At 43.0% G+C, this 144,179-nt stretch overlaps 5 protein-coding genes across 6 annotated transcripts; 2 read left to right on the top strand and 3 right to left on the bottom strand.

The window, feature by feature from the left end:
- The first annotated feature begins 36,746 nt into the window (after positions 1–36,746).
- Positions 36,747–110,119, top strand: LOC115148756 (uncharacterized). Of its 2 annotated transcripts, XM_029690949.1 has the most exons (23): positions 36,747–37,056; positions 38,196–38,286; positions 50,503–51,074; positions 61,004–61,407; positions 61,441–64,451; positions 64,570–64,614; positions 65,830–65,945; positions 70,082–70,241; positions 70,781–70,920; positions 81,183–81,309; positions 92,664–92,699; positions 92,856–92,977; positions 93,446–93,575; positions 98,490–98,635; positions 98,869–98,995; positions 99,758–99,790; positions 99,915–100,024; positions 100,347–100,473; positions 100,853–100,980; positions 101,194–101,317; positions 108,008–108,166; positions 108,632–108,791; positions 109,145–110,119. In XM_029690949.1, the coding sequence occupies exons 1-23, from the start codon at positions 36,941–36,943 to the stop codon at positions 109,231–109,233; spliced, it is 6,273 nt and encodes a 2,090-aa protein (XP_029546809.1). In that variant the 5' UTR covers positions 36,747–36,940; the 3' UTR covers positions 109,234–110,119. The 2 variants fall into 2 exon arrangements, with proteins under 2 accessions (XP_029546809.1, XP_029546808.1); XM_029690948.1 differs by having other exon boundaries at positions 61,004–64,451.
- Positions 110,120–111,488: 1,369 nt separating this feature from the next.
- LOC115148754 (B-cell CLL/lymphoma 7 protein family member B-A) lies at positions 111,489–115,305 on the bottom strand. The gene is made up of 6 exons (XM_029690947.1): positions 115,114–115,305; positions 114,601–114,676; positions 114,399–114,504; positions 114,133–114,297; positions 113,920–113,996; positions 111,489–113,727 (listed from the first exon to the last, which is right to left on the bottom strand). The coding sequence occupies exons 1-6, from the start codon at positions 115,203–115,205 to the stop codon at positions 113,638–113,640; spliced, it is 606 nt and encodes a 201-aa protein (XP_029546807.1). The 5' UTR covers positions 115,206–115,305; the 3' UTR covers positions 111,489–113,637.
- Positions 115,306–116,303: 998 nt separating this feature from the next.
- LOC115148753 (transducin beta-like protein 2) lies at positions 116,304–121,388 on the bottom strand. Its single transcript, XM_029690946.1, has 7 exons — positions 121,022–121,388; positions 119,651–119,769; positions 119,244–119,428; positions 117,565–117,716; positions 117,302–117,428; positions 117,057–117,209; positions 116,304–116,923 (listed from the first exon to the last, which is right to left on the bottom strand). Exons 1-7 carry the CDS (start codon positions 121,149–121,151, stop codon positions 116,464–116,466), a joined length of 1,326 nt encoding a protein of 441 aa, XP_029546806.1. The 5' UTR covers positions 121,152–121,388; the 3' UTR covers positions 116,304–116,463.
- Positions 121,389–121,440: 52 nt separating this feature from the next.
- nsun5 (NOP2/Sun RNA methyltransferase 5) lies at positions 121,441–129,371 on the top strand. Its single transcript, XM_029690945.1, has 10 exons — positions 121,441–121,628; positions 121,828–121,947; positions 122,175–122,346; positions 123,668–123,776; positions 123,873–124,008; positions 124,186–124,301; positions 125,047–125,225; positions 125,426–125,636; positions 128,204–128,362; positions 128,487–129,371. Exons 1-10 carry the CDS (start codon positions 121,536–121,538, stop codon positions 128,770–128,772), a joined length of 1,581 nt encoding a protein of 526 aa, XP_029546805.1. The 5' UTR covers positions 121,441–121,535; the 3' UTR covers positions 128,773–129,371.
- Positions 129,372–130,145: 774 nt separating this feature from the next.
- LOC115148271 (nuclear envelope pore membrane protein POM 121) lies at positions 130,146–143,331 on the bottom strand. The gene is made up of 14 exons (XM_029690217.1): positions 142,706–143,331; positions 141,787–142,002; positions 141,415–141,576; positions 141,202–141,282; positions 140,786–140,951; positions 139,647–139,738; positions 139,455–139,534; positions 139,194–139,315; positions 139,000–139,099; positions 138,642–138,914; positions 138,343–138,491; positions 136,830–138,162; positions 136,527–136,634; positions 130,146–132,607 (listed from the first exon to the last, which is right to left on the bottom strand). The coding sequence occupies exons 1-14, from the start codon at positions 143,275–143,277 to the stop codon at positions 132,507–132,509; spliced, it is 3,555 nt and encodes a 1,184-aa protein (XP_029546077.1). The 5' UTR covers positions 143,278–143,331; the 3' UTR covers positions 130,146–132,506.
- Between the last annotated feature and the right edge of the window lie 848 nt (positions 143,332–144,179).

Genomic DNA, 144,179 nt, shown 5'->3' with positions numbered 1-144,179 from the left:
CCTTCTTGGTCAAATAGCCCTAACAGAGCCTGGAGGTGTGTTGGGTTATTGTCCTGTTGAAAACTAATGATAGTCCCACTAAGCGCAAACCAGATGGGATGGCGTATTGCTGCAGAATGCTGTGGTAGCCATGCTGGTTAAGTGTGCCTTGAATTGTAAATAAATCACTGACAGTGTCACCAGCAAAGCACCCCCAAACCATAACACCTCCTCCTCCATGCTTCACGTCGGAACCACACATGCGGAGATCATCCGTTCACCTACTCTGCGTCTCACAAAGACACGGTGGTTGGAACAGTAAATCTCAAATTTGGACTCATCAGACCAGAGGACATATTTCCATCGGTCTAATGTCCATTGCTCGTGTTTCTTGGCCCAAGCAAGTCTCTTCTTCTTATTGGTGTCCTTTAGTAGTGGTTTCTTCTTCTTCGACCATGAAGGCCTGATTCACGCAGTCTCCTCTGAACAGTTGATGTTGAGATGTGTCTGTTACTTGAACTCTGTGAAGCATTTATTTGGGCTGCAATTCTGAGGCTGGTAACTCTAATGAACTTATCCTCTGCAGTCTGGGTCTTCCGTTCCTGTGGCGGTCCTCACGAGAGCCAGTTTCATCATAGCACTTGATGGTTTTGCGACTGCACTTGAAGAAACTTTCAAAGTTCTTGACATTTTCTGTATTGACTGACCATCATGTCTTAAAGCAATGCTGGACTGTTGTTTCTCTTTGCTTATTTGAGCTGTTCTTGCCATAATATGGACTTGGTCTTCTACCAAATTGGGCTATATTCTGTATAGCAACCCTACCTTGTCACAACACAACTGATTGGCTAAAACACATTAAGAAGGAAAGAAATTCCACAAATAAACCTTTTAAAAGGCTCCAGAGTGGCGCAGCGGTCTAAGGCACTGCATTTCAGTTCTCAGTGCTAGATGCTTCACTACAGACCCTGATTTGATCCCGGGCTGTATCACATCCGGCTGTGATTGGGAGTCCCATAGGGCGGCGCACAATTGGCCCAGCGTCGTCCGGGTTAGGGTTAGTAAAAAATAAAGGAAAACCCTTGAATGAGTAGATGTGTCCAAACGTTTGACTTGTACTGTATGTAATTCAAAAACCTTTTATTATTTTGTTGCTCGTGATATTCATAAAAACATTGAAATAATATTTTTTTATATTTTCACGGACCCCCTGCAGTACCTCAGGGCCGCGGACCCCCTGTTGAATACTCTTGGTGTACATATACGATAGTTAATGTAGTAAGCCTAAACGTCTTTAGAATTTCAATACTGTATGTTTATTTCCTAAAATGTCTTTAGCCTAAAAACCTTTTGAGTACAGCAAAACAACTTCCATCTTGGTCAAAGTAAGCAGCGGGGTAAACACGCATATGCCCAGTTCGATCAGGACGTCTCTCTGGTTCTCGGGTGAATTTGTTTGAAAAACTAAAATATACGAGCCATCAGGGAGAGAGATGATTGATGATATATGACTGGGTTTGATGCCCAAATGAACATCTGGAGATCATTCTCCCCCCATCAACACTTGATTTCCTGTTGTGCTTATCTTGCAATAACGGAGCATGTGCGCCCAGCTGAGCCATAGGGTCCATGGGAGCCGAGCACTCCTATAATTACACTCTACAGTGCTTGTTGTGGTTTCCGAAGGAGCTTGTTTTAGAATGGTGGATCTTTAGACTAGGCCTAAGATATGCAAAGACAGCCTGGGTATAGCCTACTGTAGCCTGTGGAGCTGCAGAGAATAACTAGAGAATTATTATGAGCAAATTCCGTGTTCATTTTACCAGAAATTGAAGTCAAACTGACTGTAACTTTGCTATGTAATTCTGTATGGTTTATTAGGCACGTTGCCAAAAGATTAGTGGTGCTCATAATGTATAATGATGGTGATGGTTAATTGGTTTTTAGCACAGATGGCTGGAGAGGGAGAGAGATCAGAGAAGGAGAATAGCACAGTGTGTGACAGCAAGCAGGTTACCTATGGTACAAATCAGTATTCGACATCCATCCATTTCAGAGGACATCGGGAGATGACGTTGAAACTGGCCACTGGGGGGCAACAGTGAGCGCTGTTACCTTCATGCAGACTTTGGTTTTTGCTGGAGACGGGATGGAGAATGAGCGTAAGCATTTGCTAATGGTTCCAAAGGTTGCATGTGTGAATCCTGCGATAGAAAGTTATTTTTGTTTTCAAGCCTTTCCCAAACCGTAACCCTGATCTTAACCATTCGGAGTTAATGCCTAACCTTAAAAATTCTGAGTTAATGCCGAACCTTAAGAATTTGGTGTTAATGCCTAAACTTAACCTTGGAACGATACAGAGAATGAACCAAACACTTAGAAATTTGACGTTTGGAATACATTTGAAATTTGACTTTTGAGAAACATGGATGAACGTCTAATTCTGACGTGAGACCTTGAGAACTTGTTAGTGATAAATTGATGGATTCTATTCTTCAGTTAAAGAACACATATAATACACACAGTACACACATTTTAAAAACGTGACAGGGACATCTCAAAAAAGTTAGAGACTTATTTCCATTGTGGTCCCTAAAAGAAAAGTGGTCCTCTTTGATGGCGATGAAGATTGAAAAGTCTTTCTAGCAGTCGGTTCCGGGTGATGGAAATGGAGTTGAGGCAGTGGGCTGGAAAGGCAGAATAGCTTGAGTGGAAGGGGCATCGATGGTACAGCCAGAGAGAAGCAAAGACAGTCTGACAAACAGGCCCTGAGCTCTTTGTCAGTGCACCACACCTGCTTCTCCGACATTCAGTTACTCCACAGGATCGGTTCCTCCACAGGTACTGGTCATCCATTGCTGAAAATGTGGCACCCACTTGGGTGATGCCACGGCTGCTGAAAAACCGTTGAAAAGCCATCACACATCGACTGGTTAGGAACAGTCCCTTCTCTGCTATCCCCGGACACTGCATGTAGTTGTTGTTGTCATTCTCAGCAAATGAAACAAAAAAAGCCAGTGCTGCATTATTTAAATCCAAATACCCTAGCTAGCTATCAAGCCAAACAAATAGGCTTTTCATCTCAGTCCTGCAACTCTGTGATTCAAGACAACCAGATGTAAGTGAACAAAACCCAGAGCACACTCACAACAGCACATGAATACGCATGCACAAACTCTCTCTCTCGCTCTCTCTCTCTCTCTCTCTCTCTCTCTCTCTCAAACACACACACTCTCTCTCTCTGTCTGTCTCTCTCTCTCTCTCTCTCTCACACACACTTTTTGCCCAGCTAAGTCTTGCTGTAGATCTAGTTTTAAGGTTATAAGAGTGGTTTGGAGTGGTAATAGGAATGTTTTTGGGTGGTTGTACGGGGTTGACTTGACTCACTGTCCAGCTGGTGATGGGACAGAGAAAAGTAGAAAGATTTCAGGTACCCTGGCCATAGCACAGCCTGTAAACTTGGACGCGCCACTAATTATGAAAACAGACATAAGCCTATTTCTGGATAACTGATGTTATATTCCTACGCAAGATCTTGTGAGCCACTTTACATAGCTAATTCTTTACTCTGAGGTGCTTGATTTGCCATCACAAACATCTCACAAATGCTTGTCTGAGGATAGGTCAACCAAATAAATCAATAACTTGTCAATTATAAAAGATAGATGTTTCCTGAAGAACTGGTGGTTTCGTGGAATGGAATTTTACTGTAATTTGTAAGAGTTCATATTTTGAAGGTGCTGAGTGTTTGTTGGTGTGTATAGCACCATTGCATCCTATGAGGGGACACAATTCCGTCCTATGGTTTCAAAAGTGCAAAACTCTTCTAACATCTAGAGTTGGACTGGTTCAGATGCAGAACATCAGCAGGCAGTGATAAGATGTTGCTATTGTAAGAAAATGAGTTTATGTATGTTTTCCTCTATTAGAAACAAGAAATCTGTAGCCAAAGATAATATTTCTACAAGTCCATAAAGTACCTTGAGAAAACAGTACAGTCCCACCTGCCACAGATATATCAGTTCAAACTAGTTTTGATTTACATTTGGTTGAGTTGTCAACTAACGTGAATTCAATGTGAAATCAATAAAACATTTCACCATGTCATTGGATTTAGGTTAAAAGTTGGGTGAAAAAAAGACGAAATTATTTTACGCTGATGTTTTCCACGTTGATTTAACGTCATCACGTTGAATGATTTGGTTGCAATTTGTAATGCCCTGGCCATTGAGAGGGGTTTTTTGTTCTTTATTTTGGTTAGGCCAGGGTGTTACATTGGGTGGGCGTTCTATGTTCAATTCTCTATGTTTTTGTATTTCTTTGTTTTGGGCCGTGTGTGTGTGGCTCCCAATCAGGCACAGCTGAAGCTCGTTGTTGCTGATTGGGAGTCACACATAAGGAGCATGTTTTTCCTTTGGGTTTTGTGGGTAACTGTTTCTGTTAATGTTTGCACCTGACAGGACTGTTGGCTGTCGGTTTTCTCTTTTCTTGTTTTTGTATAGTGTTCACGTTGTTCTATTAAATAATGAACACTAACTCCGCTGCGTTTTGGTCCACTCTCTCTTCAGACAGCCCTTACACAATTGTTGCAATGATGTGGAAACAATGTTGATTCAACCAGTTTTTGCCCAGTGGTGTAAGATTGCTGTATTACTGCTCTTCAGTCTCTTCCATTGAAGAAATTCAGTCCTCAAGTCATTCTGAAGGCGAGGACAGAAACTGAAGATGACTCAGACTATCTGGGAAGTCTCTATGTGTTCCCCACCATGATGTAAAGACCCCAAAGTATCAGGCAGCCCTGACTGACCACATCCACAGACACATAGAGCCATCTGCACCCGCATGACGTTGGGGGCATCTGTAACCTCTCCAAGGGGCCTCCCTTTAAATACTCAATGCTGCCGAACAGCCGAAAACTCACTTTTTGACTGAAGATTGTTATGCCCCTCTAGTTGCATGTGGCATTTCTCAGTCACACATTATCAGCAGGACTGGAAATGGGTGTATATGTGTGTGAGATTTCCCTGAGGAAACGGCTTCACAGTCCTGTGAGAAAGAGAAGGCCTTCGTACGCTCACTCACTCATTCCTGCTGCATGCAACCCACCCCATTCATACTGTACGGACCTACTGGCCTAATAGAAAAACAGAAAGCTCCTTGAGCAAAGATCAACAAAGAATACCTAAGAGTGAATTAAATTATTTTGAAAACGCAATTAAGGGAATTAACTGGAATGATCTCTTGTCCTATACAGACGTGGAAGCTGATAGTCAGGTTTTTCTATCCACAATCCAGACTACAATAAATAGCTTCCTAAAGAAAATCAAATCCAAACCTGGCTAAATGGAGAAATCTGGAAATTGATGAAAGAATGAGATTCTGCTCTAAATACAGCCCTAAAGTCCAAATTAGAGCATGACAGATATAGGTTTACCATGTTGAGAAATAAGGTGATTAAAGAAATCAGACAGGCCAAGGCCAACTTTTTTATTAACATAATTGGTGAAGCAAAGGGAAATTCTAAATAGATCTGGGAGAATCTAAAAAAGTTAACAGGGAAAGACCATAATAACACTGCAAAAAGACTAGAAATCCTGGTGAATAACAATCTAACACAGGATGCAGTCGAAATAGCAATAGCCTTCAATTCCTACTTTATTGACTCTACATTTACATTTTAGTAATTTAGCAGACGCTCTTATTCAGAGCGACTTACTGTAGTGAATGCATACATTTCATAAATTCTTTCTCCATACTGGTCCCCCGTGGGACTCTGTCAGGGTACTGACACAGAACCCCTCCACTGGTTTCTTGGGCTCAGTGCTAGCGAACGATTCTCAACCTGTCTTCATCATAAGGGAGGTTTCTGAGTCAAAGGTGAACAAGTTGATTAGCTCACTAAAGAACTCTAAAGCCAAAGATGTGTTTGGGCTGGACTCTACCTTTCTTAAAAACTACAAAGAATCCCTCATTGGCCCCATTACTAAGGTCACCAACACATCTGTTGGTCAGGGGGTGTTTCCAAGGGTATGGAAGTCGGCCATAATAACGGCCATCTTTAAATCGGGTGACCCTGCTGACGTGAGTAACTACAGGCCCATTAGTATACTACCTGTGGTGTCAGAGGTTGTTGAAAAGTGTGTAGCAGAGCAACTGATTGCCCACCTCAACAACAGCCCCTTCACATTTCACTCCATGCAGTTTGGCTTCAGAGCAAAACACTCCACAGAAACGGCCAACTGCTCTTCTGGAAAATGTGAAGTCCAAGATAGACAAAGAGGGCGTTATTGGGGCTGTGTTTCTAGACCTAAGGAAGGATTTTGATACTGTTAACCATGAGGTTCTCATCACAAAATTGTCCAAGTTCAACTTTTCCCCCGATGCCTTGAGATGGATGAAATCATACCTTGAAGGCAGAATTCAGTGTGTCAGAGTGAGCAATGAGCTGTCGCCCACTCTTAGCTATGATGTGGGCGTGCCCCAAGGGTCAATACTGGGGCCCCTCCTGTTCAGCCTGTACATTAATGATATGCCTTCTGTCTGTACTGGGTCTGAAGTTCAAATGTATGCAGACGATACAGTGATATATGTGCATGCAAAGAGAAAACAACAAGCTGCACAAGAACTCACTACTGTAATGGTCCAGGTTACAAAGTGGCTCAGTGACTCGTGTTTGCATCTCAATGTGAAAAAAAACTGTCTGCATGTTCTTCACAAAGAGGGAAACAGATGCTACTGAGCCAGATGTCTGTGTCAGGGGAGAAGCTCCAGGTGGTATCTGATTTTAAGTACCTTGGCATCATACTTGATTCCAATCTCTCTTTTAAAAAGCAGGTGAAAAGGTCATTCAAATAACCAAATTCAACCTAGCTAATTTCCGATTTATACGAAATTGTTTGACTACAGAGGTAGCAAGACTGTACTTCAAATCGATGATACTCCCCCACTTAACATACTGCTTGACTAGTTGGGCCCAAGCTTGCTGTACAACATTAAAACCCATTCAGTCTGTCTACAAACAGGCTCTCAAAGTGCTTGATAGGAAGCCCAATAGCCATCATCACCGTTACATCCTCAGAAAGCATGAGCTCCTTAGTTGGGAAAATCTTGTGCAATACACCGACGCATGTCTTGTATTCAAGATCCTAAATGGCCTGGCTCCTCCTTCACTCAGTACTATTGTTAAACAGAAAACCCAAACATATGGCAGCAGATCCACAAGGTCTGCCATGAGAGGTGACTGTATAGTTAAGGAAAAACACCTTTAGTCAATCTGCTTTCTCTGTGAGAGCTTCCCATGTCTGGAATACACTGCCATCAGACACACACAACTGCACCACCTATCACACTTTCACAACAAACAAGACATGGCTAAAGGTCAATCAGATTTGTGAACATAATCCCTAGCTGTGTATTGCCGCTTTCCATGTTGTCTGTTTGTAGCTTGTGAGGTGTGGAAACACTTTGTTGCTTTTATGGATTTTGTCTTGTTGCTTTTTGTTCTGTTGCTCTGTCTGCAATGCTATGTCTTGCTTGTCCTATGTTGCTCTGTCTGTATGCTATGTCTTGCTTGTCCTATGTTGCTCTGCGTGTGCTCACTGCTCAATGATTGTCTGTATTGTAATTGTTTTTGATAACCTGCCCAGGGACTGTGGTTGAAAATTAGCCGGCTGGCTAAAACCGGCACTTTTACTAAAACGTTAATTAATGTGCACTGTCTGTAAAAATAAACTCAAACTCAAAGGATGAAATACAGGCAGTCCAATGACAAACAGTTAGAAGAAAACACAGTACTCTAACTTTCCTAAGCAGGATTTTTTAAAGACCTTTTTTGAGTCTCCCGGGTCCAAGAGTTGAGTCCATTAACAATGTCCATTCCTGCTGTAATGCAGCCCACAGGGTATGGGTATGTAATTTAGCTTGTGTGAAGTCTTGGAGGAATCATACGTACAGCTCTGGCAAGTCAGGGATGTCAAAACGCTTCCTGGTGATAGTGGGGAATGTTCCTCTATACTTGAACTTGACTGATTACACACAGTTGGCCCTTCCTGTGGTTGAATACCAAGAAAATAGCCCCGTGACAATACCAGAAAGTTAAGTCAATATTTGATTTGAAAGGTTATAATATTTATCATAAAATCTGCATCCGGTAACTGAAAAAAACATTTTTAAAGTAAAGATTGATGTATATGTTGTTTGTGTTCTGGGACTGTTCACATGATTTGTATCTGTCCAATAGCTCTTGTAAATTTAGGGGCATGGCATTTGATAAGGGTAACGGTTTAGTTGTGTGGCAAAATTATAAATAGCATTCAAGCATCCTCCTCTGTTTCAATGGATGATGATCCATGTGGAATTCATGAATTAAAAGAGTTAGACATAACGAGAAAGAATGGAGATATGTTACAGTTCTAAAGGGAGAAAATATCTCTCTTTCTAAACACACACACACAGTAATCCCCAGGGTGGTTTTATTAAAACCTTTAGAAAATTAGCCACGTTTATAGATAATAATAGCACAGCTGCAATCCCAGTTTGCAAGGAAGATTCTTCCATAATAGACCTCACAGCATATTAAGGCGAACAGAGACACAGCTCTCCTGTAAACACGGATATTGGACAAACAATAATCAGTCTTTCTCACTGAAAGGTTCAATTTACCAAAGTAATGCAAAGGTATTTAACATTTACATTTAAGTCATTAAGCAGACGCTCTTATCCAGAGCGACTTACAAATTGGTGCATTCACCTTATGATATCCATAGAGAGTATTCGGCTTTAATTAACTTTTCTCTCATTTGAAATGTAATTTCTAGGTTACATGAAATCATGCACCACATGATATAAACTTTTGCACATCAGTTGATTTTTGTTTGAATGTGTCCATATATAACTCTTAAATGTAAACTGTGCTGAAATGTTGGGAATGTGCTATTTTCAAGACAATTATTTTCTACCACGGAGTGTGACGATAACCTGCTATGACGATTGTTTGGTTTGGTCTTTGTTATTTTATCTAATCAAGTGACAATGTCTTTGCACACCTGTGGACGCAGGAGTAGCCTACTTCAGAGAGAGGTCAAGTTATCTATGTGAACTGTAAACTTTTCCACAGTCCGCTGTGTCAGCTAGGCAAGGCTTACATTGCGCAGTGATTCACCAGTGCGATTTTACAACAGTCATTATGTTGGAAATTATGCAGGCCTTTTTGACGTATAATTCTGAAGTAGCCCTGTAGAGCTAGGCTATATTTTGGCGAACATTGACTTTGACCATACACTCAAGGAATGTCCTCTTATGTATATAACTTCACACACAATGGGCCTGTATTAATACTTTAAAATAATAAATTTCTAGATCATTTAAAAAAAAAATAATAATAATATATATATATATATATATATATATATATATATATATATATATATATATATATATATATATATATATATATATATATATATTAGTCCATTTAAGCTATAAAAAGTCACAAATCCGATACAGAATTTAAATGTTTACATAATTTAGGCCACTTTTTGGAGCTACTGATTTTACACGAAGGATATAACTTCACATGAACTGAATATTAACTTAAAAGGTTGAAAATAATGCATGCATTTATGCCTAGATTTTTTCCCACATCACATAAATAAGTCGCTCAGGATACGAGCCTCTTTTAAATGACTTAAATGTAAATGTATAAATCCATGGTTTTACTTGTGGGAAAAGTATTTTTCTGTATTACATTGACTAAATTGTTCAACTTTAACAATTACATTAATAATAAATAATGATGGTAAAATAATAGCAAACAATGATGCTGATGATTTAGACTAATCTACTATTATTTTTGTTATTATTATTATTAATTTATCTTACAAATAATATTGGTAATATAGCCCAATGCTTCTGTAATAGTGCTGATGTAGGCTACTGTAGCCTTATTAATATTCCACATTCTTGTGTCTAACTTTTGATATCCATTTTCATTGAGCTTAGATTGAGACAGCCTTCAGCTCCCTCTCAGCTTCTGGCCAACCCTGACAGTGCAGCACAGTAGCCTACTTATTCACACTTCACCAACTCACATGCTCATGAATAAGGTAAGATAAAGAAAATAAATAAATGCTTTCTCAAATATTCTTACTCAGGATTCTGACTTCGTGGTGGGTAGGCTACAGATTTGTACTGCTTTGGATAGTCCTAAATCAGTGATTGAACAGGATCAGGGAGGTCAACTTGAACATTAGGCCACTGATAAGTGGCACTGTGGCAGTATTTCTGGTGCTTTTAAAAGATGCCCATTAGAGTTTTATCAAATGTGCTATCAGTTATGAAACATTGTGAGTGATGGTATATAACTGGCTACTGCACACGCACATGCACACACTGACACTTAACTTGACGTTTTTATACAAAAAAAATACAAATGTAAAAGCAATATTCCAAGTATAAATTAAGGTACACACACTAAAGGTAAAAAATATATATGTTTTGACAAAAATAGTATTTTTTAGACAGACCTGCAAACTTCAAGGAGAAGGGCATTCGAGGAGTTGGTCTGATGGTAACTGTAATGTCATCGGATTGAGGACCGATAAAGGAGCAATAGAGAAGAAAAGAGGAAAGCCCCCCCCCCTCCACTTGTGCCATGTCATGACATACCTGGACCACCTGTTGAGATGTGCCTATTGTTATGTGAATCAGGTGTTAAATGAGGTGAAAAGGAGACTGGAGTAGGACTTTAAACAAGGGTTCCCCCTAGTGGATACAACATTCATAATAGCCTCATATGAAATATGTTTTACTGTATTTGGGCATTGTCAATAAATCCACTACTCTTTCATCTTTAATAGGGTAAATGTTTGGAGATCAACATCACATGTTCAACTGCACACAATGTCATAATTGTGGTCTGGAAATCTGATAATGATCCTCATTTAATTGTTACAGAGTCATAGAGCCAACTTTTGCTGTTTTCCTGGGCGAAACTCACACCACCCTTTTATACCCCTTACCCCTTACACCAGGGGTAGACAGCCCTGTTCCTGGAGTGTCACAGGTACAGTACTGAAGGATTTTCTTCCAACTAGGCTCCGCACCTGACCAACTGAGCTAATTGATCAGTTCAGTGATTGCCTAAATTCAACACACCTGGTCTTCCAGGTCAGTTCAATCAAAAACAAGAACTAGCACTCCAGGACAAGGGTTGCCTACCCATGCCTTATACCCTTTTCACATTACTGATCCAAACCTAGCCAACCCAAGTTGAGCTACTGAGCTGGCCTGGTTAAGCATCTGCCATAGTTGCTGTAATCGTGCTGGGAAGAACAATGTGAAAATAAGGCCTATGAGTGACAAACACGTCTGATTGTCAATAGACTCTTTTTGTTTCAGTTCCAACCTCTATATTGCCTAGAGGGGGTTGTTAGGTCACCATGTCTCACCTTAGTGTCTGATCAGATAAAAAACTCTCTGGGTCTCTTGGAATGAGTTGGCTGCCTTAATGGTTTTGTCGTTCTGGCATCCACCATGTTGCTTTTGCCGCCCACCAGACCCGTGAACACATAAAATAAGTAAAACATGGCTCTGTAAAGTGGTAATTACAAGCCGTGTTAGTGATGCATTTACTCATCTATTAATCCTAATGATTAGCTAATGGACTGTGCCATGCCTTCCAGGGCCTCAGTGCTAAAGAGCTCCATTGGCTGTCTACGCAGCCATACAAGTGGTCACGGTTTGTTTTTGAACCATTACACTGGTCATTTAGGGTCGTTTGATGAACCTTAAGTGGTTTGCGCCTAATGTTGCAACCGCACGCGTTCGTGACCGATAACTAGGTGCTTGGTCGATTTTTCCAATGATGCGGTATTATTTCTCCATAAAGAGTGTCATTAATTGAAGTCATTAATTCACTAAAGGGATGTAATGAGGAGAAATGTATGGCAGGTCAGGTTTGCACCTGTGTGGTATTATAGGCCCTTTCATGTGCGTGTTGAGACATGACTGCAGGTTGCAGTGAGGGTTGGGTATATGGGGGCTGGCCAGCTGGCTTGTGTTGGGTGGACCTCTTTCTCTCTCTCCTCTCTCTCTTTTTCTCTCAAACACACAACCTCTCTCCCTCTCTCACACAAGTTCTCGTTCTCTTTCTCTCAGGGAGGTCGATGTCCCTCATCTCACAATGTTAGAGGTGGTAGCCCATCTGTGGAGCATGTGGAACACATTTAGAGCTCAGGCCGTGGAAATCCTGTGTGAATCCAGAACCAGCGCTTTGCCTCTGAACCAACCCATGTGCAAAGCCCTGTCTAATTAGCCTTACTTAACCTCGCCGACGGGGAGTGTGTTTTCACAGACCACAGGGTATTAACACACACAGAGACACACACAGACACACCATCACACAGGTACACCCAAACTCCACAGGCCAGTGTCCAAATGACTCAGGCACTGACCAGAGAGCAGACGACGGCAGCCAGAGCTGAATAAATTGTTCCCCGAATCAGAAGAGAAAATAAGAGAAAAGGAAAAAGACAAATCCTGAAATGAAAGAATGTTTTCATTAGCCCTGCCACAAACACACATTCATACATGCACACACACACACACACACACACACACACACACACACACACACACACACACACACACACACACACACACACACACACACACACACACACACACACACACACACACACACACACACACACACACACACACACTGATTGCTGAAGAAAAACAATAGTCACTGGTAACTAATTGTCACTGGTATAACATTTAACAAGTGGTCCTTTCTCTGCGAAGAGCTGGGGTATTAGTTCTGATGAAATCCAGACCCTCCTATCAATACTCTCTACGGGATGGAAGACTTGCTCTGGAAAATTAAATTCTGCATCTATAATATTGCGGCCTCTGTTTGATCCTGGGGCCCATGAGCCCTGGGGAATAATAGTTCTTAGTCAGTTAGGTGGCCCCTAGACCCTGCTCTCCTCCCGATGGCAGACATATGGCTTCCAGTTTTTGTGTGCGCCAAAGAACAGATGTCATCTTTGGGCAAAGCAGCCCATAAACGAACTCACAGACATCCATGATGTCTTCATCACTGAAATAGATAAACCCTTGCGCTTACAAACAGGTTTATCAGACTGTTTTAGGATTTACAGAAGAGAAGAAAAAAAATCCTTTCGAGCTTATCAATTTAAAAATTGATAAGCTTTATTTATTTTATGTTCATAACCTGTACCTTTAAAAAAGTAGGTGTGTGGATCAGAAAACCAGTCAGTATCTGGTGTGACCACCATTTGCCTCATGCAGCTCGATCTCCTTTCCATAGAGTTGATCAGGCTGTTGATTGTGGCCTGTGGAATGTTGTCCGACACCTCTTCAATGTCTATGCGAAGTTACTGGATATTGGCGGGAACTGGAACACGCTGTCATACACGTCAACCCAGAGCATCCCAAACATTCTCAATGGGTGACATGTCTGGTGCGTATGCAGGCCATGGAAAAACTGGCAAATGTTCAGCTTTCAGGAATTGTGTGCAGATCCTTGAGACATGGGGCCGTGCATTATTATCCTGAAACATGAGGTGACGGCGGCGGATGAATGGCACGACAATGAACCTCAGGATCTCGTCACAGTATCTCTGTGCACTGAAATTGCCATCGATAAAATGCAATTGTGTTCGTTGTCCGTAGCTCATGCCTGCCCATACCATAACCCCTACGCCACTATGGGCACTCTGTTCACAACATTGACAGCAGCAAACCACTCACCCACGCAACACCATACACGTTGTCCGCCATCTACCCAGTACAGTTGAAACTGGGATTCATCGGTGAAGAGCACACTTCTCCAGCGTGCCAATGGCCATCGATGGTGAGCATTTGCTGCAATCAGGTCAATACCCTGGTGAGGCCGACGAGCAGGCAGATGAGCTTCCCTGAGACGGTTTTTGACAGTTTGTGCAGAAATTCTTTGGTTGTGCAAACCCACAGTTTCATCAGCTGTCTGGGTGGCTGGTCTCAGACGATCCATAAGGTGAAGAAGGTGGATGTGTAGATCCTGTGCTGGCGTGGTTACACATGGTTACACTTGAGATTTCTGTGGCATTGTGTTGTGTGACAAAAGTGCACATTTTAGTGGAATTTATTGTCACCAGCACAAGGTGCACCTGGGTAATGATCATGCTGTTTCATCCGCTTCTTGATATGCCACACCTGTCAGGTGGATGGATTATTTTGGCTAAGGAGAAATGCTCACTAACAGGGATGTAATCAAATTTTGTGCAGTTCAATTTAAATGTCAATGGTGTACCAGCTGGGTCATTCCTATTAGGAGGTGCCTTTTCTGTCCCCAGGAAATATCACTTCTTATTTACAGTAAAATAGTGTAAAATGTGGATTTCAAGAGGCATTAAACATATAAGGTCGGGTGTCCTTTATCTAAAAACACAAAAATATGGATATTGAAAAGGAATTCTCTACATTTTGAACACTTTTTTTCAGTGGATGTAGGTGTTTTAGCCATGTACCCAGGTGTTATTTATCAACTTCAACAAGAAATATAAGCCATAAAATAAAATTCCTTCATTATTTTATAGTTGTGGTTAAAATCTCTTTCATGGAAAAAGTTTTTTTCATGATTATTGTATTTATTATTATTGTATTTAGCATTTTCTGTGTGTCTCTAATATCACTTTCCACCCTATTAGCTTGTAGTAATTATCCTTATAGAAAACAGTCCCTTCCCACAATGACATCACATTCAAGAAATGTCATCATTTTTGAAGGTGGGAAAACAACAGTGCAAAGCTAAATAACTATAAACATTCTGTTTTTTTCCCCATGTTTCATGATGCTAATCTGTTTTTCTCACTCATACATTTCCACCCTGTTAGTCTAAATTATAGAGAACATTTATCACATTTCATATAAAAGAAGTTCAAATCCTCTTCAAGTGTTTACTATTATGCCACCTTAATCTCAATCACCCACAGAGCTATGGCTAATTTAGGCTCCAAATGTCCATCCTGTTAGGTTCAACCCTGTTAGGATTATGTCACACCCTGATCTGTTTCACCTGTCTTCGTGATTGTCTCCACCCCCCTCCAGGTGTCGCCCATCTTCCCCCTTATCCCGAGTATTTATATCTGTGTTCTCTGTTTGTCTGTTGCCAGTTTGTCTTGTTTGTCAAGCCAACCAGTGGTTTTGTGTCAGCGCCTGCTTTTCCCCAGTCGCTCTTTTCTGGTCCTCCTGGTTTTTGACCCTTGCCTGTCCTGACCCTGTACCCATCCGTCTGACCACTCTGCCTGCCGTCCTGTACCTTTGCCCCACCTCTGGATTACCGACCTCTGCCTGACCCTGAGCATGCCATCCATCCTTTACCTTTGCCCATTGCTGTAATAAACATTGTTACTTCGACACGGTCTACATCTGGGTCTTACCTTGATACCTGACAGATTATGCAAGGACTGTATGGGATTATGCACCTAACATAAATGTATGTGCCTTTTCCCCCAAAACGTTATGAGGTCCAAAAGGCACTGGAAAGTAGGAATGACCCAGCAAATTGCAGGGGTCTGAAAGGATTGGCCCATTCTATGAATTATATTTCTATGATTGAAATGACACCCACCGTGTATTCAAGAGTATGCTGTGTCTCAACCGATGAAGGGCACAACACAAACACTTCAGATGATGTAAATTAGATTATAATCTACAACATATGTAAAATGAGAAAAATCAGAGTTTGTGTTTTTAGATCATGTATGTTAAAGCTTAAAGTACAATTATTTAATACTTTTTTTAAAGGAATCATAGAATAGTCTGACAACCTTGTATGTAAGCTTTCAAATTATATCAAACTCAACTATTTATATTTTTCAGTGACGGACGTTTTATGGTATGGTGGGGTATGCAAAATGTGTAAACTTTGAGCACCTTAATTTCCTAAATGTTTTGTCATTCAGGTCCAAAAAGTAACTTTCTGACCACTTCTACCATGGGAAAACAAAAGGGGTGCTGTCAGAAAGTGTACCCACTGGGCATTTTAATGTGGCCATTTTTGTAATATTTATTTGAAAGGTTGATCAATGAAATTTCTAGTTTTATTCGCCCACTCAAAAAGATTATGCTTTTACAACCAAATTCCAGTGGAAAAACAATGTCAGATTTTTTTATTTAGTTGTCACCTAAATGTGTTATTACTGCTCTTTCAACCATTTAAAAAAACAACAAAGCTCAAATGGGAATACAATGTCAGATCTTTTGTATTTATACAACTTAATATGTTATCACTGTGCTTCATTTAAATAGCACAACCAAATGACATGGATTGCAGTTGAGATTACATTAAAAGTACATAGTGCAAGTGATCAATGATGTTTGAGATTCTGCCCAGAGCAATATAGCAATTGTGAAGATCTCCACAGACCTGCGACTTTTGCATGCTATCTTGAACATGCATGCGTTCTATGATTACATAAGACATTAACAGTAACCTCAAAATGTGGCCATGGATGTGTTACTTAACATTAGTTTGTAAGATAGCCTTAACTTTAGGCTATTTACTATGTTACAAGATAAATATTGAATTGTGTTTGGTTGACAATGCAACCAAATATCAACATTTAAAGGAGATGTACTGTATCTAATTCTTAGATAATTTCATCTGAGCCACTGGCTTAGTCCTATTCTTTAGCTTAGATATCTGGTTGAGATGGAGACGTGAATCCAACATATCAATGATTCATTTGTAGACAAACTGGAATTAAAGCCAGACTAAGTCAGTAGCACAGATGGAACTATCCAAGCAGAAGATACATCTCCTTCAAATGTTGATATTTGGTTGCATTGTCAACCAAACACAATTCAATATCCAGTTTGTCTACACATTTATAATTGATATGCTGGATTCATGTCTCCATCTCAACCAGATATCTAAGCTAAAGAATAGGACTAAATCAAATCAAACTTTAAATGTACTTTTAAATCAAGTTTTATTTGATTTAGTCCTATTGTGAATCCAACATACTTTTTATTACTGTTAAAAGTTTGTATTGTTTTTCAGCATAGAAACAACACACGAATGACAGTACGTACAGAACAAAACAATAAAGGAAGGGAAGGAGGGGGGAGGGTAGTGCATTGTATTAAAGTCAAATACAAGTCCAAGAACTTGCGTACAGTGTGTCCCAGTGACCATGTAAACCTAAATTGAAGTCCTTGAGCAGGCAAGATGCATGTTCCATGTTTAAAAGGTCTAAGAAGTCCTCCAGCCAGCGGTCCACAGAAAAGCAAGTTGGCTTATGTTCCCTCCAGTTAAGAAGAATGATTATCTTGACTGAAGGCAACCCAGACAAACGATTATTAACATTAGACAGTATACACTGAGTGTACAAAAATTAAGAACACCTGCTCTTTCCATGACATAGACTGACCAGATGAATCCAGGAGAAAGCCATGATCCCTTATTAATGCTGTTAAATCCACTTCAATCAGTGTAGATGAAGAGGAGGAAGCAGGTTAAAGAAGGATTTGTATGCCTTGAGACAAGTGAGACATGTTTTGTGTATGTGTGCCATTCAGAGGGTGAATGGGCAAGACAAAATATGTAAGTGCCTTTGAACAGGGTATGGTAGTAGATGCCAGGCACACTGGTTTGTGTCAAGAACTGCAACGCTGCTGGGTTTTTCACACTCAACAGCCAACATTCAGCCAACTTGACACAACTGTGGGAAGATTTGGAGTCAACATGGGCCAGCATCGCTGTGGAACGCTTTCTTTAAGTATTGCCATATCAGTTGTAAAATTCGACATTAAAGGTTTTGGACAAAACTGAAATAACAGACCAAAATGTTTTCGCTGCATTCCCACACTGTGGATTAGAAAGCCATTGCTGCCACAGTTGTGCCAGCATAATTTAGATAGATACAAATCTATCTTTGAGATACGTACAAGGGCTCTACACAATATCTTGTACTGAGTGATCTTATACATAACACATTTTGAAGTGGCCAGACCCCTTATCCAAATAGCATCCCATTGCGATGGGGTGAGAGAAGTGTTCAGCTCCAATGCTAACTGAATGGGGGAATATGCGTTAGGGATGGAAATAAACAGCAGTCTTTAACAGCCTATTCTGTACCAAAGGCAGGTTCAGCACCCTCCTTTTAATGAACCTTGTATATGACTGCTAAAAATGAAGGATCGCTTGAACCATAATCTGCCTTCACAATTATAGAATATCATCTTTAACAATCTGACCAATAGATGAAATACTGTGGCTTTGCCAGAGTCTATTATTCAAAGTGTTTCCCCAGCTGTAAACAGGGGGTTATACTAGATGTGACACATTTGAACCCAAGACATAATAAACCTGACTACTTCTTCCGAGTCTCTAAGTTGGGAGAACAGTTGTTGTTGACCAATTCTGATACCATGTTAAGTTATAAAGTGAGGGGACGCGAACACCAGAGTTAGTAGGAAACATTAGTGACTTTATCTGGCTTCAGCACAGTATTTATCAACTCGGTCACCTTGAGCCCCCTTACGGAGAGGGACATGTAACCACTCCCACACCAGGGAGACAGACCTGTGTTCTGACATTATCATCTCCTCTAACCACTCCCAGCTGCCAATCTTATATTCTGATTTGTAAGCCCATGTAAGGGGATATCTTGAATTATAAACTGGGTGGTTCGAGGTCTAAATGCTGATTTGCAGCCAGCCATGGTATATCAGACCATATGCCATGGGTATGACAAAACATTTATTTTTACTGCTCTAATTACGTTGGTAACCAGCTAATAATAGCAATAAGGCACCTCGGGGGTTTGTGATATATGGCCAATATACCACAATATACCACAGCTAAGAGCTGTGTCTCCGCGTTGCGTCATGCGTAACAACAGCCCTCAACCGTGGTATATTAGTCGTATACCACACCTCCTCGGGCCTTATTGCTTAATTATATAACAAGTAGTAGAAGAATACATCTGGGACACCCAGTCCACCTTTGAATCTATGTACAGTCAGTGTTCTATACCCTATTCTGGGTTTCTGATTGTTCCATAAGAACTGCAAGGAGAGAGTTTATACCTCCTTAAACCATGACAGTGGGAACTGGAGAGGGATGGAAGAAAGGACATAGGCTAGTTTAGGTAATACATAAATATTAAATATTTCAGCTCTGCCCCATAAAGATAGTGGGACAGTTGTCCATCTTTTAATATCTTCCCTGATGACCTGGACAACTCTAGGCCTTTTAGGCTGCATATCTTAGTTATGGGGATACTATATTCATTCCTAGATACTTCATGCCACTAGTCTTCCAAACAAAGAGGGAACCCGCTGTCAGCCTGAAATGTGTGTGGGCATAGGCTCACTCTTCCTCTAGTTGTAATCGTCCTCTAGTTGTCTTCCACTAGTTGTATCTTGTATGCTGAGACGGAGCCAATCGAGTAAATTTGCTTTAAGACTGCTGGTAGGGAGATAGCAGGGTTACTAAATGTGAGTAGGATGTCATCAGGCAACATGTTAATTATTAACTTGAAGATTACATTTTAAATCAACCAAAGCTTGAAACCCTAAGCCTATAGTTATTGTCTATTTTTTGTTGAATTCTGGGTTGAATTGAAACAATAGCTCTTGATCACTTCGCAAAAGCTATATAGGCCTATAGTTTCATTGATAATGTATGACTTATAAAGTATGGTTACATTTAATTTTAGCTGTTAAACCTACCCTTTGGAATGACTTCAATAGCAACAGTGAATCTATTTAGTTATTAAGAGATCTCTCAAAAGTCATTCTTAAGATAGTACATTGGTAGCAGTCAGTAATGAATGTTAAAGCTAAGCAGAGTTGGGCTTGTTTAAAACCCTGGATGGGAGACCAAATGGATAACTGTAAATAAATATATTCTCCAGGAGGAGGTGCTACCATGCTTGTTGATATATACACCACTGTTCCAAAGTTTGGGGTCACTTAGAAATGACTTTGTTTCTGGCCATTTTGAGCCTTTAATCGAACCCACAAATTCTGATGCTCCATTTACTCAACTAGTCTAAAGAAGGCCAGTTTTATTGCTTCTTTAATCAGAACAACAGTTTTCAGTTGTGCTAACATAATTGCTAAGGTGTTTTCTAATGATCAATTAGCCTTTTAAAATGATAAGCTTGGATTAGCTAACACAACGTGCCATTGGATTGATGGTTGCTGATAATGGGCCTCTGTACGCCTATGTAGATATTCCTTTAAAAAAAATCTGCTGTTTCCAGCTACAATAGTCATTTACAATATTAACAATTTCTACACTGTATTTCTGATCAATTTGATGTTATTTAAAAATGGACAAAAAATGTTATTTTCTAACAACGACATTTCTAAGTGACCCCAAACTTTTGAACGGTAGTGTATATCTTTTTTCTGATAGTGGATATAAAGTTGAGTATCTGACATTGTTTCAAAGGTACCGAATTGAAAACATTTCATACAAGGTTTGGCAATGTTAAAAAATGGTTATAGTGATGACATAATCCTGTGGTTGAAATTTCACCCTCAAAACAACATTTTGATACTTTTTTCAAATCCAATGTATTTTCCACGTAGTTCCACGTCACAATACATTGACAAATGACGTTGAAACAACACTGATTCAACCAGTTTAATTTAGCCACAGCTAGCTAAAAAATAAATGGAAGTGATTTGGGTAGCCATGCAATCAAAAATGTTTTTCTAAATTCAGCTTTAATTAAGTCAGTTGATTTCAGTTGATTTGGTCATGAAACTTGTACTGTACAGAAAAGTCTTTGTAACGTGTGTGTTAGGAATAGAATTATTCCATTCCTTCTTTACCTCACTTGTTTTGCTTCTCATTTCGACCACCTGCAAATAGTACTTTGGGTTAGCACTGATGAAGACCAACAGTATATTATCTGTCAGAAGACTCCTAGCACAAAGCAGAGGTCCAGATGGAGGGATTTGCCATTGCTCAGACTAGACCCCCAACAGGTAAAGATAACAATAACAGGTCTATGGCCGTACTCAAGCCCTCTCCACCCTCCTCTCAGCTGCACTAGCTCTCGCCCTAATTTGGGCCCTCTCGCCCACTTACAATAAACACACAGTGCCTGCTGCTCAGCCTCCCAGATTAGAGAACAAGCCCCGCCATTAAGATTTATTAAGGTTAAAATAAACAGATCATTAAATTACACCAGATCTATTTCCTATAGCCATAAGTGGGGGGGGGGGGGGGGGGGGGGGGGGGGGAATATAGCTGTCAGGCTCATTTTCTGGTTCCTATTAATAAATGTGAGTCCAATTACACGCTGTTCAAAACTGTCCAAAACCGACTTTCTTTTTTGGAAACATTGACGCCAATTAAAAAGAATGTCTGCAAGAAATTACAGTGATTATCTGCATAGAATCTGTGTAGTATTTCAGCCCCGGTTAATCACTGTGACTTGACCTATTCAACAGCCAAGTCTAGGGCATTTTGCCATCTAACTCAACCTGGTCTCAGTGCATTTAGTATTATTCCGTACGTAAATCCGAGACACTCCATTTAGTGTGATATGTTACATTTCGTATGTATTAATTTGTGGATGTCCATTATACATTTCATATATTTTACGAATAACAATTCATATGATATGTTACAAATTTGCAAAACATAGAATGTGAGAACCGTATAATATGTTACGAATTCCAATTTGTTGTGGCTAATGTTAGCTAGGTGGCTAACGTTAGCTCTGCTAGGGGCTAGCGTTAAGGTTAGGGTTAAGGTTAGGAGTTAGGTTAAAGGTTTAATGTTACATTATATAGACTGACCAGGTGAATCTACGGTGAAAGCTATGATCCCTTATTAATGCCACCTATTAAATCCACTTCAATCAGTGTAGATGAAGGGGAGGAGACAGGTTAAAGAAGGATTTTTAAGGCTTGAGACAATTGAGACATGGATTGTGTATGTGTGCCATTCAGTGGCTGAATGGCCAAGAAATAATATTTAAGTGCCTTTGAACGGGGTATGGTAGTAGGTGCCAAGAGCACCGGTTTGTATCAAGAACTGCAATGGTGCTGGGTTTTTCACACTCAACAGTTTCTAGTGTGTATCAAGAATGGTCCACCACCCAAAGGACATCCAGCCAACTTGACACAACTGTGGGAAGCATTGGAGTCAACATGGGACTCATCCCTGTGGAACACTTTCTTTAAGTATTACCATATCAATTGTAAGTCTGCATGGAAGGCAGCAGAGGGAGCTCTTCTCTAAAATATGTTTCTAGTCAACACCATAGCTTGAAAAGCAACAGTCAGACTGCAGTTTCCTCCAAAATTAGGATTTGTTTACCCTCCCCAATGTATAACATTAACCGTTAGGTGGAGTGGGGGGAATACAGACTGCCTTTAAAATTAATGTGCAGTAGGAGCAAATTCATATTACCCCGATAGCAGTGATATCACTAACAGACGGTATGCACTATGCAGGGCCAGTGCTAATGAGAGAATGCATTGCTACAGGCTAGCCGGGCCTTATTAAAAGGCTGTAAGAGATCTTGATCAATAACCGCCTTCTATTAAATGATGACTTGCAGGAATAATCCTCTCTCTTGTCCCGAGACTTTACCGTTCATAAGACACTATTCAACAATACCACTTTCCCCTCTAATGTTGCACATTATGTAATTCTGTACCATCTGACAGGGGTGAGAGAAAGCATTATGCTGCTCATATACCATTCTTGGAACTGAAAAGTGATCAGCAGCTTACATTTGTGTTCAAGTGTCTGTCACTTCAGAAGTAAAGACCAAACAACACAAGGTGGTCTACCCAGTAACTCATGACAGTCATCATCCACTCTATTTAATGGAAAAGATAAAGACATCATTTGCTGACTCATAGGCCTACGCCGCTCTCCGAAAAGGGTTAAATTACCCTACCAAGTGGTGGGTACAGCAGAAGGCCTCACTTTGCTACTGGATAATGATGGAGCGTGATGCAGTATGGAGGTTATTAATAGCCGTTGTGACATTAGAGAGCACATCAAATCAAAATCTAATTTTATTTGTCACATGCGCCGAATACAACAGACCTTACAGTGAAATGCTTACTTACAAGCCCTTAACCAACAATGCAGTTCTAAGAAAATGCCTAAAAAAAGTAAGAGATAAGAATAGCAAATAGTTAAAGAGGAGCAGTAAATAACAGTAGCGGGACTATATACAGGGGGTACCGGTACAGAGTCAATGTGTGGGGGCACCTGTGTCGAGGTAATTGAGGTAATATGTACATGTAGGTAGAGTTATTAAAGTGACTATGCATAGATAATAACAGAGAGTAGCAGTCTTATGGATTGGGGGTCGAAGCGGTTTAGAAGCCTCTTGGACCTAGACTTGGTGCTCCAGTATCGCTTCCCATGCGGTAGCAGAGAGAACAATCTATGACTGGGTTGGCTGGAGTCTTTGAACATTTTTAGGACCTTCCTTTGACACTGCCTTGTATAGAGGTCCTGGATGGCAGGAAGCTTGGCCCCGGGGATGTACTGGGCCGTACGCACTATCCTCTGCAGTGCCTTGCGGTCGGAGGCCAAGCAGTTCATACCAGGCAGTGATGCAACCAGTCAGGATGCTCTCGATGGTGCAGCTGTAAAACCTTTTTAGGATCTGAGAACCCATGCCAAATCTTTTTAGTCTCCTTAGGGGAAAAGGTTTTGTTGTGCCCTCTTCACAACTGTCTTGGTGTGCTTGGACCATGTTAGTGTGTTGGTGATGTGGACGCCAAGGAACTTGAAGCTCTCAACCTGTTCCACTACAGCTCCGTCGATGAGAATTTTGAGGGAGGTTGTTGTTGAGGGAGAGGTTGTTGTCCTTGCACCACAAGGTCAGTTCTCAGCCTATAGGAAGGAGGTCAGTCTCATCGTTGTCGGTGATCAAGCCTACCACTGTTGTGTCGTCAGCAAACTTAATGATGGTGTTAGAGTCGTGCCTAGCCGTGCAGTCATGAGTGAACAAGGAGTACAGGAGAGGACTGAGCACACACCCCTGAGGGGCCCCCGTGTTGAGGATCAGCGTGGCGGATGTTACCTACCCTTATCACCTGGGGGCGGCCCGTCAGGAAGACCAGGATCCAGTTGCAAAGGGAGGTGTTCAGTTCCAGGGTCCTTAGCTTAGTGATGAGCTTTGAGGGCACTATGGTGTGCGTTGTCTTGGCTGTGTGCTTAGGGGAGCAGATTTTCATCAAGGATCTCTCTGTACTTTGTTTCATTCATCTTTCCCTCGATCTGACTAGTCTCCCAGTCCCTGCCGCTGAAAAACATCCCCACAGCATGATGCGGCCACCTCCATTCTTCACCGTAGGGATGGTGTCAGGTTTACTGCAGATGTGGCGCTTGGCATTCAGGCCAAAGAGTTCAATTTTGGTTTCATCAGACCAGAGAGTCTTGTTTCTCATGTTCTGAGAATGCTTCGTTGCATGTTGGCAAACTCCAAGAGGTCTGTCCACTCTACCATAAAAGCCTGATTGGTGGATTACTGCAGAAATGGTTGTCCTTCTGGAAGTTTCTCCAATCTCCATAGAAGATATCTGGAGCTCTCTCAGAGCGACCATCGGGTTCATGGTCACCTCCCTGACCAAGGCCCTTTTACCTCCATTGATCAGTTTGGCCAGGTGGCCAGTTCTTGGAAGAGTCTTGGTGGTTCCAAACTTCTTCCAGTTAAGAATGATGGAGGCCAGTGTGTTCTTGGGGACCTTTAATGCTGCAGATTCAGATTCTTCCCCTCGACACAATCCTTTCTTGGAGCTCTACGGACAAGTCCCTAGACCTCATGGCTTGGTTTTTGCTCTGACATGCACTGCCAACTGTGGGACCTTATATGGACAGGTGTGTGCCGTTCCAAATCATGTCCAATCAATTGAATTTACCACAGGTGTACTCCAATCAAGTAGTAGAAACATCTCAAGGATGATGAATGGAAACAGGATGCACCTGAACTCAATTTCGAGTCTCAGAGCAAAGGGTCTAAATAGTTACGTAAATGTAATATCTGTTTTTAATTTTGAATACATTTGCAAAAATGTCTAAAAACCTGTTTTCACTTTGTCATTATGGGGTATTATGTGTAGATTGATGAGGAATTTTTTTTTATTTAATCCATTTTAGAATAAGGCTGTAAAGTCAATGGGTCTGAGTACTTTCCGAAGGCACTGTAAATGGAGCAGAATACAAATGGATTTAATTTCAATCAAATTTAAGGCTTAACTGAATGAATTTAACTGAATGAACAAAATTGTGTTTGATCAAATACAATGTTATTTTACAGACAAACAGACTTTCAGCATGCTTATTGGGAAGGACACTTGACATGCTCGGCACTGACACAAATGACTGATGACTGGCTGAAAGAAATTGATAGTAAGAAGATTGTGGGACATGCTTTGTCAGACTTCAGTGCAGCTTTTAATGTCATTGATCATAACCTATTGCAGAAAAAACGTAGGCGTTATGGATTTGCATCCTCTGCCTTATTACGGATTGAGAGCTACTTATCTAATAGAACACAGAGTGTTTTCGTTAATGGAAGCAGTTGACTGTGATTTACCGCAGGGCAGTCGGCTAGGACCATTATTGTTTTCTGTTTTTACAAATGACCTTCCACTGACCTTCAATAAAGCCTGTGTGTCCATGTACGCTGACGACTCAACAGTATACACGTCGGCTAAAACAGTAAAATCAATAACTGAGACACTTAACATAGAACTCCAGTCAGTTTTAGAATGTGTAACTCGTAAATCACTCGCTCAACGCTAAACCTTGTTTAGATCTATTATTGAATAATGTAGCTCTTGAGCAAGATGAGGAGACTAACCTGCTGGGTGTAACCCTAGATAGCAAGCTGTCATGGTCAAAACATGTAGACTCAATGGTTGCTAAAATGGGAAGAGGTCTGTCCATGATAGGGCGTTGCTCTGCCTTCCTGACATCTCAGTCAACCAGACAGGTCCTACGGGCCTTCATTTTGTTACACCTGGACTACTTCCCAGCTGTGTGGTCATGTGCGGCAAAGAAGGACATAGGTAAATTGCAGTTGGTCCAGAACAAAGCAGCACGTATCACACTTAGATGTACACAGAGGGAAAGTTTCAGTAACATGCATGTCAGTCCCTCCTGGCTCAAAGTTGAGGAGAGATCGACTGCATCACTATTGGTCTCTGCGTGAGGTATTGATGTGTTGAAGGTACCGAAGTGTCTGTTCAAGCAGTTGGCACACAGTTCGACACTCATCGGTACAACACAAGACATGCAACCAGAGGTCTCTTCACAGTCCCCAGGTCCAGAACAGAGACTGGGAAACACACAGTATTAAATACAGCCATGACTACATGGAACTCTCTGCCACCCCAGGTAACTCAACCTAGCAATAAATCCAATCAGTTTAAAAAAAACAGATAAAAGAACACCTTACTGCACAAATGTGTATTAGACCTATATTGTGTGTATGTACTGATATGTAGTCTAGGTGTGACTTTTTAAATGTATGTATTTCAGTCCTAGACTAATAATTTGTTGTACTATGTATTATGTCATTTTCATGTGGACCCCAGGAAGAGTAGCTCATGCTTTTTTAGCGGCTAATGGTGATCCTAATAAATATCAATACATACCAAATACCAATACAAACATAGACAACATGCAAGTACAAACACTTATTAAATATACTGAACAAAATTATAAACGCAACATCTAAAGTGTTGTTCCCATGTTTCATGAGCTGAAATAAAAGATCCCAGAAATGTTCCATATGCACAAAAAACTTACTTCTCTCAAATTTTGTGCACATATTTTTTTACATCCCTGTTAATGAGCATTTCTCCTTTGCCAAGATAATCCATACACCTGACATGTGTGGCATATCAAGAAGCTGATTTGGTATTTTATTAGAATCCCCATTAGCTGTTGCGAAAGCAGCTGCAACTCTTCCTGGGGTCCACACAAAACATGAAACATTACATAATACAGAACATTATGTCACTGATCCCTCCGGAACTTTCATTATGCACACTAGGCCCCTATTCCCAGTGATTAGTAATTGTATAAGTGTGTCCTTGGTTTACCATTGTCCTGTCGATTATTGTTACAAAGTCAGTTGGTTCGTGTGAGTACCTGTGCTGTGTGTTTTGGCTTTCGTGCCATTGTGGATTGCGCAAATGATTACGGGGTTTCGTCCCGTGTGTTAATCATTGTGCGTTTGTGTTATTTATTCGAGGTACTCCTCGCTCTTTTGTTTGGGTTTCAACCCTGTGTTTTGTATAGTGTTTGTTTGGTCTTCATCCCCGTGCCTTTACACATCACGCCATAATTTGGGTAAGAAATAAAAATATATATTACGCATTCCTGCGCCTGTCTCCCGACCCTTCATACCAACATGACACATTAATAGACAAGAACAGCCCAAGGACATACCTACATCCATTTCAAAATGGCACACGTAGCCTACACATCAATACATACACAAACTATCTGCATATGGCTACTTGATGGCAAGTAACCATATGCGGGGCAGCTGTCATAGAAACCCCCCGCTGAGAGAAAGGAGTTCCAATGACGGACCTTAGCCGGTGGTGGTGGGGAGGCGGACGGTTGTCGGTACCTTTTTTCGTAACACAGCAAGTAAGAGAACATGGGTAACATATAAATGCATCCCAAGACTTATGCCCATTGGTTGAAAGAGGGGAAGGAGAGGTCTTGTGCCGTGAGCAATATGATATGGAAGGGAGTTCCATGTAATAATGGCTCTATATAATACTGTAGACTTTCTTGAATTTGTTCTGGATTTGGAGAATGTGAAAAGACCCCTGGTGGCATGTCTGGTGGGCTAAGTGTGTGTGTCAGAGCTGTGTGTAAGTTGACTATGCAAACATTTTGGAATTTTCAACACATAAATGTTTCTTATAAAAAAAGAAGTGATGCAGTCAGTCTCTCCTCAACTCTTAGCCAAGAAAGACAGGCATGCATAGTATTTACAGTGCCTTCAGAAAGTATTCAGACCCCTTGAACTTTTCCCCAAAAATTACAATACAGCCTTATGTCACGCCCTGACCTGAGAGAGCCGTGTTTCTCTGTTTGGTTAGGTCAGGGTGTGACATGGGGTGGGCAATCTATGTGTTATATTTCTATGTTGTATTTTTTTCCTTTGATTGGCCTAGTATGGTTTCCAATCAGAGGCAGCTGTCTATCGTTGTCTCTGATTGGAAATCATACTTAGGCAGCCCTTTTTCCCACTTTCAGTTGTGGGATCTTGTTTTTGTATTGCTGTTAGTAGCCTGCAAGACTTTTCATTCGTTGTGTTGTTTATTGTTTTGTTTTTTGCTGGTTCACCGTCAAATAAAATATGATGAACCCAACACATGCTGCGCCTTGGTCTACCCTTTACGACGAACGTCACACCTTATTCTAAAATGTATTCAATAAAACATTTTCCTCATCAATCTACACACAATACCCCATAATGACAAAGTGAAAACAGATTTTAGAAATGTATGAACATTAATTAAAAATAAAAAACAGAAATACCTTATTTACATAAGTATTCAGACCCTTGGGGACCTCTCCTCATCGTTACAACAATTTAATCTATTTGTTTTGACCATGAGCGGTTTACACTATAAGTTAACACCAAGTAAGTTAGTCTCCTCAACTTGTTCAACAGCCACACCATTCATTACCAGATTCAGCTGAGGTCTAGAACTGAGGGAATGATTTATACCAAATACAATGCTCTTAGTTTTAGAGATGTTCAGGACCAGTTTATTACTGGCCACCCATTCCAAAACAGACTGTGACTCTTTATTAAGGGTTTCAGTGACTTCATTAGCTGTGGTTGTTGATGCGTATATGGTTGAATCATCAGCATACTGTACATGGACACACATGCTTTGTTTAATGCCAGTGGCAGGTCATTGGTAAAAATAGAAACAAATAGAGGGCCTCGACAGCTGCCCTGCGGTACATCACACTTTACATGTTTGACATTACAGAAACTTCCATTAAAGAAAACCCTCTGAGTTCTATTAGATAGATAGCGTTGAATCAACGATATGGCAGAGGTTGAAAAGCCATAACACAAGTTTTTTCAACAACAGGTTATGGTCACTAATGTCAAAGGCTGCACTGAAATCTAACAGTACAGTACTCAATAAAGTGGATGCAGTCTATCACAGTGCCATCCGTTTTGTCACCAAAGCCCCATATACTACCCACCACTGCGACCTGTACGCTCTCGTTGGCTGGCCCTCGCTTCATACTCGTCGTCAAACCCACTGGCTCCAGGTCATCTACGAGACCCTGCTAGGTAAAGTCCCCCCTTGTCTCACCTCACTGGTCACCGTAGCAGCACCCACCTGTAGCACGCGCTCCAGCAGGTATATCTCTCTGGTCACCCCCAAAGCCAATTCCTCCTTTGGCCGTCTCTCCTTCCAGTTCTCTGCTGCCAATGACTGGAACGAACTACAAAAATCTCTGAAACTGTAAAAATGTATCTCCCTCACTAGCTTTAAGCACCAACTGTCAGAGCAGCTCACAGATCACTGCACCTGTACATAGCCCATCTATAATTTAGCCCAAACAACTACCACTTCCCCTACTGTATTTATTTATTTATTTTGCTCCATTGCACCCCATTATTTATATTTCTACTTTGCACTTTCTTCCACTACAAATCTACCATTCCAGTGTTTTACTTGCTATATTGTATTTACTTCGCCACCATGGCCTGTTTTGCCTTTACCCCCCTTATCTCACCTCATTTGCTCACATTGTATATAGACTTATTTTTCTACTGTATTATTGACTGTATGTTTGTTTTACTCCATGTGTAACTCTGTGATGTTGTATGTGTTGAACTGCTTTGCTTTATCTTGGCCAGGTCGCAATTGTAAATGAGAACTTGTTCAATTGTAAATGAGAACTTGTTCTCAACTTGCCTACCTGGTTAAATAAAGGTGAAATAAAATTTAAAAAAATAAATAATCTCTCAATCTTCTTATTAACAATTTCTTTCAACCAATCATCAAACATTTGTGTCAGTGCAGATGTTGAGTGCCCTTCTCTATAAGCATGCTGAAAGTCTGTTATTAATTTGTTTACAGAAAAATAGCATTGTATTTGGTCAAACACTATTTTTTCCAACAGCTTGCTGATAGGTCTGCTGTTAGAACCAGTAAAGGCCGCTTTACCACTCTTGGGTAGCGGAATGACTTTGGCTTCCCTCCAGGCCTCAGGACAATGACCTTCCTCTAGGCTCAGATTAAAGATATGACACATAGGAGTGGCTATAGTCAGCTACCATCCTCAGTAACTTTCCATCTAAGTTGTCAATGCCAGGAGGTTTGCCATTATGTATCAATAACAATACATTTTTCCACCTCTCCCACACTAACTTTAGAAAATTGAAACTTGCAATGATCTTTCTTTATTAGTTTCTTTATGCATGAGTACTATGGCTCACTGTTTGTTGTTGGCATTTGCTGCTCACTTTGCCAATGAAGTAGTCATTAAAATAATTGGCAATATCAAATGGTTTTGTGATTAATTATTATGAAAGATGGAGTTTAATTTGTCTTTCTGCCCATAATTTCATTTAAAGTAGTACAACGTTTTTTTTCCCATCATTCTTTATATCATTGATCTTGTCTTCATACTAGTTTATTCTTATTTTTGTTGAGTTTAGTCACATCATGTATCAATTTGCAGTAAATCAGCCAGTCAGATGTGCAGCCAGACTTATTAGCCACTATTTTGCCCCGTCTCCTTCAACCATACAGTTTTCAATTCCTCATCAATATATGGAGCCTTAACAGTTCTAATAGTCAGTTTCTTAACAGGTGAATGTTTATCAATAATTGAAAGAAGCAATTTCATAAATTCATCAAGTGCAGCATCTGGATGCTCCTCATTAATCAGACCAACAAATATTTTTAACATCATCCACATAAGAGTCACAGCAAAATCTTTTGTATGATATCTTAAACACTATTTTAGGCCCAGCTTTAGGAACTTTGGCTTTCCTGGATATAGCCACTATATTGTGATCACTGCATCCAATGGGTACAGATACAGCTTTAGAACAAAGTTCTACAGCATTACTAATTAGATTAGGGCCTAATGAATTAATTTAAATTGTCTGATTTCCTTATATGAACTTGTTTCATTTTGCGTATATATTTTTATTCAGTATAGTTTGGGGAATGGCCCCATCTATGAGGGATGATCCTTCAGGCCAGATGCTTTGACCTTTTCCCATAACACAGCAAGTAAGAGAACATGGGTAACATATAAATGCATCCCAAGACTTATGCCCATTGGTTGAAAGAGGGGAAGGTGATAACTGCACGAGTGTGCCCATAGGTTAAACAGCAAGCGTGAGGAATATGCATTATTGTGCCGTGCTGATAGGCTATAAGGTAAATAGGTGAATGACATTCCACGCTTTGCTAATAGAAAAGAGGAAAAACATTACGCAATGATGATTATGATAACTTTTGTAATCACTAATATATACATTCCCACTATGCCTGTAGAATAGGAAACTATGTTAATTATATTATGCTTACTGTATTAGCATAAAGCGAGCTAGCCATTCAGACCAGCCTTACTGATTGAACCATCGTAAACTACATAACGCTACCTGTTATGAAAAATACTTGGCTTGATAGAAATATATTCTAGAGGGTATCCTGTATTCAATACATTAGTAGGCCTTGTTGTATGCATGTGTCCCAAAATAGCAAATGTACCTTGGTCCAGGGTCAGCTCCAGCGAGATTCCTGGGTTGTCCAGCCTAAGCAGTTCAGGTAATATATTTGTGACAAAAATAAATATACACGGGCTCCAGAGTGGCGCAGAGGTCTAAGGCACTGCATCGCAGTGCTAGAGGCGTCACTACAGACCCTGATTTGATCCTTGGCTGTATCACAACTGCCGTGATTGGGAGTCCCATAGGGGAGCGCACAATTGACCCAGCATTGTACGGGTTAGGGGAGCGTTTGGCTGGGGGGCTTTACTTGGCTCATCGCCCTCTAGTGACTCATTGTGGTGGGCCGGGCGCCTGCAGGCTGACCACGGTTGTCAGGTGAACGGTGTTCCGACACATTGGTGCGGCGGGTTAAGCGGGTGGGTGTTAAGAAGCGTGGTTTGGCGGGTCATGTTTCGGGGGATGCATGACTCGACCTTTTCCTCCCGAGCCAGTTGGGGAGTTGCAGCAAGGAGACAAGATCGAAATTGGGGCGATAAAGGGGGTAAAATAAATAAGTAAAAAAAGAAGTTTTAGAACACCTACTCATTCAAGGACTTTTATTTACATTGTAGAATATTAATGAAGACATCAAAACTATGAAATAACACATATGGAATCATGTAGAAACCAAAAAAGTGTTAAACAAATCAAAATACATTTTATATTTGAGATTCTTAAAACAGCCATTCTCTCAACCAGCTTCACCTGGAATGCTGTTCCAACAGTCTTGAAGGAGTTCCCACGTATGCTGAGCACTTATTGGCTGCTTTTCCTTCACTCTTTTGGTCCGACTCATCCCAAACCATCTCAATTTGGTTGAGGTTGGGGGATTGTGGAGGCCAGGTCACCTGATGTAGCACGCCATCACTCTCCTTCTTGGTAAAATAGCCCTTACACCACCTGGAGGTGTGTTGGGTCATTGTCCTGTTGAAAAACAAATGATAGTCCCACTAAGCGCAAACCAGTTGGAATGGCGTATCACTGCAGAGTGCTGTGGTAGCCATGCTGGTTAAGTGTGCCTTGAATTCTAAATAAATCACAGACAATGTCACCAGCAAAGCACCCCCATACCATAACACCTCCTCCTCCATGCTTCACGGTGGGAACCACACATGCGGAGATCATCCGTTCACCCACAACGCGTCTCACAAATACACAGAGGTTGGAGCCAAAAACCTCCAATTTGGACTCAGGAGCAAAGGACAAATTTCCACCAGTCTAATGTCCATTGCTCGTGTTTCTTGGCCCAAGCAAGTCTCTTCTTCTTATTGGTGTCATTTAGAAGTGGTTTCTTTGCAGCAATTCGACCATGAAGGCCAGGTTCACGCAGTCTCCTCTGAACAGTTGATGTTGAGATGTGTCTGTTACTTGAACTCTGTGAAGCATTTATTTGGGCTGCAATTTCTGAGGATGGTAACTCTAATGAACTTATCCTCTGCAGCAGAGGTAACTCTGGGTCTTCCATTCCTGTGGTGGTCCTCATGAGAGCTAGTTTCATCATAGCACTTGATGGTTTTTGTAACTGCACTTGAAGAAACTTTCAAAGTTCTTGACATTTTCTGGATTGACTGACGTTCATGTCTTAAATTAATGATGGACTGTCATTTCTATTTGCTTATTTGAGCTGTTCTTGAGATAATAATGGAAAATGGAAATTCCACAAATTAACGTTTAGGAAGGCACACCTGTTAATTGAAATGCATTCCAGGTGACTACCTCATGAAGCTGGTTGAGAGAATGCCAAGAGTGTGCAAAGCTGTCATCAAGGCAAAGGGTGGCTATTTGAAGAATCTCAAATCTCAAATATATTTTCATTGTTTAACACTTTTTTGGTTACTACATGATTCCATATTTGTTATTTCATAGTTATGATGTCTTCACTATTACTCTACAATATAGAAAATAGTAAAAAATAAAGAAAAACCCTTGAATGAGTAGGTGTTCTAAAACTTTTGACCAGTAGTGTATATAAAAAAAATACAATCATAAGAATTATACAAAGAAGGGAACAAAAGTTTGCATGCCAAAATTTCAGTTTTAACATAAACAAAATGCAGAGAAAGGCCAAGAAGTTTTCCATGCAAGCCAGAAAGTTTAATAAAATGACATTTGAACTTGTTTGTGTGGTAGGTCCTTCAGCTACTTGAAATTTTAGACAAAATATCCACAGGAAAGTATTATTTACCCAACTGTTTAGAGCACCGGTACTGCCATTGAAATTTATATCACCTGGCACATGCGCAAAATCATCCCACTGGGCACACAATGGTTGAATCAATGTTGTTTCCACATCATTTCAATGAAATGACATTGAACCAATGTGTAATAGACGTTGAATTGATGTCTGTCCCCAGTGGGTTGTAAACACCTGCAGACTTCGGTTACATACAGACATTGCCTGCATGTACCGTACTTCAGTCTTGTGCACGTGCCTTTGGTCCCAAGCAAACAAATCTTTATTGTCACACAGATATCCGCATTTTAAAGTTGATTAATAACACTTTCTTGTGGATATTTGGTCTAAAATGTTGACCAACTGAAGAACCAACACAACAGACAATCGACAGAGAAAGTTCAAATTAAGTTTATTCAACATTCTGACTTGTAAAGGGACTGTTTGGATTTTCTTTGCATAAATGTGCATGGCGTTGCCTAAATAATTTGAAGGCATCGCCACGTTTTGTGCCTATAACCACATGTAGGCCTAGTCAGTCACTAATAATCACTAGAGGATTGTCTGGGAGTATGTTGGGAATATTGACATATGGTATGTAATACTCAAATGGGGCATAGCCTGTCCTGCCCCAGTACCTGTGCGATAGACATGTCGACGATGTGTATGACGTGTCTCCTCTCTAACACCCAGGAAGCTCTTATTCAAACTCCCATTACAGCTCTGCAAGAGTTATGTCAAAATATGTTTGTTATTCACCAAACATGGTGTTTTGCTGAGCGACTATCTTAATTTACTCAATTTTACAGACGGTGTGTACTTCCAAAATAGGATTTAATAAAAATGTACAAGCAAGCGAATAAATGCCTAATCGGCACCTCCAAACAATCAATTACTCATTGCACAGGTCGGAAGTCTACAAAAGCTCAATACATTGGAGGTGCAAAGAGGCATTTTATCGGTTGCTTATACATTTTTATTCAGATACTATTTTGGAAGTACATAGTGCCACAGATTATCCATTATATTGATCAGATACTCAAGATGCTGCTCTAACAATGAAAATAAATGTCTTCAAAATTGGAAGGCAGTCGGGAGGAGGCAATATCAGGTGGGACCATTCTAGCCAATGAGAGGGCAGATACGAGTATGAAGACCAGGCACAATTCCAATATAAGATGTTTTTTTCTCAAAGTTGCAGGGATGTCACGTGTCCTACTTATATCAGTACCCTCGTAACAGCCTAAGCATTACGACACTTATATTCGATCAAATAAGCCACACTTGCAAATAAGCCATTACATTTTTTGCTAACTAAATTCGACACACTCTCATTGACGTCCATACAAACAATTTATGCTTTGTCTGAAAATGTGGTCAGTGGCTCCGTATGACGGGTGTGACGCAATCGCAGACTCCAGAAGTATGCAGAGGCCAAATTGAGCTCCAACTGCATCGCGGTCCGACTCCCAAATGTTGTAACAATGCGGAGGGTTCCGTATAGCTCCGTAATGACATGCTTGGTTGATCGTAGGTGGGGCAGGAGATCCTGTATAAACACAAACTCACTTCCTTGACAACAGCTCTGCGCAGCACCGCGAAGCGCAAGAAGTATGAATGCATTGATTTCTGCAGAGGCCGCATCACTGCACGGCAAAAGATTGACCATGTAACGAATTTTTTATTTAACTAGGCAAGTCAGTTAAAAACAAATTATTATTTACAATGACAGTCTAGGAACATTGGGTTAAGTGCCTTGTTTAGGGGCAGAACGACAGATGTTTACCTTGTCAGCTCGGGGATTCGATTCACCAACCTTTCGGTTATTGGCCCAACGCTCTAACCACTAGACGACCTGCCGCCTTTAATGGGAGAGACTAGCATATAAGGCCGCGTAAACTGAATAGCCAAAACCTAAAACGGAATCTTACCTTTACCAAACCATTAACCCTGAGCTAATGTGTTTGTTATCGGGTTGGGTGTCAGGTGTGTCCTTAAAGCCCTTTCCCTGTTTAATGGACGTTTGAATTGGAGCTTCCTGGGCGTTATGGCGCTTTCAATACAACTGGTGCACCGTTCAAAACAACTGAGAACTCGGAAATCTCCGACTTCAGTGCGTTCAAGACAACAGAGAACTCGGAAAAAACAAGCTCAGACTGGGAAAAATATTTCTGAACGATCATCCAACTTGGAATTCCGAGTCGGAGACTCTGGCATCTTTCTAGAGCTCCAATCTGAAGATTACCGACGTCATGATTTGACCTCGTTCTTTTCTGAGTTCCCATTTGTTTTGAAAGCACCATGAAAACTCAGAAAAAAACGAGGTCATAGGCTATAATGACTTCAGTGATCTTCAGGTCGGAAAGTCAGAGCTCTAAAGATGCTAGAGTTTCCGACTTGGAGTTCCGAGTTGGATGATCATTAGTTTTCCTAGTCAGAGCTTGTTTTCTTCCTGAGTTCACAGTTGTCTTGAACTTCCTGAACTCGGAGATTTCCGAGTTTCCAATTCTCAGTGGTTGTGAACACGACAATAGAGGAGGCGCGTTATACTTACTCATCGTCGACATCGTTAATGCCTTGTTCAACTGCTAGTCGGAACTTGGAATCTCAAACATTTCTGACTTGAACCTGGTTGTAGTTACAAGCGTGCCACATTTGAATGAAAAAGAAAGTCGGAAATGTCAGAGTTTCCTAGTTCCGACTAGTATATGAACGCGGCATACCGCACAGATACTGGGGCAAGCAAGCATGCCCACGCTACCATACTTCTACTATATGACATATCATTTGAATATGCCAAATAGCTCCTCCCCCATTTCCTATTGCTACAGCGTTGTAGGGGTTGGACTGGAGTAGAGCACATTACGTCCATAATGAGTCGAGACATGAAGGAATTTACGAAACTGTAGTTTTCCAAAAATAATATCGTGGGTCACTTCAGGGACTCGAGCTATTCAACTCCTTGTCCAGATGTGACTGTTTCAGAACTGTTATGTCAAACATGAAAAGACAAAGTTCATGGCAGGAGGATATCGCCCGAAACTTTTCCAGACTATTTCAAAGAACTAGATCTCAAGAACCTGAGAAAACAGAGGAAAGCAACATCAGGTTTGAACCACAAAGTTAACATTGTAACAAATAACAATCCTACTTTATTGTAGTGGCTTTCCAGCTTCTAGTTTTGGCAACAAAACCGTGCTTGAATATGATGTGAGGCACGAGGACGAGAGTTTCTGCCCGAACGACAGACAGTGGTCGCAATCTGTTACATTTTCCATCTACATTGTAACTTCTCTCGAAATCTAACATTATCATTCTGTTTCTATGTAGGCTATCTACTTCGCTGTTTTATATATCTATTAACTACATAGCCCATTCATAGACCCTAACTATCTTTAGCGCCTATTGATGGAGGTATCTTCCCGAGCGATTTTTGTTAAGAGGCCCGAAGCTTGCTCTAAACGTTGACACTCATCGCTAGATGTATGCTTTTGGAAACATAAGAAACGCATATTTCACATCAGCTATAAAAATAAATAAAAATGAAACGAAAGGTTACATTCTACACACCTTTATTAGGTTGGTGTTGCCACGGCCATGTTACAGTGCTTGTTTAAGACTAAGGAGACAGAGGTGACCACCTGTGCGATTAGCTATCTAGCATGCTCTGAACACCTGTGTGAAAACATTACTGGGGAGGAAAGTCAACTGGAGGCACACAGTTTATGGATCTGTGAAAATCAGATACAGTAATTGCATATGTTTTATTTGAAAGATTATTTCTAGCTGATATGAAAGATAAGGGCCATGTGTTCTGAAACCCGTTTTGCAAGCGGTTATTATTGACGTTTCAGCATCGGAATTGTAGTTCACGTGGTCAGTTTACAATGCTGCAATGTACACCACTTTTATTCCTTGCCTTTCATTCAGCATTTAGTAATATCATTTAAACGGCATGTAGCCTAATGGTTAGAGCGTTGGGCCAATAACCGAAAGGTTGCAAGAGCGAATCCCCGAGCTGACAAGGTACAAATCATTCGTTCTGCCCCTGAACAAGGCAGTTAACCCACTGTTCCTAGTCCTTCATTGAAAATAAGAAATTGTTCTTAACTGATTTGCCTAGTTAAATTAAGGTTAAAAAAAAAAATTCAGTGTGGGAGAGAACCAAAAACCAACAGTTCTGCAGTATAAAACTAATGTGCACCTCTGGTTTATTCTTCTGACCTATTTTTTTCTCCCATCATCAGTGGCCAGGAGAATTCAGTCAACAGCAGCCTCAGCAGTGAGACCAATGAAGGGGAACCATCGCTCCACCAAGAAGACCTGGAGCTGTCCAAGGTATGGAGGTTAAGCAGAGCTGACTGGTCAATTCATACCTGGTGCCCATGTAGCAGTATTGCTTCAGTCCCTCTCCTTTCCACATCCTGGGCTCGAACCAGGGACCCTCTGCACACATCGACAACAGTCACCCACGAAGCATCTGTACCTATCACTCAACAAAAATCGCAGCCCTTGCAGAGCAAGGGAAACAACTACTTCAAGGTTTCAGAGCGAGTGAAGTCACCGATTCAAACGCTACTAGCGTGCATCGCTAACTAGCTAGCCATTTCACACCGGTTACACCCATAACTGTGTACAAGTAAACACAACTTGCACAGAGAGAACCTGTAACACTAACAGAGCTGCTGTCGAATGCTGAGTAGAACAGTTGAAAACATGTGGCATATGCTGAAAGTTGAATGAGGATGATTGCAGGGAAACAAGAAGAAGTGGCCCAAGGGCTGTCTTGAAGCTCTTGCCCTCAGGCTGCTTGTGTGTGTGTGTGTGTGTGTGTGTGTGTGTGTGTGTGTGTGTGTGTGTGTGTGTGTGTGGTGCATGCACACACGCATTTGTTTAGTACAGTAGCGTTAAGGACAGTAAGGGATCTAACCATCAACCAGAGCGGTTTGGTTTTGCAGTCAGGGCTGTGGGCTTACAATTTCCATAGCCTACTCCTGGCAAATTATAATGCTGACCATAGCAGTATATTATTTGCACGTAACCAGAAATAGTTCTAGCATAGCTTTTAAAGCCAGCTTAACAACAGGATTTGCCCCTGACTCAAGTGGTCCCCTTCATAGTAGGTCTGAATTGAATACCATTTCTGTAGCCACCGTTCTCCAGACATCCTCCAGCCTACAAATACTTGCTTACAAGTTTCTTGGAAAATAAATACACAGTCTACTGGGCTCGTTAGGCCATCAATCAAATGGAGAATTATGTCAGGCTGTACAGTATGTGCTGCCCAGTTGAGAGAGGGAAGGAGCTCATATTTCTTCTGCTGAATCTCTCTCTCTCCCTCGCTCTCTCTCTCTCTACTGTAAATAGTATTGACTTGGGTTGGTCTTGCTAAACAGACATTTTGAGTGAATTGGTGAGTTTATCATTACCTGAAATAAGTGTCTTTGTGCAAGTGACTCCACCTGCCCTGACCTCAGCTTACATCAACAATGTCATGTGACTATGTTTGCACGTGCCTACATGTGCCGAAGCTCTCTGTCGATGTGCCTATGAAAGTGTGTGTGTGTAAGGGGGGGTTGCTCATGTATGAGTAAACAGTATATTGAGTAGAAGGATGTGTGTGTGCACTCGCATGTCTCATGGTCAGGAGGAGCTATATTAGGAGCACTCTATAAAGACTCCAGAGGTTGGGAATGCTGAGAACTCTTGCTACCGTGGCTTGTCGAGCAATACAATCCCTCATCCGCAGTGGAAGGTCAAAATGTTATGTCAAAATATGAACAACCAAATTGCATTCATAGCCTTGAGTATTCTCTTTACCTCTTCATCTCCTCCTCCTCTTGTTCCCCTTTTTCCTCCCTTCAAGCCGTCCTCCTCCCTCACATGGTTCCGCATTAGCTGCTAGCCTCTCTGTCTGGACTGAAAATACCCCTATAGTCATGTGCTTATTGGCTTTGCTTAGAACTCTGTTGTTGATGTTGTGTTAAGTAAAGTATCTATCCCTGGCAGTCAAACATATTGTGTGTCTCACACATGCTTAGCCTACAGAGGGTGAAAAATGCTAACAATTGCTGGAAAGACTGAGAACCAGCAGCACTGTGACTAGAACCTAACCAATAATAAACACCTCTCTATGAAGGGTACTTACTGTAAGGACATCATAACATATTCATACACATTCATAAGCGGTGCATTAGTATTTTACAAATGTTTACACTCATGTCTACACTCGCGAGTTGACATTTCCGTTATGTCACCTATAGTAGGTATACTGCAATGACCAGCGTTGGGTGGCTGACTTTTATGAAATGCCTAAGTTTTTCTTGTGAATGTGTTATGTATGGGTTATGAAGGTGTCATGACATCATTATGTAGGTACCCTTGAAATAAAGTGTTACATACCCCTCTCTCAAACAGAAAAGCAACATTGGCATCTTTCCTTATTTTCTATTTCCTGTGTGTTAGATCTTAGCTATAGCATGCTGAGTTTTCCTTGGCTTGTCACCCTCTTCCTGTGTAAAGGCTGTTGTTGGAAACATTAAGTAGGTCAACGGCAGCAATAGAAAATAGGAAGCTGCTTTTCTCTGTCAGTTTGTTGGCTTTGTCGGCCAAACAAGCAGAGAATGGGCTCATCAAAACACGTTCCCCCACCTCACGGCCGGCCACCCTCCCGGCCACCCTCCCGGCCCTCCTGCGGAGCGTCTCGCCACAGAAACAGAGGTAGAGAGGAAGGGAGGGAGGGAGGCAGGTATCTGTCTGAGTGTGATGTCTGGGTGCAGGATATACAGTAAGGTCCAAAGTTATTGACACCCTTGATAAAGTTGAGCAATAATGACTATAAAATAAATAATTCAAGAAATGTGCTATATTGTATACTAAAAATAAATAGGAAATTATATTATTTTATTACAATTGCTCACAGAAGAGATTTTGTTTAACTAGTAATAAAAAAAATTGCAAATGTATGGGTCAAAATGATTGACACCCCTAAAGATTCTTATAAATTAAGTAGTCAAAAGTGTAGTATTTGGTTCCATATTCCTATCATGTAATGACTCTACAAACTTGTTGGATGCATTTGCAGTCCGTTCTGGTTTGGTTTCAGATTATTTTGTGCCCAATAGAAATGAATGGTAAATAATGTATTGTGTAGTTTTGGAGTCACTTTTACTGTAACTAAGAGTGGAATATGTTTCTAAACACTTCTACATTCATGTGAATGCAACTATGGTTACAGATAATCCTGGATGAATTGTGAATAATGAGTGAGAAAGTTAGAGGGTCAAAGATCACACCCCCGGATATAATAACATCCCCTGTTATTGGTAATGGTGAGAGGTTAGCATGTCTTGGGGGTATGATCTTTGAACACAACCAAAACTAACTGCAAATGCATCCAACAAGTGTCTAGAGTCACAAGCTTGTCATTGCATGATAGGAATATGGGACCAAATACTTACCTTTAGACCACTTTATTCATAAGAATCTTTAAGGTTGTCAATAATTTGGACCCCTGATTACTTATTAAACCACATCTATTTCTCTGAGCAATTGTATTAGTATAAAATAATATAATTTACCCCCAAAATGTAGCGTAGAATATAGCTCAGTATTTGAATTATTTATTTTATACAGTCATTATTGCTCATCTTTATCAAGGGTGTCAATAATTTCGGACCCTTCTGTAGCTAGCGGGCTCATCAACTGACTGGCTCTACTAGATGGTGAGGGATCTGTGACTAATGGTGTCCGCATAAATGGGTTCAGTTTTCTCCTAGCAGAACTCGGCTAGGCGACGCGACCGTCTGTTCTCGCATACTCTCTAAAGACCTTCACTTGAAAAAAAAAATCTGATTAGTAAAAGATAAATCAAGAAATCTGTAATTAATGTTGACATTTTTGCCAAGGAAGTCCCGCAATCTTCCATCTAACTAAGATGTTTGGTGATGTATTTCTCAAGTGAAAAAATGGTCATGAAAACTAGTCGTCTCTTGTTGAATGGCAAGACACAGTACCGGGGGAATACATGGTAGTCCAGTAGGGCAGGAGTGACAGTGAGTCCAGTGATGGCCAGAAGGAATGGTGGAGGGATCGCAGGGTAGTAGGTTTGTATCTGGATTATGAGGACATTTGGGACAGTGAGGACTATTTATGTCTCCTCTATCAGTCTAGAGAAAGTGTCTGCCCTCAGTGCCCTGTGATGACCTGGACTCATGCCTGCCCAAAAAGTTTTATTTCTATAAAGTGAGCATGGCTGGCAATGTTTTTGACTTCGAGAAGGCCAGGTCATGGTCAAAGCCTATTTTAAGAATACTTTTTGGGAGTATTAAAAATATACGTATAACCATTTAATATTCATTTGATGTAAGTTTGTGAGTCATGGTGCAGTGCTTAATCCTATCCCAACCAAGTGAGAGAGAGAGACATTGTCTGTCTGTCTGTCTGTCTGTCTGTCTGTCTGTCTGTCTGTGCTCATCCTTTGTGATGAGCTGGAGGATCATTTAATGAGGAGAGGGTCAGTTGAGGCCTCCCTGTGAAGGGTGAGGCAAACACAGTGATACCAGAGCTCATTTACTGGTTGAAGCTGTTCCAGGAGAGGCATTGTGCTAAAGGATCATGGGCTTTATGTTCTAATAATTCTAATATTATATTTAATATAAATAGATTTAAATGATATAAATAGATTTAAATTATCTTTCATAATGTTCTCAGAGAACTAGATGGTGAAAACATATCCAATCCTTTTCCTACTAGTGTTCTTGAAGGAAAAGCAAATGAAGAGAGGAGCATGCTGTTGGGGAGTATTGTGATACAGCCCCCTGCCTTCAGATACAGCCTCCGACCACTCCGCAATCTATTGTGTCTGGACCTTGACAGCAGCTGTCTGATTGATTTGGTGACCCTAATTCTGCCCCCTTAACCCCCCCACCCCCACCAGCTCCCACTTCTTAAGATTTGTCATGTTAAAATCTAGTCTGGTAGCACATTACTTTGTCTTCTTGTGGATATTGTCATCTCAAGGCAGGAAGGGAGTAGCTGAGGAAGTAAGAGAAACCACAACGTAAGAGAATGCTCTGGTTGCTGATGGCTAATGGACAAAGAGTGCAGGATGTCCATACACAGTGCCTTCAGAAAGTATTCACACCACTTGTCTTTTTCTTCATTTTGTTGTGTTACAGCCTGAATTTAAAATGCATGTAATTGAGATTCTTTGTCACTGGCCTACACACAGGCAGGTATTCTAGCGGCTGAGAGTGTTGGGCCAGTAACCGAAAGGTCGCTGGTTTGAACCCCCAAGCCGGCAAGATGAAAAAATATTCTGTTCTGCCCTTGAGCAAGGCAATTAACCCCCAACAACAACTGCTTCCAGGGCGCCGATGACGTGGACGTCGATTAAGGCAGCCCCCCGCACCTCTCTGAATCAGAGGTGTTGGATTAAATGCGTTCAGTTGTGCAACTGACTAGGTGTTCCCTTCCGTTCCCCATAATGTCAAAGTGGAATCATGTTTTTTTTTTATTTTTACAAATTAATAAAAAAAAATAAAGCTGAAATGTCTTAAGTCAATAAGATTCAACCCCTTTGTTATGGCAAGCCTAAATAAGTTCAGGAGTAAGAATTTGCTTAACAAGTCACATATTAAGTTTCATGGACTCACTCTGTATCATGACACAAGGCGAGACCCAGATGCAGACACAGGAGGCAGATGGTTGGAGTCTTACAATATTTATTAATCCAATAGGGTAAGGCAAATGAATGGTCGTGGACAGGCAAAAGGGTCAAAACCAGTTCAGAGTCCAAAAGGTACCAAAGGGCAGGCAGGATGATCAGGCAGGCGGGAAAGTAGTCAGGCAGGGGTCAAAACTGGGAAGAGTATCAAAAAGAGAATAGCAAAAGAAAGTACACACTGGTTGACTTGACTAACATACAAGACGAACTGGCACAGAGAGACAGGAAACACAGGGATAAATACACTGGGGAAAATAAGCGACACCTGGAGGGGTTGGAGACAATCACAGGAACAGGTGAAACAGATCAGGGCGTTACACTGTGTGCAATAAAGGGAAGGGGGATACCTAGTCAGTTGTACAACTGAATGCATTCAACTGAAATGTGTTTTCCGCATTTAACCCAACCCCTCTGAATCAGAGAGGTGTGGGGGGCTGCCTTAATCAACATCCACGTCTTCCTGGGGAACAGAGGGTCAACTGCCTTGCACAGGGCAGAATGACAGATATTTACCTTGTCAGCTCGGGGATTTGATCCAGCAACCTTTTGGTTACTGGCCCAATAGTGTTTTAACATTATGTTTTCATGACTCTCTCATCACACACATCAAATCAAATGTTATCAAATCAATCCTTACACTGAAATGCTTACTTATAAGCTCTTAACCAACAATGCAGTTTTAAGAAAATACCTAAAAAAAAGTAAGCGATAAGAAGAACAAATAATTAAAGAGCAGCAGTAAATAACAATAGCGGGGCTTTATACAGGGGGTGCCGGTACAAAGTGAATGTGTGGGGGCAGGGCTGTCGAGATAATTGAGGTAATATGTACATGTAGGTAGAGTTATTAAAGTGACTATGCATAGATAATAACAGAGAAGGGGGGGGCAATGCAAATAGTCTGGGTAGCCATTTGATTAGCTGTTCAGGAGTCTTATGGCAAGAATGGTAGAAGCTGTTTAGAAGCCTCTTGGACCTAGACTTGGCGCTCCGATACCGCTTGCCATGCAGTAGCTAAGAGAACAGTCTATGACTAGGGTGGCTAGAGTCTTTGACAATTTTTAGGGCCTTCCTCTGACACCGCCTGGTATAGAGGTTCTGGATGGCAGGAAGCTTGGCCCTGGTGATGTACTGGGCCGTACGCACTACCCTCTGTAGTGCCTTGCGGTCGGAGGTCAAGCAGTTGCCATACCAGGCAGTGATGCAGCCTGTTAAGATGCTCTCGATGGTGCAGCTGTAAAACATTTTTAGGCTCTGAGGACCCATGCGAAATCTTTTAGATTATCTGTGAGGTCCCTCAGTCGAGCTGTATTCACAGATTCAACCACAAAGATCAGGGAGGTTTTCCAATGCCCCGCAAAGAAGGGTAAATGGGTACAAGTAAAGAAATCTGACATTGAATATCCCTTTGAGCATAGTGGTTATTAATTATACTTTGGATGGTGTATCAATACACCCAGTCACCACAAAGATACAGGTGTCCTTCATAACTCTGTTGCCGGAGAGGAAGGAAACCGCTCAGTGATTTCACCATAAGGCCAATGGTGACTTTAACAGAGTTTAATGGCTCTGATAGGAGAACTGAGGATGGATCAACAACATTGTAGTAACTCCACAATACTAACCTAATTGACAGAGTGAAAAGACGGATTAAGCCTGTACTTAATACAAATATTCCAAAGCATGCATCCTGTTTGCAACAAGGCACTAAAGTAAAACTGCAAAAGATGTGACAAAGCAATTAACACTTTGTCCTGAATACAAAGTGTTATGTTTGGGGCAAATCCAATACAACACATTACTGAGTACCACTCCATATTTTCAAGCATAATGGTGGCTGTATCATGTAGGTATGCTTGTTGTAATCGTTAAGGACTGGGGAGTTTTTCATGATGAAAAAGAAACGAAATGGAGCAAAGTACATGCAAAATCCTAAAGGAATACCTTGTTTAGTCTGCTTTCCACCAGACACTGGGAGATGAATTCACCTTTCAGCAGGACAATAACCTAAAACACACTGCCAAATCTACACAAGATGCTTACCAAGAAAACTGAATGTTCCTGAGTGGCCAAGTTATAGTTTTGACTTATATCTACTTGAAAATATATGGAAATACCTGAAAATGGTTGTCTAGCGATGATCATCAACTAATTTGACAGAGCTTGAAGACATTTGAAAAGAATATTGGGTAAATGTTGCACAATCCAGGTGTGGAAAGCTCTTAGAGACTTACCCAGAAAGACTCACAGCTGTAATCACTGCCAAAGGTGCTTCTACAAAGTATTTACTCAGGGGTGTGAAAACCTATGTAAATTAGATATTTCTGTCTTTAATTTTTAATACACTTTCAAACATCTGTAAAAAAACATGGGTTCAAAACAAGATGACATAATTTCCACCAGTTTTGCCCGCTGGGAATGGTTCAATGAGATTGCCTTGATTCGTACATTCTATGCAGGGTATGCTTGAGTGGTATACCGTATACCGGGGGATTTGAAAAAGCAATTGTATGGTTTTTCAATGCCGTCAATACTGGCAAAACTGTTTCTTTTAAGTTTTTCAATAGACTCAAATATTTGTAGCTACTTTTTCAGTTAATTTCTGCAGACAACTTGTGTAATACATTAGGCGATAAAGCAGATTGCGTTCTTCATTTCACCTGTCACATTATTTTACATTATGAAAATTACCGTAGTTCCCTAGATCAGTTGATCCAGTCACGTGTTCATGTAAAGAGCACAACGGGAGAAAGTGGAGCTGGTGAGTCCATAGCGTTTTATACAGTGATTAAATAGTTTTTTACCCCTCATCAATCTACACACAATACTCCATAATGACAAAAGCAAAAACAGGTTTTTAGAAATGTATATAAAAATAAAAACAACGGAAATATCACATTTAGGGTCGTTCTGTTGGAAGGTGAACCTTTGCCCCCAGTCTGAGGTCCTGAGCGCTCTGCAGCAGATTTTCATCAAGGATCTCTCTGTACTTTTTTCCGTTCATCTTTTCCTCGATCTTAACTAGTCTTCCAGTCCCTGCCGCCGAAAAACATCCCCACAGCATGATGCTGCCACCACCATGCTTCACCGTAGGGATGGTGCCAGGTTTCCTCCAAAAGTGACGCTTGGCATTGAGGCCAAAGAGTTCAATTTTTGGTTCATCAGACCTTGTTTCTCATGGTCTGAGAGTCCTTTAGGCACCTTTTGCAAACTCCAAGCAGGCTGTCATTTGCCTTTTACTGAGGAGTGACTTCCGTCTGGCCACTCTACCATAAAGGCTTGATTGGTGGAGGGCTGCAGAGATGGTTGTCCTTCTGGAAGGTTCTCCCATCTCCACAGAGGAACTCTGGAACTCTGTCAGGTGACTGTCAGGTCTTGGTCACCTCCCTGACCAAGGCCCTTCTCCCCCTGATTGCTCAGTTTGGCCGGTCGACCAGCTCTAGGAAGAGTCTTGGTGGTTCCAAACTCCTTCCATTTGAGAATGATTGAGGCCACTGTGTTCTTGGGGACCTTCAATGCTGCAGAAATGTTTTGGTGCCTTTCCCCAGTTCTGTGCCTCAGCACAATCCTGTCCCGGAGCTCTACAGACAATTCCTTCGACCTCATGACTTGGTTTTTGCTCTGACATGAACTGTCATCTGTGGCACCTGATATAGATAGGTGTGTGCCTTTCCAAATCATGTCCAATCAATTGAATTTACCACAGGTGGATTCCAATTAAGTTGTAGGAACAAGGATGATTAATGGAAACAGGATGCACCTGAGCTCAATTTCAAGTCTCATAGCAAAGGGTCTGAATACTTATGTAAATAATGTATATCTGTTTTTTATTTTTAATACATTTTCAAACATTTATTAAAACCTGTTTTTACTTTGTCATTATGGGGTATTGTGTGTAGATTGACGTGGAAAAACATGTATTTAATCCATTTTAGAATAAGGCTGTAATGAAGCAATGTGGAAAAAGGGAAGGGGTCTGAATACTTTCTCCATAGGCCTTTAATTGCTAGTGTGACATAATTTTACCATCCTTATTTACGGTGTCATTCATAAACATGATACCTTCCTTGTAAAAGTTTTTTAAAGAAAATTTGTTGTTCCTTTATCAGTACATTGGAGTTTAGACATATCAAATTGTATTTGTCACATGCGCCGAATACAACAGTGTGTAGACTTTACTGTGAATTGCTTACTTACGAGCCCTTTCCTAACAATGTAGAGTTAAAAAGTAAGAAAAATGTCCTAAAAATAACAATACCAAAACTATATACAAAGAGTACCGGTACCGAGTCAATCTGCAGGGGTATGAGGTAACTGAGGTAATATGTACATGTAGGTAAGGGTAAAAGTAACCAGGCAATCAGGAAAGATAATAAACAGAGTAGCAGCAACTTATGTGAAAGTGTGTGTGTGTGTGTGTGTGTGTGTGTGTGTGTGTGTGTGTGTGTGTGTGTGTGTGTGTGTGTGTGTGTGTGTGTGTGTGTGTGTGTGTGTGTGTGTGTGTGTGTGTGTGTGTCGGTGTAGTATGTGTGAGTGTGTGGATAGAGCACAGTGAGTGTGCATAGAGCCGGTGCAAGAGAGTCAGTACAAATAAAAATGGGCTCAATGCAAATAGTCAGGGCAGCCATTTGATGAATTGTTCAGTAGTCTTATGGCATGGGGGTAGAAGCTGTTCGGGAGCCTTTTGGTCCCAGACTTGGCGCTCCGGTACTGCTTGCAGTGCGGTAGAAGAGAAAACAGTCTGACTTGGGTGGCTACAGTCTTTGACAATTTTTAGGGCTTTCCTCTGACACTGCCTGCAATTTTATGACAACTTTTATGGAATTCTTCTCATTTTACGTAGAGAAACATTTTCAATTCTACAGCTAATTTCCTAATTCTACATATTTTGTCATAGGGTGGAGAGAAATGTTTTCAGTATTTAATGTGATAGCTGAGTGAGATTGACTAACAAAATCAATTGGGGCCACCCGGTCGGTATTTCAACCATGATTACTACATGTTTAGTAAGCAATCTAAAATATGTTAGCTGACATGGGCTAATTGAGTGACTGTGGTTGGAGGAACTTGATAATGAAACATTTGTAAAAAAGACATATTTAGCTTCCTCATTCATAATGTCCTTTGGTGAGATAAGGATTTCTCTGTCGTTTTTTTTTAGATAAATTAATCCTGAATATGTTACTCAAACTCCTTTTGTTTTGAGTCTAGATTATTCATTGCTTCTGTAGAACATTTTAGAGCCCGACCAATATCGATTACCGATTTTAGAGCGGAAATATTCACGATAACCGATATCTGCCGAAATTTTAATCATTGTAGCTAGAATAAAATTAAAATTCTGTATGGATTGTGCTTAAAACAGACCTACAAAGCTAATTAGAAAGCTGCTAAAATTTTAGGAGCACCAGAAATAATATTTTTTTGTATCCAGATTTTTATATCGTCTTACCGTTCTTCTCTCATACCGAGATTTATGCTATTCCCGGCATAGCGCACAAGGGGCGCTAAAAACGCAAGAAAGGACCATTTACCAGAACGCTAACAAAATTAGTACAACTGCTAACAAAACTTGCACAAACTAATAGTGAAATCATGTAGACCCAGTTAGCTAAATGCTAACAAGCAAAAACGAACAAAACTAATTGCAAAGTCTGGCAAATCCAGCTCATAAAGTTATACAAGCATAGATAGTAGTTACTGAATGTCATTTTCGGTGAGTGTGGACATTTACAAGCTAAAGTGAAGGAGAGAAATTGTGCATGTTAACAAAGTTTTGATGCATGCTTGTTTGGGGGTGGAGTTCATTAGAATAATAACCAGTGTGTAGAATAACACCCAAACATGCAAAGGAGGATATTACATTTTTCTACCTTTGTGTACCTATTTAGGATACATCACCATGAAGTGAATGGCGTTCATATTACACATTTCTGTATAGTACAGATCAAGGACCCATGATGTCATTCTGTTACCTTCATTCTGTTATCGGGTGTTGATCCACTTCACTTACTCTAGTTCAATAACCAAAATAGATTTTTTCAAACTCCAGGTCTCATGTCGTAGCTGACACCCCATTCTTTCTGCAGACATCTTTGAATCTTAATTTGGAGTAGATATTTAAGAATTTATGGAAAATGTTATCGCATAAAAAAACTTGAGGAGATTTTACTGTCAATCTGTTACTAAACTTTGCATCTGCACTGTTCCTCAAGTAAATGTGTTTTAGTAAAATTGTCAGTGGCAATTGTTAAAAGTAGACTTCTGCATATAGGTGTGTGGTTTATTAAACTTTGCAATCCATAGTTTTTTCTTGGCATACATTTTTTAAGTGAAAATGTTAGTCTCAGCGTCACTCTGTTACTGTGGAATTGCCCAAATGCATGTGGTGCTCTTTTCCCTCTGTATGACTCATCGGTTCACATGGCTATCTGCGGGGACATACGTATGTGCAACAAGCTGTAAACAAGGGCTCTATCTCATTTACGACCCTGGCTGGCTGCTGCGGTGCTGAGAGAGTTAACCGCATTGTGGGCAGGGCTATGGGGGAGGGGAGCGATGTGTGCTCCATAGACACATTTGCATTAGAGTGCCGCTGCTGCCTCTTAGCTGCTTCTGTTATAGAGGGCACAGCCGGTGGAACGAGAAAGAGAAGAGGGAGAAAGAATTTCACGGGAATCTTACTCCTCTCTCATCCCCTGTTCTATCCTTTGGCCAGGGTGCTGCTGTGCAATGCTGTGTCAGTGGCAAGCCTGCTGCTAAGAAAGTTAATCTGATTTGCTCTCACACACCCCTCTCTCTTTCTGTGTCATTCTCTTGTGGTTCCAGGCATTCCAAGGCACGGAAGAAAAGGGAGACGGAAGAGAGGAAGGAGTGCCAGGAGAGGCACTGGAGGACGAAGAGAGAGAGAGAAAGGAGAAAGGAGGAGAGGGCAGCAGCAGCATATTGGAGGATGACGGGGGGTACTCCGAGGACCAGCCCCTCGTCCCGCCCCCCTCAGTGGACTCTCCTTGCTCTCCGGCGAGCCCCCTGGGGCCCGGCACTGCCACGCCTCCTCCCCCTTTAGATGCCTTCTTCAGGAGACTAGGGAGTTTGTTCCACTTCAAGGCTGAACCAACCAGAGGAGCCCAGCCGCAGGAGGAACAGCAGCAGGCAGAGGAGGAAGGAGGACAAGAGGAGGAGGAGGAGACAGCATTAGCAGTGGTGTCTATTGAGCCAGACCTCTCAGGAATGACATGTGGTGCAGAGGTGGACCAGGACCACCGTGACTCTGCCGGGAGGCTGACGGGAAACAAGGACACTCGGCACACAGAGACAGAGGACAGGAGAGAGGGAGAGTCTGACTTACCTGGTGTAGCGACGTCCACACGGAGTCAAACGCACACAGACCTGGAGAAACCGTGAGTACTGTACTTCCTTCACATATGTGTGTGCGTGCATGTATGTGTGCGAGACAAAGAGACAACTCCCTTCAATGTTTATCTATGTAATTGTCAATGTATGTGAACAACAAACAAGCCATATTTTTGTTAATCCCAAGCCTCAGTTTCTCTCCCTTTCCTGGGTTGTTTCTGGAGCGGCACTTTGAGTTCCCTAAGGTCCAGTGTAGTAATACGAATAGCTTGAACGGCTTAAAGCAGATTTGGGACAATAACAACAACAACAACAGCCAGGAAGTGTAAAGACCGTGGACAAACCTACCATTGTAGCCTGAGCTTAAAGAGGTATAAACTTCAAAGGCAACCTTAGCGGATCTGCTAGTAATTAGCACTCGTGGTGCGGAAAGTATTCAGACCCCTTCCCTTTTTCCAAATTTTGTTACGTTACAGCCTTATTCTAAAATTGATTAAATACATTTTTTCCCTCATCAATCTACACACAATACCCCATAATGACAAAGCAGAAACAGGTTTTTAGACATTTTTGCAAATAATGATAAAAAAATTATTTACATCATTTATTTACTTATTTACACACCTTATTTACACAAGTATTCAGACCCTTTGCTATGAGACTCAAACTTGAGCTCAGGTGCATCGTATTTCCATTGATCATCCTGGAGATGTTTCTACAACTTGATTGGAGTCCACCTGTGGTAAATTCAATTGATTGGACATCATTTGGAAAAGCACACACCTGTCTATATATGGTTCCACAGTTGACAGTGCATGTCAGAGCAAAAACCAAGCCATTAGGTCAAATAAATTGTCCTTAGAGCTCAGAGACAGGATTGTGTCGAGGCACAGATCTGGGGAAGGGTACCAAAACATTTCTGCAGCATTGAAGGTCCTCAAGAACACAGTGGACTCCATCATTCTTAAATGCAACCACCAAGATTCTTCCTAGAGCTGGCCCCCTGGCCAAACTGAGCAATTAGGGGAGAAGGGCCTTGGTCAGGGAGGTGAATAAGAACCCGATGGTCACACTGACAGAGTTCCAGAGTTCCTCTGAAGAGATGGGAGAACCTTTCAGAAGGACAACCATCTGCAGCACTCCACCAATCAGGAAACCTGGCACCATCCCTGCAGAGAAACATGGTGATGGTGGCATCCTGCTGTGGGGATGTTTTTCAGCAGCAGGGACTGGGAGACTAGTCAGGATCGAGGGAAAGATGAACAAAGCAGAGTATCGAGAGATCCTTGATGAAAACCTGCTCCAGAGTGTTCAAGACCTCAGACTGGGGCAAAGGTTTAACAGGACAACAACCCTAAGCACACAGCCAAGACAATGCAGAAGTGGCTTCGGGACAAGTCTCTGAATGTCCTTGAGTGGCCCAGCCAGAGCCCGGACTTGAACCCGATCGAGCTTGAGAGGATCTGTAGGGAAGAATACAGGTGTGCCAAGCTTGAAGCGTCATACCCTGGAAGACTCAAGGCTGTAATCGCTGCCAAAGGTGTTTCAACAAAGTACTGAGTAAAGGGTCTGAATACTTATGTACAGTGGACTCCAACATTACTGGCTCCCCTAACTGACAATGCACAAACAATACTTAAAAATATATAAACAATATAATTAAAGAGATAAACTGAAAATACCAAAATGTGAGAAGTACTGTACTTTATTAATGTTTCAGTGGAACCCACCAAAATCATTTGATTTAATAAAAAATCTATGTCCTCCAAATCAATGTTTTACAATTAATGACACCCTTAAAGATTTTTGTAAATAACATCTACCTAAATTAAACCAGGTGTTAAATTCCACTTATTTAAGTTTATTTAAGTCTTAAGGAACTATATTGAGCCATTACATCACTTCCTGTTTCACTAGGATATAAAAATTAGGTAACACACATGCAATATTCCTTTGTCATCCAACACCATGAAGAAAACAAAAGAACTGGCAGTTTAAAAGAGACAGACGGTCGTAGACCTTCATAAATCTGGTATGGCTACAAGAAGATCCACAAACGATTGAATATGCCACTGAGCACTGTCAGGGCAATTATTAAAAAAGTAAAAAGATATGGAACAGTTGAAAACCTCACGGGTAGAGGACGCAAATGCATTTTTCCCCCCAGGATAGAGAGGAGGATGGTGAGAGAAGCAACAAAATCCCCAAGAATCACTGTGAAAGAATTGCAGGCCTTGGTGACGTCTTGGGGTGACCAGGTTTCAAAAAGCACCATCAGATGCCACCTCCACAACCACAGGCTCTTTGGAAGGGTTGCCAGAAGAAAGCCCTTTCTGACCCCAAGACACAGACGCAAGCGCTTGGAGTTTGCCAAATGTCATTTAAATTATGACTGGAAGAAGGTGCTGTGGTCAGATACAGCATCGGCATGTTTGGCGTCGAGACAGAGATGCATACAAGGAGAGGCACCTCATACCCATGGTGAAATATGGTGGTGGGTCAGTGATGTTTTGGGGCTGTTTTAATTAATGAATTCCACCAAGTATCAGGCAATTTTGGCTGACAATCTGGTTGCCTCTGCAAGAAGGCTGGGACTTTCCAACAAGACAATGACCCAAAACATACCTCAAGATCCACACAGAAATGGTTCTGTGCCAGAGGTGGTTGCACTAAGTACTAAATGAGGAGTGCCAATAATTATGAAACCTTGATTTTGGTGAAATGTATTTTGTATTAAATAATTGTATGATTTTGGTTGGTTCCATTGAAACATTAATAAAGTACAGTATTTCTCACATGTTGGTATTTTGAGTTTATCTCTGTAATTATATTGTTTATATTTTTTTAAGTATTGTTTGTGCAGTCAGGGGTGCCAGTAATTTTGGAGCCCACTGTAAATGTGATTATGAGGTATTGTCATTATGAGTTATTGATGAGGTTAAAAAACAATTAAATCAATTTTAGAATAAGGCTGTAATGTAACAAAATGTGGAAAAAATCAAGGCGTCTGAATACTTTCCGAATGCACTGTATTCCAGAGGTCTGAGGGGGCCCTTGGCATGGGTGTTAGCACACCTTGGCACCAGTGATTGGCACCGCGTGGGCAGGGGCTTGCGGACGGGCACCATCCCGATATGAATCCTTACACCATCACATGGTGGGATGAATAAACCCTCGAGGCGTTACAGAATGTTTGGGATACAACAGGCCTGTGTTGTGACACCCATACTGTTTGACAGTGCTGCCTTTCATGTGGCTACCAAACCAGAAGTAGGACAAAGTCCCACTAGATACTGATCTACAATCAGTTTAGCATTTCCTCCCTAATGGTTAAAGTTAGTATTTGGGGGTATGGTAAACTGATCCTAGATCTGTACCTATGAAGAAGTTGGGAAATCTAGGGCATTCCCATGGTTGCTGCTACACTCGAAGGAAAGGAGATGGGCTCTGGGATCATATCAGGATAATGCTAACAGATTAGCAGGCAGCTTTATGTAAACCCACAGCCAGTTAAAAGAGGAAGGAGCCTTTCACTTAGATCAAATCCTCCTCAGTTACCTCAGGTTCCCCCCATGGAGAAAACCACTCATTTGTGTAGCTAACCGGTCATCCATATGGCTTTGTCTAAACAATGGACACATTGCATTCAGAGGGATAGGTTACCAAGGTCAGTTGGATGTGCTTCACGGGTACAGTAGCTGATGGGAGCAGTATAGATAAGAGAGGCTAATGCATGGACAGCAGGTACGTGCTATTTAGCAGTAGATGAGCTGACACTATACCATTGAACACAAATCAAGCTAGTACTCAGAAGGGACCACTGTTCTTCCTAAGTCTTCCTGGAGACTCTTCTCAAACCTGAATACTGTTGGTCAGTGACCGAAAGAAGCAGTTTATTTAGATTTTTTTGGTTCCTCATTAACTTTTGCAGAAGCAGCAGCTACTCTTCCTGGGGTCCACAAAAAGCAACATACGCAACAAAACACTGATACACTAATAGACAAGCACAGTCACACAAATGTAAAAAACAAACAATGTACAAACAATGTAACAACAGAAATGGTGTGATAGTGTGTTTGTTTGTCCCCTCACAGTCCCCGCCGTTCATTAACTTTACAGATTATGTTGGACTTGAAATGTACCTTTTAAATGCTGTATTCAGTGCCTGTTAGGGTTTTTAGCCTGTGGTTATTTAGGTTGGCACAAAGGTGGACAGACAGAGTTGTCCCTGGACCCTGTAGTGCATCTCTACCCTCTGCCCATCAGCTCAGATTACACTGATGTGCACGTGTGTATCAGCACTGAGAGGTGACCATGACTATGCACCACACACACACACACACACACACACACACACACACACACCAGGGTTTCCGTTAGCTGGTACAGTGGCTTGCGAAAGTATTCACCCCCCTTGGCATTTTTCCTATTTTGTTGCCTTACAACCTGGAATTAAAATTGATTTTTTGGGCGGTTTGTATCATCTGATTTACACAAAATGCTTACCACTTTAAAGATCCAAATATTTTTTCTTGTGAAACAAACAATAAATAAGAGAAAAAAAGCTATTCACCCCCCCCCCCCCAAAGTCAATACTTTGTAGAGCCACCTTTTGCAGCAATTACAGCTGCAAGTCTCTTGGGGTTTGTTTCTATAAGCTTGGCACATCTAGCCACTTGAATTTTTGCCCATTCTTTAAGGCAAAACTGCTCCAGCTCCTTCAAGTTGGGTTCCGGTGGTGTACGTCAATCTTTAAGTCATACCACAGATTCTCAATTGGATTGAGGTCTGGGCTTTGACTAGGCCATTCCAAGACATTTAAATGTTTCCCCTTAAACCACTCGAGTGTTGCTTTAGCAGTATGCTTAGGGTCATTGTCCTGCTGGAAGGTGAACCTCAGTCCCAGTCTCAAATCTCTGGGAGACTGAAACCGGTTTCCCTCAAGAATTTCCCTGTATTTAGCGCCATCCATCATTCCTTCAATTCTGACCAGTTTCCCAGTCCCTGCCGATGAAAAACATCCCCACCGCATGATGCTGCCACCACAATGCTTCACTCTGGGGATGGTGTTCTCGGGGGGATGAGAGGTGTTGGGTTTGCGCCAGACATTTTCCTTGATGGCCAAAAAGCGTATTTTTCTCTTTAAGCAATGGCTTTTTTCTGGTCATTCTTCCGTAAAGCCCAGCTCTGTGGAGTGTATGGCTTAAAGTCCTATGGACAGATACTCCAATCTCCGCGGTGTAGTTTTGCAGCTCCTTCAGGGTTATCTTTGGTCTCTTTGTTGCCTCTCTGATTAATGCCCTCCTTGCCTGGTCTGTGAGTTTTGGCGGGCGGCCCTCTCTTGGCAGGTTTGTTGTGGTGCCATATTCTTTTCATTTTTTAATTATGGATTTAATGTTGCTCAGTGGGATGTTCAAAGTTTCTGATATTTTTTTATAACCCAACCCTGATCTGTACTTCTCCACAACTTTGTCCCTGACCTGTTTGGAGAGCTCCTTGGTCTTCATGGTGCAGCTTGCTTGGTGGTGCCCCTTGCTTAATGGTGTTGCAGATTCTGGGGCCTTTCAGAACAGGTGTATGTGTGTGTGTGTGTGTGTGTATATACATTATATATATATATATATATATATATATATATATAATGTATTTCAAGGCAATGTAGTAAACTATAGCCTAATCATATCTAGGAATTTAATTTCCTTAGAAAGATAACTGCCCCGCCCAACCATAGCCTAGAACAGGGATCATCAACTAGATTCAGCCGCGGGCCAATTTCTTTTCTTGAGCAGATGATCACGGGTCCGAAACATATTTACAAATCATTTGTAGACTGCAAATTGACCGCAAGAAGCCCAAACAGATATATTTGACTAAAACATAATCATTTCAAACCTTGCTTACATTTGGATATGATCATGTGTCTCTCTAATATGTGTGGAAAAAGTTGAACAGATTTCCCAAATTAAAATCTCTTGGAGCTATTTCCTGGTGTTTTTACAGTTTTTTTCCTATGTAATATTTTTTGTTGTTGATCAGAATACTTGGGGGGCCAAATAAAACCACCTGCGGGCCAAATTTGGGCCTCGAGTTGGGAAACCCTGGCCTATAGCCTACTCTATTTCATTGATACCTCATACGTATTCTTGCACGCCCAACTAGGAGAGGAGAGGTAGGCTACGGAACTTGAAGCAGCAATAAGGATGAGAGCGTACACTTGCACTTTCTCTTGCGCAACATTTTGCGTATAGGTTTAGGCTTGGGCGGTATCCAGATTGTCATACCTTTATACCGACCTTGTGCCATACATTTTGGTAACTGTTCAAATGAAGGTTTATATCTCTCTTTCTCTCCTTGGTGTTAAGGAAGGATGGATGCAGGCCTGTGGCTCAGTTGGTAGAGCATGGTGTTTGCAACGCCAGGGTTGTGGGTTCGATTCCCACGGGGGGCCAGTACAAAAAAAAATGCCTGAAATGTATGCATTCACTACTGTAAGTCGCTCTGGATAAGAGCGTCTGCTAAATGACTAAAATAAAATAAAAAAATACAAGGATATTCGGTAATACCGGCACTGAACACAAGGGACGCTATTTTCAAACCCCACTGAGCCTTTTTAATCCGAAGGTTAGCAATACTAAATAGTACATGTGAAATCCCATAGAAAATGCTAACTAAATGCTATCAAGTGCATTGCGAACTTTTTATACAGTCTCTGACCTAAAGTATTTGCAGGACAGACATTCCAGCTCTTAAAGTTATACAAGTAACTAAAAAATGCTACTCACAGTTTGCTGCACGCACCGAACAAATATTAGACGGACCGTCCCTGCATCCCCATAGAAGGGTCAGGGAAGCAGGAGAGGAGGAAGAGAAAAAGAAAGAGGTGTGTAGAGTGAGAGAGGGACGAGATAGACCGGCAGAATTGTCATTGAAGGTGTAGCTGCTTTTCACTCACTGGGTGAAGAAGTAGGCCAAACAACAATTATATTCATAGCACAGCAATTAACAACAGGAGAGTGGAGTAGCCACTCAGACGGCTGGGGCTGACGCTGGGGAACCAAATGAAATGAAAAGAAATGAAATGGAGGATGTCGAGTTTTGTCCTGCAGGGATGTAAGAAGGGAACTGTAACATCAAGGTTTGCAGAGGAGGGAAACATCTGAGTGCAACAAGGAAATAAAGAACGCCATTTGATTAAATAGGGGATTGGAAAGCACTGTCTGGGCCAATAGTTATCAAACACCAGTGGATTCTCCTCATCGCACATACGCAATGTCCATGAGCTAGAAATAGAATGAGAGATGAAAGGGAGAGAGTGGGAGCGAGCGAGAGGGAAAGAGAGAGAGAGGAAGAGACATTGTTTTTCTCGGAGGGGGAGCTGCTGTTTGAGATAAGCCACCGGCCGATAACTAAAGACAGACCACAGCAGACCAGAGAACCCACAGTGTACACAAAGGACGCACACACCAAAGGACATGCAGCATCGAGTCCACAGACAGCATACCAGACATTCACACCACAGTCCATACACCATTGAATCCACAGACACGACACACCATGAAGGACACTCATGTATACTTGTGCCATGAAGGCATGTTAACCTTATCTAGCTGCTACTGAATGCCATTCCAACATTCCTACAAAGTATGCCATATTTGTGAGCTGAATATCACTGAAACTGAGGGGGAAACATTTCATTGCAATGTTTCAAACTCATTCTGGCAACTATGCTATGCTATACATGTTGTCGATGCTGACTTTTGATTGAATATGAATGTTTTGTGTCACCTCACGACTCAAAACACAAGAGCAGTTGACTTCTGAAAGTTGAGCATGACTTTGAAAGTCTTGTTACCGTAGGAGATTAACTAGTAGCTTATTTTAGAGCACAAATCTTACAGGGCTACATTCTTTGACAATGGTTTCTTGTGATTCCGCCAGTTCTGTCATTGAGTCATGGTAATATGTAGGCTGGGTGTGTGTTCAGGAAGCCAGAGAGTAGGATAATTGTCCAGTGCAGGCTAGGGTGCCTGGTTATTGTGTGGGTGGGTCGGGGAGTCTGGCTCTAGCTAAGCCCTTCTGGCAGCCAGTCAGTTACTGGTGCTAAGTCAGGGTGGGGAGGCTATGCATGGAAACACAGGAATCTTGATCCTTTGACACTAGAGCGTGCTTACGTGCTCACACACACACGCTGTCGTCAGACTGATTCATACAGCACAGCATGTAGAGGGGAAATGTTTGTAATGATTCGTCCCTGTGCGTCCGAGATGCTGGCAGGGCAGGAAGAGCATCACTGGTTGGAATGGTTTCAGCCATTTGGCTGGGGAGCAGGAAGTGTGAGCATGGCTCATTTGCACGAATGAGCCAGCCTGGTTTCCCTTCTCGATCACTGATTAGCCCTTCAATATCCCTCTGCACTCTACAGACCACAGATCCATTTCAATGTGAAGTCGCACAGTCATTGGAAAACGTGTTGCAGTCTACTGGCTGGAGCGGTTCACGCCCTTTAACAAGTGTGACAACTGTCATTTTCCAAAAGGAAAAGGAAATGTACATGGTAGAATTTTACATGTAATATAGTGCTGGTCAAATAAAGACAGTGTCATGTTTTTGGCCCAAAGTATCCACTCCTCCCATACCACACAACTCATCCTACACACCGTGACTTAATACAACGTCTAGGAGAGTAATCTATCTGGGCTCCTGTCTATGATGCGTCAAACAAAGCCACAGTTTGTACACGGTGTCCCGTGGGGAGCTGTCACGATACACTGCTGCCCCTGGGGCCTTGGAGTCTGAAAGCTGACAGCCATCAAGACAACGCTACAGACAAACAATCAGCTACTCATCAATGTACTGTATTTATAGTCCTCTTGAGAATCCAATCAAACCTTGTTGTTGTTATACCAAAGGCTTTTTATTGAGCTGGAGAATAACTGATAGTGAAGAATAGAGCTACAAGGAAATATCCATAAATAATTATCTATAAATAATAAGATATTTATTCGAACTCGCTGCAATGGGGTTTCTTATTTTCATTCTGTAGAAGGACCCACTGAAGTGCTTTATTGTGACAAGATCTTTGCGGCCATAAACCTCATTAATTTTTTTTGTTTTGTTGCGGGGGTAACATCATGAAAACATGACTCAAATCAACCAAAATCACCTCATCACCTCATGACTCAGGCTGACTCATCCAATAAGTTGAACTCTAAAACGTAATACCAGCATGCTGTTTTTGTTGACATTGATTATATAGTTAATCTCAGATACATTTTGTATTATCCAAGCCACTGTCACTCCTTATGAGATGACTAGTTTACTTTGTGGGGGATACCTGCATCTATATCCCCAGTAGTTTTCTTCTCTCACACCAACACAGGCAGCAATCAATAAAACAACAAAGCCAAGCGCTAATGTTATTGTATCAGTTGAACACCATCTGGGCGAGTTGGGGTTGGGGTGAGGACCAGCTGTGAGCTACTTTGTGCTAAAGAGGGTGGGGAGGTCATTGTAAAGGCTGTAATTATTTGATGTGTGTTTCCAGGCAGGGAAGCTCATTGAAAACACTGAGCACAATTGTGTTTGGAAGGTAAAAGCCTTGAAAAATGCCTTTTCCCCCTGAACACCATTATTATCTTTTTTGAAGCATTGTACTATTTTATTTCTCATCAAGCCCTTTGAAGGATTAAGGTGGGGGAGGTGAAGGGAACAGAAAAGGTGCTGGTTGTAGGTGTGTGAAAGCTGGTAGATCTATGCATTGCCCTGGGGCATGCCATATCTTTGTCCAGTAGCTGCCGATGAATATTTGATGAGGATGTTCTTGAACTGCTGTATGAGTGGCTGCTTTTTACACAACACTGCTTATATGCATGAATCACCCAACCCCCCCCCTCTCCTCACCCAAAGCAGCACTGGGTGATATGTGTGTCCTTGTCTGTATTGTTATGCACCTTGTCTCTCTGTGCATTATTAATAGAGCCTTAGAGGAGACGCAGACGGAAGGCCACAGGGAAGGATGCGGAGAGGGCGAAGCAGCGGCAGACAGCGGCCCATTGCGCGAAGGTGAGGCGGAGGTGGACGAGTGTCAGCGGCGGCTGGCCCTGGCCTGTCCGCCTGTGGTGACGTACGGGACGTACCGTGGCCAGAGAGACAGACGCAGGATGATGCAGAGGCACCAGGTGCAGGTGGACTTCTCCATCTCAGAGGGGGATGAGGCCCTGCATGGGAGGGGTTCAACCTCAGGGGGGGAGGGCAGCCCCTTGGGTGGGGTGACACCCTCCACTTTAGAACTCACCATTTCAAAGCGGAGTGACATTCAGACCATATCGACCAATCAGATTAGCGCTCCAACCTCAGAGACCAATGAGAGTGGGGCTTGGACTTCCGAAACAGACTCTGCTGTTTTGGGTCCAACTGGACTTGGCTCTAGTCACATTCCACTAACAACGCAGACAGCAGAAAGGGCTGGGAGTCAAAGCACCTTCCCTTTACACAGGGAGGCAGGCCTGCCTACTGTAGGAGCCCAGTTCAAGGACTTTCTCTCTGGGGCTGGCTCAGTCACAGTCCCCCCTCCCGCACCCACAGAGGACTTTGTTGATGCCAGGACTAGTACAGCAGGCAGTGAGACCCACAGTGGGGAGCAGAGCCCCCGGGATAGAATCACTCATGCGGAGATGGCCAGCGAGGATACACACAGGGACACAGACAGGGACAGAGACACAGGGCTGAGTGAGCAGACAGAAACCTTATCTACACACTGTGTCCAGACTGGGTCACCTTCATTAGCTGCTGTGTGGCTCAGCGAGCCGCCAGGCACCGAGGGGACTGCGCAGCACACTCATCTGCCTGCTGCTGTTTCCGATGTCGATGGAGGCCAGCTGGCTCCGCATCCCATTTCACCGTCCGCCTCGCTTGCATCAGCGGACGAAAGCCAGGGACCCATGCCAGCAACTAGGCACTCCGATTCTGGGGATGTACTGGATTCAGGCACTGGTGCTGGACTGCACTGCTTTGAGTCAGGGAAGGAGGGGGACGTTGGTCCTTCAGACGATCTGTTTGACGAGGCCCTTCATTTGGAGTCTAAAATGATGGTGGATAACATTCTGAGGAATGCTCTAGCGGCCCTAGAGAGAATAGAATCCTCTGAGTTGGAGGGGGACGAAGCGCTCCAGAAGGCCAATGAGGAGATTTACCTGGTCCTACCAGCAGGACGAGAGGAGAAGAGCATGGAGCAGTCCTTCGAGACGGATAAGCTCCTGGAGGTAAGGCCTTCAGTGAGAGATGATGACAAACACCCCTCAGTCTTCCCAGCAGAACAGACCCTCTTGTTGAACCCTAACCCTCTGGCGGAGGGCCCCAGGTCTACCCCCTCCTCGGGGTACGAGTCTATCGCAGGCTCGGACACTGACATCAGGAGCAGCCCTGGGCTGGCCTGTGAGAGCAGTGCACCCACCATCTGTGTCTCAGACCACAGGCAGGGAGAACACTGTGCCGAGGGGACCCCAGGCACCGGTCACCAGTTACAGGTCAAAGGTCAACAGCTAAGGGATGCTAATGCTAATGAGCATCCACAAGGGGAAGAGGATTCCCAGCCAAACGATGCTATCACGTCTGAATACAGTGGCAATAAGCACCAGGGAGATGTGTTGCCTCGCTTGAGCGGTGGAGTGTCCCACGAGAAACCAGGTATCCATGGTGATGGTGGGGATATTATTAAAATAACGAGAGCGAGTAATGAGTCTGTCTCAGGGAAAACAAATGAAAACAAAGATCAGGGGCTCGGCACTTCAGGGGACAATGGTTGTAACGAGGTGCTAGGCGTTAAAGAAACACAGGTAGGAGACAGAGTAGTCCACGTAGCCAAAGATGATATCGAAAGCAATAGACATAGTCCTAAACAAGATGGTGAGGCTCAATATGGTCCTGTTTCTGTGTCCAATAACTCTGAAAGTCCCAATAAGCTCAACAGCACTCTGAATGACAATACTTCCTTCAGAAACCAAACAGCATTTCCTGAGACTGATCTGTTTAGGAAAGGTTCCAAACCTGAAGCTAAGGGCAATTCTGAGACAGACCTTATGTCAGTCAGACCAAAACACGCCCAAAACTCACTACAACCATCTCAAGTCAGACATGCTAAAGGGCTGAGGCCTATTGCCTGTATAACTCTTCATGATGAAGGCCAAGAAAGCGGTCCTGAAATAACACTGAATGTTCCTCAGACTGAGACCAATGGGCCGAATGGCACTATGGTCAGTGGGGATCAAGGCTTTGCCCTGGTTGAGACTTACTTAGCCTCTGTAGTCTCAGAGGGCCCTGACTCTGGAGGTGAGGAGGATGGGGCCGGCAGCAGACCCACAGGCACCATCTGCATGGACCCTTCTTCCTCAAGGAGACTCCCCAAGGACCTGAGCACCTCAGAGGGCCTTGTGTCTAATTCAGCCCCTGGCTCCGGTAACGAGGACATGCCACAGAGGAGCTCGGTTAGAGCGTATCGCTGCGATGTCTCTCCACAGCAGCAGAGTCAGGACTCAGAGACACCAGGATACAGTGGTGCAGGTTCAGCAGCTGCAGCTATGGCAGGGTTTCACCAGGACCTGAGCAGCAGGCTAGCTGGGCTCCATGCTACAGGGGCTACGGGAGGCCGGAGAGCCCCAGCCCTGGAACCTCTCCTCCCCCTCCTCCCAGTCCCCCAGCTTGCCTTCCACGACATGGAGGCGAGCGGTTTCTCCATTATCGACGAGGAAGAGGAGACTGATGCCGTGTTTGTCAATGATACAGGCCCCATGCTGAGCCCCACGGCGCGGCGGGCCAAGGCCTACCCCTTCTCTCTGTCACCCATCATGGAGGAAGACAGTCTCCGCGGCGAGGAAGCGGTGGAGGGGGGCCTGTCACGGGATGACAGGGGACTCATGGTGCCACCAGCCACAGAGGAGCTGAGGAGTCTGAGCGGAGGTGTGGGGATGGAGCAGCTGGCCTCGTCCTCCTCTCTGTCCATCCTGTCCCTGCTGCAGTCGGTCAGCGAGCGCCTGCAGTCCAGTGGCTACTCCGACACGGACGCAGACTCAGAGGAGCCCTCCACCCCTCCTCTACGGCGGCCCCTATGGGACTTCTTTAACAGGGGCCAGGCGGAGGGTGAGGAGGGGAATGGCCAGGGAATGGATGGAGACCAAAGTGGCAAGCAGGAGGGCCCAGGCTCTCTGACACTTCCTACTGATCCATTCACTATGGGACCTCGAGAAGAGGATCCAACGGAGGACGTGAACAATCTGCCCACCCAAAAGCCTGCAGATTCGCCCATGAATCAGTACTTGAAATCAGCGCAGCCAGTGTTGCCAGAGCCTGATGATGACAACAGTGAACATCATGCCAAACTCATTCCGTGCCTCCGTGATAACAAGTGTCCATCCACAGCAACCGACATGGTAGGTTCAACAGCGACTGACATTTCTATTCAACAATGTTATATGAAAAGCTCATTATGCAGCCTGACATTAACAAGTAATATATGCTAATATTTGACTCCTGTTTATATCATTTTAGGGGGAAAATTGGAGTTGTGGAAAGGTCATCCCAAGGCCTACTCTGGTGAGTTTCCATCTTTTACATGACTAGTACTTTCTCACTGTCACGCTCATTTCTGATCGCATCTTAATGACTGTCTTATTGTTTGAGGCAGTCTGCCTCCTAATCACTGCGCTGAATAGATTGGAGATGCCAGACGGCCTTTGAGCTGGACAGAACATTTCTCTTCCATTAGCTAATGATACCTCAGGCTATAGAAAGTAGGGCAGCAGCTCTTCTTTTTTTTAGTTTAATCTCTTACTAAGACCTGTCATAAATGGAAATGAGATCTCAATTATGCAACTGCCTATTCATTGCTGTAAAACGCTATCCCATCTACTGATGAGGGCTGTAGTTTCTCAGGATCTGTACAAAAGCAGTGAGGATCTCGTCTATAGCACTCTAATGACAAGTAAAAACCACCTGCAATGCCAGTCTGCATTTCTGTGGTCTAGCACTGTATATGTGGATTGTTTCATCCAAATAAAACAAATCAGGAATGGGTTTTCCCCACAAAACAACTTGTATGCAGTTTTACATAGATTATGACGTTTATAGGCTCACAACACAGGCAGTGAACGAAGCACTGGGTGCCAAGGATTTTGTCTGCATTGTTGTTTCACACAATCACTAATGGTATTGCCTTGCAACCACACAACCAAGCTTTTCTGTTCTGTTATCCGTGGTGAGAAAGTATTTGTTTTTAAGGATGAAACAAAGGGAGCAAACTATCAAGACTTGGAATGAAGCAGTATTAAGCAGGCAGGGTCTTGTAGGCTGGTGCGATTAACGGATGAAGAAACACAGCGTGTTAATTCTAGAAGAGGCGCTGTTTTCTAATGACTGCTTGGGGTAGCTCGTGGGCTGGTTGGAGGATTAAGGGCCCCCCTCCTCTCTCCCTGTTCCACATCAGAACTAAGTCTAGTGGTCTCAGGCGTAGTCACTCAACACCGGGCTCCATTCTGGAAACCCTTCCCCTCAAGCTTTTGAAACCTTACTGTGTTGACACGCACCCAGCTTATCATGAAAACAACACCAAACTGCCACAGTTCAGTTGTCACTCAAATATGATGAAACTTTGAAAAAGCACGACTTTTGTTTCCCCTGTATTGAGTCAGTAAGTCAAACTCTGTTTAAAGATCATTTGTGGAGGTTGACTGTCAGACTGCGTCTATTTTACAATATAGCCCACATGTTGCTCTCTACATTTTCCGAATGACTTCCTCTCTGTTTCTTCAGATGAAAATCTATGATGGTGTGACATTCTCTGGAGAGAGGCGGACGATCCACACAGACCAGGAGGATTCTGGGATGGTGTTTCCACAGGGTGCCTCTGTGCGAGTCTTGGGAGGATGGTAAGAGGACCTTTAGAGCAAGTGGACTTGTTTTAAGGTTGCTCACTCCTAAAACAGGAAGGATGCTCTTTATGAAGTTGTATATACATCTTTGAATGACCAACAGTCTAGGCTTCCAGAAGTGTTTCTGTCGGATCAAGGCCTAGAGTTTGGTGAAGCAGGTAGTTGAAAATCTGTCAAACTTGTATAAGTCCCCTGTAAAATAGCCCACCTGGTTCAGAAGGAGCCAGCACTTCTGTAGCATCATTCTCTGCTTTGGACTAATACCCCTGTCTCATCCATTCCCTGCCTGACTCATGCACTCTCACTGAAAAATAGCCTTATTATTACTGAACATGAGGCTTAGGAAGTGTAGCTTATGTCAAATCAGAACATTTAGTTTAAATCGTGATTGATTCCTCTGAGCCCCCATATGTTCCTTCCCACTGTGTGTGTGTGTGGGGGGGGGGGGTAATCTCCTGGGCTGGTGGTGACAGATGGTGATTGGCTAATTTATCGCTTTTCGCTCCCATTGATAGACCTGTCTGTTGATGAATCTGTCCTCGCAAGACCTTCTTTTAATGTGATACGTGTTCCAACATCATGCCACAAGCCAATCACATTGTGAGGCGGCACTGTTAATCATAAGGGTTGCGTAATAAGCCACACAAACACTGCCGTCACTGAACTGGTGCGGTCGTGCGCCGATGCTAAATTTAATATAGGAAAAACACTGTACATCAATGTACTATCAGCTCCATATCATCTTACTACTGCAGTTGGAAAAAGACGGTCCTTCCATTTATATTTCATGATGGAAAAGCTAAAAAGCATTCCTGTACGGTGCCTTCGGAAAGTATTCAGACCCCTTGACTTTTTCCACATTTTGTTACGTTACAGCCTTATTCTAAAATTGATTAAATTGCTTTTTCCCCTCATCAATCTACACATAATACCCCATAATGACAAAGCAAAAACAGGTTTTTAGAAATGTTTGCAAATGTATTGCCAATAAAAAACAGAAATATTACATTTGCAAAAGTATTCAGACCCTTTACTCAGTACTTTGTTGAAGAACCTTTGGCAGCGATTACAGCATTGAGTCTTATTGGGTATGACGCTACAATCTTGGCACACCTGTATTTGGGGAGTTTCTCCTATTAATTTCTGCAGATCCTTTCAAACACTGTCTGGTTGGATGGGGAGCGTCGCTGCACAGCTATTTTCAGGTCTCTCCAAAGATGTTAGATCGGGTTCAAGTCTGGGCTCTGGCTGGGCCACTCAAGGACATTCAGAGACTTGTCCCGAAGCCACTCCTGCGTTGTCTTGTCTTGACCATGTGCTTAGGGTCGTTGTCCTGTTGGAAGGTGAACCTTCGCCCCCAGTCTGAGGTCTTGAGCGCTCTGGAGCAGGTTTTCATCAAGTATCTCTCTGTACTATGTTCGGTTCATCTTTCCCTCGATCCTGACTAGTCTTCCAGTTCCTGCTGCTGAAAAACATCCCCACAGCGTGATGCTGTCTCCACCATGCTTCACCATAGAGATGGTGCCAGGTTTCCTCCAGACGTGGCATTCAGGCCAAAGAGTTCAATCTTGGTTTCATCAGTCCAGAGAATCTTGTTTCTCATGGTCTGAGAGTCTTTAGGTGCCGTTTGGCAAACTCCAAGTGGGCTGTCATGGGCCTTTTACTGAGGAGTGGCTTCCTCCTAGGCACTCTACCATAAAGGCCTGATTGGTGGAGTGCTGCAGAGATGGTTGTCCTTCTGGAAGTTTCTCCCATCTCCACAGAGGAACTCTAGAGCTCTGTCAGAGTAACCATCGAGTTCTAGGTCACCTCCCGGACCAAGGCCCTTCTCCTCTCATTGCTCAGCTTGGCCGGGCTGCCAGCTCTAGGAAGATCCTCGGTGGTTCCCAACTTCTTTCATTTAAGAATGATGGAGGCCACTGTGTTCTTGGGGACCTTCAATTCTGCAGAAATGTTTTGGTACCCTTCCCCAGATCTGTGCCTCGGCACAATCCTGTCTCAGAGCTCTACGGACAATTCCTTCAACCTCATGGCTTGGTTTTGCTCTGACATGCAAGGTCAACTGTGGAACCTTATATGGATATGTGTGTGCTTTTCCAAATCATATCCAATCAATTTAATTTACCACAGTTGAACTCCAATCAAGTTTTAGAAACATCTCAAATATGATCAATGGAAACAGGATGCACCTGAGCTCAATTTTGAGTCTCATAGCGAAGGGTCTGAATACTTATTTAAGTAAGGAATTTCTGTTTATACATTTTAATACATTTGCAAAAAAAAAAAAGGTTTTCACTTTGTCTTTATGGGGTATTGTGTGTAGATTGCTGAGGATATTTTTTGATTTAATCCATTTTAGAATAAGGCTGTAACGTAACAAAATGTGGAAAAAGTAAAAGGGTCTGAATACTTTCCGAAGGCACTGTACACTAGCAATAAGTTTAGTTGTTAATATTCACATCATGCCGCACTAGGTTTAACTAATGCACATGACAGTATGTCTCTGTGCCTCTCTGCCAGAGGCAGAGCAGGTTTACATCCAGAGAAGCCTGGTAGATGTGTGCTATGCTGTAAGTCTGCTCTCATATTTAATGGATGCCGAACGAGAAACCTTCAGTCTTGCGAACATGTTCTGCCGCCGTGTGCTTTTTGTCAAACGACTCACGCAAAGGCAGGCTCACTCGACTCCGCGCGCCATCACTAGTGAAAGTTTGCTGCCTTACGCAACATCTCATTCTTAATGGATGGGTCCACCTTCCATTTGTGTACTAGTTCGTTGGCTCCGCCCCCCTTTCCCTAGTCCTGTTGTATTATTTACACCAAACCATTCCCGAACATAAAGTCGGAAAGGCAAAGCAGCTTTCAGACCATGTGACTGGGAGCTCTCTCCCCTGTCCACAAGAGCGGTGGAGAGAAAGAAAGCGAGTCACGTTGTTGTGCTTGTGTGTGTTCTCCCCCATCCACTTCTCAGGTTAACCAACCGACTGGCGTTCCATTGTTCCCTCTACGGTCCACAGAGGAAGTCATGTGTACCACCGCTTCGTTCTTCCCCAACTAGTTTTGATTTGCCGTACAAGAGCTACTTTACAGGTTGACTTATTCAAGTTCAACAGATTTTCAACTACCTGACTCAGCAAACTCCTAGTGGTTCTGGACACCCAGATTGTTGGTCATTCAAAGTTTTGAATTCAGTTCAAGTTCATCAGTGAAGGCGTGAGCCACAAATGGTTTCTCCTGCATGCTAGTTATGAGGGATTTGACTTTCTCGTGAGATGCTTCCTCCCTCCTTGGGCTTCAACCCAGCAGCCTATCCTATCAGGAGCTATTGATCTCTGTCTCTCATGGTGGATGTGTAATCAGTGAAAGCAGCCTAAGCCTTTTAGGAGAACCCTGTCTGTCTGAGTCAATATAGACAGATTCCACAGCTTCAAAGCCGTTCCTGACCATCCACATAGATTATTTATGGAAGGGGACCATGATTAACATGGGAAAAAGTCCCTGAAAATACTTGTTTATGGGCTACTGGCGACACAAACACACACAAACACACAATAGTGTTGTTTACACTGCACACATCACACCGCTGTGTTATTTTCAGAATCCACAATATTTGTTGACTTGGCAAGTTTAACCCCAGATAAAAGGCAGTGTTCTGGTCAAGTCTCAGCAGGGATATTGAACTATTGAAGGACTCTGCTTGGTTTCCCCATGCCCCCTACTGTGAGCTGTGGGCCTGTCGTTCAGGGGCATGAGTAAGCAGCTTTTAATATTTCAACAGAAGAAAAAAAAACTTTGTGATTGCCAGATTGATTTCCATTACTGTCAGCCCAGTGCTGTATCCTTCTCTTCGACGTGTAACTTTAATCACCAGCTGTTGTTGTGTTGGGTGTGTGTCTGTACTGGTACGGTGTGAAGGGGGGGGATCTGTGAATTCTAGGTCCTGTCACCAAGGTTTCCATGGCAATGCCCCTGCTCTGTTTGTGTGTGCTCTGTGCGGTCAGTTGGTGGCTGGCGTCTCTTTTCGTGCTTAGTGGGTGAGAGAGAATGAGAGTGTGAGTGCGTGTGTGTGTGTGTGAGGGAGAGAGTGAGATTGAAGTGGGTGCTCACACAGCGTGTGTGTGTGTGTGTCGTAGCTGGCTGCTGTACCTGGAACCGGGGTTCCAGGGCCCCTGGGTGCTACTGGAGGAAGGGGAGACGGTACTGAGCCACCAACCAGGCCAGCAGCATGCCAGCCAGGGGATAAAGAACAAGTCCACCAGCATCACCATCGGCTCCATCAGAAGACTAGTAAAGGTGGGTATATTTATTACCATTAAATTACAGAATCAAGTGCCGTTAGTGATTTCCCTCCAATATTTCTATTGGGAGACAATGGTTCCATTATTTACACCTCCCAGTAGCCTCCGGTCTCAGTCAATCATAAATTGTATTAATTAATCCTCTCCATCTAAATGGCATGGCTTGAATAGGATTTTCTATAGTTTTCAACTAACCTGTCACTGTTACAAATAGAAGAGAGACGTCAAGTGAACAGTGTAGCCAAGCTGTCGTCTCAAAGGATACAACGGGGGGAAGTGTCGAAAAGCACAGAGCTGGAAGGACACTGAAGATTTGGTAGAGGGCCAGGGTCTCTCTATCCCTCCTTCTTTCATTTTCTCCTCTACTTCTCTGACTTTCTCTCTCTCTCTCACTCTCTTTCGTCCTCTCTATCTTCCCCTCTCTCAGCCTTAGGCATTATAGTGGGGCCTGATAGAGTAGGATTGATAGAGCGGTGTGTGGAGGAATGTCTCCACATGTTGAGGGAATGCTGTTGTGTCTCTCTCACCGTTCAGGATGACGGCACTCCAGAAATTCATCTGCTTCCGGACGGAGCGCCAGGAGGAGCCACGGAGCATCTCCACTCGAAAGCGGACATCTTGGGAACACGTGGCGGACCTATCCACCTGTCAAACCTGACTGTCAAGTCTGGCTGGTGAGGAGCCCTATCCTATTCCTAGCCTGTTAGTGGTATCTGTAACTGTGTAGAGGAACTCACTACCATTGTGTGAGAGAGAGAGCTTGTAGCTACAGGCTATATAGACTCAAATAGGAAGCGCCATCATTGCTAAAACAACGGGGGAACTGACTCATTGAGAAGACGTGTCCTTGCCAACCGGCGTCTATATTGTTTCTACTGAATTTGGGTGGATTGTTCTCTGCTGGGTCATTGAGCTGTAGCTGCTAGCATGCACCTGTTAGGAAAGTCAATTTCCTGCTCAAAGTGTTTGTAAAGCACAAACATTGGGTATTACAGGAATGTTTAAGAGAATAGGGTTCTAATATACAAGTAGAAGTGGCGCCCTGTCCAGTTCAGGAATGAACACTTCGAAATGACGTTTTCGCACGACCCACTTCAGGGTGGAGGTAGTGGGGTAGCCTAGTAATTGAGGTAATTCCTCAATAAAGACTGTAAAACTTCACAAACACACCCGCATTTACAGTAGAAGAAAGGCACATTTAGGATCGGAATATGACTGCCGTAGTATGATGCCGCAGCCTCTGATCATTCTGACTGATTGATGAACCAACAACAGCAAACATTAAACGCCAGGATTTACTCCAGGTCATTAGCCGTTTTTACAAGATCATACGCCTTTGTCAACATTGTCTGGCGTCCGTATATATTGTTCAACTACCACCTACTGCACGGTCTGCATTGAAGCAGATTGAAATATTTCAAGGTGAAGGCATCTTGGTTGTTCCATAGTAACAGATTTTCAATACAATATTTTTCCTCTCACAGAGAAGATAAAGTGGTTTCTATTGTAGTGGAGATTAGTGACACTGACTGTATGACTTTTGGACAAAGTATTGTTGTTTCTTTTAATCATGTTATTTTATATTTTAAATATATCACAGTCACCAACAACAACAACAAAACACACACAATCACCAACAACAGCATAACACAATACAACATATACACAAAGCACACAAAAAATAGAAACAACAATGTCGAGGTCATCTAAAAAATCTAACATGTTACAATAAGCAGATAAAAAAATGTCCCTGAATTCTACTAGTCATTACTCTTTTTTACAATTACATTTTTTTACTTTTATTTTTTACAATTAGTTTTTATAGTTTTCCTGGCAAATAATGAAGCATCTTCCCAAAAAATAAGAGTGAAAATGTACTGTATACAGTGCATTCGGAAAGTATTCAGACCCCTTGACTTTTTCCACATTTTGTTACGTTGCAGCCTTATTCTGAAATGCAGTAAATGTTTTTTCCCACTCATCAATCTACACACAATACCCCATAATGACAAAGCAAAAACAGGTTTTTATATATTTTCGCAAATGTATTACACATAAATAACTGAAATATCACTTTTACATAATTATTCAGACCCTTTACTCAGTACTTTGTTGAAGCACCTTTGGCAGCGATTACAGCCTTGAGTCTTCTTGGATATGACGCTACAATCTTGGCACACCTGTATTTGGGGAGTTTCTCCCATCTTCTCTGCAGATCCTCTCAAGCTCTCTAAGGGTGGATGGGGACCTTCGCTGCACAGCTATTTTCAGGTCTCTCCAGATATGTTAGATAGGGTTCAAGTCCGGGCTCTGGCTGGGCCACTCAAGGACATTCAGAGACTTGTCCTGCAGCCACTCCTGCATTATCTTGGCTGTGTGCTGTCATGACGTGACTATCATTAATGTGATGACTGTTTCATCAAATCAGTTAGTTATTACGTGATTAAATTAATAATGTAACAATTAACTCATTAGCAATCTTGGGGCACCAAGGAAAAAGTTATTTAAACGAGTTACTATCTCCCAACTTAAACTCTAAAAATATAAATATCTCTTACATCAATAACAGTCAATTATTAATTATTATTACCTCATATCAGTCTCATACTGACGTCGTTGACCTCGTAAATCTGCACGAACCCTAGTCTAAATGATGATTCAGCGATACACAAATTGGCTTAATTATTTATTTACTAACTAACTAAATAATCACACAGAAATACATAAACACACACACACAGTATAGGTTGAATTGATTACTAACATAATGCAATGAAAAGTCCCTAGTGGACTAACCCGATATGACTGCTTGTTACACGATGGAAAGGGTGGGGAAAGAAATAGCGGGAGAGACAGAGAGGGACCCATCGTACATACAGTTGGAAAACTATACTCATGGGAATGTGAATACTTTGCACATGAACGACCGCTCATTCGAAAATAATTGCAATGTATATATTTACGCTTTTATGTCTTTGTCGTTTCTCTCTGTTAAAATCGCCCGGTCCGTCTATGGGGAGTCGTTCGACAGAAGTCTCTGGTTTGTCCAACAGTGGTCGAAATGTCCTTTATAGTTGTAGTAGGCTACTTTGTCTCGGAGTGTTCGTTAGATTCGATCCTTCACATGTACCACACGGTGGTGAGAGGGAAATGTTCTTCCCCTCTCGTCTTCGTTAGACTGGATCCTTCAAATATTACCCATGCAGTGGTCTGTGGTAGAGTTTACTAGACTAAAGTACTTAAACAGCTGCAGACTGAATGTTCCGATGTAGTCTTTATCTTCTTCACTCGAGAGTTTCAGAGTCTTACCGTTTTCTGGTCTGGTAGTTTTAAACCATTTCAATATGTGGATGATTCTCACGTTCTCTGGTCTCAATGGTTCATTATTCAGGGTACAGCTAGGACCACTTTACACACTTGCAGCAACCCGGCTTGTTTTGTTCTCTAGATATTTTCTTCTTCACTCGTGTTGAGAGTTTCTAACCATTTCGTAACATTCAGCTCATGCTGTCGGTCACGCTGGTCTGTTGTAAATTTCATTAGGAGTCCTTTATAAGAACTCTGGAAAAGGGGGCGTTCCATCCTTTTGGCATAATGTCTATGCTCACGTGGGCGTGGTTACTGACTGGGTAAAACTTTGAATGACATCAATTATCTAATTTAGAAGGCTAGAATCATATTGCTATCTTTTCACAAATAGTTTCATATTTAATCATATAAGTTTCACAACATTTAGATATAAATCTGATAACTGGGATGTATACATTTGTAGAGTTACCATTATCTTGCTATACCATCTTTAATGACATCACAAAACAACAAATGATATGACATGATTATTGTTTGGATCCTCACCAACCATTCCCCACATTCTTTATGTTAGAAACATTGTTTATATTATCAACGTTTGGATGTTGGAGTTTTGGCTGCAGATTCTCTCTCTACACACATCAGATTCCTTTGTGCAATACTGCAGGTCCAGAGAGAGAAAGTCTACAACCGGCCATTAAAGTCATAAAACCGCCCCTCCCCCCCTTCTCCTCTCTGGTGGGAGAGAGGGGGGGCTCTCTTTGATCCTCACCCAGGAGGGAAAGTCATGACAGTGCTTAGGGTCGTTGTCCTGTTGGAAGGTGAACTTTCACCCCTGTCTGAGGTCCTGAGTGCTCTGGAGCAAGTTTTCATCAAGGATCTCTCTGTACTTTGCTCCGTTCATCTTTCCCTCGATCCTAACTAGTCTCCCAGTCCCTGCTGCTGAAAAAGATCCCCACAGCATGACGCTGCCACCACCATGCTTCATCGTAGGGATGGTATTGGCAAGGTGATGAGCGGTGCCTGGTTTCCTCCAGAAGTGACTGTCAGAGTGACCATCAGAGTGACCATCTTGGTCACCTCCCTGACCAAGGCTCTTCTCCCCCGATTGCTCAGTTTGGCCAGGCGGCCTGCTCTAGGAAGAGTCTTGGTGGTTCCAAACTTATTCCATTTAAGAATGATGGGGCCCACTGTGTTATTGGGGACCTTCAATGCTGCATAAATGTTTTGGTACTGTTCCCCAGATCTGTGCCTTGACACAATCCTGTCTCGGCTTGGTTTTTGCTTATATAGATCCTAATATAGACAAGTGTGTGCCTTTCCAAATCATGTCCAATCAATTGAATTTACCACAGGTGAACTCCAATCAAGATGTAGAAACATCTCAAGGATGATCAATGGAAATAGGATGCACCTGAGCTAAATTTTGAGGATCATAGCAAAGGGACTGAAAACTTATGTAAATAAGCTATTTCTGTTATTATTTTTAATACATTTGCAAAAATATCCAAAAACTTTTTTTTTCTTTGTCATTATGGGGTATTGTGTGTAGATTGATGAGGGGAAAATTTTTTTCATCAATTTTAGAACAAGGCTGCAACATAACAAAATGTGGAAAAGGTGAAGGGGTCTGAATACTTTCCGAATGCACTGTATATACAGTGTGAGAGTTCTCAATGTACACTGAGTATACCAAACATTAGGAACACCTTCCTTATATTGAATTGCAACCCCCCTTTTGCCCTCAGAACATCCTCAATTTGTCAGGGTCATGGACTCTACAAGATGTCAAAAGCGTTCCACAGGGATGCTGGCCATGTTCACTCCTATGCTTCCCACAGTTGTGTGAAGTTGGCTGGATGTCCTTGGGTGGTGGACCATTCTTGATACACATGGGAAACTGTTGAACATGAAAAACCCAGCAGCAGTGCTGTTCTTGACACAAACTGGTGCGCCTGGCACCTACTACCATCAACACTGATTGAAGTGGATTTAACAAGTGACATCAATAAGGGATCATAGCTTTCACCTGGATTCACCTGGTCAGTCTATGTCATGGAAAGAGCATGTGTTCTTAATGTTTTGTATACTCATTGTATATCCCAAGTATTGGTGTTTGATCATGCATTCATACAGTTCATGCATAAAACAATGAACTTAGAAGCCTCCATAAATGCGGTGCCACATAAATCAGTGGAGGCTGGTGACTTGGAAAATTGAGGAGGATGGGAGACACGTTAAAGATGCGGACTGCATGGAGACAACAAGCCGTGTTTAAAAAACCATCGGACTAATTATTTTAACTTAAAGCGTTTAATAAAGACATTTATAGTACAATATTGTTGTGAATAAGAGGGCTACTTACACAGTGTTGGGAAGGGATCACAGCAGTGATTGAATGAGGGTATGAGGCATGAGTTGAGGTGTTCAGAGGCTTGGCTTCAGTGCAGGACAGGCCCATCATGGAAAGGGGGATACCTAGTCTGTTGTCCAACTGAATGTATTCAACTGAAATGTGTCTTCCACATTTAACCCAACCCCTCTGAATCAGGGAGGTGCGGGGGGCTGCCTTAATCAACATCCACGTCTTCGGGGCCGGGGAACAGTGGATTAACTGCTTTGCTCAGGCAGAATGACAGATTTTTACCTTGTCAGCTCAGGGTTTGAGTTTGTCCAAGCGAGGAGGTTAATCATTGATGTGTATTAATATGATTGTGTACGTGATTGACTCAACATACAGTAATGACACAACATTTACAGGTCTGCTCACAGTGCTTGGAGTGGAAACATTCAATGTGCCAGTGGATAAGAGGGCACATGAGACGTGGCTTCAGTTAATGTCAGGAGAGAGTTGACCGTGGTAATGGAGTGGAGAGGTCATCACCTCTTAATCAGGGAACAGGAGGGGACTTGTAAATACAAATACCAGATACATCATAGGTGTGGGCAACAAGTTTCTCCCTGAAGTTAAACTCCGTCATCTCAGAATTCACAAAGTCGAACACAGACTGCGCATCTCGCTCACTTGACACATCAAAGTAGCCCAAGAAACGTTCCTGATTAAAGCCCTGATCATCCACATACCTGACGATAACTGACAACTGCAAGCAGACTGGTGGCACAATAGAGGTGGGGAGTTCTTCCTCATCTTGTAACCTAACCAGGAAAATTCCGGACCCTAATAGGGGATGACAGTGATTAACCAGTTGTAAAAATGTTTTATACGGGCTATGGGAACAGTTTTTCAGATCACATGGTTTAAAAAAACTCCTGTAAAAAACTCCTGACCCTGGGGAGGATGAAAACCCTGTCAAACTGCAGCAACCTTATACATTTAGACTAAACTAATAGGGGACTTTCCTCTACCCAGACAGAAAGACTACAACGGACGTACAGTAGAAATCACAGGGCTGAGCTTGCTTTATGCATGTTTGCATCATGCAGGCCTATGCAACTGTTGGCCTTACAAAAAATGAACTCACATCTGTCATCACTATTATGTTGATTGATTAATTCCAGTTAATCATTTTGTATTAAAAACGTATAGGCAGCCTAGCCAGCCCAATTTTGATTATATACTGCTCAAAAAAATAAAGGGAACACTTAAACAACACATCCTAGATCTGAATGAAATAAATAATCTTATTAAATACTTTTTTCTTTACATAGTTGAATGTGCTGACAACAAAATCACACAAAAATAATCAATGGAAATCCAATTTATCAACCCATGGAGGTCTGGATTTGGAGTCACACTCAAAATTAAAGAGGAAATCTACACTACAGGCTGATGCAACTTTGATGTAATGTCCTTAAAACAAGTCAAAATGAGGCTCAGTAGTGTGTGTGGCCTCCACGTGCCTGTATGACCGCCCTACAACGCCTGGGCATGCTCCTGATGAGGTGGCGGATGGTCGCCTGAGGGATCTCCTCCCAGACCTGGACTAAAGCATCCGCCAACTCCTGGACAGTCTGTGGTGCAACGTGGCGTTGGTGGATGGAGCGAGACATGATGTCCCAGATGTGCTCAATTGGATTCAGGTCTGGGGAACGGGCGGGCCAGTCCATAGCATCAATGCCTTTCTCTTGCAGGAACTGCTGACACACTCCAGCCACATGAGGTCTAGCATTCTTGCATTAGGAGGAACCCAGGGCCAACCGCACCAGCATATGGTCTCACAAGGGGTCTGAGGATCTCATCTCGGTACCTAATGGCAGTCAGGCTACCTCTGGCGAGCACATGGAGGGCTGTGCGGCCCCCCAAAGAAATGCCAGCCCACACCATGACTGACCCACCGCCAAACCGGTCATGCTGGAGGATGTTGCAGGCAGCAGAACGTTCTCCACGGCGTCTCCAGACTCTGTCACGTCTGTCACGTGCTCAGTGTGAACCTGCTTTCATCTGTGAAGAGCACAGGGGGCCAGTGGCGAATTTGCCAATCATGGTGTTCTCTGGCAAATGCCAAACGTCCTGCACGGTGTTGGGCTGTAAGCACAACCCCCACCTGTAGACGTCGGGCCCTCATACCACCCTCATGGAGTCTGTTTCTGACCGTTTGAGCAGACACATGCACATTTGTGGCCTGCTGGAGGTCATTTTGCAGGGCTCTGGCAGTGCTTCTCCTGCTCCTCCTTGCACAAAGGCGGAGGTAGCGGTCCTGCTGCTGGGTTGTTGCCCTCCTACGGCCTCCTCCACGTCTCCTGATGTACTGGCCTGTCTCCTGGTAGCGCCTCCATGCTCTGGACACTACGCTGACAGACACAGCAAACCTTCTTGCCACAGCTCGCATTGATGTGCCATCCTGGATGAGCTGCACTACCTGAGCCACTTGTGTGGGTTGTAGACTCCGTCTCATGCTACCACTAGAGTGAAAGCACCGCCAGCATTCAAAAGTGACCAAAACATCAGCCAGGAAGCATAGGAACTGAGAAGTGGTCTGTAGTCTCCACCTGCAGAACCACTCCTTTATTGGGGGTGTCTTGCTAATTGCCTATAATTTCCAGCTGTTGTCTATTCCATTTGCACAACAGCATGTGAAATTTATTGTCAATCAGTGTTGCTTCCTAAGTGGACAGTATGATTTCACAGAAGTGTGATTGACTTGGAGTTCCATTGTGTTGTTTAAGTGTTCCCTTTATTTTTTTGAGCAGTGTATATACTAAATTTGATCACATTGACATTTTCTACTGACAAACAAATAGACTATTAATACATAACGTTACCAATTAGTTTACCCTGACCAGATGGACAGGGCACATAGGCTGTATGCAGCTTCTATTATTAGTGGCCTAAAGTTGATCAGACTGAAAAATCGTCTCGTTTTCATCCCATACAGCATGTCAGATTTCTAATGTTTAGGTCTAGTCTAGGCTGCTGCAACATTTCTGTAAAGAGTTTTCGCTTGTGTCTGTTTGGAGTCAAGCTCTCTTTTTAATCTCACTTTTATTGGATGATGCGATTGAAGCGATCAAATCATTCTGAATTCATTTCGACACCCCAGACAAGACAGTAAGAACTTCCATATGCTCAGCAGGTAAAGCATCGTAATGAGCAATTACCTCTGCAAGCTTCAGTAAAAGCCAACTCTTGCCGATAAGCTGCTTGTGACCTTGTTTCTTCTTACCTTCTTGTTGTTGTTGCGCAGTTTGAATATGCAAACGTCCGTCCATTTTCCAAGGAGCTTAAATCTGATCAAATCAAATCAAATGTTATTGGTCACATACACGTATTTAGCAGATGTTATTGCAAGTGTAGCGAAATGCTTGTGCTTCTAGTTTCTATATCTAACAAGTAATATCTAACAATTTCACAACAAATACCTAATACACACAAATCTAAGTAAAGGAATGGAATAAGAATATATAAATATGTGGATGAGCAATGTCAGAGCGGCATAGGCTAAGATGCAATAGATAGTATAGAATGCAGTATATACATATGAGATGAGTAATGCAAGATATGTAAACATTATTAAAGTGACATTACTAAAGTGGCCAATGATTTCAAGTCTGTATGTAGGCAGTAGCCTCTCTGTGCTAGTGATGGCTATTTAACAGTCTGTTGGCCTTGAGATAGAAATGAAAAGGGTTCTTCAACAATTAATCCACAACATTGTTGTTAGCATTAGCTAGCCATTCTGGCTGAGAAAACTGCACTCTGGTAGAGAGCTACTTGAAACTAAAGTCAGTTCAATTTATTTCAATTTGGGGCCTCCCGAGTGGCGCAGTGGTCTAAGGCACTGCATCGCAGTGCTAGCTGTGCCACTAGAGATCCTGGTTCGAGCTCAGGCTCTGTCGCAGCCGGCCGTGACAGGGAGACCTATGGGGCGCCGCACAAGTGTCGTCCGGGTTAGGGGAGGGTTTGGCCGGCAGGGATGTTCTTGTCTCATCGCGCTCTAGTGACTCCTGTGGCAGGATGAGCGCAATGCACGCTGACATGGTCAGCAGGTATATGGCGTTTCCTCCGACACATTGGTGCGGCTGGCATTATAAGCAGGCATTATGTCAAGAAGCGGCTCGGCTGGGTTGTGTTTCCGAGGACGCACGGCTCTTGACCTTCGCCTCTCCCCCGAGTCCGTACAGGAGTTGCAGCGATGGGACAAGACTGTAACTGCCAATTCGGGAGAAAAAGGGGTAAAAATTGTTTGTTTTATTTCAATTTGCCTTGCTAACTCCACACAAAAATGAAGTTCTAAAACCAATTAAACATAATATAATCTACCTCCTCCGTCTCCTCTAGTTTGAAGAAGCTCATTTGAATTGAATGATATACTAAAAATGCTCAACTATGCTCAACTAATTTTATTTTTATTTGTATTTATTCATTTCACCATTATTTAACCAGGTAGGCTAGTTGAGAACAAGTTCTCATTTGCAACTGCGACCTGGCCAAGATAAAGCATAGCAATTCGACACATACAACAACACAGAGTTACACATAGAATAAACAAAACATACAGTCAATAATACAGTAGATGCGTCACTCTCAATCTCTATCCAACATGTCACCAACTCACCAAGCTTCTCAACACATAGAACCCCCAAAATGCTCTGTGGCACAACCCCAATACACCACACTAGGTTCGTTCTCTGATCCTAATCCTATGACTGGATGGACAACATGTCAGTTCATATTGCAAAAGCTATGATTGGTTGGAGGACCTCCTCTGGAAATGGTCATAATTACCATGTAGGTCTATGGAAGTAGCCTCCTAGGTTTTGTATTGAAGTCAATGTAGCCAGAAGAGGACGGGAAATAGCTGTCCTCTGGCTACACAGTGGTGCTAGCCTAGAGTGTGTTGTTGAGACTACTGTTGACCTTCATTGCAAAACATTGTGTTTTAATCAGGTATTTGGTGATGTGAATATATTTAGTGTAGTTTTATCGAAAAAGGATAACTTTTTTAATGTTTCATTATTTTACATTTTTCTAAATATCACTGAGTAGGATGGTCCTCCCCTTCCTCCTCTGAGGAGCCTCCACTGACATAAATGGATCATGTTTACCTGTAACTTGAAAACAATGACACCAGATGCTTGTAACAAAAGCATCTGCTTAGAAAACAAGAGAGATTAGATTACCTGGACCTCTCATTTATAATGCCTTAATCTTGTTTTTCCACCTTAGTTGGCTTGCCTATGACAATCCTGGTTTCCATGGGAACTATGCTGTTATGGAAGCAGGTGTCTCCCCAACACCTGGCGCAGGTCATCCCCAGGTCGCCGCTGTGAGGTCACTGAGACCCCTCAGAATGGTAAGGTTTGACCAAGGTGACATGACTCCGAGTAAGCTGACATTGCTTGGCTGTGGTCGGGGTTGGGCTCAATTTCACCTTAATGCTATCCATGCCGGAAAGGAATTTATATTTTATTTTGAAATTGGCACAGTTTTAGCCGATAAAATTGGCCCATAGGATTTCTTCAATGTAATAGGCTATGTTTCAATGTCTCTCAGAAATATAAAGTGCCTTCAGAAAGTATTCACTCCCCCTGACGTTTTCCACATTTCTTTGTGTTACAACCTGAATTTAAAAAGGATAAAATTGATATTTTGTGTCACTGGCCTACCCCATAAAAATGAAAATGTCCTGATTCAATAAGTATTCAAGTATGACAAGCCTAAATAAGTTCAGGAGTAAAATTCCGCTTAACAAGTCACATAATAAATTGCATGGACTCACTCTGTGTGCAATAATAGTGTTTAATATGATTTTTTAATGACTACCTCATGTCTGTACTGCACACATACAATTATCTGTCAGGTCCCTCAGTTGAGCAGTGAATTTCAAACACAGATTCAACCACAAAGACTAGGAAGGTTTTCCAATGCCTCACAAAGAAAGGCACCTAAAGCAGACATTGAATATCCATTTGAGCATGGTGAAGTTATTAATTACACTTTGGATGGTGTATCAACACACCCAGTCACTGCAAAGGTACAGGCATCCTTCCTAACTCAGTTGCTGGAGAGGAAGGCAAACATCCAGGGATTTTACCATGAGGCCAATGATGACTTTAAAACCGTTTGTAATGAACACGAGGGGAGACAGAGAGCTGGTTTCAAGCGCAAGTCGCAGCAGGTGTTTGTTGTAAAGGACCACAGGAGGAGGCAGGTAGCTGGGTCCAGGGGCAGGCAGAAGGTCATACACAGGGGGTCCAAAACGGCAATAGTACAGACAGGGAAAAGGCTAGTAATGTACAGTAGTCCGGGAGATCAGGCAATAGGTACAGTTGAAGTTGGAAGTTTTTTAACCACTCCACAAATTTCTTGTTAACACACTATAGTTTTGGCAAGTTGGTTAGGACATCTATTTTGTGCATGACACAAGTAATTTTTCCAATAATTGTTTACAGACCAGATTATTTGACTTATAATTCACTGTATCACAATTCCAGTGGGTCAGAAGTTTACATACACTAAGTTGACTGTGCCTTTAAACAGCTTGGAAAATTCCATAAAATGATGTCATGGCTTTAGAAGCTTCTGATAGGCTAATTTACATAATTTGAGTCAATTGGAGGTGTACCTGTGGATGTATTTCAAGGCCTACCTTCAAACTCAGTACCTCTTTGCTTGACATCATGGGAAAATCAAAAGAAATCAGCCAAGACCTCAGAATAAATTGCAGACCTCCAGAAGTCTGGTTCATCCTTGGGAGCAATTTCCAAACGCCTGAAGGTACCATGTTCATCTGTACAAACAATAGAACGCAAGTATAAACACCATGGGACCACGCAGCTGTTATACCGCTCAGGAAGGAGACGCATTCTGTCTCCTAGAGATGAATGTACTTTGGTGCGAAAAGTTCAAATCAATCCCAGAACAACAGCAAAGGACCTTGTGAAGATGCTGGAGGAAACAGGTACAAAATATCTATATCCACAGTAAAACGAGTCCTGTATCGACTTAACCTGGAAGGCCGCTCAGCAAGGAAGAAGCCACTGCTCCATAACAAATGCAGACTACGATTTGCAACTGCACATGGGGACAAAGATCGTACTTTTCGGAGAAATGTCCTCTGGTCTGATGAAACAAAAATAGAACTGCTTGGCCATAATGACCATCATTATGTTTGGAGGAAAAAGGGGTACGCTTGCAAGCTGAAGAACACCATCCCAACTGTGAAGCACAGGGGTGGCAGCATCATCAGTGGGGTGGCAGGTAGCCTAGTGGTTAGAGCATTGGGCCAGTAACCGAAAGGTTGCTAGATCGAATCCCCGACCTGAGAAGGTAAAAATCTGTCATTCTGCCCATGAACAAGGTAGTTAACCCACTGTTCTTAGGCTGTCATTGTAAATAAGAATTTGTTCTTAACTGACTTGCCTAGTTAAATAAAGGTAAAATTTAAAAATGTTGTGGGGGTGCTTTGCTGCAGGAGGGACTGGTGCACTTTACATTTACATTACATTTACATTTAAGTCATTTAGCAGACGCTCTTATCCAGAGCGACTTACAAATTGGTGCATTCACCTATAATATCCAGTAGAACAACCACTTTACAATAGTGCATCTAAATCTTTTAAAGGGGGGGGGGGGTTAGAAGGATTACTTTATCCTATCCCAGGTATTCCTTAAAGAGGTGGGGTTTCAGGTGTCTCCGGAAGGTGGTGATTGACTCCGCTGTCCTGGCATCGTGAGGGAGCTTGTTCCACCATTGGGGTGCCAGAGCGGCGAACAGTTTTGACTGGGCTGAGCGGGAACTGCTTCCTCAGAGGTAGGGAGGCGAGCAGGCCAGAGGTGGATGAACGCAGTGCCCTTGTTTGGGTGTAGGGCCTGATCAGAGCCTGAAGGTACGGAGGTGCCGTTCCCCTCACAGCTCCGTAGGCAAGCACCATGGTCTTGTAGTGGATGCGAGCTTCAACTGGAAGCCAGTGGAGAGAGCGGAGGAGCGGGGTGACGTGAGAGAACTTGGGAAGGTTGAACACCAGACGGGCTGCGGCGTTCTGGATGAGTTGTAGGGGTTTGATGGCACAGGCAGGGAGCCCAGCCAACAGCGAGTTGCAGTAATCCAGACGGGAGATGACAAGTGCCTGGATTAGGACCTGCGCCGCTTCCTGTGGGAGGCAGGGTCGTACTCTGCGAATGTTGTAGAGCATGAACCTACAGGATCGGGTCACCGCCTTGATGTTAGTGGAGAACGACAGGGTGTTGTCCAGGATCACGCCAAGGTTCTTAGCACTCTGGGAGGAGGACACAAGGGAGTTGTCAACCGTGATGGCGAGATCATGGAACGGGCAGTCCTTCCCCGGGAGGAAGAGCAGCTCCGTCTTGCCGAGGTTCAGCTTGAGGTGGTGATCCGTCATCCACACTGATATGTCTGCCAGACATGCAGAGATGCGAGTCGCCACCTGGTTGTCAGAAGGGGGAAAGGAGAAGATTAATTGTGTGTCGTCTGCATAGCAATGATAGGAGAGACCGTGTGAGGATATGACAGAGCCAAGTGACTTGGTGTATAGCGAGAATAGGAGAGGGCCTAGAACAGAGCCCTGGGGGACACCAGTGGTGAGAGCACGTGGTGCGGAGACAGATTCTCGCCACGCCACCTGGTAGGAGCGACCTGTCAGGTAGGACGCAATCCAAGCGTGGGCCGCGCCGGAGATGCCCAGCTCGGAGAGGGTGGAGAGGAGGATCTGATGGTTCACAGTATCAAAGGCAGCAGATAGGTCTAGAAGGATGAGAGCAGAGGAGAGAGAGTTAGCTTTAGCAGTGCGGAGAGCCTCCGTGACACAGAGAAGAGCAGTCTCAGTTGAATGCCCAGTCTTGAAACCTGACTGATTAGGATCAAGAAGGTCGTTCTGAGAGAGATAGCAGGAGAGCTGGCCAAGGACGGCACGTTCAAGAGTTTTGGAGAGAAAAGAAAGAAGGGATACTGGTCTGTAGTTGTTGACATCGGAGGGATCGAGTGTAGGTTTTTTCAGAAGGGGTGCAACTCTCGCTCTCTTGAAGACGGAAGGGACGTAGCCAGCAGTCAAGGATGAGTTGATGAGCGAGGTGAGGTAGGGGAGAAGGTCTCCGGAAATGGTCTGGAGAAGAGAGGAGGGGATAGGGACAAGTGGGCAGGTTGTTGGGCGGCCGGCCGTCACAAGACGCGAGATTTCATCTGGAGAGAGAGGGGAGAAAGAGGTCAAAGCACAGGGTAGGGCAGTGTGAGCAGGACCAGCGGTGTCGCTTGACTTAGCAAACGAGGATCGGATGTCGTCAACCTTCTTTTCAAAATGGTTGACGAAGTCATCCGCAGTGAGGGAGGAGGGGGGGAGGGGAGGAGGATTCAGGAGGGAGGAGAAGGTAGCAAAAAGCTTCCTAGGGTTAGAGGCAGATGCTTGGAATTTAGAGTGGTAGAAAGTGGCTTTAGCAGCAGATACAGAAGAGGAAAATGTAGAGAGGAGGGAGTGAAAGGATGCGAGGTCCGCAGGGAGGCGAGTTTTCCTCCATTTCCGCTCGGCTGCCCGGAGCCCTGTTCTGTGAGCTCGCAGTGAGTCGTCGAGCCACGGAGCAGGAGGGGAGGACCGAGCCGGCCTGGAGGATAGGGGACAGAGAAAATCAAAGGATGCAGAGAGGGAGGAGAGGAGGGTTGAGGAGGCAAAATCAGGAGATAGGTTGGAGAAGGTTTGAGCAGAGGGAAGAGATGATAGGATGGAAGAGGAGAGAGTAGCAGGAGAGAGAGAGCGAAGGTTGGGACGGCGCAATACCATCCGAGTAGGGGCAGAGTGAGAAGTTTTTGATGAGAGCGAGAGGGAAAAGGATACAAGGTAGTGGTCGGAGACTTGGAGAGGAGTTGCAATGAGATTAGTGGAAGAACAGCATCTAGTAAAGATGAGGTCAAGCGTATTGCCTGCCTTGTGAGTAGGGGGGGAAGGTGAGAGGGTGAGGTCAAAAGAGGAGAGGAGTGGAAAGAAGGAGGCAGAGAGGAATGAGTCGAAGGTAGACGTGGGGAGGTTAAAGTCACCCAGAACTGTGAGAGGTGAGCCATCCTCAGGGAAGGAACTTATCAAGGCGTCAAGCTCATTGATGAACTCTCCAAGGGAACCATCTTTACAAAATAGATGGCATCATGAGAGAGGAAAATTATGTGGATATATTGAAGCAACATCTCAAGACATCAGTCAGGAAGTTAAAGCTTGGTCACAAATGAGTCTTCCAATGACCCCAAGCATATTTCCAAAGTTGTTGCAAAATGCCTTAAGGACAACAAAGTCAAGGTATTGGAGTGACCATCACAAAGCCCTGACCTCAATCCTATAGAAATGACTCAGGACCCAGTTACACCAGCTCTGTCAGGAGGAATGGGCCAAAATTCACCCAATTTATTGTGGGAAGCTTGTGGAAGGCTACCCGAAACGTTTGACCCAAGTCAAACAATTTCAAAGCAATGCTACCAAATACTAATTGAGTGTATGTAAACTTCTGGCCTACTGGGAATGTGATGAAAGATATAAAAGCTGAAATAAATCATTCTTTATACTATTATTCTGACATTTCACGTTCTTACAATCAAGTGGTGATCCTAACTGACCTAAGACAGGGAATTTTTACTAGAATTAAATGTCAGGAATTGTGAAAACTGAGTTTAAATGTATTTGGCTAAGGTGTATGTACACTTCCGACTTCAACTGTAGATAACAGGAAATCCGATGGGCTAAAGTACAGGCAGGGAATAGGCAAAAGGCATCGTTAGTGAGGCAGGCAAAACTATCATACACAGGAGTAAATCACGGGGAACCACAGCGTTCCGAAAGACGTGTTTCACAAAACAAACAATACCTCACAGTGATGGGGTGCAAATAACTGAACTAAATAGTATGTGATAATGACATACAGGTGTGTGAACAGGTGATTAGAATTCAGGTGATTGGGATCTGGAGAGGGAGTTGCGTTAGGGGATCTAGGTGTTTGAGTGTGTGACTTGGAAGCAGACGTTACACAGTTACAGAGTTTAATGGCATTGATAGAAGCAAACTGAGGATGGATCATACAAACTCAGCAACAACAACAAAAACGTCCCTTTTTCAGGACCCTGTCTTTCAAAGATAATTCGTAAAAATCCAAATAACTTCACAGATCTTCATTGTAAAGGGTTTAAATACTGTTTCCCATGCATGTTCAATGAACCATAAACAATGAATGAACATGCACCTGTGGAACGGTCGTTAAAACACTAACAGCTTACAGACAGTAGGCAATTAAAGTGAAAGTTATCAAAACTTAGGACAGTAAAGAGGCCTTTCTACTGACTCGGAAAAACACCAAAAGAAAGATGCCCATGGTCCCTGCTCATCTGCGTGAATGTGCCTTTGGCATGCTGCAAGGAGGCATGAGGACTGCAGATGTGGCCAGGGCAATAAATTGCGATGTCCGTACTGTGCGATGCCTAAGACAGCGCAACAGGGAGACAGGACGGACAGCTGATCGCCCTTGCAGTGGCAGACCACGTGTAACAACACCTGCACATGATCGGTACATCCGAACATCACACCTGGGGGACAGATACAGGATGGCAACAACAACTGCCCGAGTTACACCAGGAACGCACAATCCTTCCATCAGTGCTCAGACTGTCCGCAATAGGCTGAGAGAGGCTGGACTGAGGGCTTTTAGGCCTGTTGTAAGGCAGGTCCTCACGAGACATCACCGGCAACAACGTCGCCTATGGGCACAAACCCACCGTAGCTGGACCCGACAGGACTGGCAAAAAGTGCTCTTCACTGACGAGTCTCGGTTTTGTCTCACCAGGGGTGATGGTCGAATCCGCGTTTATTGTCGAAGGAATGAGCATTACACTGAGGCCTGTACTCTGGAGCGGGATCGATTTGGAGGTGGAGGGTCCGTCATGGTCTGGGGCAGTGTATCACAGCATCATCGGACTGAACTTGTTGTCATTGCAGGCAATCTCAACGCTGTGCATTACAGGGAAGACATCCTCCTCCCTCATGTAGTACCCTTCCTGAAGGCACATCCTGACGGGACCCTCCAGCATGACAATGCCACCATGCATACTGCTTGTCCTGTGCGTTATTTCCTGCAAGGCAGGAATGGCAGTGTCTTGCCATGGCCAGCGAAGGGCCCGGATCTCAATCCCATTGAGCACGTCTGGGACCTGTTGGATCGGAGGGTGAGGGCTAGGGCCATTCCCCCCCAGAAATGTCTGAGAGCTTGCAGGTTCCTTGGTGGAAGAGTGGGGTAACATCTCACAGAAAGAACTGGCAAATCTGGTGCAGTCCATGAGGAGGAGATGCACTGCAGTACTTAATGCAGCTGGTGGCCACACCAGATACTGACTGTTACTTTTGATTTTGTCCCCCCTTTGTTCAGGGACACATTATTCCATTTCTGTTAGTCACATGTCTGTGGAACTTGTTCAGTTTATGTCTCAGTTGTTGAATGTTGTTATGTTCATACAAATATTTACACGTTAAGTTTGCATGTTAATTTAAGTTTGCAGTTGACAGTGAGAGGACATTTCTTTTTTTGCTGAGTTTATTCCAAAACATGCACCCTGTTTGCAATAAGGCACTAATGTAAAACTGCAAACAATGTGGCAAAGAAATTAACCGTATGACCTGAATTCAAAGCATTATGTTTGGAGCAAATACAACACATCACTGAGTACCACTCTTCATATTTTCAAGCATGGTGGTGGCTGCATCATGTTATGGGCATGCTTTTCATCGGCAACGATTAGGCAGTTTTTTGGATAAAAAAAACAGAATAGAGCTAAACACAGGCAATTCCTAGAGGAAAACTTGGTTCAGTCTGCTTTCCAACAGACTCTGGAAGACAAATTCCGCCTTCATCGCTGGGATTGCCTGTGTCTGCGACGGTGCTGACTCCAGCAGCTGCTTCGTTGTCAAGTCCGGCTCCTTTCCTTCTCTCTGGATCTGACAGGGTACTGCCTGCTGTGGGAGGTCTGGACCTGTCACCGGGAGCAGCAGGCGTACGCTATCCTGCTTCTTGTGGACCCGTGAAAGGTTCAACAAATTGTATGAGGGGTAGGAATGGGCGGATTTCTCCATTCCCTTCTCCGGCCATTGTATTGGGCAATGGTGAGAAATGTCTCAGTCCCTGGAGCAAAAACCTTGTGCTATCCAAGAGTATGAGTACAGGACATCAATATGCGGCTCCCAAACATTTTAAACAAGCATCAGGAAATTGAGTCTATCATAGTTCACGTCAGATTCAATGACATTATGAAGGGCAGCTCAGAACCGCTGATTATGGGGTATTGTGTGTAGATTGATGAGGGGAAAACATTTTTTCATACATTTTAGAATAAGGCTGTAACGTAACAAAATGTGGAAAAAGTCAAGGGGTCTGAATACTTTCCGAATGAACTATGTGTTATGGCTTCACACCCGCTGCTATATTGTGGGTAAAGAGTTACTTGTCTAACAGAACACAGAGAGTGTTCTTTAATGGAAGCCTCTCCAACATAATCCAGGTAGAATCTGGAATTTCCCAGGGCAGCTGTTCTAGACCCCTTACTTTTTTCGACCTTTACTACCGACATGCCACTGGCTCAACACTATTCACGTCGGCTACTACAGTGACTGAAATGACTATAACACTTAACAAAGAGCTGCAGTTAGTTTCAGAGTGGGTGGTAAGGAATAAGTTAGTCCTAAATATTAAAATATAAAAAACATTGTATTTGGGACATATCATTCACTAAACCCTAAACCTCAGCTATGTCTCGTAATGAATAATGTGGAGATTGAGCAAATTGACTAAACTTTTTGGAATAACCCTGGATTGTAAACTGTCATGGTGAAAACATTGATACAACAGTAGCTAAAATGGGGAGAAGTATGTCCATAATAAAGCGCTGCTATACCTTCTTAACAACACTATCAACAAGGCAGGTCCTACAGGCCCTAGTTTTGTAGCACCTGAACTACTGTTCAGTTGTGTGGTCAGATGCCACAAAGAGGGACTTAGGAAAATTGCAATTGTCTCAGAACAGGGCAGCACGGCTGGCCCTTGGATGTACACAGAGAGCTAAAATTAATAATATGCATGTCAATCTCTCCTGGCTCAAAGTGGAGGAGAGATTGACTTCATCACTACTTGTATTTGTGAGAGGTATTGACATGCTAAATGCACCGAGCTGTCTGTTTGAACTACTGGCACACGGCTCAGAAACCCATGCATACCCCACAAGACATTCCTCCAGAGGTCTCTTCACAGTCCCCAAGTCCAGAACAGACTATGGGAGGCACACAGTACTACATAGAGCCATGACTACATGGAACTCAATTCCACATCAAGTAACTGATGCAAGCAGTAGAATCAGATTTTTTTAAATGGATAAAAATACACCTTATGGAACAGCGGGGACTGTGAAGAGACACGCACAGGGACATGCATACACACACACAATAACATACGCACTATACACGCATGTACACATGGATTTTGTGTTGTAGACATGTGGTAGTAGAGTAGTGGCCTGAGGGCACACACTTAATATTTTGTGAAATCTTTTGTGAATGTATTGTAATGTTTTTAAAATTGTATAAACTGCCTTAAGGTAGCAGCTAATTGGGATCCATAATAAATACAAATATACACTGGAGTTGCTTACCAAGATGACATTGAATGTTCCTGAATGGCCTAGTTACAGTTTTGACTTAATTCCTCTTGAAAAAAATCTATGGCAAGACTTGAAAATGGCTATTTAGCAATGATCAACAACCAATTTGGCACAGCATGAAGAATGTTTTTAAGAAGAATTTGCAAATATTGTACAATCCAGGTGTGGAAAGCTCTTAGAGACTTACCAGGAAAGACTGTAAGCTGTAATCACTGCCAAAGGAGATTCTAACATGTATTGACTCATGGGGTGTAAATCCTTATGTAAATTAGGTCTCTGAATTTAATTTTCAATACATTTGCAAACATTGCTAAAAACATGTTTTAACTTTGTCAGTATGGGCTGTTGTGTGTAGATTGGTGAGAAGAAAAAAATATTTAATACATTTTGAAGGCTGTAACACAACAAAATGTGGATTAAGTCAAGGGGTATGAATACTTTCTGAAGGCACTTGCAAAAGTATTCAGACCCCTTGGATTTCATCACATTTTCTTATGTTACAAAGTGGGATTAAAATTGATGTCTTTTTTTGTCAACAATCTACTCAAAATATTATGTCATAGTGGAAGAAAAATTATAATTTTTTTTAAAGATTAATAAACATCAAATAACTAACATATATTGGTTGCATAAGTATTCAACTCCCTGATTCAATACATGGTAGAAACACATTTGACATCTATTACAGCTGTGAGTCTTTTGAGTAAGTGTATTGTGCAATATTTGCCTATTATTCTTTTAAAAATTCTTCAAGCTCTGTAAAGATGTTTGGGATAATCGATAGACAGCAATTTCCAAGTCTTGACATAGATCTTCAAGCAGATTTAAGTCAACTGTAATTTGTCCACTCAGGAACATTCACTGTCTTCTTGGTAAGAAACTCCAGTGTAGATTTGGCTTTGTGTTGTGGGTTATTGTCCTGCTGAAAGGTGAATATCTCTTAGTCTCTTGTGTAAAGTAGGCTGAATAAGTTTTTCTTCTAGGATTTTGCCTGTGCTTAGTTCCATCCCATTTATTGTTATCCTGAAAAACTCTCCAGTATTTGCCGATGTCAAGCATACCCTTAACATGATGCAGCTACCACCATGCTTGAAAATAAAGAAGCAGTTACTCATTGTGTGGGATTTGCCCCAAACATAAGGCTTTGCATTTAGGACAAAAATTGTAATCCTTAGTTTTGTTTGCAGTATTACTGTAGTTCCCTGTTGCATACAAGATGCATGTTTTGGAATATTTGTATTCTGTATATTTGTATTCTTCTTTTCACTGTCATTTAGGTCATTATTGTGGAGTCACTACCATGTTGTAAATCCATCCTCAGTTTTCTCCCATCATAGCCATTGAACTCTGTAGCTGTTTTAAAGTCACCAATGGCCTCATCGAAACATGTCTGAGCAGTTTCATTCCAGTCCTGCAGCCCAGTTCAGAAGAACGACTGTATCTTTGATGTGTCTGGGGGGTTTAATACATAATCCACAGCATCATTATTAACTTGACAATGCTTCAAGAGATATTCAATGTCTGATTTGTTATTGTTACCCATCTGCCTATCACTGCCGTTATTTACTAGGGTTTCGAAAAGCTCCCTGGTCTTTGTAGTTGAATCTGTTAGAAATTCTATACTTGACTGAGGGACCTTACAGATGTTGTATGTATGGGGGACAAAGGAAGGGTTAGTCATTCAAAAACAATTTCAACCCCAAATATTTCACAAAGAGTGAGTCCATGTAACTTATTATGTGATTTGTTAAGCCACATTTTACTCCTCAGCTAATTTAGCCGTGCCTAAACAAAGGGCTGAATATTTATGCAACGACTATATTTTAGTTCAAATGTTTAATTTATCTTAAAAAAATATTTTTTAAATCTTCCATTTTGACATGAGTAATTTTAATCCCACTGTAACACAATAACATGTGAATAAATCCAAGGGGTCTGAATACTTTTCAAAGGCACTGTATATGACTGAGCCTTGTTCTCATCAAGGTTAGGTTTCATTGTGTTCTGTGTCTCTCTGATAGAGTGGACTCAGAGTGAGGAGACCTCTGGATCCTAAGGTAAGCAAGACATTATCAAAAGTGAAAGTACATCAAAAAAGCCTATACCCTGCAGTTAAATAATCACATCACTTTGCCCGATGATGAGGAATTATAATGATAATGGAAGTAAATGAATTAAAAAAGTGCATGAAATATAGTTTGGGGTTTTTATAGCTGTTGGTGTTCGAGCAGCCCCACTTCCAGGGGCAGGGCGGAGAGCTGAGAGGCCACACCCCCAGTCTGGGAGCTGTGGCTGGGCTGAAGGGGGCGTTGTCGCTACGGGTCATTGGTGGAGTGTGAGTCCAAGCTACATACTTGATTTAAGGTTTTTATAAGGTGTGTCTTTCTGCTGAAAACAGTTTCACAATCTGCTGGTCATGTGATTACTCTGGAACTCTACCTCTATTGTAGTTTACTGTCAAATAGAGCAAATGTAGCTCACTTCCCTGTGCAAACATGAGCCATGCAGAACTGGAGGTAAGTGTGCGTTCGTGTGCATGTGCATGCTTTGGTGTGGTCTGTTACAGGGGGATAACATTTCAATTGTAAAATCTCAACAACAACAAAAACATCACGATCAACCAAACAATAAAGATATCACGGCTTTTTGTCCAAGGCATTCCTTTGCAGTACCTCAAGTGGAATATCCACCTCTAAGACACTGTTATCAGCATCACTGTATCATTGACGCCCAGGCTCCTATTCAAGCTGTGTGGGTGGAAGTATTTAGCTGTGGTTTGACCTGTGACCTATGTGTTTGACAGATGGGTGGGCTACACTGGAGAGGACTACACAGGATGGCAGTACTTACTGGAGGAGGGAGAATACAGTGACTGCGCAGATCTGGGTGGAGCCGATCACCCTCTGCTGCTCTCCTTCCGCTTCTTACAGGCAGTAAGTTACTGGGTTTTAACGATATGGTTATTTACAGTTTAACATGTATTCAGTATATGTGGCCTATGTGGGAATGTGTACCTGTGCAAAGCCAATCCTGGAAGCCGACACTTGATTTGAAAGAACGAGGGCAGTCAATTAAATGTGTTGGGCAGGGTTTCCGTTAGGAAAATGTGGCTCCGGACATTTGACCGGCAGCATTTTAATTTACCGGACATTTAAGAAATTTACCGGACCCACATGTATTGGGTGCTTAACCTCAATAGGGCGTCCACCCACTGTGCTTAGAATGACAGAAATCACATTTCGTTTATGGTAATTGATCTTAACAGAACATGCGACGCCAGGATGCAACAGTGTGCGTCCTTACTAAATTCTGATGCGCAATTTGAAGATGTTAGAATAACTGTCTACGTTTACTTTTCCTCAGGCAACAAGAGGAGTAATGAACAGTAAAATCGCTAGTAAATGTCAATCTACTATCCACCATAGTAGAAAAGCTCACCTATTCTATTGGTCAGCTTGTGGTTCTGTGTGAGGAAATAAATAGCCTATTCCAAACAGACTCTGGGACAGTTGTGGGACGATAGATCCCACATTCATACAGGTCTAGGCTACATCCTGGAGAGAAAAAAACATTAAAACGCAATGAGGCTCATGAAACAGATCAGAACTTTTAGCTTAAAATGTTGATAAAATATTATTTATTCACATGATAAGGGCAGCAATGCACACAAGGCAGTAGACTACGCTCAAATGTTTGTTCCATAATGCAATTAGCAGGAAAACACTGTTGTCAAAAGCGCACTGCACTAGCGAGCTGTTTCACGAGACAGAGATGAAAATATCCTTTAGAAATGTTTAGAGAGGGGAGATCTAAAGACAACTAGCCTGGGTTGTTAATATGATTAGGATTGTACCTTTGGCTGCTGGGAAATGAAAGACAGTTGATTTGAAAACCAATAGAACATGAGAGAAATAGGAAACTGGTTTCAATGGGTGGAGGAGATTAATCATAAAATAATTGCCTGTACGTTTGGTTGCGTTTTGGCTATGCTACTTTGAATCAAGGTAAGATATGGCTCATAATATTTACTAAAACATTCAGTTTCAAACAATTAAGTATATGTTTTCTAAATGCATACTGCCTCCAGCTCATTGCAAAGTGGTTTGGGACGTGCTGAAGACTGCCTAGTTGCCTATGCACTTGACTGGCAAGTAGGAAGCGCGCTTCAATGAATGAATGACGTTTTATTTTCGTGTCAAATTCGGTGATAATTCCTCCAGTGTTCTGTGCAGTGCGCACCACATAAAGACTGAAAGATAAATCAATACATAATAGTAAATAAGGTTATCCAAGCAATAGTTATGTCCCTAGAGCAGTAAAAATAATTAGACCAAAATATATATTTAAGTGATAATGCCAGAGAAGCCGGTGTTTGGAGGATATATTGGCATGGGTTTTGTTACGAGGGCCGGCAAACCGTGCCAATATATCCTTCAAACACCGGCTTCGAGGGCATTCACTTTAATATAACGGGTTACCAACATATTAAAAAAATGATTTACATATTTTCATTATTCATCCTATTTCATCCTTCCCACGATATAGACCCGACACAAATCTAGGGTTGCTACCCAAGCCGGCTGGTCGTTCGTTCTATCGGTTTGGTTGCTAAAGATGCGACCCAGTCGTTCAGTCTAAATCTTCCATTGCCATACTGGCTGGCAATGTTCTTATCCCACCTTGCTAGCTAACCAACTGCGGCTAACTTAGAGTCATGTCAAACATTGCAGACAGAATAACAGCAAAGTAGCTGCATTTGCATTTGTTTAAGCTGTTTTCTAGTGACATTAATTTGGATACATCCATAACAATGAGCTAATGATGCGCTATTTCGCCTGTTGTAGAAAATGTGCTCTCTCTTCAGGACACTGTTGTTCAGAGGAGCTAGCCAACAACACAGCTAACACAATGACTTCAAACTGAAGTTGGAAAGACGGTAAACTAGCTGTACTTTGTTTTGTTTTACCTGTTTTCTATTGATAGTTCTTTGTATATATCCATAAAAATGAAGCTGATTCATGATTTTGATTGGCTGAGAAAAGCTGCCTGTCTGTCTGCCCCGTCCCTACTCCCGACTCCCGACATGTTCATTACTATGGGACAGCTGGAGATAAAATGTGAATATTGAAACAATGTTACAAATGTCAGAGAGACAGAGAGCAAGGTTTATACCAAACTCCACTGTTGAAAACTAAATGTTAGTGTAAAATAAATGTGAGATAACGTCTAGATTCTTTTATAGATTGCCTTTTATAAATTGCCTGGCTGGGCTGATGTGACAGTGGATTGCGCAATCAGATGAATTTCAGAGGCATTTCAACGTCATAGATTTAGCCGGTGGTCATTTGTAGAATAGACACCGGCTGGAATGTGGTTTAAACCAATCAGCATTCTGGATTAGACTCACCCATTGTATAAATACAGATAAATAAATACTTAAAAATGAAATGGAAGGCATTTGAACCAAGTCTGTCACAAAGAGTGTAAGATTCAAGTGTAAGACAGGCCTACACACAATCTATACATATGTGCCATTTGCTATTTAAGGGCGAAATATTTTTTTTATTCCAGGCTTTCTCTAACAATTCTGCCAACGGAAATACACAATAGACAAAAAAAATCTGTTTCTCCTCATCGCTCAGAAATATAATGACAGGGTATATCTGGTGTGCTTTCTGGAATAAGGATAAGCATATATCGTGGTAGAAAGGAAAATAGAGGATAAAATGTAATTCTCAATTTTTTCGAGGTCACATTAATTACTTAGTCTTTCTTCTTCCATTTCACTAGTATACCGACCTGTTTCAATACCCAGAGTCAATATCCCTGATCTTACCTGTCCACATAGCGATCTCTTGCTTTTAGGTAGGTTGTACATAATATATCTCTCACTACCGAATTCACCCTTAATCAAACAAAAGGTTCTCAATTTGGGTTTATGATTAATCTCCTCCACCCATTTCTTTTCATATTGCATCATCAGTTGTTTTTTAATAGTGTCTACGTCTCCCTTAATTAGATTTTTGTACAACTCTCCACAGTCAGACTATTGGAAAAGGTCAGACATTTTAGTTGCCCAGGCTCCCCCTATGGAGAGATCCCATTGAAAAACTTTGCTGGCTATTATGGCAATTGACATATCCATGTAATGAATACTCAGGGAGACAAAGGTGTAGATTCACGCTCAGAGCACGACAGGTGTTTATTTCGCCTTCACAGAAGGCAGGAATTGTGGTCACAGGCAGGCATTGGTCATACACAGGTAGGAAAATAGGCAATTGAATCAAAACTAGGACTGAAGGCTATAACTGGTTCTCACAATCGAGCTAGGAAAATGCTTAGTAGAGTCAAAAGGAACAATACCTCACAAAGGCACAAACAGAATGAACTGAACTAAATAAGGAGCTGATGAGACCAGGTGAGTAACTAACACAGGTGAAGTCAATGAACAAAAATGAAAGACAGGGCTACATTCAAGAACACAACGAAACAGAACGCAAGGTTTACTAAGAAGATAAATACAGAACCTTACAATCCAACACTGTATTCCAAGGTCTCACCATACACACCTTCCATTTCACCTCACAGGGTTCCCAGCCCATGTCCCCAGTTATTGCCAGTATAGGTGCAAACTTGTGCATACCTAAAAAAATAGCGTACTGCTGTGTTATGGACATGTTTGTTTTTGAGATACTTCTTAGCACCCCACACTCCTGCTGAATAGTCCAGAACAGGACACACGCATGTCTGATGCAGTTTGCAATAAGTAGAATAACCAATATCTTTGAGTGTTTTAGTTTTTCCTATAACTCCCCCAGGAGCTCTACTTGCTGAGTCTGCCAGGACAGATGTGCCATATAGAAAGGTCATGGGTTCATAAAAATAAAAAACTGTTGAGAAATAAAAATAGTAGCTCTTTTTTTAAGTGTGTTTCACTCTAGCAGCAACCAACAGCTGTTTGATGAGCTGAAGCAGCTGCTCTAGTGCTACATAGCCTGGTATTTAAATAAATGAATAGGCCAAAATGCATTATTTTGCAATGGGATAATCATTTTTTGGGGACAATTGGCTGGCACCAATTTTTTAAGTCGGCTTTTCCTTTTTTTTATCAGCTTTTGGCTGTTACCGGCTAAAGGAAACCCTGGTGTTGGGGGTTGTGAATGTGTGTGCATCTGTGTGTTTTCCAACCCTCAATGTCACAGGCATTTGTCTGAAACCAGGCCAAATTCTTTAAATTGGCCATTTGTGTGTCCCAGTTTGTCAGCCATCCAACCTCTAGTCCACTCCCTTTCAATCACCTCACCACTGAACGGGGGCTAAGTGTCTATTTTAGCCTCCAAGTATCAGTCAGAAGCGCTAGCTAGTAGAAGCACTCTTACAGCTAACTCCTGGCTAGGATAGGCAAGGCTATGCTCCTAATGGGATTAAACAGGTAGAGCTAATTGCTAGCTGTTTTATCATATGGCAGGTTCATTAGCATTCCAGTTCCCTCTCCTCCTCGTGCCCTGTGGCTGTTAGCGGCACCACTCTTTTGATCAACTCTACACTGACGTGTAGTCGACAGCAGCCATTTTGTAAAGCTCCCACTATGAATAGTGCTTACAGAGGGGTTCACAATGAACTACCTAAGCTAAATGCAGCAGCTATGTAAATGCAGCTTGTAGAGTTTTTCTGTTTGAGGCTACTTGAACATGAACAGTTGCGTTTGTTTATATACAGTTAACCAGCCCACATTTTTTCATATTAACTCTGTTTAAACACGAGGCTATGTTAGTGTAAAAGTTGTTGCAGCTATTTTATAAAGCAGTCTTACCCATTGAGCTCTTCTGCATGTTCCCCATTGCCAGGACTTCATAGAGCCCTCAGTGTCACTGCAGGAGGAAACTGGCTGTCCTGGAGACGGGGGGAGGATCATTTTGGATCTGGACGTCCCTGATCTGGAGAAAGCTGGAGCCACTGAGAAGACCACTGCCATCTCTGTGAAGAGTGGAATGTGAGTATCAATCAGATGACCAAGGTTGGGGTCAATTCAGGAAGTAAATTGAAATTATGTTTACTTACTGAATTTAAATGGAATTGACCCCAATCAGAAGACCAGTTACAATAACATCTCAATAGATGTGCATCCCAACAATCTAAAGTTCACATAGTTTCATATGACTTTGTCGTTCACTTCTCACTGTGCCTCTGTCGTGCTGATGGTCTCTGGGCTTTGCTGGGTTTCAGATGGGTGGCGTATAGCGAGCGATGCTTCAGCGGAGAGCAGTGCATACTGGAAAAAGGCAAACATCCTGCCACTCTGCACTGGGGAGGCAACTATGGAGCAGCTAAGTCTATCAGACCCATACGATTGGTGAGCTCTGTTTCATAACCTATTAGAGGAATAGATCTACATATTTGTGTTTGTACAAATAGGATTGTCATAAGAGTGTCATACGAGTGACAAAGGGGTGACATAAGCAGATGATATGCCTCCTATGTCTCTCCAATGTAGCTCTGTGGCGCAATGAAAAATATACACTGAGTGTACAAAACATTAGGAACACCTTCCTAATAGAGAGTTGCACCCCGTTTTGCTCTCAGAACAGCCTCAATTCGTTGGGGCATGGACTCTACAAGGGATCGAAAGCGTTTCCATAGGGATGCTGGCTCATGTTGACTTCAATGCTTCCCACAGTTATGTCAAGTTGGCTGGATGTCCTTTAGGTGGTGGACCATTCTTGATCCACACGGGAAACTGTTGAGCATGAAAAACCCAGCAGTGTTGCAGTTCTTGACACACTCAAAGCAGTGCGCCTGGCACATACTACCATACCCCATTCTAAGGCACTTAAATATTTTGTCTTGCCCGTTTACCCTCTGAGTGGCGCACATACACAATCCATGTCTCAATTGTCTCGAGGCTTAAAAATCCCTCCCCTTCATCAACACTGATTGAAGTGGATTTAAAAGTAACATCAATAAGGGATCATAGCTTTCACCTTCATTCACCTGGTCAGTCTGTGTCATGTAAAGTGCAGGTGTCCCTGATGCTTTGTACACTCAGTGTATGCTATAGATGTTGGAACATATGACTTGGGAAATATGTCAAGAAGTCTTATTTTTATTATTGCAGGAACTTTGTGGCACCGGAGAACCAAAGGTCTTGGTATGTATATGGAATTCCACCACATTATTTTCACCTGTCAAAAGGTGACTAGTGAAAGGGGCAATTTTTTTGTAATTAGTTTCAGCTATGAAGTGTGTACTGAGTTGTGCTTTTGTGTCTCCAGCTGCGGGCCTACAGCCAGCCCCACTACGAGGGAGTGAGTGAGGAGTACGAGGGGGAGGCAGGATACTGTGGATCTCCCTCCCCCATGTCCTTCAGAGTCATCAGGGGAAAGTGAGTACTGGAGGACTACCTACCATTGTACTATTGGATCTGTACTGATCCTAGAGGTGGAGTTATGTCTCCCCTTACTGTGTAAAACGCTTTGAGCACTGTAAAAGTGCTATATAAATCCAATCAATTATTATGGGTCAATGCAAATTTGAACTTCACAATTTCCCTTATAGCTTGTTGCTTATTAAGGCTTGTCAGTACCCTACTGTAGGCATGCCACAATGTATATTTCACTGTAGTTGCCATAGGAGGCAGAGAACATGTGTCTGTGATGCTTATTTATGTCTAAATCACACTTACTGCTCTTCCTGCCCCTTTCCAGCTGGCTGCTCTTTGATGAGGATGGTTACTGTGGAAACCAGTATGTCCTGGGAGAGGGTCTTTATCCTGACCTCATTTCCTGTGGCTGTGTGGACACTTCTGTCAAATCACTGAGGCCCATTCCCTATGTGAGTGTACCTGGCATGACCTCAGCCCATTTACTGCTATCTTTAGGTAGCACAACAAGCTAGATGAGACATGTGAGCACACATGCAGTTTAACCGTATTATATGACATGATAAATAGAATAAGGTAGATTCCGTTCATCCACCATTGCAGTGCCATTAACGACAACCTATTCCCCATAATGCACTACCTTTGACAAGAGACAAGTCTTAGTACTGCTGGCCAAAAACAGTGGACTGCTTTACGAATATACGTTTTTTTTGTATTTTGCCCTAATATAGTTCAACACAGGCACTTTGAAAAAGGATAGAACATACGTACAGTACATCCAATGGCGTTCTCATCTAAGATGGCTGCTCTCCCTTCCTGTTGTGTCTGTAGAGTTTCTCCGACCCGTCCATCAGCCTGTTCTCCCTGGATTACTTAGAGGGCCTGAAGATGGTTGCCGTAACACCCATAGAGCACATGAAGGACTTCTTCACTCAGTCTCTGCGGGTTGACAGTGGACTGTGAGTAGAGAGAGAGCCTGCCATCTCCTGTCACTAAACAGCTAACATTACTGCCAGACACTATACAGTACATAGAGAAGGAACGCAGTTTCTTTGGCCTCAGACCTGTGTCATGTTCAGTAAGAAAACAAGTGAAACAGGGAGGTACTACCCAAACTTGTTTCAGGACGTTTCTCTACGTTGTGCACTAATGAATATGTGTGTCTTTGGCAGGTGGGTGGTGTATGAATATAGTCACTATAAGGGCCGTCAGATGCTGCTGCAGCCAGGGGAGCTTCCTGTGTGGGGAGAGCACAGCAGCTGGGACACCATTGCCTCCTTACGGCCCCTCAAACAGGTAAAATACACACACACACACAAAACTGACATTTGAGTTGCTCTCATCAAAGTGTCCTTTGTTACTGCATAAGATTCAACTGACTGGTTTAAGCCGGGTGTACACTACACGATTTTGGCCCCGATTTAGCTGTCCCAGACAAGTTTTTGAGATCGTAAACAAAATCCGAATGTCGTTGCCTACTCAGGGCGCACGGCCGTCACCGACGCTCATTTAATGTGAGCGGGTCAAAGACGCAATCTTAGGGCTACCGATCTCGTCTTTGAGCAGTCCCAGACATCCCCATATTTTTGTTTGATTATATCGGCCCAAGATCTGCAATGCTCATGCAGCATGAGATGTGCAACGGCAAGTTTTGAGAACGGTGATGAGCAATAGCCAACGTGAGTTCGCCAGAGAAGAAGCCAATGAGATGATGTTGTTTCGCATCACCCAGAATGTGTAGACTCTGGAGCAGGAGCCATGACTACTACTAGAATACGTTTGTACTTGCCTTTAACCAAAGCCAAAGTGTCAAATCGTTCCAACTCTGATGTTCACAAGCGATGTTATTCAATTAAAAATATTGGCTAGATATGTCAACTCTGTATGGCAAGCGTGAATATCTGACTGAATATTTATGAGGCTGCTTTGAGCCACAACTCGTAGCTACGTTAAATCTAATCACATTGTTTAAGCGAAACAGACTGGTATCGAGAATCCTCACGACCAAGTGAAGAGTCTTGTAGTGTGTGACCCCGTCTGTGCCACATCGTTTAGTGTGCGCACCACTATGTTGGCAACACAAAGTAAACTACCTGCAAGACGGTTGTTTAATGTGAGAGGCTCAGCGATGTTAGGATTTTTACAGTCGTGTAGTGTCCAACCGGCTTTACCTGTATGTTCACATTCCATTGGGGGTTATGCATGTGTGTGGTGGTGATGTAGTGTAACTGTGTTAGGGGGTTGTGTGACTGGCACAGTATTATTATTTTAGCTGTGTATGTGCATGCATGCGTGGGTGCGTGTTTTTAGAAGAGAGAGAGTGTTCTGCGTATAGGGTTGTTGTTGAATTCTAGCATGCAGTCAACACACAGAAGCTCCATGCTTGGGACTTTGAGCCTGAAGCCTGCTGGGTCCTGATAAAACCCACTTCCCAGAAAGTTATTTATACCCTGTGAGAGACAGACAAGGCTTAGCACTGACACGTGTGTGTGTGTGTGTGTGTGTGTGTGTGTGTGTGTGTGTGTGTGTGTGTGTGTGTGTGTGTGTGTGTGTGTGTGTGGCGGAGCGCTACTCTCACCCTGTTTGTTGACAAGACAGGATGTGAAAGGGGTCGTGGTGATTTATACCCGTTTCTCACTCAAGCTGATTTGACTGAAGCCATATGCAGCTATATAAGTTCTTCCTCTTGCTCATATTCCATGATGTGGCATGGGTCACGTTTCCCATTGACCTCTATGAGTGCAGCACTCTCGTCTGTGCAGTATAACATGATACTAATGTTTCTGTTTCAAAATAGCTCGGTATACGGTATAACCGCCCAAGCCTAGTGCTATGTTACTGGTGATTCAGTACCACAGTGCCTACAGAAAGTATTCATACCTCTTGACTTATTCCACATTTTGTTGTGTTACAGTCTGAATTCAAAATTGATTAAATAGATGTTTTTCTCACCAATCTACACACAATACCCCATAATGGCAAAGTGAAAACATGTTTTTAGAATTTTTTGCAAATGTATTGAAAATGCAATACAGAAATATCTAATTTACGCAAGTATTCACACCCCCTGAGTCAACACGTTATAATCCCCTTTGGGAGCGATTACAGCTGTGAGTCTTTCTGGGTAAGTCTCTTAAGAGCTTTGCACACCTGGATTGTACAATATTTGCACATTATTCTTTTTAAAATTCTTCAAGCTCTGTCAAGTTGGTTGTTAATCATTGCTAGACAGTCATTTTCAAGTCTTGCCATAGATTTTCAATTTGATTTTAAATCAAAACTATAACTAAGCCACTCAGGAAAATTCAATGTCATCTTGGTAAGTGACTCCAGTGTATTAAAATAAACTGAATGGAGCTAAGCACGGGCCTTGTTTTTTTGGTTATTGTCCTGCTGAAAGGTGAATTCGTCTCCCAGTGTCTGGTGGAAAGAAGACTGAACCAGGTTTTCCTCTAGTATTTTGCCTGTGCTTAGCTCCATTCCGTTTCTTTTTTATCCTGAAAAACTCCCCAGTCCTTAGCGATTACAAGCAAACTCATAACAGGATGCAGCCACATCAATGCTTGAAAATATGGAGAGTGGTACTCAGTAATATGTTGTATTGGATTTTCCCCAAACATAACACTTTGTATTCAGGGCAAAAAGTGAATTCCTTTACCACATTTTTTGCAGTATTACTTAAGTGACTTGTTGCAAACAGGATGCATGTTTTGGAATATTTTGATTCTGTACAGGCTTTCTTCTTTTCACTCTGTCAATTAGGTTAGTATTGTTGAGTAACTACGATGTTGTTAATCCATCTTCATCTCCTATCACAGCCATTAAACTCTGTAACTGTTTTAATGTCACAATTGGCCTCATGGTGAAATCCCTGTTTCCTTCCTCTCCGGCAACTGAGAGGAAGCACTCCTGTATCTTTGTGGTGACTGAGTGTATTTGATACACCATCCAACGTGTAATTAATGACTTCACCATGCTCAAACCAATATTCAATTTCTGCTTCTTTTTTTTTCTCCTATCTACCAATAGGTGCCCTTCTTTGTGAGGCATTGGAAAACCTCCCTGGTCTTAGTGGTTGAATCTGTGTTTGAAATTCACAGCTCGACTGAGGGACCTTACAGATAATGTATGTGTGTATCAAGGCACAAGGCGATACCCAAATGCAGACACAGGAGGCAGATGGTTGGAGTCTTACAATGTTTATTAATCCAAAAGGGGTAGGCAAGAGAATGGTCGTGGACAGGCAAAAGGTCAAAACCAGATCAGAGTCCAGGAGGTACAGAGTGGCAGACAGGCTCGTGGTCAAGGCAGGCAAAATGAACAGGCAGGCGGGTACAAAGTCCAGAAACAGGCAAAGGTCAAAACCGGGAGGACTAGAAAAAGGAGAATGCAAAAAGCAGGAGAATGGGAAAACCGCTGGTTGACTTGGAAACATACAAGACGAACTGTCACAGAGAGACAGGAAACACAGGGATAAATACACTGGGGAAAACAAGCGACACCTGGAGGGGGTGGAGACAATAATGAGGACAGGTGAAACTGATCAGGGTGGGACAGTGTGGGGTACAGAGATGACTGATGTCGTCATTTAAAAATTATGTTAAACACTATCATTGCACACAGAGTGAGTCCATGCAACTTATTATCTGACTTAAGAACATTTTTACTCCTGAACTTATTTAGGCTTGACATAACAAAGAGTTGAATACGTATTGACTCAAGACATTTCAGCTTTTTGTTTTTAATTAATTTGTAAGAATGTCTAAAAACATAGTTCCTCTTTGACATTATGGGGTATTTTGTGTAGGCCAGTGACACAAAATCTCAATGTAATACATTTTAAAGTCAGCCTGTAGGACAACAAAGTGTGGAAAAAGTCAAGGGTGTGAATACTTTCTGAAAGCACTGTACATAGAGTTCTAGACTGGCTTACCTTAGCCTGACGTGTTATATAGCAGGGTTTCTTACATTACACAACCCTTAGAGAAACTACCAGATAATAGGATAGTCCCTGTAATTATTTAATTGTTGCAAAGTATGTATTGTGAACAAAAATATAAACGCAACATGCAACAATTTCATTGATTTTACTGAGTTGCAGTTCATATGAGGAAATTAGTCAATTGAAATAAATTCATTAGGCCCTAATCTATACATTTCACACAACTGGGAATGCAGATATGCATCTGTTGGTGTCACGTCCTGGCCAGTATAAGGGTTAATTAGTATTGTAGTTTGGTCAGGACGTGACAGAGGGTATTTGTTTTATGTGGTTCAGGGTGGTGTGTTTGGTTAAAGGGTGTTTGATTTAGTATTTCCGGGGTTTTGGTTTATAGTCTATGTTTATGTATTTCTATGTCTAGTCTGGTGAGTGTGTTTCTATGTTGTGTTGATTGGGGTTGGGACTCTCAGTTGAAGGCAGGTGTTGTCTATCTGCCTTTGATTGAGAGTCCCATATATTAGGGTGTGTTTGTGGTTGTTATTTGTGGGTGATTGTTCTGTGTTGAGCCTATGCTTGGCCAGACTGTTAGTTCGTTCATTTTTCTTGGTTGTTATTTTGGTGTTCATTTTGTACTTATTAGATTCTCAAGATGAGCATACACGTACCTGCTGCGTTTTGGTCCTCTGTCACGCTTGTCGTCGGTGAAAGAGGACCAAAACGCAGCAGGTACGTGTATGTATAAACCAAAACCCCGGAAATACTAAATCAAACACCCTTTAACCAAACACACCACCCTGAACCACATAAAACAAATACCCTCTGTCACGTCCTGACCAAACTACAATACTAATTAACCCTTATACTGGCCAGGACGTGACAGTTGGTCAAAGATACCTTTAAAAAAATGGGCCTCAGGATCGGTATTTTTGTGGATCGGTATTCAAATTGCACAAAAATGGGGGGCACACAATGCAAATAGTCTGGGTAGCCATTTGATTACCTGTTCAGGAGTCTTATGGCTTGGGGGTAAAAACTGTTGAGAAGCCTTTTTGTCCTAGACTTGGCACTCCGGTACCGCTTGCCATGCGTTAGTAGAGAGAACAGTCTATGGCTGGGGTGGCTGGGGTCTTTGACAATTTTTAGGGCCTTCCTCTGACACTGCCTGGTGTAGAGGTCCTGGATGGCAGGCAGCTTAGCCCCAATAATGTACTGGGCCATACGCACTACCTTCTGTAGTGCCTTGCGGTCGGAGGCCGGGCAATTGCCGTGATGCAACCAGTCAGGATGCTCTCGATGTTGCAGCTGTAGAACCTTTTGAGGATCTCAGGACCCATGCCAAATCTTTTTAGTTTCCTGAGGGGGAATAGGCTTTGTCATGCCCTCTTCACGACTGTCTTGGTGCGTTTGGACCATTCTAGTTTGTTGGTGATGTGGACACCAAGGAACTTGAAGCTCTCAACCTGCTCCACTTCAGCCCCGTCGATGAGAATGGGGGCGAATCGGTCCTCCTTTTCCTGTAGTCCACAATCATCTCCTTAGTCTTGGTTACGTTGAGGGATAGGTTGTTTTTCTGGCACCACCCGGCCAGGTCTCTGACCTCCTCCCTATAGGCTGTCTTGTCGTTGTCGGTGATCAGGCCCACCACTGTTGTGTCGTCTGCAAACTTAATGATGGTGTTGGAGTCGTGCCCGGCCATGCAGTCGTGGGTGAACAGGGAGTACAGGAGGGGACTGAGCACGCACCCCAGTGTTTAGGATCAGTGCGGAAAATGTGTTCTTACCTACCCTCACCACCTGGGGGCGGCCCGTCAGGAAGTCCAGGATCCAGTTGCAGAGGGAGGTGTTTAGTCCCAGGATCCTTAGCTTAGTGATGAGCTTTGAGGGTACTATGGTGTTGAACACTGAGCTGTAGTCAATGAATAGTTCCTTTTGTCCAGGTGGGAAAGGTCAGTGTGGAGTGCAATAGAGATTGCATCATCTGTGGATCTGTTTGGGCGGTATGTAAATTGGAGTGGGTCTAGGGTTTCTGGGATAATGGAGTTGATTTGAGCCATTACAAGCCTTTCAAAGCACTTCATGGCTACGGATGTGAGTGCTACGAGTCTGTAGTCATTTTGGCAGGTTGCCTTTGTGGTCTTGGGCACAGGGACTATGGTGGTCTGCTTGAAACATGTTGGTATTACAGACTCAATCAGGGACATGTTGAAAATGTCAGTGAAGACACCTGCCAGTTGGTCAGCACATGCCTGGAGCACACGTCCTGGTAATCCGTCTAGCCCCGCAGCCTTGTGTATGTTGACCTGTTTACGTCGGCTACGGAGAGCGTGATCACAGAGTCGTCCGGAACAGCTGTAGCTTGCCTCGAAGCGAGCATAGAAGTGATTTAGCTCGTCTGGTAGGCTCGTGTCAGGCAGCTCACGGCTGTGCTTCCCTTTGTAGTCTGTAATAGTTTGCAAGCCCTGCCACATAAGACGAGCGTCGGAGCCGGTGTAGTACGATTCAATCTTAGCTCTGTATTGACGCTTTGCCTGTTTGATGGTTCGTCGCAGGGCATAGCAGGATTTCTTGTAAGCTTCCGGGTTAGAGTCCTGCACCTTGAAAGCGGCAGCTCTGCCCTTTAGCTCAGTGCGAATGTTACCTGTAATCCATGGCTTCTGGTTGGGGTATGTACGTACAGTCACTGTGGGGACGATGTCTTGGCAAAAGAGAAATGCTCACTAACAGGGATGTAAACAAATTTGTAAACAAATAGGTTTTTTGTTCGAATGGAACATTTCTGGGATCTTTTATTTCAGCTCATGGAACATGAAACCAGACTTTACATGTTGCGTTCATATTTTTGTTCAGTGCAATTGGAGTACAATACAACTGGTTAACACTGCACACCCGGTATTCTGTAACCACCTATGTTATTTTAAGTTAGTTAAATGTTTTTCCCTTTTGTGAAAAATGTATTTTCCCTGCAGCAATGTCTAGGGTCTATATAAAGTTCTGTGAAAGTTGATGACCCTCATTCAGTCTGTACTGTGTGTGGTCTCCCTCCAGCCCAGGCTGTATGTACAGGTAAGGAGCCGTGCTCTGGGTTCAGTGCTGACCTCTGAGAGTGTCCAGGACGACTTGTCCCTGGCCAGAGTGTCTCTGTCCCCGGCCTGCTCTCTGGACACCCAGCGCTGGCTCTTCACCGGAGGGCTGCTCTGTTGCAAGGTGTGTGCGTGTGGTCAAGTTTTGTCAACCTTTAAGCAAAACTAACATGGGAAATATGCAAATAAAAGTTAAATCATTCATCTACAATATGGATTGACTGTTTCCTCCAAGCTGAGGTCTGCAGCCAGCCAGTGATCACTCCACAGTTTGTCATGGTGTCTCCCAACTGTACATTAGCTGCTGCTAATTATAGTAATTAAGTGGGTGGTTACATTTGTCATATTTCACACATGTACAAGCGCATGTGTGAATTGGAAATTATTTTTTGTTTGCCTAACCAACTCCCTCTGAGAGTAGGGTCAAAGCCAGGGATCAGCCATTATTGACGGCGACCCTGGAGCAATTCGGGTTAAGTGCCTTGCTCAAGAGCACGTAGACAGATTTTTCACCTAGTCTGCTCTGGGATTTGAACCTGTCCACCGTACAGTATCTCTGTGATATTGACCTGTTGTGTGTTGCCTGTAGGCTAGTAAGGCGTGTCTGTCAGTGATCGGAGGGAAGGCCACAGTGGGGGCCAGAGTGGCCCTGTGGGCGGAGCATGGACGCACACACCAGAGATGGAGCCTGAACCACAACGGAACCATCTCTTCCCATCTCAACCACAAACTAGTACTGGACTTCAGAGGTGAGACAATAGAGATCCACTATAATTTATGGTCGTTGATAAACACTGACATAGTGGAGATCAGGTTTCTGTTGTGTACTATTGCTGAACTCAACTACCGTATGCTATACATGGATCTATTTTGAGATCATAACAACCATTTTCAGTGAGTTGTCTCAGAAAAGAGCTAGATATCATATTGTATAGAATTAGTTATTGGGGACACCATCATGAAATGCTGTTTGCTTTCCAGTTCTTCTGCAAACACAAATCTTTAGAAAAAAACATGGACATAACTTATTTTCAGTTGTCTATTAGACACAGTAAAAGAAAGATTGTCCCCTAAAAGGAACAATTTGTGTCATGTCTTTCAGGTAGAACAAGTTTCGAGAGGGACCACCTGGTTGTCAATGAATTCGCTGCTGATCAGGCCACACAGTTCTGGGACATGGAGTTGGTCTAGAAGAAAACTCCTGCCAAAGCCATGAGGCATCCCAGTGCAGTATGGGAGATGTTTGTTGTGGTGTTTGTTTCTATCCTGGCAGAGCACTTCTCCCAGCCATCTGGCCCACGTGTCCATGACAAACGAGCAAGAAGCATCGCGTTCATTTCCTGTCTTTTTTTTGCTTGATCTCAGGACCCAGAAACCATTGCAGCGGCGCTGACACACAGAGTAGCGATACAGAATCCAATCGTCTTTCTCTACTTGAACATGTCAGTGTGGCACTTAAGTCTAAAGCTAATGTGTAGACAGTTAAGAACTGACAGGGGAATTTAAAGCCAAAACTACAGGATCAAGGCAGTTGAGCAATCACATAAAGGTTATGATGACTACCACTACTACACCATTGAAGTAGAATGGAAGTCAGTCAGCCAGTCTTTAACTTAATGGGCTTACTGCTCTGTCTGAGGCAATATAATGTAGCTTCTTAGCTTTTATTTCTGATATCTTTTCTCAAGCAAATTTGCACTACCAAGATTTTCACGGCCAACATTTTTTTTCTCGATGATGTCAAGGAATTTGCTCCTGTAAGCTACCCTCGTCCTTAAAATATCATGTCACCACTAACTGCCACTAGCCCAAGGTAAAATAGTCACCGGCCCTCTACAAATGTGTTCAGCGGGAGTGTTTTAAAAGAGCGTCTGGTTATTTCACTGGAGCAAAAGGTGCAGAACCTTAATATATGTATGATATTCAGGAATAGATGTAATCAAATATTTCTAAAATAATTGATGTCCATAAAGATAGGATGACAGTGTACAGTTGAGGCAAGCTGATGATTAATAATGAAGATGTTTATGTTTTTAAATCTGTGAATAACATTAAAGGTTAATGTCATATCTGTTCACTGGCTGTGGGTTGTTATTCAAAGGTTCTGAGAACTACAGCTGATTGGGAGTAAGCGATTGACAGGTAATTGCATTCAGTACATTTTCACAGGATACACTCAGAAGAAATGCAAGATTTTCGAAGTCATTAAATGATCTTAATTCATGATCAACTGTGCCCTTGCTGCATACATCTTTTGTGCCCTTTTTTTGAGTCACACATTCCAAGCATGAGCAATGATTTCTGTAAATGTTTGTCTGCAGTGGCAGTGCATGGTATACACACAGGCTATTCATGTTTCTGATGGAGACCGATCGTTTGCCAGTGTGAGTCAGTAGTCTAGTTTGCCTGGATGACTAACGGTAACTTCCACAGTAGTCACAATACAGTACAGACGTTTGCCTGGGCTGATCCAACTGTGTACCTCTGTTCTCCTCACATGGGACACTACTGAACAATAGCAGGCCTTGTAATGGAAAAATACTGTCACTGTATATCAGACCAACCATGTGCCATCTAACTGAAAGGTTTGTTTATTTAATAAATTGTGTACACACAGGCACATTTATCATGATCAATTTTGAGACGTGGCACCAGTTGAAATGTCACATTATTAGATTTACAGTAATATCTGATCTGTAAGCCTGGAGATTCAATTGTCATTTGTAATGTGTGATAACATCATGTTCTCAAATATCTAACTCCCACACACTTGTTTTTTCATGACTGGCAAAAACAGAGCCTTCATGCAAGATTTGGTTCTGGGTCGCCAAGATTACACACACATAAACACATGTACCTGTAATTAAACAATGTTTAAATAAATGAAGTACACGCTCCAGAGTGCCAGGGCAAGGTAGACTGTCAACTGCTAGAATTGGCTGAGTGCTGGGTTTGCACTCCTCTAGCTCCATCTATTGACAAGATCTGTTTCTGGCCTACTTCACACTGGTTGAACAATTTTTTAAGGAACATGATATAACACCCTTTCACTAAAAGGCCAATCAGCTATTGAAACAATAACAATCCCTTTTCCCTGCCGCTGTTTTGGTAAAAAGCTCAGGGATGGGGCTGGAGAAATGTAATCACTTAAATTCATAGACAGAGCTATGGATGCTAGGACATCCAAATGATAGTTTTAACCATGTTCTGGAGGCTATGCAGTGTTATACATTGTTTACAAACATTTGAATTGATAAATAGTATATTTTGGGGTTCTGATGGGGTACAAGAGTTAAACTAAGCATTTATACATTATGTTCAAGAATCAATGGGTACATATCAATTTATAAATCAAATAAATTATGTAGCAGCTGCTGATTGACCCTTTAAACTATGGCACATGTTTTCAAAAATAGAATTCAAACAAAATAACGTGCACAAAAGACTTCCAAATCCATACTCCTTTATAAAATAATTTTTACTTGGAAAATTACAATAAAATACAAAGTACTTTTTACAAACTCTTCTCCAAACTACCTTCTTGAAAAATAAAATAATGCATTAGCAGAATAAGCCTACCATCTCCAAATTAATCTGCAAGGTGGTCATTAAAATGTGGATACAGAAGTCATCACATTGTAAATGCCTTCATTTTAGTGGCCCATTCAACATACTGGCATCCCTGCAAATAATCATGTCTTATCAAGAGACCGACAGTACTATGAAATAATAAGACTGAAAATTGTAATTGTTATAAATTGGTAATAACTACTGACATCGTGGGAGTTACCTTTTTGCATCCCAAATTTGACAGCATTTCTTTCAGAAATGGCAAACCACTGAGTGTGCCCCAGTTGCCAAATGTGTGCAATTGTTTTAGATTGTCAGCGAGAGAAAAAATATATTTTATGTAATAAATATAATTGGTTACTATTTAAGTATTATAGTCACTCCCAAATAACATCACATTTTCAGTGTACACGCTAACCTGATAAAATAATTTCCTAATTTCACTCAAGTAAAACATGACATAAAACAATATCTGAGAAATACAAGCGCTTCCTTGGGTTACTAGGGACAATAGCTCAAGACACACCATTTTAGACAGGAAAACAATGGGTGTTCATTTTACAAATGAACCCTAACTTAAATAACTAAGTCAACATCTTTAAGAGATAAATTACAAAACATAAGGACCTAGTAATTTAAATGAACTCTTCATTCAGTGAATGTGATGTTCATACCAAAAACAGCACATACAGTACTTGTAATGTTGAAACATTCTCCAATGTTAAACTTAGATTTAGGCACTGAGTGTGTTTGATTTTCTCCAAAGTGTGTCCCGGATGGACGGAGTTGACACTTCATTTAGAAATTGGCCGATTGTCAACTTTATCTTTCACTGTTGCTGTGACAAAGATCCTGACAGCTAGCATTGAGTAACAAGTGTCAATGGCACAATATGAAACTGCACTCACAATAAAGCCAATCCTACTTGAACCATTCAACACTAACCATAGCTGAATTCACCTATTACTTCATAAATAGCCCATCATTGTTTTGCATTAAAATAGTTTACGCGAAAAGTTACATTTTGGAGACAGAAAACGGTATTTCCCAAATCAAAGAAAATAAAAGGACAGACATCTAACCTACCTGACTGCACTACTTCGGGAGAGTGCTGTAGTAGAGTCAAAGATTTGTATAACTAAACCAAGATAGACCACAGCCTGTCGTTTCCAATGGGAACAAATGAGTCATAGTGGGAAGAACAAGCAAGGAGGTAGGCAGCCAAGCACAAGCTAGCGAGATCCTATTAGCCCGTTCTAGCAAACATCTGCATATTTATTTTAGGGAACGCATACTCTGTGAAGTGCACGTGTGCAATAACTTCATTGGCCTTTGCACTCCTAAACAATGCCATTTTTTACAACTATGGCAAAGATTAAAGTCTACAAAACATAGTCCACTGTTCATAACAGATTCTAGATTTGGGAACAGAAAATTGTATTGAGATCAAATGTTTCATTGATGAGAAAATATGCAGAATGTCAGCCAAAATCTATCTTGTTGCATGTTCTCCCACTGCCGGCCACTCGGCTTCCTCTCACTACCATATTGGGTAGTGAGTGGAAACGCCAACTGGATGCTTCACAGTTATACATCCAGTGAAATATCTGTCTCATTGTTCTATCTGTGGTAGGGTGCTTTGATTTTGTATTTGGCTGTTAATCCATTCAAAACAAAATAGGCTAAACTAAACTACATATTCATGAATCCTTTGAGGGAGAAACTTAATTCAATATATCATCATAACAAGTATGGTGGTCCTTAATTTAACCAAATATGTCTGGTCCTTAAAATGGTGTCTATTGCAGTCATCGGAGGATAGACTGGTGGTCGTGCAACTCGCTGACTAAAAGCTAAGCAGGGCCGGGTTCAAATCAATTCAAATTCAGGAAGTTTGTTGAGAGTTCAATTCGTGAACCAGAAGTGTCCTCATTGAAAACGATAATTTTTCCAAATCACAAAACGAGATTCAACAAAATGCCTTAAGTGAATTGGGCCTGACCCGGATGCTAAGTGCAGTGTGTGTTAGGTCATCATGGGGGAGCTCTGCAGGACTGAGTTCTGCTCAAAACACACTCTCTTCAGTGGTGGCGCTCCAGAACACTCCTCTTCCTCCTGTGTGGGGAAATACAGCCAGGTTTGTTTGAATCCATGTTTTATCAGTTTAATGTATGCTGTTCTGAGTATATTGTTGGACAACCTAGGAGTCTGATGTGGTGTATTAAACAGTCTTGAAAGTAAATCAGTTGAGTGACAAAGCTGTGGTGTCAAAGTGGAATGATCATTGAGATGTTAGATGTGCTTTACCTGAGCAGTGAGGGGCAACAGGTCCTCTTTAATCAGCAATGGAGGTTCGTCAGCCAATTCACTTGGCAATGACGAATCTGAAAACCAAAAATGTATATTTACTTAACCTCTAAATAATCTGAAGATATTTGATCTTATTGAAATCAGAAAAATTGAATAAGTGTGCACATTTGCATGTGCGTGTGCATCTGTCGGTCTGTCCGCCTATCTCACCCTCCATGATCTCCTGGCCCAGAGTGGGGGGCTGGGAGTCGTCTCTGCGGAAGTCACACAGATTCTTCGGGCTAAGAGGTTCACTGAGCTGGGGGCTGGAGTTACTGCTGCTGTCCACTTTGGGCTGGTACGCATCAGACAAGGAGCTCTGGTTACTGTTCTCATCTGGGGTGGAAGAGAGTACAGGAAATAAGAGGAAATGGAGAAAGCTCAAGGCCAGGATATGGTGAGGTCATATGTCACTCAAAACGGTTTTACATCCTTACCATGAAAATCCAGAAGACTTGAGTGTGGGTTTTCTGAGGCTGGATCCGTGGAGAAGCGATTCAGCTCCCTGACTGCCCCAACCGGGACTGCCTTACTCTTCTCCTTCTACAAGAAGAGAAATGAAATTTAGACACTGCATTTTTAGGTAGCAACATATTAAAAACTGACATAGCTAGCTTATTAAATAAGAAAATAACTTGCTTCCTTTGAATCCACCACTGGCACCCATTTGAATATCCTCAAAGATGTGTCCCCGACAGTCACCCATTTCTTCTCCCTGTAGAAAACAATGTGATTGCGCTCCATTACAGTCAAATGGTTCAAGGGTCAAGTGCACCTGTTTAAATGTCCCTTCCATAGAGTGAGATGCTATTAGTGAAAGCTGCTACAAATGAGCGATGCTACACCTCACTGGCTATGGTTGGCTAGCATCTTATTGATTACTACATGACTGTCACTGCATACTTGCTTCCTAGTCCATCTGTCCATTCATATTAGAAAGCTAGCTAACTAGGTTTACTCAAGTCCTACTTTTGGGTCCGGCTCTTGATGAAAAGCCACTTGTCTTGAGGGAGAAAGCTTCACAGTGATTCTCATTGGCTGTGCTCTCGGTCTTTCACTGTCATTTCGTCTCAAACCACGCCTCCCTGTCGCTGAACTTTGTATATGCAATCTTTCACGATCTTTCACACAAATAAACAGTGTTGTGCTTACCATCTTCTGACCCTCTCAATGACCGCCATGACCTTCTTCATGTCATCTTTAGCACGGCTTCGTGTCTCAGCGCGAACCGAGCGTCCAGACATGTTTGTGCTTGGTTTTAGTTTGATTTGCCTCCGACAGACTGTTAAGCCACAGACAGAAGGGGTAACCCAGACACGTCATAGTGGCTATAAAGCTGAAGCATCCGTTTAAAACGTTTTCTCACCACCAAATATGGTAGTGAGAGGAAGTCCAGTCGCGGGTAGTGGGAAAGTATGGAACTAGGTGAAACTGAGCCGGCATTCTGCTAAATTTCTCATCGATGAAACATCTGATCTCAAAAAATGTTATGTTCCAAAAACTACAATCTGTTACGAATACAGTGAACTAAGTTGTAGACTTGACACTTGCGTTGTTTCGGAGTGCAAGGTCGTGTTGAGTTTGTGCCCTTCAGTAAATATGCAAATATAAGCTACAACGCGCCAATAGGATCTCGCTAGCTAGTGCTTGGCTTTGCCCACCTCCTTTCCAATTCTGCCCACAATGCTTAATTTGCTCTCACTGAAAACGACACAGATGAACTATCTTGGGTTAGTTAAAAGTACTTTGGTTTAGCTTTTAAGCTCTCCGTCCTGCCCATTGACTCTCGCGAGCTTTCGGGATCCATTCACTTCATGTTCTCATAGAACGCCCTTCCTAAATTTGCATGTGTTACGTGAAGTTACCAGCTGGGGTCCCTTGTTACATTGTAGTTACACTGTGTCATCCCTGAGCTTAATTATTAGTTTAGGAACCGTAGACAGACAAGACACCCCAGCAGGATTCTGGTCCTATTATCAAATTAAATTGTATTTGTCACATGCGCTAGATACCGTGAAATGCTTACTTACTAGCCCTGAACTAGCAATGCCGCTAAGAAAAATACGAGTTAATAAAATATTTAATAAATTAAAGTATTTTTTTTTTTAAAGAGCAACAATAAAATAACAATAATGAGGCTATATACAGGGGTTTCCAGTACCGAGTAAATGAGCGGGGTACATGTAGGTACAACATTTTTGTTTTATTTTTTAAAGGTACAAGACCACCAGAATCAAACCAAATTCTCCTATAGTAGTATTACTGGTCCAAGTAGAGGTAACAAATAGTATTCCTGATTTTTGGAGGCAGGCAGAGCATTCAGAAAACAAAACAGAGCCATATTTCTGTAGAAACACATGATTTATTAAAACCAGCATGCAAATGCCACATCCCTGACAGGAGTCAAATTGCAGGCCATTCTGTGAAGAGGCAGTGTGTGAGAGAAAGGGAGGGAGAGAGATAGAAAGAGGGATCTACACAGCCAGCCCGGGGGGGGGGTCTTTAGTCCTTGGGTGCCGTGAGTACAGAGTCTAGCGTGCTCTGCGCCTCCTGTATCTGCTGCTGCAGCCTTTGTTTCATACCCTCGTTCTGGGCGTTCTTCAGCATGGCCTGCATGTCCTGGATGGCTGCACGGTAGCCCGGCGCATTGTGGAACACACGTACCGCCCGGTCTCCGCTGCACACCAGGTAGCGGCTGTTAATGTCAAACCTCAGCTCGGTGATCTCCTCGCTGTGGACTCCGTGGAACTCCTCCTCCAGCTGACCAGTGGATGTGCTGTACATGGCCACGCTGCAGCCGTTGGAGATAGCCACCACGCGGGCGTCTGGCGACAGGGCCACCCGGCTGCCTTCCGACGACTGGCAAGGCACCGACTTCAGGAGGTAAGGGTCTTGTTGCTTCTTATACTCCACATCTGTGTCCCACAGCCGCCAAGTGCCATCCTTGGAGACGGTGGCCATTCTGGTGGAAATCGGAGACAGTTTCAAATATCAATGGGGAATGTAATCATAATGTCATTCATGGAAATCAACCATTGATTTTTCAATAGGATCCCACACAACATTACATTACATTTACACAATGCATGCCTTACCTGCGTGAATCATTAGAGAAGGCAAAGGAGTGGACCCCTGCTGAATGGCCCTTCAGGTCGAAGGCGCGGGTCACCTCTTTGAAGTCGCCACCCTTCCCGAAGCACACCTCCCATACCTTCACGTCAGGAGTGAAGCCACAGGAAGCCACAAACCTGAAGACAGAACCATCCAAAATGTATTTACCTGAGAGCACTATTACATTAGCTGTACCCCCCCACACACCCACTTAGGGGACTGTACTGACCTTCCACAGGGTGAAATGGCAGCGTAGGAGTTGGTCATCTGGTTGGTGATGATAGAGGCCAGTACCTCTCCTTTCAGGTCCCAGATGAGGATGTTGGTGTCGGTGGAGGCACTCATGATGAACTTGCCTGGAACACAGAAAACCAAAAAAGGGAGAGATGAGAATTTAGACAACAACTGGAACAAGGGTCTCTTCCATAACATCTAACATTCACGTCTTCCTGCCTTTTAATCATTCAGCCTGAATACATTTAGCCATCATACCTGTCTCTGCGATGCCGATATTGATGACATTGGCCTTGTGTTTCTGTGGGAAGTCTTCAGGGGCAGCTTTGAAAGTGAAGCTCCCATCATCCTTCTTGGTCATCTTGAAGATGCGAATGGTATCTCCGTTAGCCAGCCAAGCAATGAAGGCCCTTCATACCAAGACAGAGCAAGTATAGAAAGACAAGAGGCTCTATCCACCTATCTATATATACAGTTGAAGTCGGAAGTTTACATACACTTAGGTTGGAGTCATTAAAACTCGTTTTTCAACCACTCCACAAATTTCTTGTTAACAAACTATAGTTTTGGCAAGTCGTTTAGGACATCTACTATGTGCATGACACAAGTGATTTTTCTAACAATTGTTTACTGACATTATTTCACTGTATCAGAATTCCAGTGGGTCAGAAGTTTACATACACTAAGTTGACTGTGCCTTTAAACAGCTTGGAAGAAGCTTCTGATAGGCTAAATTACATCATTTCAGTCAATTGGAGGTGTACCTGTGGATGTATTTCAAAGTCTACCTTCAAACTCAGTGCCTCTTTGCTTGACATCATGGGAAAATCAAAAGAAATCAGCCAAGAACTCCACAAGTCTGGTTCGTCCTTGGGAGAAACGCCTGAAGGTACCACGTTCATCTGTACAAACAATAGTACGCAAGTATAAACACCATGGGACCACGCAGCCGTCATACAAAAGTATCTATATCCACAGTAAAACGAGTCCTATATCGACATAACCTGAAAGGCCGCTCAGCAAGGAAGACGCCACTGCTCCAAAACCACCATAAAAAGCCAGACTACGGTTTGCAACGGCACATGGGAACAAAGATCGTACTTTCTGGAGAAATGTCCTCTGGTCTGATGAAACAAAAATAGAATTGCTTGGCCATAATGACCATCATTTTGTTTGGAGGGAAAAGGGGGAGGCTTGCATGCCGAAGAACCCCCATCCCAACCGTGAAGAACGGGGGTGGCAGCATCATGTTGTGGGGGTGCTTTGCTGCAGGAGGGACTGGTGCACTTCACAAAATAGATGGCATCATGAGAGAGGACAATTATGTGGATATATTGAAGCAACAGCTCAAGACATCAGTCAGGAAGTTAAAGCTAGTTCGCAAATGGGTCTTCCAAATGGACAATGACCCCAAGCATACTTCCAAAGTTGTGGCAAAATGGCTTAAGGACAACAAAGTCAAGGTATTAGAGTGGCCATCAGAACAAGGCAGAACTGAAAAAGCACGTGCAAGCAAAGAGGCCTACATACCTGACTCAGTTACACCAGCTCTGTCAGGAGGAATGGGCCAAAACTCACCCAACTTATTGTGGGAAGCTTGTGGAAGGCAACACAAAATGTTTGACCCAAGTTAAACAATTTAAAGGCAATGCTACCAAATACTAATTGAGTGTATGTAAACTTCTGAACCACTGGGAATGTGATGAAAGAAATAAAAGCTGAAATAAGTCATTCTCTCTACTATTATTCTGACATTTCACATTCTTAAAATAAAGTGGTGATCCTAACTGACCTAAGACAGGGAATTTTTACTCAGATTAAATGTCAGGAATTGTGAAAAACTGAGTTTAAATGTATATGGCTAAGGTGTATGTAAACTTCCGACTTCAACTGTACCCTTTGTTATGGACAGGAGAGTGTGTGTACACAATATATACCTTGAATTAGGGCTGAAACGGACCAGTGTGGCGTGGTCCAGCTCTACATTGGCCCTCAGACATTTGTGGTCTCTGTCCAGGAATTCCTTGGTGCTCCATATCCTGACAGTGCGGTCGTCAGCACAGGTGGCTAGGTACTTTCCGTTGCTGCTGAAGTCCAGGGACGTCACATTTCCACTGTGACTCTGGGGAGAGAGAGAGACGAGTGAGCCAAGCAATGATCACGCATCCGATAATTCTGCAACGCCGTCACACACCACTGTCATTACATTATATTCTGTGAGCCTTGTTGGATGAGCACTACACAAGACTGTGGCCTGTGGGATGGTTTTTAGAATTGATTAGATAGGCAGAGTATGCCTAAATATGGCAAATATAAAGGTCACAGTATGTAACGCGTGGCCCACCTTCAAGGATGATGCTAGGAGAGGGTGGCTGAAGGTGTGCTGCTGGGCTTTCTCCTTGCGAGGACGCTGTTGTTGTTTCTGTTTCTTGGCAGTGGGAGCCTTCAGTGCATTTCTCTCTGCTGCAGGGGATGAATTGGCATCACATTACACAAGACGTTCAAGCAGACACCTTCTAGTACCTTCCATAGAGGCTAACCAAGATACACTACATGACAAATTATGTGGACACCTGCTCGTCAAACATATCATTCCAAAATCATGGGCATTAATTTGGAGTTGGTCCCCCTTTTGATGCTAAAACAGCCTCCACTCTTCTGGGACAGATTTCCACTAGATGTTGGAACATTGCTGCAGGGACTTTCTTCCATTCAGCCACAAGAGCATTTGTGAGGTCGGGCACTGATGTTGGGCGATTAGGCCTGGCTCGCAGTCGGCGTTCCAATTCATCCCAAAGGTGTTTGATGGGGTTCAGGTCTGGACTCAAGGCCAGTCAAGTTCTTCCACACCGATCTCGACAAACCATTTCTGTATGTACCTCACTTTGTGCAGCATTGTCATGCTGATACAGGAAAGGGCCTTCCCCAAACTGTTGCCACAAAGTTGAAAGCACAGAGTCATCTAGAATGTCATTGTATGCTGTAGGGATAAGATTTCCCTTCACTGGAACTAAAGGGCATTGTCCAAACCATGAAAAACAGCCCCAGACCACTGTTCCTCCTTCACCAAACTTTACAGGTGGCACTATGCATTCGGGCAGGTAGCGTTCTCCTGGCATACGCCAAACCCAGATCCGTCCATCGGACTGCTAGATGGTTAAGCGTGATTCATCACTACAGAGAACGCGTTTCCACTGCTGAAGAGTCCAATGGTGGTGAGATTTACACCACTCCAGCCGACGCTTGGCATTGCACATGATGAATTTAGGCTTGTGTGCAGCTGCTGAAATAGCCAAATCCACTAATTTGAAGGTGTGTCCACATACTTTTGTATTTATAGTGTAGGTAGCCTAAACCTTGTTTCTCATTATCAAAATGTTCAGGTTGATTTCTCCTCTCGGAACAGTAAGATGTTGATTCATAAAACATATACAATTCTGTAACAATAATACAATGTTTGTCACCATTTCATTCAAACTTTCTTCCAGAACTTTTCCTCCAGCAAAAAGTTTATGGCTGGCTACATTTAAACTTTTTGGACCTGGAGCCAATACTTTTAAATGAGTAAATATATTGTTACTATCGTAAAGGGCTTATATTACAGTGTGTGTAAATTGCACCTGTTTGACACATTCACAGCTAGATTAATTAATAGAATAGCAATCCATCGCAACAAGAAGACATAATATGCAAACAAGTTAAGAGAGCAACTTACCAACTGAGTCTTCTTCATTCTGCTCTAGTTGTTCACTTATTTCTCCTTTCTGCTTTCCCACTGCGACGGCGACCAAAAGTATTAGCATTCCTATTAATAAGGTCAAGACAAAAAGAGCCGCAAACTCCATCTTCGCCGAGTTTGTGCCACGTTAGCACTAGCTATTCTAACAGCGCAGCAGCTAGCAAACTCCTTTGACACAAGAGGCTGTTTAGCTACTTGCTGCAGCTTTGCTCAGCTAGCAATATCGTTGTATTTAAATAGTAACAATACTGTTGTCGTTATGAATAACTGTATGATAACGACTAATCTAACTTGCTTTACACATGCATAAAAAATCAGTTACTTTAGTCAGCAGCAGAGAACTTTGAGTTCTAACGTAAACCTTTTTTTCAGCAGGCCGTAAAGTATATTGCCCACTTGCGGAAACGTGGGTGTCGTGGATATATTCATGTACATAGCTAATGATAATACATTCTATTTAAAAAAAATACGGTAAATTAGTTTTGTAGCAATGGCTTTGTACGCGAAAGCTGCCGAGATTCTCGAGAAAGTGGAGCGGAAGCAGGCTACTGTAAAGACTTTGGTTTACGATAGTAAATTTCAGGTAAATTACTAGTTTACTGAGTAGCGTTAGCTATTATTAGCTAGCTAACTCCTTGCTTTGTCAACATTTACCATGTAGCTAACCCGTACACATCACATAGGCAATAACTTTGCCGGTCATGCCTAGAAGCTAAAAATCCTGTGTGTAAAAATACTAACAGTAGTGTGTTAATATTGTTATAATGTTCTCACCTCACCAGAATATCAAGCAGCTTTTTGCCCTGGTGTGTGAGACACAGAAGTTTTCATCCATCCTTCAAGAGATAATTGAGTCCACCAAGCTCCTCAAACAGACCAAGATAAAAATGAATCTGGCCAAGGTAATGTGAAACACATGGATACAATTCTCTTCCCCATCATGCCTTTTTGAACAAAGTCCATTCAGTCCCTCCAACAGAGTATTTCAAGCCTGGTTCTGGGAACCCACAGGTCATAATAAAGCCTGCACACCCTGTGGTTCAGGTTCCCAGGACCAGGAATGAAGAACACTACTCCAACACTTTGGCTGGTAGCTTACCTCTTGTTTGGTCCTGTCCACAATACGCAGGTTCTGGTGTATGACCTGGTCATCGGTAAGGGGCTGAAGTGTGGCGGGGCCTGGAAGGCACTGATGATGAAGCACCGCTCTAGACTGCAGGCTGCCCTGGCCCGCATGAAGATCAAGCAGAAGGTCAGCCGCAACCAGGACCTGCTCTCCTCCAGTCTCCAGCACCCTGAAGGTTATATTGATTGATCCCTATTACTCCTGTTAGAAAACAAGACATTTGGTCTTCCAAGAGATGTGGCATAGGACTGTATCCGCGAGATGTTCTATAGGCTATAGAGCATATGTGCCAATACCAAAGTGGGCACATTCGCTATATAAATGCAACATTTTGTGTGACAAAACCATCAGTGCGGTTGAAAATGTTCTACAAATTTAGCCAAGGGGCGGACATAAAAATTAGCAATTTTACACCTTATTGTATTCTATTATTCTAACTCTCAACAGTAAGCTGAGACCCCGACTGAGTTCCTAAAAGGGGGGCTGCCAGCTGCCCATCCCTGATCTAAAACGACATTGGAGGCAGCTTATGGTAGAGAATTGAATATTAAATTCTCTGGCAACAGCTCTGGTGGATATTCCTGCAGTCAGCATGCCAATTGCCCGCTTCCTCAAAACTTGAGACATCTGTGGCATTGTGTTGTGACAAAACTGCATATTTTAGAGTGGCCTTTTATTGTCCCCAGCACAAGATGCACCTTTATAATGATCATGCAATTTAATCAGCTTCTTGATATGCTGGATGGATTCTTGGCAAAGGAGAAATGCTCACTAACAGGGATGGAAACAAATTTGTGCACAAAATATGGGAGAAATAAGCTTTTGTTCGTGTGGAAATCTTTTATTTCAGCTCATGAAATGTGGGACCAACACTTTACATGTTGCGTTTATTTTTGTTCAGTGTAGCTTCAGCGTGCTGGTGTGTAACCATGGTAAAGTTGTTTTGACTTTGAATAGCTTTGTTACGGACCGTCAATAATTGTTTCATGTTGCACACCTTTTTAGTTCTCATTAAAGGATTTTAATATTTGAATATGAATTTCTACAATTTATAGTTGGAGGTAATACACATTTGGAGCTATTAGAATTAACATAATGTCCCATATACATTGTGTATTTTACCGATGGCCGCCTAACTAGCCCCATAGGGATTTCCAAGTCAACCCAAATTTACCACAGGTCATCTGCCGCTGCACCCAGAATTTATGATTACTTGTGTGCTGCCAGCTGTGGGCAGTATTGAAACAAACACAACCTTCATTTACGTTGTGATGCAGTCAACCACAAATCTCACAAAACTCGGTTTTGGACGAGACTGAATTAATGAGCAAAACTATACTTTTTACACTTTGTAGTCAATTTTGACAGAATAAATGTTTGAGTCATATTGATGCCACACAGGCTGTTTTCTAAACTAGAAGTAGTTTTTTTAGGGGTAGTTGCTTTAAATGTTACTCTCCTTTTTGTTAAAGAATAGACATTTTCTCCTTCCCCAGGCGATCAGCTCCCAAGGTATGTGCGTGTGAACACGTTAAAGACCACGGTGGAGGACGCCATCGATTACTTCAAGAGAGAGGGCTTCTCCTACTTGGGACAAGCCTACAGGTCAGTCAGGGACGGGCCTTTGTTTCTTCCTTCCCTGTTTATTCTATTGACTGAGGTTGACATGAGGTAAATGGAATGCGTGTTTCTGATGTCCAGGCTTGATGACCTGAATCTGAAGGGGAAATCCTTTGTGGGTGACCTGCACCTTTCAGACCTGCTGGTTTTCTCTCCAAAGACAGACTTCCATGACCACAATCTGTACAAGGCTGGCCACATCATTCTACAAGACAAGGTGAGGATTTTCAATGCGTCCGCCCATCCTTGAGGTCATCACTGACCTGTGCATGATTGGATGAGATTACCTTGTCAGATCTATTCTGATAGATATTCATCTCAGAATAATTTGAAGGTATTCTAAAAGGGCCTATGGATTTGCCTGTGTACTACTGTTTACCTTATATCCCAACAGGCCAGCTGTCTCCCTGCGTACCTCCTGAACCCTCCTACAGGCAGCCACGTCCTGGACGCTTGTGCAGCACCAGGGAACAAAACCAGCCACCTCGCTGCCATCATGAAGAACAAAGGGTAAAACTTGATTGAAATAAAAATAGAGGTCCCAGACCCAGGTTAAGCCTACTCCTGGACTAAATACCATGTACAAAAATGAAGGACACTTTCTCTTTCCATGACAGACTGACCAGGTCAATCCACGTGAAAACTATGATCCCTTATTGATGTCACTTGTTAAATCCGGAGAGGAAACCGTTTAAATGATTTCTTTAGCCAATTGAGACATGGATAGTGTGTGTGCCATTGAGGGTGAATGGGCAAGACAAAAGATGTAAGTGCCTTTGAACAGGGTATAGTGTCAGGTGCACCAGTTTGTGTCAAGAATTGCAACACTGCTGGGGTTTTCACGCTTAAGTTTCCCGTGTGTATCAAGAATGGTCCACCACCCAAAGGACATTCAGCCAACTTGACAACTGTGGGAAGCATTGGAGTGAACATGGGCCAGTATCCCAGTGGAACGCTTGACACCTTGTGGAGTCCATGCCTGATGAATTGAGGCTGTTCTGAGGGCGGGGGTGGTTGCAACTCAATATTAGGAAGGTGTTCTTAATGTTTTTGTACACTGTGTACTTTTTATGGTTCTGGGAAACTATTGTCTAGTAGGAATAGGGTATTAACAATTTTGTGATGTTAATCCTGAAAAAAAGAGTAGGTTACAAAAGGATGGCTATTTTGATGAAATTTCAAAGCACATTGTAGAGGTTACTTGCCTCACCTTATACCTTTGACCCAAACCTCTTTTCTCTGGCCCATGTTGAAGGAGGCTGTTTGCCTTCGACCTGGATGCCAAGCGTCTCTCCACCATGTCCACTCTCCTGCTCCGCGCCGGAGTCACATGTCAGCAGCTGGCCAATCAGGACTTCCTAAAGGTGGACCCGGACGGGCCGCAGTATAAAGATGTGGAGTACATCCTACTGGACCCGTCGTGCAGCGGATCAGGTAACAACACAACCGGTCTGCCTGGTGTCGTCAAAACAAAATATAGATGTTTAGACGCTTGTTTATTACTCCAGAAAGATGTACCTCAATGACCCAGAAGGACTCAAGTCAAAGTATCACTATGACCTCTAAAACAAGTACCTTCTTTGTACTCTCAATGTCATTGTTGATTCAAAATAATGTGTGTTTCTCTCTCTCAGGGATGGTGTGTCTGCGGGACGAGGCCTCGCCCTCCCAAAAGGAGCAGGACAAGCGTCGTCTGCAGGCCCTGGCAGCGTTCCAGCTGCACTGTCTCAACCATGCCCTGCGCTTCCCCCGTCTGCAACGCCTGGTGTACTCCACCTGCTCCATCCATACCGAGGAGAACGAGCAAGTGGTGGCCGCCTGCCTGCTGCAGAACCCAGGTTTCAGGTAGGGAACAGAAATGTATATTAAAGCTGCAAGTAGCTTTGCTGGGTTTCAGCTGTGTGCCCACTGTGCCACCATCAGGACAAATTGGACACATTGCCCTAGGATGAGCTATTTCTGTACTGTTTACCAAATATCAGAACTCAAAAATCAACAATGTATTTTACTATTTTTTTATGATGTTGACTACTTTAAAACGTATTCCTCTACAGAACCGCTGGACTGATAGGCACCAAATTTGGTATATACAGTTGTGGCCAAAAGTTTTGAGAATGACACAAATATTAATTTTCAGTCTGCTGCCTCAGTTTGTATGATGGCAATTTGCATATACTCCAGAATGTTATGAAGAGAGATCAGATGAATTGCAATTAAGTGCAAAGTCCCTCTTTGCCATGCAAATGAACTGAATCCCAAAAAACATTTCCATTGCATTTCAGCCCTGCCACAAAAGGACCAGCTGACATCATGTCAGTGATTCTCTCGTTAACGCATGTATGAGTGTTGACAAGGCTGGAGATCACTCTGTCATGCTGATTGAGTGAGAATAACAGACTGGAAGCTTCAAAAGGAGGGTGGTGCTTGGAATCATTGTTCTTCCTCTGTCAACCATGGTGACCTGCAAGGAAACACGTGTCGTCATTTCTTTGCACAAAAAGGGCTTCGCAGGCAAGGTGATTGCTGCCAGTAAGATTGCACCTAAATCAACCATTTATCGGATCATAAAGAACTTCAAGGAGAGCGGTTCAATTGTTGTGAGGAAGGCTTCAAGGAGCCCAGCAAGCGCCAGGACCGTCTCATAAAGTTGATTCAGCTGCGGGATCGGGGCACCACCAGTACAGAGCTTGCTCAGGAATGGCAGCAGGCAGGTGTGAGTGCATCTGCACGCACAGTGAGGCGAAGACTTTGAGGATGGCCTGGTGTCAAGAAGGGCAGCAAAGAAGACACTTCTCTCCAGGAAAAACATCAGGGACAGACTGATATTCTGCAAAAGGTACAGGGATTGGACTGCTGAGGACTGGGGTAAAGGCATTTTCTCTGATGAATCCCTTTTCCGATTGTTTGGGGCATCCGGAAAAAGGCTTGTCCGGAGAAGACAAGGTGAGCGCTACCATCAGTCCTGTGTCATGACAACAGTAAAGCATCCCGAGACCATTCATGTGTGGGGTTGCTTCTCAGCCAAGGGAGTGGGCTCACTCACAATTTTGCCTAAGAACACAGCCATGAATAAAGAATGGTACCAACACATCCTCCTAGAGCAACTTCTCCCAACCATCCAGGAACAGTTTGGTGACGAACAATGCCTTTTCCAGCATGATGGAGCACCTTGCCATAAGGCAAAAGTGATAACTAAGTGGCTCGGGGAACAAAACATCGATATTTTAGGTTCATGGCCAGGAAACTATCCAGACCTTAATCCCATTGAGAACTTGTGATCAATCCTCAAGAGGCAGGTGGACAAACAAAAACCCACAAATTCTGACAAACTCCAAGCATTGATTATACAAAAATGGGCTGCTGTCAGTCAGGATGTGGCCCAGAAGTGAATTGACAGCATGCCAGGGCGGATTGCAGAGGTCTTGAAAAAGAAGGGTCAACACTGCAAATATTGACTCTTTGCATCAACTGAATGTAATTGTCAATAAAAGCCTTTGACACTTATGAAATGCTTGTAGTTATACTTCAGTATTCCATAGTAACATCTGACAAAAATATCTAAAGACCCGAAGCAGCAAACTTTGTAGAAATTAATATTTGTGTCATTCTTAAACCTTTTGGCCACGACTGTACCATCTATAGATGCACATCTTGAAACACAATTTTCCAAGACTCTCGCTCAAACAATATGGCCGCTATCAGCTTGCATTAATTATTTTTCTCTTGTCCACAGCACCACTATGCGACCAAACTGAACCATATTTTACAGATTAGCTTGACGCATATCGCTGAGCATGTGTACCAAATTTAATCACGGAGTCAAACCGATCAAGAGATAAAAACATGCCAGGTATAGCGCCACCGTGTGGTCGATTTGAATGTGCTTCGATATGTTGAGTCTTGACAGTATTTGGTACATGTGTACCAAATTTTGTTGCAAATGAATATCAGTCCCAGAGGAGTAGTGTTTCAAGTGTTTTCAAAATGGTGGAAAACCCATTATGGGACATCATGGGTCCTTGAAGCACATTTGTTCCTTGTCAGGAGAGGAATCTATGTACTGGATTTCAGCACTCTAGGTCACACTGGGTGAGGGGTGTGACCTTTCACTTGCTTGTTATAGTGCCACCATCTGGTCAATATGCACAGTAATGGATGAGAGGGTGTGGCCCCTTACCGTCACGCATTGTTGCAACCTAGGCCTTACCATCTCACAAGAATTAGCATTCTCACAAATTGGTAGAAAATAATCAACGCCAACAAATACATTAGGGTTTCACCAGCTTCGCTGCTTAACCCCTAGTGATCTATCATGGAACCGACTAAGTATGTGACCTGTGTTTATGATCATAAGAACAGTATAGCATTGTGGAAACTGACGTAAACTTATGAGACACCGGCTGTTTCTGCAGGCTGGTTCCACTGCTCCAGCAGTGGCCCGAGCGTGGCCTGGCTCCCCTCACAAAGTGCCTCCGAGCCAGCACCACCAAAACCCTCACCCATGGCTTCTTTGTGGCCCTGCTGGAGCGACACACAGCACAGAGGCTAGAAGAGCAAGCCTCCGAAACACTGTGAGTAGCAGTTATACATTCAATGGAAGCAAGGCAACTTAGAGAATGTCTAGATTATACCGTTGCTGTGTGAAGTTAACCAACAGAAATGCAACATTGTTAATGCTTGTCTTCACTGTTGTAGCAATCTGGTCGCTGAGATGAGTCCAAGTAGTCCTTCTACCAGTAAGGACATACATGAGGCCGATATCACAGAAGGTGGGGATGAGGTTCAGGAGCCGATTAGCACCAAGGATATGGACATGGCTGAGGAAGCCAACCCCACAGAGGAAAATACAGAAACCTCAGGAATGAAGAAGAGGAAGAAAAAGAAAGATGGGGATAAGGAGGTTCTGGAGCACAAAATCACTGAGGAACAGACCAATACCTCAGGAAGAGCAAAGAAAAAAAAGAATGCTAAAGTGGAATGAGACTGACCCTTCAAAGGAACACTGGCTTTGGCAGTCATTTAGATGAGTTATATTTTTGCCCTAACTCCAGTCGACATCGAAGCTAGGCTGTGCCACGTTTGGAAAGCTTAGTCTTGGTGACAATGATTGGGTACCTATAATCCAGCATTGTGACAATCAAGACATGGCATTTTTCTACCCAGTCAAGTTCTGATATTGGGCAGGGTACTGAATCTTATAAAACACCTTTGTATTTGTCCGTTACTGCCATTTGCCATAGTCGGGCAGTCACTTGTACCCTTGACCATATGTGTATTCCTCAAATAAACACACACATCCAATCTAGTTTTTTTTGATCGGTTCAAATGTAGACATGTTCAGACAGACCAGTCACTAAGATATCTTTATCATATTTTATTTAAAACCAGTACATTTAAGACATGAGCAGAGGGGAGAATGTTATAATACGCTGCCCATGTCTGCACATTCACTCTCCTCTCGAATTGCCCATTGTGAGCAGATGTTTGCGTTCCCATTCACAGTAATATACCCCTAACACTTTGCATGTTTTAAAGTCAACATTTCATGTCATTTGAAGCTTCAACAAAATAAAAACACAAGGAAAAGCTTTGGCCCTTGATTAAATCCACAGTTATGTACAGCCATAGGTCCAAATGTTAATCATGACTTATTTACACAGCTCTGCACAAGGGTAAATGACTGTTCAATTTACAAATGGGTAAAGCACAAAAGTGTGAATGGATTATGAACCCAAAAATGTGACAGTGTGGTCAAATATACTACATTCAATGTTTTGTGCTTTACAAATTGTGCATACGCAAGATCTGGACCAACAAGCTAAGACAATGATAAAGTCCTGTCTATGGGAACAAACAAGGTGGCCAGGCCATTCAATATGGTTTGTGTTGCCCTTCAGCACATTGTCCACCTATCTGTCATAAGCAGATATCACAAGATGTAAACTGAGCAAAACAAAACAGCCTTTCAAAAGCTATCAGTCAAAAATGACCACAGGGCAGACTTCCTTGATCTCACTTCACTTCCAGATAACTGAGGTGGGGTGCTATCAATTGTTAAAGGGATTTAAGTATAACATGGGTATCATACATAGTTACATCGTGGAATGATGCATTTTAAAATATAATTTAAAAGAATGAACAGGGGACTTTAGTCCCATCAAAAATAAACTCACATTTAAGTCAGTCTTTCTATACACAGTAACACACAAAGCCACAAGTCTCATTCAAGTCTAAAGCAACACAATTCACATTTGTCAGGCTTGTACTGTACACAATGATCAGACAGACAGCATTCATTTACAGTAGCAGACCCAGTATGCCCTCCTATAAAAAAGTGGAGCTCTTACAAAGGGAAACTTTTAGACGCTTTTATTCCACAATTTCATTACGGTTGAGGAAACCTTAACGAACTAGAAAAATTCTATAAACTAGACCAATTGTCTCAGTGAGCCAAGCTTGAAGGAATTCTAAAAGGCAACCTGCCTTAATACAAAAATAAAGTGTGTACTTTGACACTATTTAGCCAAATCATGCCCCCCACACACACATTCATACACCCCTCACAATAACTAGCCTAATTGGCTCGACCAGGAGAGGTTCCGATTAAAAATTAGTATTCAAAAATCCTAGTTCTGTCTCAAGAGGGGCGGACCAATTAAGAACCGATTCAACACCCGAGGTAATTTTTGTAACCTACATGGTTAGTCATGGTTAGCGCACAAAGAGGTTAGTTTTGACTTGAAAGACAATTCCCCTCCAGTTCCTTTAGTCCTGAGTTTTGATCCAGCATTAATGAAAAGAACACCTCTCCTGCTGTGCACATTAGTGAATCCAGTTGTACTGTCACACTCAAACACATTCATCAATAAACTGTTACAGTCCCAACAAAACTCAGAACCTCACCCATTGAGCATGCGGGTAAAACCACGTCCGGCACAAGCAATATGCCGCCATTCACCACATTACTTCCTCCAAGCCAGACTCACCGAGGCAAAAATAGTAACAAGCTAAAATCACCAGAAAAGACTTGAGGGGAATCATACAGGGGAGGGGAAAGCGGTTTGACTGCTGAAGGCGCACGTAAAGTATGTCTATCTGCAACCCTTAAGAGGGGAGCATGTAAACTCCAAATTCAATTATCTTATAAATGCACTCATCTTTGTCTTGATAGTATACAGATGCAGGGGTCTTGTGGTACAGTGCCCAGATGTTTGTAGTTTCTATCATTGCCAGTCGCATTGAAGATAGAAATTGTTCTGCCATGTCATTGTGAGGAACACTTACAACACTGGCTTTCACTGATCAAGCAGGGTCTTCATCAATCAAGACTGTGACTAGTTGAATCTGTGTTCAGTGCTGGGGAAGACTCCATCCCCTATGGCTCTCCAGGACCACATTACCCATCCCTCCCATAGCACACACCTGCTCTTAATAACCACGTTTAAAATGCATCCTTACTTCCTTGTAGTAATACCTAGGTTAGGAGCAAAGTACAGTAGCTTGCTTTTACCCAGCCAATGTAATACAATCCTCAGAAGTTACTTCAAGGAAAAAAAGGAAGGATTTGTTAAGATACTCAACCAGTCCCCAGATCTGTTTTGAATGCCCCCACCTCCCATCATTATGGTGAGAGCAGGAGTAGTGGGGAAAAGGAGAGATAGTCTAGTACAAAAAGGACCCATGAAAGGTCTAAGTGGTAGAAGAGATTATTTTGTAGGTCAAACCTTAAGTATTGGCTTTGGTTTTCAGCACAAGTCCAGGGTAACCTATTTACACCAACACAATGATGACCCATTAATGACTACTACCCTGGGACTCCACATTATGTATCCATGTGTTATGTTTAACTGATCCCATGATGGCATTCTGATAAAGGATTTTATTGTTCACCTTATTCTGTCATTCAGGATCAAACAAGTATAAAAACTACATTGCAGGAATGCTTCCCAGTGTCTGTGATACTGTACAATAATAAAAAGGGCATATCTGGGACCAATACACTAAGCACTCATTCAAAACAGCTAAGGCCTAACTAGTGCAGAGATGCCACATACGTCTAAATTAACCCAAATTAAACATGTCTTTCAAATGTAAAATAAACAATTCATTATCTCAAAACTGTCAACATCTCCTATATAGTATGGTTACCATGTACAGCTGGATAAATCCACACAGATCATACTGTATGTGAGCCCCATCTTGACCGTGGGCACATGTCAGAAAACCACATTCAGCTCTTCTATAGCCATTAACACAGCCCTGCTTAGAATTTCATACATTAACAAGTGTAAGCACGCGTCTCGATTCGACTGTCAAAAATGTGTCATGAAACAGGCGTAGTAGGGGAAATCCTAAAGCCGGGACAGAAAGTTGTTTTAATTGGATATGCTTCCCTCAAAGTCTTTTCTCTTTCAAGTTTAACACACTGTCGTTTTGCCTCATATCCCCCTTTCTTTTCGTCACTGTGAGAGTGGCTACACTGTCAGTAGAGCGGTAGACAGCCTAGTAGGAGTGTGTGCTCCTCTGCTAACCCTGTACCACAAAGGGGGCCAGCCCGGCCAGGGGAACAGAAGGCTAGGGAGGGCTGTTGGTCTGACTGGGGTTACAATGTGTTAGCAATGGAAGTATCAGTTCAGCTCCTCTGGAGGATGTCATGGCAGTGCTGAATGGGTAAGGGCTTCCAGGCTATGCCAGATGCTACCACACCTGGTTAGGCTACTTCTTCCTGGGGTGCTGCCTTCGGGCCTGCAGCCTCTGGCGCGCCCCTGATGTTTTGGAGCCAGCGCCGATGGAGAACGAAGGAGCTGATGGAGAGCCTGGTCACAAAGAACAAGAGAGGAGTTAGCATGTCAATACAAAAATGCAACTGGCTGTTGACTAGAACCACCACAGCTTATCAGAGTCAAAAAGAAATAAGGATGATGGTAATTGAATTACTGTAACTTATGGAAGACCATGAAAATAAAATAACCGTCAATTCAAATTCTGAACTTTATTTTCATGTAGATGAACTTTGCCTAATAGTGGGAGGTTACAATCTATTAACTTTCTACGTCGCCGCCTCTTTCCTTTGATGCTGGAGCAGCTAATCCGCTAGATGATTGGGGCTGTAGAACGCTACGGGCTGTGGCACTTCAGTATAAACATTTTTGACATGTAGACTTATACAATGCAGGTTTTTCATTGCTTGCTAGTAAATAGTTTTTTTTTTTAAAAGGTTGGATGTGTGACTATTCATTAATTATTCAGTTTATGAGGCCTATAATGCGCTAATGTGTCAAATGGATAATGCGCCAATCCTCTCCAACCTGGCATGATATAATCTGATACGGAATCTTTTAAATTTATAGACTGATCAGGCCCGGCCGCTATGCCAACCTAGGCGACACCAAAAAAACTGCCGCCCTCCAATCCACGCAAAGTAGAACAGTAGCCTAGGCTATAGTGTCGGCCGGCAATGCACTTGTGTATGCCCAAGTGGTAGCCTACCGTTTGTAAAACAGGCAATTTATCGTTAATCCCTGTCATTTGGTTACATGCATGTCTGTCCCCATTTTACTTTCCTTGTCAATAAATGATCTTATAGCCTTACTTTCAGAAAGCCTAAGGTAGGCCTAGGTTTTTTTATTACCTTGAAGGACAAATATTTTTTGTGTCTGACATACGCTGGTGGCTTTGACTGACAGATTCGTGCGTGTTCGCTGATTCTCTATAGGCCTATACGTGTTTGTGTACACACACACAGCAAAAAAAAGAAACGTCCCCTTTTCAGGACCTGGTCTTTCAAAGATAATTTGTAAAAATCCAAATAACTTCACAGATCTTCATTGTAAAAAAGGTTGAACACTGTTTCCCATGCTTGTTAAATGAACCATAAACAATTGATTAACATGCACCTGTAGAACAGTCGTTAAGACACTAACAGCTTACAGATGGTACGCAATTAACGTCACAGTTATGAAAACTTAGGACAGTAAAGTGGTCTTTCTACTGACTGAAAAATACCAAAAGAAAGATACCCATACTAGTAATGTCCGTACTAAGAGACGGCTAAGCCAGCGCTACAGGGAGACAGGACGGACAGCTGATCATCCTCGCAGTGGCAGACCACGTGTAACACCTGCACAGGATAGGTACGTCACACCTGCGGGACAGGTACAGGATGGCAACAACTGCCCCGAGTTAGACTGTCCGCAATAGGCTGAGAGAGGCTGGACTCAGGGCTTTTAGGCCTGTTGTAAGGCAGGTCCTCACCAGACAACACTGGCAACAACGTCACCTATGGGCACAAACCCACCGTCGCTGGACCAGACAGGACTGGCAAAAAGTGCTCTTCACTGACGAGTTGCAGTTTTGTCTCACCAGGGGCGATGGTCAGATTCGCATTTATAGTCAAATGAATGAGTGTTAGAGGCCTGTACTCTGGAGCGGGATCGATTTGGAGGTGGAGGGTCCATCATGGTCTGGGACGGTGTGTCACAGCATCATCGGACTGAGCTTGTTGTCATAGCAGGCAATCTCAACGCTGTGCGTTACAGGGAAGACATTCTCCTCCATGTTGTACCCTTCCTGCAGGCTCATCCTGACATGACCCTCCAGCAAGACAATGCCACCAGCCATACTGCTCGTTCTATGCACAATTTCCTGCAAGACAGGAATGTCAGTGTTCTGCCATGGCCAGCGAAGAGCCCGGATCAATCCCAATGAGCAAGTCTGGGACCTGCTGGATTAGAGGGTGAAGGCTAGGGCCATTCCCCCCAGAAATGTCCGGGAACTTGCAGGTGCCTTGGTGGAAGAGTGGGGTAAAATCTCACAGCAAGAACTGGCAAACCTGGTGCAGTCCATGAGATGCACTGCAGTACTTAATGCAGCTGGTGGCCACACCAGATACTGACTTACTTTTGACACCCCCTTTGTTCAGGGACACATTCAATTTCTGTTAGTCACATGTCTGTGGAACTTGTTCAGTATGTCTGTTGTTGAATCTTATTTTGTTCATACAAATATTTACACGTTAAGTTCAGAAAATAAACACAATTGACAGTGACAGGACGTTTCTTTTTTTGCTGAGATATATACATATATACACACACACACAAAAGTATGTGGACATGCCTTCAAATTAGTCGATTTCTCTATTTCAGCCACACCCGTTGCTGATAGGTGTATAAAAAAAACGAGCCCACAGCCATGTAATCTCCATAGACAAACATTGGCAGTAGAATGGCCTTACTGAAGAGCTCAGTGACTTTCAAGGTGGCACCGTCACAGGATGCCGCCTTTCCAACAAGTCAGTTCGTCAAATTTCTGCCCTGGTCAACTGTAAGTGCTGCCATTATGAAGTGATAACATCTAGGAGCAAAGTGGTAGGCCACAAGCTCACAGAACAGGACCGCCGAGCACTGAATCATGTAAAAATCATCTGTCCTCGGTTGCAACACTCACTACTGAGTTCCAAACTGCCTCTGGAAGCAACGTCATCACAATAACTGTTTGTCAGGAGCTTCATGAAATGGGTTTCCATCATGAAATGGGTTTCCATGGCCAAGCAGCCGCACACAAGCCTAAGATCACCATGCGCAATGCCAAGCATGGGCTGGCGCGGTGTAAAGCATGCCGCCATTGGACTCTGGAAACACGTCCTCTGGAGTGATGAATCCCACTTCATCTGGCAGACGAATCCGGGTTTGGCGGATGCCAGGAGAACGCTACCTGCCCCAATGCATAGTGTCAACTGTAAAGTTCGGTGGTGGAGGAATAATGGTCTGGGGCTGTTTTTCATGGTTCGGGCTCCCTAGTTCCAGTGAAGGGAAATCTTAACGCTACAGCGTACAATTACATTCTAGACAATTCTGTGCTTGTGGAAGGCCCTTTCCTGTTTCAGCATGACAATGCCTTCGTGCACAAAGCGGGGTCCATACAGAAATGGTTTGTTGAGATCGGTGTGGAAGAACTTGACTGGCCTGCAGAGCCCCGACCTCAACCCCATCAAGCAACTGAGATGAATTGAAACGCCGACTGCGAGCCAGGCCTAATCGCCCAACATCAGTGCCCGACCTCACTAATGCTTGTGGCTGAATGGAAGCAAGTCCCCACAGCAATGCTCCCACATCTAGTGCAAAGCCATCCCAGAAGAGTGGAGGCTGTTATAGCAGCAAAGGGGGTGGGGGGACCAACTCCATGTTAATGCCCATGATTTTGGAATTAAATCTTTGGCGAGCAGGTGTCCACATACTTTTGGCCACGCTGTGTATGTCCACTCAAAAAGCTTCCTAAAGTAGCCTGCCTGGACTCCATCTCTATAATAAGATTCAAACACTCCCGTCATGATGTAACTTGTCAAAGTCCTGTTTTCAGTAGCTTAGACTACATTATTACAGCATCTTCTCTGAAGAATATGTCAATGCCACCAGATAACCGCAGCAGCAGGGTTGTGACTTTTGCGAATATTTCGGGAAAACTGGGAGAAACCCATCGAACCTCATTTGAATGGTTTTCTGCATCGAAATAGGATCTGTATTTAAACAAAATGATATACAGGAAAGCCAACAGACAAGGACGGCATACATCTTTATTTGACTCCATTAATGTTGCGTCAATATGACAATGCAACAGATCCTCACCAACCTGGCATTTCTTCATTTGTTGATGAATATTTATAAGTAATAACCTGAATAATAATAATAATAATAATAATAATAATAATAACGCCCCCCCCTCTGGTTATTTTCTTACCGAATGATGAGGATCCCATAGCACTGAATCCTTGGACTGGAGTTCCTGGGCTTCCAAAGGGGACAGGACCTGCAGCTGTGCTCTGGCCAAAAGCAGGGGTAGCCATCCCTGTACACGTGACAGGAATAAATGAACAATTAGGGACTAAAATAAAATACAAACTTGTTTGAACTGGTCCTATGAATTTGCCAAAAATGTAAAGTACTACTTCTGCCACCAAATGCAGAATTGATAAAAATTTGTGAATTCCTGAAATCATAATCAGTAAAAGAGTGGGTCTTATATTATACTAGATCTACTAACCAAAGTTGAAGCCTGGCGTCTGTGTTGTGGGGTTAGAGGTTCCAAACTGAGTGCCTGAAATGGCTGCGCCGAAGTTGAATCCTCCAGTGGCTGGCTGGGCAGGGGTAGCAGGGGCCTGCTGTGTGGACACACCACCAAACGAGAAAGTTGGGGCGGAGGCTGGGAGTATGCCGACAGTCTGGGTGGCAGAGCCAAAGGCAGGGGCTGCTGGGGTGCCCGTGGTGTTGCCAAATGCAAAACCTGTGGAGTTTGCTCCAAATGCCAGCTTAGTGGTGGTCCCAAAGGTAGAGGCCGCCGTAGTGGCAGCCGCGCCAAAAGCAAAAGGGGCAGCCCCAGTGGCAGGTGACCCAAATGTGAAAGGATTAGCTGCCGCAGTAGCAGCCGGGGCCTGAATCGCACTGGGGAACGCCGATGCCGCCGGAGCTTCGAACGACGACTTCCCAAACGTGAAAGTGGACTGGTTTGCAGGTGCAGAAGCAGTAGCAGTGGCTGAGGCTGCAGTGGCCATGCCAAAGCCACCGAAGGATGCGGTGGTAGAGTTCTGGGTGGCTACAGGCTGGCCAAAGGTGAATCCCCCCTGGGCGGTGGCTGAGGGGGCGGGTTGAGTGGCGCCAGAGGTGGTGGTCATCGCACCAAACGAAAAGCCGCTGTTGCTAGTGGTGGCGGCTGTGGTGGAGCTGAGGGTGGGTCCAGGAGCTGTGGTGGAGGCGGTGCCGAACTGGAATGTACTTCCTGTGGCAGGGGCAGTGGTTGTGGCAGCAGTCGTTGCAGGCAGCGCACTCCAGTTTCCAAACAGAGACTTGACAGATGGCGGGGCGGCTGGGTTGGTGGAGGTGCTATTAGACAGCCCAGTGAACAGGGAGGCGGCTGGGGCCACTGTACTGCTGTTGGTTAGCCTGCTGAACACTGTGGCAGATGCACTGGCATTGGATGGGGCTGAGGTGGAGGCTGGCTGTCCGAAAGCACTAGTGGCTGTGGCACTTCCAAATATGGGTTTAAAGGTGGGAAGAGCAGGTGTGCCCTCTGAGGCTGGGGCCCCGAAGATGGGCTTGAACACCGAGGCCAGGAGGGGATTATTACTACTGGTTGTTTCTGTGGTGGCGGTTGTGGTAGTGGTGGGGGCCGGTGAGGAGGACGGGGCAGTCAGTGGATTGGCCATTCCAAACAGGCTTGCTCCACCCAGGATGGGGACACTGCTGGGGGCCTTGGTGACTTGGCTCAGCGCCTGGGTGAAGGCAGAGGGCATGGTGCTGGCAGGCTGGGAGAGGGAGGGTAGTGCAGGCTGGGAGAGGGAGGGTAGTGCAGGCTGGGAGAGGGAGGGTAGTGCAGGCTGGGAGAGGGAGGGTAGTGCAGGCTGGGAGAGGGAGGGTAGTGCAGGCTGGGAGAGGGAGGGTAGTGCAGGCTGGGAGAGGGAGGGTAGTGCAGGCTGGGAGAGGGAGGGTAGTGCAGGCTGGGAGAGGGAGGGTAGTGCAGGCTGGGAGAGGGAGGGTATTGCAGGCTGGGAGAGGGAGGGTATTGCAGGCTGGGAGAGGGAGGGTATTGCAGGCTGGGAGAGGGAGGGTATTGCAGGCTGGGAGAGGGAGGGTATTGCAGGCTGGGGAGCAGTCAAGCAGGTCTTCGACTTCTGCTCTGCAGGCACCAGTGGTGCAGGGGAAGTCACTGCTGTCACCAAGGAGACAGCCGGAGCGGGAGGGAAAACAAGAGAAAAATAGACTTTTGAGTAACAACTCAGATAAACGAACCGTCACTCAACGGCAACTACCAAACAAAAGTGGCTCGCAACTTTAAATTATTGCTATGTGATTAACAGACCTGTAGTATTGTCAGCAGCAGCACTGGTGAGGGGGTTGTTCCTCATCATTTTCAGAGACTCCAGGAGGGGGTTGGTGACGGGGGAGGCTGTGGAGGTTGGGGCCGTGTTGACAGTGCTTGAGGGGACGGGGTCCAGGTTGATGACGGGGATAGGAGCCGCCACAGTAGCAGGCATTGATACGGTAAGATGGCTGGCCTGCAGGGTGGGTGTGGGGTTGTCTGACACGGGAGGCTTAGAAGATGTGGTCACTACTGGAGCAGGCTTCTCTGGCTCTGGAACAAAAGAAATGGCCCAAAATCAATATCTTATATTTTTTGGGACACCGGTTTAGAAAAGTTGGGAATTGGCAATATTCACCGGGCTCTTTGAGGACTGTGTTGATCTGGCTGAGAGCAGCTTTCTTCTCCTGATCCAGGTCTTTCACCGTGATGGTGTAGCCCAACTCAGGAGGTGGAGGCTGCAGACAACATCAATGTTAAGACTTCCTGTTTGTCAGATGATTAGCTACATGTCCCATTTGAGGACATGTTCTATTATGCAGTATTTCTCACCAAAGAGATTTGGTCTCCTCTACGGCTGGACACCAGCGGAATCTTACGTTTCCGTTTCCCACTACCGGCAGAGCCTGACGAGGCTGAAGCCACAGGGACTTCAGGGGCCGGAGCCAGCTTCCCTGTAACAGGACATACAGTGCATTGACTTAATGTGGTGGCTACCGTTATTTTTGAATCAAAACTTAAGTCTCTTTTGGGACCTGACTAAAGCCCTGAACCTGATCTGAAGTGGAAAACGCATCATAAACATGTTCTAACCAGTGGTTGGTGCTGGGTCTGTCAACGTCTTGTCAGACCTCACCAAGGACACAGAGCTGGGTGAGCGAGCGTCCTCTTCCCTGACATACAGAAAAGAAAGTGTCACACACTGCTAGCGGCCATGGCAGTTCTCATTTCATCACAGGACACGTGTGAACCTAGAAATGTTGTCTGGGAGGAGAGGGTGAATACCTGGGCTTTTTAGAGGCTCTCTCTGGGGTCTGGGACCGGGACGACCCAGGGCTGGAGAGCGGGGAGAGACTGCGGGTAGAGGCTTTTTTCCACTTTAAAACAAACGTGAAAATTAGGTTTAGGTTAGCACTCACCCCAGTTTTCTGACAAAATACATCAGTGCAAGTCATCTCCAGGGTTTCCATTAGGAAATTGTGGCGGCGAACAACGTGACAGGGAAGATATAAATTTACCGGCCATTTGAGAAATATACCAGATCCATTGGGTGCGTAACCCATTAGGGTGTCCACCCAGTGTTCAGAATGACAGAAATCACAGTTACATTATGGTAATTAATCTTAACAGAACATGCAACTCCTGTAATGAAGCAGCCAATAAAATATCCTTTTCAAACCCTTCCCAAAATGCAATTTGCAGGAAAACCCTGTTCTAAACAGTGCACCTGATGCAAGCAGTTCCATATGTGATAGAGATGAAAATCTGTTAGAAACTTAAAAACAGGGGGACTCTAAAGATACAATGATGGGTTGTTAATATGACTGCCACCCCAACATAGCCAATATAATTGATTTGCGAACCCCTATGAGCACAGATTTTGCGGAAAAATGTATCTGTTTACAGTAGTTAATTGTAAAAATAAATTGACGAATCAGAAAATGAATTGCTCTAACTTGGGTTTTAAACCAGTCGGCTTTTAAAAATCAATCATCCATATGAGTCTTGGGGTATGGCTAAAGAAGCCACATGAGAAACGGCTCTAGTGCTGTCTGAGGTGATATTCCGGTCAAAATTGACTTTGTCGTGTGTGATAAATAGCATACACCATGAGTAATGAAAATGCAAACAAGCCAATTCCACTACATTATGCATATTAACCTATATATCGATAAGCATGACTGTCAAATGTATTTCCATCGACTGGTATTGTCGATCAATGATTAAAAGCATTATTTTGCAGTGGGAGTGCTTTTTTAATCCAGGTCAATTTGGCCTGAAACTATTTTATTTATTAGCTTGTTTATTTTATTCCTAAAAACTGCACTTAATGGCTAATGGAAACCCTGGTGAGCTCTCAACTGAACTCACGGCTGTTGATCCCAAACAGAGGTGTACTGCCCATCCGAATTATAAAAAGGTACCTGAGTAACGCCTTGTGAGGAGCTGAGGGAGCTGCGGATGGAGTTGCGGACCGAGCCCAGGGTGCCGCTGGGGGTCAGGCCACAGCTCACAGAGCTGATGGAGGAGGTGCGTGACCTCTTCATTGTTGACTCCTCCACCATTGCAGTCAGCCCTCGCTTCAGAGAACTGGGCCGACACAGGAGAGGAAACAGGATTTCAGGAGTGATTGGAGAGGATAGAGTATTTGTATGAGATATATATTACACACACACACACACACACACACACACACACACACACACACACACACACACACACACACACAGAACTAACATTAAGAAGACACTGAATGAAAGCACATTTGTACTCAAATTTAGTATCAGGACTTGGATCACTGAGACTGACAACTTTTTGTACAGGCATTGCTCCTACTCACTTCAGCACCAGCTGTGATGGAGCTCCATTGGGCAGTAGTGGCTCAAATGCCAAGTGAGCACTCCCACTGCTGTCATGGCGCCTAAGTGAACAAAGAGCAGGTGTACGGTGTAGACATGGTATTGTGTGGCTCTTGAAGACTAAGACACTAAAGTGTGAGAAGAACAATGGTACATTCCATACAACAGCATTTAATCCTGTGGTAGTCACATACCTCCTTTTGCTCTTTTGCCCTGCAGTGAAGCTCCTGTCATCTTCCACCACTCTTTTGCGACTCTCTTTGAGCACGCTTAGAACAGTCTCCCTGGAGCAGGGGTCTGCAGGGGCCCCCAGGCCTGGAGAGCCAAGGACTCCCGGGGAGTTCAAATGATCAAATCTGCACACACATAACAGCAGCAATTACAGAACAAATGTTAGTGGGGCCATCCAACAGCTAAGGATGTTTTCAAGCTTCACACACACTCAAATAATGTGCCACAGAACGATGACAAGTGTAAGATAAAGCTGCTTGCATTATCACTAACAGATCTTCAAAAAGTTTGATATAAGAATTAAAATGAGGCAAGACAGAGACAATATGACTTACAACTGGGATCGAGTGGTGTTGTGATCTGGCCTAGCGATCTTCACTGTGACTGGACTGTGGACTGCCGGAGAGTTGCGAGGGGTGAGAATATTCTTCTTTCTGAAGCCGTCCCACTGGGTTGGGGGCAGGATGCCCACAGAGGAGGTGCCCGTCTGCTGGAGGGGGTAGTGGCGCTGGGGAGTGATGGTGAACCTGCCCATAGTGCCAAGGGGCTCCCTGTACACAGAGTGGCCACAGGTTTAGGTCAATGCATTCTATACATGAAACTGTCTGGCATAGATCATTGCTAAGCTGATTTCATATGCCACACAAGGACTTTAAGTAGCAAAATAGGGAACATTTCCTCTGTCAAGAGGGAACTCTGACCAACCATTTATTTACATATCGACTTTCATAACCATATCAATGTTTTGAAAATGACAGTAAAAGTTGTAACTGCAGTGATCATTACAACAGAAAAGTGTATTACTCTAGTAGCTAGCTAACGCATGTTAGTGCCATTCAGACGTCCAAAGTACCGTATAGTCTCAATCAGGAATTGAGTGGGAAGGAACACTCCCTGCCTTGCACAGAATGGAGCCGATAGCAACTCCCACATTTTCAAATCTTGGAGGGAATGCTAGGACGCGTTGAGGCGAAGCCGCAAGTCTTCTCAATACATTTCAAAACACATTTGATTATATTTACTGATAACTAGCTACGATAACTTTCCTAACGTTTAAAATCGTGTAACTGCACCATGTGTGCAACATGATCCGCAATCGAAACATTTTGTTCAGAATTTAGCACGTTGCATTGGCTTTGGCAAACCTGCTAACGTTAGCTAGCTACGTTAGCTGATGGGTTAGGATAACTAGCCACTGTTAGCTGGTCAGCGAAATGTTTTTTTAGCTAGCTAAGTAAATATTTCAGTACTCACCCCCCGAATGACAGTCGTCTGTTTGGAGTAATGACAGCCTGGTTGGGTCGCGCCAATCTTTCACGTAAAGTTAGTTGTTCTCGTGTGTTGGGGTTAGCACCCGAACTTGCACCCGCTCGCGGCCTCCCCACAACTGAGGGAGGACTTTCTGCCTTCCCAATGTAACTTCCCATGAGTATATCCCGAGGACTGAGAAGAAATGAGTCACTGTGTCCCGCGTCTTTCCGACAAATAGAGCTCTCGAAACGTCGTTGGTCAGTAAATACTACTGATTCCCGAACATCATCCTTGGCGGTGCGACTTCTAACTCTTCCCGCTGTGGGTACTCCGTTTGCAATCCCTGGCAACCAGCGTCGCAGCACGGGTGGAATTGTCAGACCACGGCGTGGATGAGGGCCTAACCTAACGTAAAGAGATTCTCCGCTGTGATAATAACAGGCAACGCAACAAACTCCAAGAATGAAAGCTATGTAAAGCAATGTTGGAATATAATAGAGAACTAGATAAAATATTGCGGTAGCACAGAACACGAGAGAGATAAGCGCTATTAACCGCTTCTCTCTTGAAGACATGGCGGCACCGCGCCGCCGGGAGGACTTTGATATCCCATGATGCCGCGCGTCAACATAGCTAATATAATGTATTCGCGAGCCCCGATAAGCGCAGATTCGTAAAATAATGTTTTACTGTTTACAATATTTTGAAAAAAATACACCCAAGAATCAGAAATGTAATTGCTCTAACTTGGGTATCGCACCGGATTTAAAAAAAAACATGATTCCTTAGTCAATCATACAGATGTGCCTTCTGAGGTATGACTGAAGAAACTATGAGAAACAATGAAGTCTATGATGAGAGCCATAGCCCTGAACCTACAACATTATGCACATTCCAGTGGTGTAAATTACTTTAAGGTAGAACTTAAGTAGTATTTTGGGGTATCTGTACTTTACTGTTTATTTGACAGCTTTTAATTCACTCCTAAAGAAAATGTACTTTTTACTCCATACATTTTCCCTGACACCCAAAAGTACTCGTATTTTTTATGCTTAGCAGGACAGAAAAATTGTCTAATTCACACATTTATCAGCAAGCTCTCAGTATAGTGTTCATGTGACGTCTATTCTTTTTCAAAGGAGTGAAAGTTTCTCTGTTCATTGTATTGTACACTGTGTGTGTGCATCTGAGTGTGTGTCTTCGTAGAAAGAGATTTGTCTAAGGGTTAATGGAGGACCAGCTGTCCCATTACAGATTTAGGGGCAGGTGTGTAACGCCCCTCCCATCCATTTTCTCTCCCCAAAGCTCATCTTTATTAAGGCACAGGTCAGAGGTCACCCCCTAAATCAGGCTCCTGTCGCTAGGGGACTGCGACAACATGAGACATTATGGGGGTGATGCTGCCTCTGAGCGAGACTGTTGTCCTGTAACCCCCCCTCTCCAGTTCTGGTACTTTCAGAGAACAAAGACACCCCAA

Source organism: Salmo trutta, chromosome 15 (assembly GCF_901001165.1).
Source record: "Salmo trutta chromosome 15, fSalTru1.1, whole genome shotgun sequence".
Lineage (NCBI taxonomy): Eukaryota > Metazoa > Chordata > Actinopteri > Salmoniformes > Salmonidae > Salmo > Salmo trutta.
This window is presented reverse-complemented; position numbering and strand designations above follow the sequence as displayed.

Excerpts from the sequence above, each read along its gene's own strand:
- nsun5 (XM_029690945.1), top strand. The coding sequence starts at position 121,536 with ATGGCTTTGTACGCGAAAGCTGCCGAGATTCTCGAGAAAGTGGAGCGG. Across the intron at positions 123,777-123,872 it reads TACTTGGGACAAGCCTACAG|GCTTGATGACCTGAATCTGA; the intron begins GTCAGTCAGGGA and ends TCTGATGTCCAG. Across the intron at positions 124,009-124,185 it reads ACATCATTCTACAAGACAAG|GCCAGCTGTCTCCCTGCGTA; the intron begins GTGAGGATTTTC and ends ATATCCCAACAG.
- LOC115148753 (XM_029690946.1), bottom strand. The coding sequence starts at position 121,151 with ATGGAGTTTGCGGCTCTTTTTGTCTTGACCTTATTAATAGGAATGCTA. Across the intron at positions 117,717-119,243 it reads CGTTTCAGCCCTAATTCAAG|GGCCTTCATTGCTTGGCTGG; the intron begins GTATATATTGTG and ends CTTGGTATGAAG. Across the intron at positions 117,210-117,301 it reads GCCATTTCACCCTGTGGAAG|GTTTGTGGCTTCCTGTGGCT; the intron begins GTCAGTACAGTC and ends TTCTGTCTTCAG.
- LOC115148271 (XM_029690217.1), bottom strand. The coding sequence starts at position 143,277 with ATGTCTTCAAGAGAGAAGCGGTTAATAGCGCTTATCTCTCTCGTGTTC. Across the intron at positions 141,577-141,786 it reads AACACCACTCGATCCCAGTT|ATTTGATCATTTGAACTCCC; the intron begins GTAAGTCATATT and ends ATGTGTGTGCAG. Across the intron at positions 138,492-138,641 it reads TGCTGCTGACAATACTACAG|CAGTGACTTCCCCTGCACCA; the intron begins GTCTGTTAATCA and ends CCTTGGTGACAG.
- LOC115148754 (XM_029690947.1), bottom strand. The coding sequence starts at position 115,205 with ATGTCTGGACGCTCGGTTCGCGCTGAGACACGAAGCCGTGCTAAAGAT. Across the intron at positions 114,505-114,600 it reads CAGTGGTGGATTCAAAGGAA|AAGGAGAAGAGTAAGGCAGT; the intron begins GCAAGTTATTTT and ends CTCTTCTTGTAG. Across the intron at positions 114,298-114,398 it reads AAGTCTTCTGGATTTTCATG|ATGAGAACAGTAACCAGAGC; the intron begins GTAAGGATGTAA and ends CTTCCACCCCAG.
- LOC115148756 (XM_029690948.1), top strand. The coding sequence starts at position 36,941 with ATGTCAAACATGAAAAGACAAAGTTCATGGCAGGAGGATATCGCCCGA. Across the intron at positions 98,636-98,868 it reads ATCTCTGTGAAGAGTGGAAT|ATGGGTGGCGTATAGCGAGC; the intron begins GTGAGTATCAAT and ends GCTGGGTTTCAG. Across the intron at positions 100,474-100,852 it reads CACTGAGGCCCATTCCCTAT|AGTTTCTCCGACCCGTCCAT; the intron begins GTGAGTGTACCT and ends TTGTGTCTGTAG.